This window comes from Sinohyriopsis cumingii, chromosome 7 (genome assembly GCF_028554795.1).
Source record: "Sinohyriopsis cumingii isolate HCF-2022 chromosome 7, ASM2855479v2, whole genome shotgun sequence".
In the NCBI taxonomy this organism is placed as follows: domain Eukaryota; kingdom Metazoa; phylum Mollusca; class Bivalvia; order Unionida; family Unionidae; genus Sinohyriopsis; species Sinohyriopsis cumingii.
In genome coordinates, this window is record NC_142967.1 from 23040809 (window position 1) to 23184987 (window position 144179).

Below are 144179 nucleotides of genomic sequence, written 5' to 3' on the forward strand. Positions count from 1 at the left end.
TGGTGTTGTGCATGATTTTCCACGTGAACCATACATGAGATGCTTTATCATCATAAAACTCTTTTTTGGCGTTATTAACATCATTTAAATCGTGTTCGGCATCATCGAGATCAAATAAATTCATGTTATAGTTTAGACAAATATCTAAATAATAATGAATTAATGCAAATGGTTAATTAATGGTTGGTTCGTTGACTTGTTGTAATAAATACTGTATAAATGAATTCTGCGGGGAACATTCACAATATATTCGTCGCGGTTGTCAAGAACCAACTCAATGTATAAAATGTGGCGTTGGAATCAGAGGAAAAACACGAATATGTTTAAATTTCGGTGGAAAACGTTACAGAGAACTTAAAAGACACTATGACAAAAAAATAATGACAGTGACAAAGTTATTAAATCCGAGGAGGATTATCTAAATAGGTTTTCAGGCAAATCTTGATTTAGACAAATATTAATTACTATATGAATATGATATTCACGAATCATCCGATCATTATAAACTACGAAGCATCTTGCGATGGTGTGGTTAGAAACTACAAATAAAAAAATCCGGTTGGTAACGTCAACAAATTTGGTTATCTCAGGTTTAATACTGGAAATAAAATGTATTTTAATCACCGCTTTATATACGAGTGTTTCTTTGGAATAATCAAAGATGGTCTTGTAATTGATCATGTTGACGGAAATAGACTAAATAATTCCATATCTAACCTTCAAGCGGTGACGCAGAGTGAGAACAGCATACGAGGAAAAACTGGGATAAACTCAATTTCCTAAAGCGGTTCAATCCTTCAACGTGGAAACCGGTAAAGAAATAATATTTCAGTCAATGTCAGCTGCTGGTAAATATTTTGTTATTGATCGGGCTTCAGTACTGAATGTTGCAGAAAAAATAATCAAATCATCGTTTTCATATAAATTTGGAAACTGGATTTCGTTTTCTTATATTCCTCTAATATTAGATTAAAAATCATCTTATTTTAGAAATCAAATTACTTTTGAATAAATAATATTAGTATATAATGAATGAAGAAAATATCAACAATGTAACTGATGCTATTGAAATATTGAAAAATCGTGGAATAAAAATATCTGATGAATTAATGATTGAAAAAATTATCTCTGACTTTGAAATACTGGTACAGAATAAACACGAGGGGAGATATATTCTACCAGCCGAATACAGATTTATAAAATAGATTCAGTCAGCGATGTATCAATCATTAGCTGGCGTAGATGAAACACAAATAAAAGATTTTGCTGTTTTATCTAGAGCAATTGAAAAGATCAGATCAGAATTATCTAACGAATACGAAGCAAACAAGATAAATAATGCTCGTGTAAGGCAACTAAGGAAAATAGTAGATAATGACGAAAAGTGAAAATTAAAAAAAATGATATTTTGTTAGTTTTTATTGATTTTTATCTATTTTTTTTTTTGTTGTTTTTTTTCTAAGTAGAGGTTGGAGATATTCAGGATTTTATAAGTAAATTAATACTTAATGTTTCGTTTCTTAGATCAAGTAAATTTCCAGACTGATCTGTTAATCTAAAATTCATTCTCGATAATAAACGATTATGACATTGCAGATAAACCGGATTAATTGGTTCCTGTACGATTAAATATCCAGGAAGTTCTTTTGGTGAAAATGAATAAAGAATAAATCCTTGCCGAGCTTGATTTGATGTTGCTGTGTCTGTGCTATAACTACCTTCAACGATATCACAACCAAGATTAACCGCGACCACGGTTGTTATATTTACTGTTTCTATAGATATATGTCTACCGCCTCCAGATGGATTATTATCATGTCTAAGGATATTCGGTGGTGGTAGTGATTTTCTCCATGCAGCTAGCATTTTGAGGAAAAACTCATCAATTACATCATTGACGGATTTTTTTAAAATTCGTCCGCGTTATAACCGTAACCGCGAAATTTATAATTTGGCAGTGACGCCGTTGTCAGTGAAAACGCGGTTAAAATTTTTGTTTATTGTCTGATTTTTCATCACTTGCTGCCTGAATTAATCTCTGGTGAACATATTCCATGTTGGATGTGATCTGATTCAGTATTTCTACGTGTTTAATCATTTCGCAACATGAACTTGATACATTAAAAACACACTCTTGAAAATACTGCCGTAATCGCTGTAGTTGTTTTTTATGTTCTTGATTAATTTCCTTGAAAAATTCAATAATTCGACCTAGGGTAAAAATTGAACCAAATTCTATTTTTCCGGGTATTATATCACCAGTAAAATCCCAAGATAAATTATTGCCGTCAAAGTAGAATTTACTACCTAGCGTTTTATTTTTTTATTTCGAGTAAATGTCCTTTATAACTTGGATTAATTTCGTGATATGATTGTTTGTCTGTGGTATAATCGGATTTTTTAGGTTCTGGTGGTACTGGTGGTGCTGGTGGTTGAATTTCAGGCCATCCTAGGACGGTTCTTATTGAACTCTGATAAATATCTACAGCATAATTAGGTGAACTTATCTCGATGATCGAAGTTAATGTTGGTTCGTAAGCGGATATTTTTATCCCGGGTTCTTTTTCTCCGGTTATATTTTTATTCTACGTAATAATTCATCATTGATTTCTTCAATTTGATAACTACCTGTTGGAATACCAATAACAGTCCAATCAGGAATACCGTCGGGTTTATTCTTATTTGCGAACACAAACGAATTATTCGATAATAATTCATCAAATGATTTAGATCTGATATTTGGCCAACTGTGATAAACTCGTAATTCTGCTAACGCGATCTCATCTATGGAAATTGCTGTCGGAAAATTAACACTCAATTCTGGCTTAGTCGAATTTACTGAGATCATCGTGGTTTTTTGTGGAATTGTGTTTGTCACGATCTGTTGAAGCAATTCCGACATTATTAATATTTGTATCTTTAATATCAGCTTGATTATAAATTTTAATCATTGAGGAAAATTCGAAATCTGATATAACCCCGTCGTTGAGACTATCAGATAACAACGAATATAATTTTGAGTACGCGGCTGTTGCTGTATGTAGTTTGATCACATACTCGGATAATTTTTCACTTGTAAAAGAACATATTTTTTTGCAATAATATTAAAGACACCTGCAACCGTCGTTGCCGCGGAAATACAAATAGTTACAGCTACGGGAGCCATCATTGTTACCGCGGATAATATTATGCCGGTTCCAGCAACAGCTGCTGATACCGAATAAACAATTACATCAACGATAACTAGTCGTCGCCGGTATTTTTTTTATTTTTCCCGTGTACATGTCAATGATATTTTTCAGCGACTACTGCCATTCACGCGCTTGATTATACCTGTACTGAGATGCATCATTGCAGGTGTTCATTATTTTTATTTTATCTAGTAAATAATTGAGGTGATTCAGATATAAATTCCATACACCACCAAAATGATGTTGGATTTGTTGTCTTATCAGTTTCTAATGTAAACGTTTCTTCGACTCCTTTATTTAATAAAACAGTCAGAAATCCAAGAAACCTATCACTGGAATGTCTCCAGGTGTACTCTGCAGCAATTAAAATGAATCTCACAGAACTAAAAATATATAACTTATATACGCCAGTAACCGCTGCGGTGTATTTAAAGGTATTATTTTCTTGCGACCATACCGAAGATCCACTCGATGTTGTATATACGATATTGTTGACCTGTGATGATGTTATTCCTGCTGAAATTTTAATAAGGCCAGTTTTTTCAATAATTCTAGGAATCATTATTCGAACTCCTTCAAATATATCAACGATAGTTTTAATATCAGCTAGTTTTGTGTTAATTTCATCAATTTTTCTAATAGGTTCATTGATTTTTGCAATAGCAGTTTCATCGGTTTTTCTAATATTTTCATTAGTTTGTCTAATAGTTTCCTGAAAACTAGTAAAATCACTCACGTGAGTATTATATTCGGTCCGTCGAATTCTATCATTTAATTTAATATTACTCGTTTTTAATTTTCCGTGCTGATCCTGAAAAATAACAACCTCATCAGGATCTATTCCTGATAGCGCTAAAAGATTGTTAATCTCGTCTTTTGTTGCATATTTTGATAAATCCACGTCGGGTCTTCTTTTTAACGTTCGTGATAGCAGAGATCTTCCGTAAATATCAACCATTATTTATCAGTGATTGATTTAATTTATTAGATATGTATTCGTGAACGACTTTATGATATGGTTTAGTTGATTTTGATAATTCATCAAGAACATTAATTACTTCACTACCGCATATCGGAGGATCAGTTAGTGTTTGTGTTGGTAACGTTGAATACCAAATTGGAGCGTTTGATTGTTTTGAATAATTTAAAAACTCCCATGGTGGTACTAATCCGTACGAGTCAAAGTAAATAATTTCATGTGGATTTATCGCGTAAGCAACCCAATGTGTTCCAGGACCGGAACTATTATCAAGATTTATAATTCCTGTTTCATTACGATTTGGTTGTTTCGGTAACTGATCCTGCATAAATACACCTCTGAAGAATTTTATTTTTAATTTTTTAGTGGCATTGGTTAAATCAAAATTTGACATTGGCGTTAAAAGGGTTTTGGGTACCACGATGGCGGGGTTCCTGGTAGTTGAAGACCGCGTCCATACCACGATGGAGGGGTTCCTGGTAGTCGAGGGCCGCGTCCTTTTTTTTAACCATATTTCCCTCCTGATATCTTTTCTGCTAATTTACTACCTGCGTATCCAGCAGGACCTAATGTAGCCGCCTTTCCTAAGACTGGAGCAGCAGCTGCTACCTTTGCAATTAATGCTGGTAATAAACCAAGAAGCGGGAAGAAACCACCTATTTTAATCATATCTTTGATTGCGCTTGGGGAAAGATCAGTTTGAATTCCTGTCTTTGCTGATTTAGCTTTACTAAAATTTTTATGTTGATTTTTAGTTAGCGATAACTTATTTGGACCACCGTTGGAAATTTGATTATTTTTTAATGTTATTTTTGCTCCACAAATTTTTGTTGTATTTGATTGGAGTTTTTTCACCTGACCCGGAGTCAGAGTCACACTAACATGATCGTATGGCATTTAATAATAGAGTGATTGATTTAAATTAATCTCACATTTTTTCCACTGGAGCATCAATTACTCTCATTCGTCCACCAATACCTTTGAGAAGCATGGTTCTATCGCTAAGTAAAGCAGCAACAATTCTAAATTCAACAGCACCATCATTATCGATTTTAGCTCGGAAATGTATGTCAATGATGGATTGTTTTACCAAATCAATATGTTCTAGTGAAAAATAATAAATTGGATACAATGTTGTAAAATCTAATTGTGATATCTGTAAACCGGTATCAACATTTTGATCTCCATATAACCCATCAAATGATGGTATGCACGCGCCACTGAATTATCATCAAAATTTAGTGATACCTCCTCACATGGTTCTTGATGTCCATTTATTTTCAATGATACCTCGGTAACACCAAATTTGTCAAATATCATTGGACTTTCTATTTGACTATTTAATCGATCAGCCATTTGAAGAGCAATAAAGATGTGTCTTGGTGCAGAAACACCTTGCTGTGATGATATTTGCCAAGTAAATATATTATTTATTCTGCTAGTAATACTGTCAGTAGTTGTTGTTAGCCATGACATTACTGATTTACCACCTTGATCCATAAAAGAAAGTATTTTTTGTTCTTCAGTGATTGATGGAGTCATCACTGGCATCCATAGTGTAAGTTTAGATAATATTACTTTACCATCAGCAACATCAGGTGCTATCCAGAGAGCATCATTACTATCACCTTTTCGATAAAGAACAACTGTATGTTTAGCTCCAAAAATGACCTTTCTGAAACCTCTACAGAATCCAAATATGTGAGATAATGGAATTGCACATGAGAATCTTTTATTATTACCTACTAACATTTTGTTACGTGTAGCAAATCCTAGATTAAAATTAGGATTAGCACTTTCTAGTACCGAAAATGCAGCGCCTGGCTGATTTATCATTCCAGGTACAGCAGCAGCCAAGGCATTCTGAGCTAATTGTACTTTACGAAATGGATTATGATCGGGATGATCAGTATTATCCTTGGCAAACATCATACTCGGACCAACTGATCTAGTAAAATCATTTGAATACCTCGCTAGGCCTATAATTGTTGTAGCAACATCAGCATCATTATTAATTGATTCAATTTCTTTTCCATCAATCATGTATATAGCACCTTTAAATAATGCCATAACACCATTATTGACAAAACCAACTATAGCATTGTCTCCGTATGGTGTATTAGCGGCAACGTTTGTTACAATTTCACCTGCAACCTCAATAAATGCCTCACAGGGTAGAAAATATCTGCTTGTATCATGAACTCGCAATTCAACTCACCCCTCATTATTTGGTATTACTGCATCATACAAATAATGTTGATAATCGCGTACTAATTCATCTTTATCTATCGGTTCATCCATGCTGAAAGCTGTGTTGGATATTCGATTAAACATTTTATTATAAATTGGTTATCTTCTAAAACGAAGACTACTTCCCGATATTAGACTTGTATTTGTTCGTTCGGCTTCTCGATTTACTCTGTTAATTTTTGATTTGCTGCCTCTTGATTTACTAACTCTGTTAATTTTTTATTTGCTGCATCATTTATTACCTTACTAACATCACTAGGCATCACAGAGGTGCTTGGCAATTTGACCGGAACAACATTAGCGCTAGTCTTTACCGGTTATTTTTTTCAGCGTATCAAATTTAATATTCTGTCTTTGATGGTATTAAATGCTTTACTAGCAACATTACCAACAGCAGCAGTGGCTTTATCACGAATAAAATCCATCGCTTTCATTGATAATTGTTTTGTGATAGGTCCAGCTTTAGAAGCTATCCTCATGATAAAACCTTTAATATCATCACCAAATCTGTTTCCATAAGTGACTCTGTACATAGGTAACTGCGCGTTTACTACTAGAAAGGTATAGGTTTACGATGATTTTTGTGTACAATCATTTTATTTAATTATTTATTTATCTAACAACTAGTCCCTGTAATCATCAACAATTTCATCAATGAGATTTCAATAAACACTAATATTCATAATGCCGCCTTGAAATAGTCTTCTGCAGATATCAGTTGCTTCATTAATTATCTCTGATGAGTTATTTTCAGCTTGTTTTCCTCCAATAAGAACTTCTAATCATGATACATCATTGACGATATTATCAGGACAAATATAATTATTTCCTAAACCACTAGCGGTACATCATAAAATTCTTCTCCTTCTGGAGATTCTGATTGCTGAAATTCTTCTTCTGGAGATTGTGATTGTTCCCTCGCTGCTAACACTTTATTTCTAAATTTTCTAAAATCCGTATCTCTTAAATTAAAATTTATTCTTTTAGAAGCAAAATATAATGAAGGAATCCAATTATTGGGTCTTATTTTATTAATATGTTCTGGTTTCAGATAGTCCTCTCTATTATTATGACCAAACACAGCAATATTAAATAATTTATCCTGACCTTTATAAGTATAAAGAGCATCATCAGTAAATAGCATCGCAGGTAATGATGTTGATTTTTGTTGTTCTGGTAAAGTAGGTTGTACTTGTTGTGGTTGTTGTTGTAATTGTTCAAAATAATTATCTATTGCTCTAGAAAATAAAATAAATCTAGGATCAGTTGTTCTAGCCTGAACAAGTCCAAAACGTATACGATATACTCACTTATACCATGTTTCACGATCTACAGGTTTATTAGCATATTCCGGTTTTAATACATCTTTTCGCTGATCAAAACTCCACGCGGAAAAATTAGATAGATCACTTATGTTTTTAAATGATTTTATACCCTTAATACTATCTCTAGTAAATTTTTCGGTTACATCAATCTTAGCAATGGCTTGTTCTGTGTCATCATCATCAATTATTAGATCTGTATCATCCTCAGGTATTTCTTCATCAGGTTGAGGTTGAGCTCCAGCTATGTCAGCTGGAAGATCTCGTAAAATACTTTTTATTTTTTAAGTTCTTAATGCAGTTTTTTCAGCCTGGGCTACGGCCTGTTTTAATACTGGAAGAAAACCTTTTTTCTTTCATCAGGATCTTTAATATCTCCCAATATAACTCTTTCAGTAGTTGTTGTAATAGGTTTAAATAGCAACTCAGATGACTCTGCAAAACCTTGTTCTGCTTCTTCTCATGCTCGTATTTTTCGTTTGACAGAATCTCTCACGGGGAGATATTTCTTTATTGCTTCTTGTCGTTCTCGTGCTAATCTAGCAGAATGTGCTTCTCCTACATCCATTTGTTATTGATATATTAATAATTTTAATTTATGATGATAAATTTTTTACAATCGGTCTTGATAAAATATTTTAAACTATGAATAGCAGCAGGGCGGGGTGACTCCATGTTAGTACCGAATCAAGGTAATAAATTTTTCACAATTCCAGGGTATGACAATACCAGGGTATACCTATTAGAGTCTGTTCACCCACCCTGCTGCTGCCATTTGTATGCAAAGTATTTAGTTGTTTCAAAGCCTATGCTGATCAAGTTTATAGTATAGGAAACGTGAACAAGAAGATAGCCAGATTGGAGAGAGAAGAAATGTTTATCACCTGGCCTTGTGAAGTATTTTCATTGATATTCTGCTGAAGTGAAAAAGAAAGCTGAACAATTCAAAAAACAAGTAACACTGACAAGGAAATAAAGTGCATTTGAACCAGTTATTTTAATGATTTGTTAGTAGTGCAATCAACCTTGATATGAGGATAATCACTCCATGATTTCTTGACCAGTGTTTACACTGAATATAAGAGCCACTTTGTTGTTTGCTACTTGACGAGGGGAGTGCCTTATTATTCTGTACTTGCATATGATAATAAAATGGTCTAGCTATGCACCTGCTTTTATGGGGGGCACTGAAGCAGCTAGATTCTGGATGTCTGGTCCAAGTGTCAATACATTACTTTCACATATTTTGGAATATTGTTTGCAAAAGTATAAAAGTTTGACAATTTTTGAGGACATTTTTCATTATCTCCTGGCCATATAATTTGCCAGTAAACGACATTTAGGCAAAAAGGATTCAATGATACATACATATCCTTTGTTATTTTATGGTGAAAGTACAGTGAAAAAAATCCATCAAGTCAGATTTCTCAAGAAGTATAATTGTTCTTTGTCAGTTTACTAGGTCTTTTTGTATAGTACAAAATGTCCATCTTTTTTTCATGGTACATTATTATAAAGTCTCTTAAGTGAGTCACATCTAAAAACTTAATTAACAAGAATGTGTTTCACTGCTATTGGATACTACACTATAGTTGAGGCCCACACTGAGTTAGGTGTGTCCAATATGCAATTGACACAATATCACCTCATATCTGAGATTGTTCTGTTAGCTTTTTCACACATTATGTAACCAATCATTCTGATTCCAGGTCGCAGGATTACTTAGCCTTGATGTGGGCTTAAATTTATAAAAACCAATACAATTTACGAATTCACTAATTAATAGAAATAATGCTACAACAGTATCATTTGGCAACGTGATTAAAGATGCATAAACCTCTACTCTGGTTTTAAATGTATTCTCCTTAATTCATCACAGCCCTTCACAGTTCCAACCTCTTTTGCCATCCACTGCAGTAGAGTTGTGACATCAGTGATCAATCATTAAAGCCCAAATTTGATGGATGACACTCTCCATTGTTGGCTCTGATGTTTCAAAACTGGTTTGTGTTTTCATTCCACTTATTTGGCCAAGTGTATAGAACAATCTGACACAAAGTCAGTATGAGGAATCTTCCATTCAGATATAGGTGGCTGCAGGGTGCATTTTGATGCTTCACCTGCCCTTTTATTACTCCTGATACCAATGACACTAGGCAGCCAATGCTACAATTACAAAATACTTCTCCTTAATTGTATAAGTAAATAACACTTCTGTAAGACTTGGAATATTACAGTTAGTCAGATTTAAGGTTGCAAGGATTCCAATGTGGAAAGAAAATCCAAAAATATGATGATCATTGTGCATTTGTGATGTTTCAGAGTAGTCAGATATTTGAGCAAGGCTGTAATTTCTGCAGTAAAAACAGGCTTTGTCTAGTAACTGGCTCAAGATAGTACCAAGGTGTGCTGCAAATTATCCAACTTTTTTGCACCATCTGTCCACATGGATGTAAGGCTAAGATAGGAGGCAATAATTTCAGAAATGCGAAAGGATTGGTTGAGGGCTGTTTGAATTGGCAAATATCAAATACTACCTTGTAGGGTTGTGGGATGGATAACAAATGTGGTGATCTGGTAGATGAGGGTGAATTTGTTTGCTAAAAGATTATCCATGAATTTGGAACTCCATACAACATTATTTTTGGGATTTGGATGGGTTTCTTATAGTATACTGATAAGTTAATTTTGTTTGCTTGAGATGAAGTGATGGTACATTTGCCTCAACAAATGTTTTCTGATGGTTGGTTGGTTGATTGTAGATTTTATGGTGCACCAGCACTGTAAGGATATCTAGCATCGCAAAATACACTATATGATAAAAATTTATATATCAAACAAGTTATTACAAGTATAAAAACACAACAATGAGATGGTGAGGATAATGTACATGGTGTGTAAAAAGGTTGTTGTTGTTGTTGTTGTTCTAGGGTTTAACGCCATTTTTCAGCACAAGATAGGCCATATATGGCGGCCAGTATAACTGGTGGAGGAAGAACCCTGGAAAACCCAGGAAAGAACCACCGACCCACGAGAAGCTACTGACAGGCTTTCCCACGTACTCACGCTAGTGTAAAAAGGTAATTAGATCCTAATCAATAAATCAGGATGAATAAAAGTATGTGTTGGTTAAAAATACACCAGTGAAATAGGGTTGTAAACAAAATATATTTTATAACAGATCTTAACATCCTTTGAGAAATCTAAAATACAAGACACATTTACCGTGTCAAAATTGTTCCTTCATGGGCTGATAATTGAAATAAGGATCTGCTTCACAGCAAATGGTTCATTGCAAGAAACACACTCGGGTGGGTCTTCATCCTTTAATATGTAGGAGTAGGTTATATAAGTATGACCAATTCTAATTCTTTCATTGACTTCCTCGTCTCTACCAATGGTTTTATAGGAAGGAGGCCATTCACCAAAGGTTGGTTTGAATGACTACATAAAGCATGTTATTGATACGATGCCTGCCACTTACTGAATAAGGATTTTGTTATATGATGTATTAAATCAGTATTTTAAAATGAGATGGTTGTAGAGATAGGGTTATTTTAGCAGCTGTTCCCTCATCAACTCTAATACCAACATGGCTTGGTAACCAAGAAGATATTATAATGTTAAGAGATACACAACTCGGTATGTTTGTTGAGACTCAAGGTCAATAACGAGTTTTCAAACTTCCTATTGTGTAGCGACTTAAGTACCGATAGTGAATGAGAGAAGAGGGTAAGAGCTTAAAATATGTTTGGTTTCAAAATATTTCAGGGCAAGGTCTATTGCCTCGATTTCTGCTGACAATATAGATGCACCATCTGGCAAACAATATTTTATTGTGTGATTGCAAATAATGAAAGCTGCAGTACCACTCTCACCATTCTTTGTTCAGTGCAAATGCTTGTATAGTTCTTAAATAGGACAGAAGTTCCTTATAAGAGTTATGAAAAATGGAAGGATTTTGTCTCTGAATTTTTTCCTTCATGCAGCATGAAAAGTACTTTGGGTTGTTTTATACGTCAAGTAGGTGTTGCAGAAATAAACGATTTTGAAAGGTCAGTTTTTGTATTTTCAAGACTGGAAGATATTCTGTAGCTAGAGGTAGGAATGGCATTTGGTTTATTTTGCTATAATGTCTTGTATTAGGGTTGAAAAGCAGATGCAAAGCATGGTTTTAAGGGCGCATTGTAAGGCTAATATTTCTCTGTGATGCGATAGAGGTGACTCATTTACTTTTAGCCAGAAGACTTTGATATTAGGATATCCTAAATACTCCCAAAGTAATTTGTATTGCTTGATGGTGAATTGGGTCGGGCAACCTAAGACACAACTTTCTTGCTGAACCGTCAGCAACACAACCTTAGTCCAGTTTGGATCTACTAAAGGTTCAATGTCGGTTTACAACAGCTTTTCTATCAGCACCCCGGTCAGTGTGTGCTACTACATTGAGTAAATTAAGTGCTTTCAAACATTTTGCTTTCAATTTCTTAATTTATGCAGTGAAGGTTAGTTTTCTGTTGAAGACAGGATTTTCTGAGAGGCAAAGGAGCAGTTCTAAATTCTCCTAGGCAAATTGGAAGTCCCTGAATGTGTTGAATCTGATTTGCTACAGAAATTCAACATTATTTCCAAGATACTTTGAGCCACTTCCAATTGATTATCAGCTTGTTGTACAAGGCTTGGGACCATAACTAGTACAAAATCTGAAATATGCCAGTCAACCCATGTGGAGGCCTTCAGGATTTCATGCACTCAGTTGAGTTTGATTGTGCAGAAAGTTACACAGATGTATAGTAAGAGATGTAGCATAACAAATGCTTATACATAAAAACAAACATGGAAAAATAATGATTTGAAGCCTTGTATGGGGTTTTTGAGGTTGATGGTACATAGCCCTTAGATCTTTCATTTCTAGCATACTACTGAAGCATGATATGGGATAAAGAGGTGGTACATTGTTAATTGATTTCCATTGTCTTGAAGCCTAATATGGTGTAAAGAAGGATACATGGCTCTTAAATCCCTCATTCTTCTCATATTTTTGAAACCCAATATTAGATAAAGAGGTGGTACATGGCCCATAAATCAGATTTTTACCAAGTTTGATGTGGGTTTCTGAAAAGAGGTGGTACATGGTCTTTAAATCAGATTTTTACTAAGTTTGATGTGGGTATCTGAAAAGAGGTGGTACATGGCCCATAAATCAGATTTTTACCATACTACTAAGTTTGATGTGGGGTTCTTAAAAGAGGTGGTACATGGCCCATAAATCAGATTTTTACCATACTACTAAGTTTGATGTGGGGTTCTTAAAAGAGGTGGTACATGGCCCATAAATCAGATTTTTACCAAGTTTGATGTGGTCTTCTGAAAAGAGGTGGTACATGGCCCTTAAATCAGATTTTTACCAAACTACTGAAGTTTGATGTGGGGTTTTGAAAAGAGGTGGTACATGGCCTTAAATCAGATTTTTACCATACTACTGATACCACACACCTGAAAACACATACCCTTTTTATTAGATGTCATTAAATATTAAAACATGACAATTTTATTGATATTGTGAAAGAATTAGGTTTAAATTTTTATCGATTGACAAATTAAGAATATTTGTAATTTTAGGTATTTACAGCTTGGGTTAATTTGAATTGCTTCAGTGTTACATATGTTGTTTTTAATGAGTGCCTGATCATCCGTCATGATTGAGGATACAGTTTTACCTAACTTTTGTCTTCTTTGTAAGTTATAAATAGATGTTTACTTGGGTCTGAGTTCAAGACCTTTCCTTGATAATGACCTTAGAAGGTTCAAGAAGCAAACCTGCGTACAGTTTGGGGTAACTGTCCATTAAGATGATTTGGTTTTTTTTTGTTCAGAAAATGTTAGTGTTACTGGTCAAGTGGAAATGTAAATGAAGTTGCGATCAACAAGACTATTAATTTCTCCTTTATTTTCAGTATGTAGAAGCATTTATTCTTGTGTTCAGATATAATTTGAGAGTAGTCAGTTATTTAAAAAATTATTCATTTTCAATATTTTTTTCTATTAAAAGCCAAAACACACAAATGTAATTATAGTTGATTTTGTGCCACTGTGTCATTTACGTTTGCACAGATTCAGTCAGATAAATTCTGTGATGATGGTGTGACATATTAGTAACAAATACCTGCTTAAACTGACTGTTGTTCATAATGATGTTAGTGTGACATTGAAGTAAGAAATACCTGCTTTTATTGTTAATGTGGTGTTGTGACATACTAGTAGTAAGTAGCTGCTTTTATAATTTACACATTGATGGTGGTGTGACCTATACAAGTAATAAATACCCACTTTTATAGCTTAAAGGTTCTTTTTATAGGATTTAATGGTATTTGTACATGGGCTATATGATTTAATGGTACTTGTACATGGGCTATAGGATTTAATGGTACTTGTACATGAGCTATGGATTTAATGATACTTGTACTTGGGCTATAGGATTTAATGGTACTTGTAATTGGGCTATAGGATTTAATGGTACTTGTACCTGGGCTACAGGATTTAAAGGTACTTGTACTTGGGCTACAGGATTTAAAGGTACTTGTACTTGGGCTACAGGATTTAAAGGTACTTGTACTTGGGATATAGGATTTAATGTTACATGTACATGGGCTATAGGATTTAATGATACCTGCACTTGGGCTATAGGATTTAATGATACCTGCACTTGGGCTATTAGACTTAATGATACCTGTACATGGGATATATGATTTAATGTTACTTGTATATGGGATATATGATGTAATGGTATTTGTACATGGGATATAGAATTTAATGGTACTTGTTCTTGGGATATTGGATTTAATGGTACTTGTACTTGGGATATAGGATTTAATGGTACTTGTACATGGGATATAGGATTTAATGGTGCTTGTACATGGGATATAGGATTTAATGGTACTTGTACTTGGGATATAGGATATAATGGTACTTGTACTTGGGATATAGGATTTAATGGTACTTGTACTTGGGATATAGGATTTAATGATACTTGTACTTGGGATATAGGATTTAAAGGTACTTGTACTTGGTATATAGGATTTAAAGGTAATCATAATTTTACTGACACTGATGATGCTGTATGCTTTTTAAATATCTGAAAATGGTGGTATTTCATAGTTATAGCAGAATGACCAGATTGTGTAGAGACACAATGATCCAACCAAGAGACTGTATAGTGTGAATCACTGTGATAAGTAAAACTTGTTCTGTGGTCTACTGTAAATTTTAAACCTGATATGTATAACCATGTTCATCACAAAACAAAGTTTTTCTCCAAAGGATCTGAGAATGTTAGCATCTGAAAAAATTGCACCTAGCTGAACACACAAATTTGAAAAACTGTCAAATTCCTGGTTTGATATCAAATATTAGATGATTTGCTGACTGAAACTGAAATATGTTTGGCATATAAATAAATATTAGATTTTGACTCAAATTTGCCCCAAAATATCGTCTGACTGACTTCAGACCATAATTAACAATATTCAAGGTTGATTCAAATGAGAAATATACATTGATTCCAAACATATAGTACCAAGTTTGAACAGTGTGTTTATAATAAACACCTATTAAAGTAGCAAATATACAAGGAATAGTTAGAATAGCAAATGTACAATAATGAATGGTTGTACATAAAACAGAAGGAAGATAACTGAAGTCTGAATACCAGAACAGACTAAACAACATCACAGAATGGACTACTTTCACTAGAATAGACTAAACAACATTGCAGTTTGGACTACTTTCACCGGAATTGATTAAACAAGGTCACAGTATGGACTACTTTCACATGTCAAGACCTTACAATGATGATATCGCAGAGGGAACATTGTCATTGACAAAAAGAAAGAAGGTTTCCCATATGGATGTGCTAAAAAAACAAAACTTTGTCAAATAGTGAATTTAAGAAGACATTTAATAAAAGCAATTTGTCAAAAGAAGCTCCAATTCCTGTAACCCAAGATCTTAATATTGATGCTGCACAAAAGTAATTATGTTTTGACAGCTCTTAATATGAAAAATATATCACTGGTATTAATATGAAAAATATATCACTGGTATGATTATATTTAAACAAGGATAAAAATGTTACAAAAAATGTATCATTGGTATGATTATGTTTAAACAAGGATAAGTTCAAAAAAATTATCATTTGGTATGATTTTAATTAAACAAGGATAAATATAGGTTTGTAAACAGTGAATGTTATTGCAAACAAATCAAACAAATTTAGTTTGGGATCATGGATTGTTCATCAGTATCTGCCCTACCCCATGTCCTGCCAAAACTTAATCTCTGGGCTCAATTCCAATAAAAAAAGTTGTTTGATTGGAATTATGGACCCCCCACTGGACATGACCCCTTCCCACACAACCATAGGGATTGCATGGGCAGTGGCTATACCAACAACAGTGACACCAGTCTATAAAGGACACTTGCGGAAGAACAAAAGGTTTAAAGTTAATGATAAGTGTCATTTATATCAAGGTTGAAAACTGATCATGCAATTAGGAAATAGACCTAAAAATACTGTTCTTTATGAGCAGGTGTATTCTATATGAAGGTGTATGTAGAAGCAGGTACACTTATTTTTAGATGTGTATATTATTCATATTTTACAATTGGAATTTATCTGAGCAACTAACAGATGTTAGCAACAACTTGCAGAGACGTCTCCCTCTTATAAATTAACAAAACTATGACATTTATATGCTATATATAGCATAAATATCTGAATTAGCTAACATGTTATTATAACTGTATATTTACAATTAAGGACCATTATATTCCAACATAATCTGTTAGCTCTTTATCGTTTTGCACATACTGTTTTCAAACAAAGATGACTGAGATTTAGATCACCATTGTATGAAGGAATTCCCAAAAATGTATAAGGCCTAAAATATTAAATCAAAATATATTTATGAATGGTTATTACAGTTTGATGTTAAATCTATGAATTGTTATTATACTTGATGTTAAATCTATGGATGGTTATTATACTCTGATGTTAAATCTGTGAATGGTTATTACAGTTTGATGTTAAATCTATGAATGGTTATTACAATTTGATGTTAAATCTATGAATGGTTATTACAGTTTGATGTTAAATCTAAGAATGGTTATTACACTTTGGTGTTAAATCTATGGATGGTTATGATACTCTGATGTTAAATCTATGGATGGCTATTACACTTTGATGTTAAATCTATGGTGGCTATTACACTCTGGTGTTAAATCTTTGGATGGTTATTATACTTTGATGTTAAATCTATTTATGGCTATTACACTTTATTGTTAAATCTATGGATGGTTATTACACTTGATGTTAAATCTATGTATGGTTATTATACTCTGATGTTAAATCTATGCATGGTTATTACACTTTGATGTTAAATTTATGGATGGTTATTACACTTTGATGTTAAATCTCATGTTTTCCATTTTGATGTTAAGTCTATGGATGGTTATTACACTTTGATGTTAAATCTATGGATGGTTATTACACTTTGATGTATAATCTCACGATGTTTTCACTTTGATGTTAAGTCTATGGATGGTTATTACAATTTTATGTTAAATCTATGATGGCTATTACACTTTTGTGTTAAATCTGTGGATGGTTATTATACTTTAATGTTAAATCTATGAATGGCTATTACACTTTATTATTAAATCTATGGATGGTTATTACATTTGATGTTAAATCTATGAATGGTTATTACACTTTGGTCTTAAATCTATGTATGGTTATTATACTCTGATGTTAAATCTATGGATGGTTATTACACTTTGATGTTAAATTTATGGATGGTTATTACACTTTGATGTTAAATCTCATGATGTTTTTCCACTCTGATATTAAGTCTATGGATGGTTATTACACATTGATGTTAAATCTATGGATGGTTATTACACTTTGATGTACAATCTCATGATGTTGTTTTCACTTTAATGTTAAGTCTATGGATGGTTATTACACTTATGTTAAATCTATGGATGGTTATTACACTTTGATGTTAAATCTATGGATGGTTATTACACTTTGATGTTAAATCTAATAATGGTTATTACACTTCAATTTTAAATCAATGGATGGTTATTACACTTTGATGGATGCAGAAATTTTAAGTTCTAAATTAACAAATCTGCACATAGGATATGATTGCAAAATAGTTCTCTGGTTGTAAAAGTATACTATTAGTATTTAATTTCATTTTTTTAAATACAATATAGCATTATTAGCAGGTACCAACTACATTTTCTAATACTGAAATGTACAGAGAATATATTTGCATGAAAAAGTTCATTTTGCTATACTTATTTAAATAAGGAAAAATCTACATTACACAAACAAATCATGTAATTTTGTGTTTGAAAAATGATTAAAATTTTTTTATATGAAACAAAAATAATATAAAATCTGCTCATATGGACTACATTTATGCAATGCTGGATTACAGCCTAGTAACCTCCTCTGGAACATCATCATCACCAAAATCATCAGACTTTTCTGTAGGTCCCTGTACAGTTAGATCTGGAGCCACATAATGCCCAGCCTCAAAGGGATGGCTTTCAGTGGAGCTCTCTCTATCTGATATGGCAGACTCCATCATGGTCATTGCATGATCTATCTCTCCTTGGTTTTCATTCTTCCTTATGACATGAAATCCATTATCATCATCCTTGATGTGCATGTCAGAATCTCTACGTTGTCTCTCCTGAGCTAATTCCACTGTATGATAGGCCGGATTATCATAGACTAATTCACCATCAAACTGTCCCTGCATCTGATGACCAGCAGGAGGTCCCCATCTTTTGCCACTAAAGATTTCACTAAGATATGAGGCTGAGCTGGCAGCTGATGCTGTTGATCTTGTACTGTGTAGTAGACCAAACTCTTGTTTCAGTGGATTGTGATTGTCTCTTTCAATGGCATCAACTGCTGAATTTTCATGCTCAGCAATATCATTTCTTTCTCGTCTTCTGCTCTCCCGACTTCTGAAATAATTTAAAGCACATACCATCATGTTATTTTGATTCTGCTCATCTGTTGCTTCTGTCTGTTTAAAGATATATTACTTTAAATTTCCCATCATATGTTTGTAAAAAGAATCTGTTCTTTGACCAGATTGATTTCAAATGCATAGATCCTGCCTTGTTTTTGCCTATCAAAGATACACAAAGTGAAAACACTCCAATATAATTTTTTTAAACCATACCTTGATGTTGCCCTAAAATCCAACCTTGATGGTGCCAATAAGCCTCTGATAAACCAAACAAAGCTTCACTGACTTAACTTGAAAATTAATTATCAATAATTTTATCGAATATACTTTTTACTTTATATGGTTTCTGACCTTGTGTGAATTTTAAAACTTGCATTACAATAATGTCCAAAATTTCTAAAATCACTATAGAAGATATTCCACTAAATCTGTAAGTGTTTATATTGAACCCTCTAATTCACATATCAAATAGGTTTTGAAGTCCATGCCAAGATGAATGAAGGTTTGCCACCAAATCAGATTTGTACTTGTTGACAAGGAATCCAACAGAAGAGAGAAACAAGGGATTTCTTGTCTTGGTATGAAGGATTGCTCAGCCATGTGTTATGAAGTCGTGAATTTAGCGGTGGTTAGAGTAGTGACAGGACTCCGTTTTTGATTTCTGTCAAGATCAAGGGACTTAGATTATGATTAAAATGGAATACTTAAACTGGAAAATGGTGTCTCTGAAAATGAACCCCTGAAATTTTCGGCAGACCTGTGAATGGGTATATAAAGTAAAATTTTCCAGTCTGAACTTGGATGCCCATATTTTTTTGAGAGAGCTTATGATGATCATTGGTCTGAGCTTGCCATTAGCCTTGAGTCCTTGAGATCCTGTTCCGCTGAGTTTGTGTTGTGAATAATCTCTGTTTTTTTTTATCAAAAGTAAAAACTCGCCATATGAAAACAGCTGTGAGAGGAACCCATGATAGCAGAGTTGGATCGAGGACTGTGATGATCTGGATGCTCCCTGATTGATTTGCCAGACCTATTGGTCTTCTGAGCAGAATCTATCTGCAGTAAAATGCTTAAGTCTTCTCCAATCAGGATGCCAGAAATTGTGAAGGACAGCTTATGTGGGGGTCTTGAAGTTGATTTTGAAAGTAGTCCAAGATGCAGGTCAGTTGACCTGATTGTGATAAATGGATGAGTGACAGTTGATTAAGAGGTTGAACGATGCAGGAATTTTAAAAGTCATTTAAAGAGCACAAGGAAGAGGACAGAACTCTGCAGGCAGAAGCTGGAAGATCTATCAAATGGATGTAATGGATGTATTGAAAACTGACTCTTCCATGGACGTCATTGGACTGAGTAGGAAAGAATGGGTCTGCAAATGTACTTCAGAGTTATATGTGGAATGATAGTGGACCTTCCTTGGTAGCTAGTGACTGAAGCAATGACTGGATGGAGGAATCAGGTAGCTCTCTGGTTTTTATCATTGGGTATCAGGTAACCAGAGAAAGACACTGCAGACAGGAAAAGGTTGCAGCAGAGCTGGGACCAATGAATGATAGAACCATCTGGTGTCTGTGTTGCTTCAAAAATCTTGTACTGGATGTTGTGGGAGACATTAGAACCAAATCTGGTGCTGGTTTAAGTGTGCATCTGCTGCAGGGCTGGGAACTGTGTTATTGGGTTCCAGATTTTGTTTGCATCTTGGGGCTGTGACTGAGTGCTGGGAAGGCAGCTCACCATACACAATCCTGATGATGCCAGGCATAAGTCAAGATGGTCTTAGAGCTGGAGTGGATGAGATATGATGCCAGCTGATGTCAGGTTCTTAGATCTGATACAGGATATTTAACACTTAGTCACTAAAGACAATACATGTGTACAAATGCAGTGATAGCCAGCTCAGAAGTTTTGGGCAATGGTGTCACTGCAATTTTGTGGTAAAAGAAGTAAAGAATGGTGAATGTTTTTCACAGTTGGTATAAAGTGACTGTTACATTGACAAGTTCTTAACTGTGGCTCTGAAGGCATCCAAATTACATGTATTTAAGACTGTCGTCCACCTTATAAACAATCATTTAACATGGTCTTTACAACCATGTAGGTGAATAAGAAAGACTCAAGATGCAACAGTAGCTTATACGTCATGGCTTTTTATTCTCATGAGGAAAGATCTCTCTGCAGAGATGCCACCAGGATTTTCTTAAAAAGGGTGTACATCTACCTTGTCAGTGAAATGTGGGATGGGGGAGTAAATTGCCATAATTCATTATTTATCTTACACTTAAGTATCTTTTTCCTTAGGAATTTTAATTTGATAAAACTGAATGGGGTCATTGATAGAGATTAAAATTTATTTGAGAAGCTGATAAGCTAGTCTTATTCTGGAAGGCACCCATGTATTTTTGGTTTGGCCTGAAACCTACTAAAATTGTAAGAATGGACTTAACAGGAAATAGTACAACTTCCTCGAGTTGAAAGCCTTCCTCAATAGAGAGGATGGAGGAGTCACTGAAAGTCCTGTCCTACTATTCCAGGTACCCATTATTTGAATGAAAGGGAAGAAGGCACTTTGAAGAAGATCTAAAGTTTTTTTTGAACCCCTACTTAAAACATTTAAGCCAGGACACATAAGTCTCTCAGGATAGGAACGCTTCTTATCTAGTGTAGCTGGAACTTGAACCAGAATCAAGGACTGGTGTTGTTGATCTCTTATATCCTGGGAGGCCACTCTAGGTTTCAAGCTGCTAAATAATGACTCCACATCTAGTGGAGACACTTTCTATTGGTTCATGCTATATTCCAGTAAGTTCTTTGAAGTATCTAAGATTGCATCCCTATGGAGGTGGAGAACCACGTGCCCAGTCTGCTGACCAATGGATTGTTCACTACTGAAGGCTGGTAGAAGGCTGTTATCCTATTACTCTTTGGTCAAACAAATGAAATGCCATTGCTCTGCTGCACCAAAGATCAAAGGAAGGTAAATGCATGAGAAAGTAGTGCGACTGCCAGAATGTATTTCTTATAACACAAACCAAAGGAAATTGATTCAAACAAGCAAAAGATGACACAATATCCCTAATGTCGTGGGCCCTATTACTCCTGAAAGAAAGATCCATTTCAGTACAAAACTGTTAAGCTCTCTTGAGAGTGAGGGCAATCCACCTTGAAATAGTGACTGCTGAAACATCCAAGGAACCCCAGATTGGTAGAAAGAAATGCTTCCAAGTGGTCGTTCTCCATGTAGAAGTCAAATAAAACCTAAAATGGCCAAATTGGGCAAAGGAGTCTATCCTGGTCATACTAAGCACAGGCAAAACTGAGACTGGGAATCTCAGCAGGAAGTGGGAATACTGAAAGTAGCTCATTTTTAGCCAGAACTATGGTTGGCAAAGAAAAGCACTCCCTCATAACTACCACTGAACTGTAACAAACCTTTTCCCCTGAGAAGGATGAAGTTTGTTCCTCCTTGGAGATACCAAGAAGAGCAGGAAAACAGGTAAGGTTCATGAAGGAAGCTTCATTCAGTGGTTCATAAAGGGGTTTAGAAAGAATTCCATCATGGCTGTATTGAGTTCTTGAAGCTCAAAACATTCTGATGATCTCAGAAAGATGAACACTGAATATTCTCTCTCGTCAAAAAGAAAGAAAAAATCTATAAGTCTTCACAAAGGAGGACATTAGCATTTCCTACTGCATGAAATCCAGAAGATTCTCAACTCACATAATAAACCTTGGAAGTGGACTGCCTCCTGGTTTAGATAATGCAGATGCCATCCTTGCTGAAACATGGTTTTAATGAAATGAACTCTAGAAGCATGAAGGTAAAGAATATCTGGGCTATTATTATGAAGCAAATTCATCCCCAAATATACCAGATCCAGAGAAGGGATGAAATATGACTTTACCTGCTTGGGATAAGACCCAGATGGGTCACTGTAGACCAACAGAGGAGTGAGTCCTTCAGAATGAATCTCTAAGGATGTTGTGCATCAACCAGTCATCAAAACATTGGTGAATTTTTATTCCTGGACAATAAAAGTAAGCTGAAAAACCCTATCACCTTGGTAAATGCTCTGGGGGCAGAAGGAAGACAAAAGAGGAGAACTCAAAATGAAATACATCCAACTTGAAACCAAACCTGAGGTATTTCTCAATGTGGAGGGAAGATGGGATGTAAAAACACACATTTTAAAGATTGATAGAGACTTCTCAGATGCAGGGTTTTATGGCATTCATAATCATTGCAGTAGTGTACCTCCTGAAACATTTTCTGAATTGAATTTGTTTAACATGCAAAGTTCCTTAAATCCTGGGATGTTATGGAACAAATAAGGCCTCTGAGGAGTATCTCTACCCAGAAGGAGATAACTTTGGGAGGTTTTTGCTGTGGTCCAGCAAGACCCTTGAAGTCTCCAAAGAAGCATCCTGCAGGGATGGAGCAGTTCCACAGCGAATGCTAAGTCCATGCTTCAACATGTTTGCAACAGCTGACAGTAAACAGTGAGGTGACTCTGGCAACAATGATTCCTCCTTTAAAAGAATGAAGAATAAAGAAGACCACTAAAAGTGTTTCCGGTGTTTTCCCGGGTTCTTCCTCCACCATTAATACTGGCTGCCATGTATAGCCTATTGTGTGCTGAAAAATGGCGTTAAACCCTACAACAACAACAACAACCACCAAAAGTAGTTGGCATGCAAGACAACTGTGACAAGAGTACTCCAAAGTTTTAACCAAAGGGTGATCCAAGGTCCCAACCAATATTGCAACTTGTGATTCCCCAGGGGTAGGGATGGATGACTTGAGAGGTCTAGCCTGTAAGTAGACTGCTTAGATGGATGCAGAGACCAGCAGTGGTTTTTATTTCTATTCAGACTCTCAAAAGTCTTGAGTACTATTTCATGTGAGGCTAAATTTGCTTAATATTATAGGCATACAACATAAAATTTATTCTAAATGTTTCAATATGCATTTAGCTTTAATACATGCATATGGAGACATTTTTTTCTGTTACTATGATTACTGCAATGACAGAATTGCTGTTGTTCACATTTAAGTAAAGTATCACTCAAAGAAACATTTTGAGGAGTGATTTTCATAATGAGGACTGTTAACTATTAGATTACATAAATATCTGGACAATGACAATCCAATAAGAAGGTCCATATGTATGTCGCGTTAAAAATGTTTTAATTTGCTGGAGTGCTCTTTTCTTGAACAGACAGGGGATGGAAAATACTGTCTTAATAAGCATAGTTTCATTTCGTGACTTGATACTGTCTTAAGTTAATGTGAAGTTTTTTTAATAGACTGAACACCTGAAAATTACATGCCACCAAAGCCATACCTTATGCGAGTTGGAGGTTACTTTTTAGTTTTAATTATGCAGCTTTTGAGTTGCATCAGCAAGCAGGTTTTATAAACTTAAATGGGTTCTTAATTTTCCACTATATTATTAAATTTATGAAGGACAGGTGTTGAATAAGAAAAAAATATTGTAAGGCACATTTGTTTATTTGCTTCATAAATGTACCAGTTCACCAGATTTTCTTGTTTGGTTTTTAAGTTTACAAAGTTGGCTCATGTGCGAAAAAAATACAGAATATTAAATCTTGTAAACTTATCAATGTGTATCACATTGAAATATAAGTTTAAATAGGTGGTATACTGAAGGTTTGAAAACTATTATCCTTTATCCACAAAACCAATTCCCTCCTCCAATAAAAGAATTAAATGGTGAGTGATAGGCGCAACAGTGTCACCATCTTTTCCCTATTTAAGTATTACATAACCAGGTCTATTAATGACTTGAGCAAAATCCCAATGATTTTCATCAGGACTTGCTTTTCTATTGATGACAGTGTCAGAAAATGAAAAAATTTCAAAAGGAATACATTTGCTTTTAAACTCAAGCACTTTACAAAAAAAAACTTATTTTTATCTGACCTCAAATTCAAGCACTGTTCGAGGTAATCAAAATTCAAGCATTTTTCAAGATTGTGCAAACCCTGGGTAATATATGTAGAAAGAATGAGAGTCGACAGAGAGATAGAGAAGAGAAGACTGATAATAATGGGCCAAAAAAGATGAAAAGAAGAAGATAAACAGAAACAAAGCATTCCAGCTAATAATGGAATTTAACCCACCTTAATCTACAAACCACAGCAATGGCAACTATAATAACTATGGCAACCACCACAGCAGCTACAATGATCACAATGATCAGGTTACTTGAATCACTTTGTTGTTGTTCCTCTTTGCTATTCTGTCCCTGTGTATCTCCAACATTTGAACCAGGACTTGCAGTTGTTTTGACTGGTGTACTTGTATCTTGTTGAGGAGTTGCATTTCCTTGAGGAGTTGAGTATGGTTTGGGAGCTGTAGTACTTGTTTTGAAGGTTGTTGTGACCTCTAGTTTACTAGCTGTGGTGTTTGGTATAGCAGTGGTTGTGTCTGGTTTAGAAGTTGTGGTGTTTGGTTTAGCAGTTGTGGTGTTTGATGTAGTAGTGGTTGTGTCTGGTTTAGGATTAGTGGTGTTTGATTTAGAAGTTATGGTGTTAAGTGTAGTAGGGGTTGTGCCTAGTTTAGGAGTTGTAGTATTTGATTCTGGAGCCATGGTGTTTAGTTTAGAAAAAGTTGTATCTAATTTAGGAGTTGTAGTGTTCAGTCTGGTGGTGGTTGTATCTGGTTTAGAAGTTGTTATGTTGAAATTAGGAGTAGTGGTGTCTGGTTGAGGAGCTGTACTATCATGTCTAGAAGTGGCTGTTATGGATGTGGTAGTACTTGAAACAGGACAGGTATCAGCTGTAATAGATGAATTGCATCTTAAATCATTACCATTCACTTAGCAAATATATTTTAACTGGCTTACTAAAAAGTACAGCTGACTCAGTAAACATAATTTACCTTTGAAATAGTTATACAAACTGTTTGTAGATTCATATTCTTAATGTGGCCTAATTGTCTTTTTGGAACAATCCAGTAAAGTAAAATGTTCTTTCTATAAGGATGACCTGTGCATTATTATCTCATATTAAACATTATTGGGTATATACACCATTTCAAAACTAAGTACATTTATTTAAAGAAAACAGTTCATCCATTTAGTGCAAAGTTTCCACATAACAAATGATATCATCTGTAAGACTCACAAGGCTTGTATCTCCATAAGTTGGATATCGGGTCACAGAGTTCACATGGACTGATGGGATTAAACTGCCCAGGAGCATAGCAGATGCCATCCAACATGCAGATTGTGGGCTGAAAAACAACATGTTTCTCCTGAAAACTGCAGTATGATGTACAAGACTTCCAATAAAAATGTTTATACCATAAGTACTTGCTTATAAGTTGAGCAAAATGCAACCAACATATATCATGATCTGCTGTAGTATAATGCGCCTGCAAATCATGGTCTGTGTTGCTTGTTCTACTAATTACTCCTTAAAAACTGCATAGAACCAGATCTGCTGATGCATTGTGCGTAGGCAGATCTGTGTCTGTCCAGTTTGGAGTTGTCTTATAAGTGAGTATTGATGGTATTGTTGACAATATCACCACTAATGCCAGTAATAAATATTGTCGATAGTATTACTACTAATGCAACTATTTCTTAAGTGATGCATGTCTTGGAATCTGCTGATGCAGGAAAAACAAAAATAAATGCAGGACATAAAACTGCAGTATGGCTGAATTGAAAAAATACAATGTGATACTTTAACGTTATATGTAATATTCTTTACTGTAATAGTCTTTGAATAAAAAAATTTCATTTTATTTTAAAGAGTCAGCATACATTTACTTTCACTAAATAATGGGATAGTCCAAATTGCTGCATTTTCTAATTTATTAAATCATTAAAAATTTATGCTCTCCCTGTGTGTGTTGGGATAGTCCATTATGTTCTATTCTCTAACCTATCAACTCAACAGAAATTCATGCTTTCTTGAAACATATGTTGGGACAGACCAAAATGATCAATTTTCTAAATTATCAAGTTAAACAAAAATTCACAAAGCAAAAATTTAGTAGTCTTTAAAACCCCCCCCCAACTTTATCCCACAGAGCACAATAGACAAATGAAATCACATTGTAAAGTGTTTATGTAAACTGATTATTTTAAATTTTTCTAAATCATAATTTATATCATGTCATAAATGTATGATATCTTACCTCAGTAGATATTATCTGTTCCACAGTATCCCTATATATATATATATATATATATATATATATATATATATATATATATATATTGAAATTCTTGTTGATTAAAGCATTGTAAAAAGACTAACAACAGTGGTGCGCTGTTATATCCACAATCAACCAACTTGTTCATTAAATGAAAGCCATGCGTTCATTTTTTCTTCTTAATGTTACCTTTTTACAATTGTATGGACTTGAATGGCTTTGTCTGTAGTCATATATTTTTTCCTGTTACAAACCAGATGATCCTCAAACTGACTCAAGACTCCTTAAATGTACATGTCCAAAATAAAATCGTCAACGATATTCTCGGTCCTCTATTTCATACAGTGTCAGCTATGGAAAAATCTATGTAAAATAATATTATAACAGACTAAAATTTTCACCTGAAGGTCACATGATCCTGATGTGAGATCACAGCTGTAGCAGATGGGACTGTAGGCAATGTGAAGCAATTCATTACTGTGAAGTCTTCCATCATTACTGACTGATACTAACACTGCATGAAGAGGTAGATAACCATTCAAGTCACATGACAGGATATTGTTTGTCTGCAGTGTAGCTGGGAAGGTAGTGTAATTATTGGTTCTTTTATATCCACTGGCTGAGACCTTGCAAAAAAGGCAAGACAACAAAAGTAAATGATAAATTCATAATTCATGCTCATCATCACATTTCATCCACTTTGTAACCTCTCAAAAGCAACTCCTGCAATAAAAAACTGGTTTCACAGAAGGCTTTTCATGGGAGACAAGATGTAGAAATGCAAAAAATTAATTTTGCTGCAGGATGAGATAGATGGTTTCTTTTTTCTCTCTTGAAAATGGACACAAATGGGGAATCACTAACTGAAAATCACACATTTGTATTAAATGCATCTTAATCATTAGGCATCAATTTCAAAAGTGATAAAAATAGCAAAAAGTCATCAAAACATTACTAATTAGGCTGTTTGAGGATCAGTAGAATAATAAGAATTTACATTTCCTTTTCTTTAGCAAAGATGACTTTGTAACATCAAATTTAAATAGATTCCTAAATGGCTGAATTTTTGCCCGTCTTGCATAATTATCTTTCCAGTGAAATATTTGCAAATTCAGTTCCTCAGTTCCCAAAATGTTTATAAATATCAAAATATTACGATTTACATAGCCTATACTCCTCACAGATCAAACAACGAAAAAATATACTGCTGTCATGTATCTCGTCATAAGTAGACAGAATATGGACAATTTTACCGAATCTGTACCACGGTTTGTTTGCATTTAAAACCCATTTGAAATTAAGTTTGATTTCATTCCATCTGCATCCCATTCCCATTTACATGGCCATCATCTTGCCATTTATGGTCTCAGAAATGCATTCTGATTTTTCTTTTATTATTTACATTCATGGTTTTCTTTAATTTTTCTTAATTTGGAATGAAATGGAAATGCATTTACTGAAGGCAGGTTTTCCACTTCTGAGAGTGTCACAGGTAGTTTTGGTTTGGTTTAGTTTACTGTGAGTGTCAAAGGTAGTTTGGATTTGGTTTAGTTTACTGAGAGTGTCAAAGGTAGATTTGGTTTGGTTAAGTTTACTGAGTGTCAAAGGTAGTTTGGATTTGGTTTAGTTTACTGAGTGTCAAAGATAGTTTTGGTTTGGTTTAGTTTACTGAGAGTGTCAAAGGTAGTTTGGATTTGGTTTAGATTAGTGAGAGTGTCAAAGGTAGTTTTTGATTTGGTTTAGTTTACTCAGAGTGTCAGAGGTAGTTTTGGTTTGGTTTAGTTTACTGTGAATAACAAAGATAGTTTTGGTTTGGTTTAGTTTTCTGTGGGTGATGAACATAGTTTTGGTTTGGTTAAGCAAAAATGTCAAAGGTAGTTTTGGTTTGGTTTAGTTTACTGTGAATGCCAATTTAGTTTTGGTTCAATTCACTGAGAGTGTCAAAGGTAATTTGGTTTGATTTAGTTTACTGTGAGTGATAATGATAGTTCAGGTTTGGTTTAGTTAACTGTGAGTACCAAGGAGTGTTTTGGTTTCATTTAGCTTACTCTGAGTGATAAAGATAGTTAAGGTTTGGTTTAGTTAAGAGAAAGTGTCAAATGTAGTTTTGGTTTAGTTCACTGAGAGAGTCAAAGGTAGTTTTGGTTTGGTTTAGTTTACTGTGAGTGATAACAATAGTTTAGCTTTGGTTTAGTTCACTGAAGAGTGTCAAAGGTAATTTTGGTTTGGTTTAGTTTACTGTGAGTGATAACAATAGTTTAGCTTTGGTTTAATTCACTGAGTGTCAAAGGTAGGTTTGGTTTTGGTTTAGTTTACTGTGAGTGGTATCAATAGTTTAGGTTTGGTTTAGTTCACTGAGAGTGTCAAAGGTTGTTGTTGTTGTTGTTGTTGTTGGGTTTAATGCCATTTTTCAGCAAACAATAGACTATGCATGGCGGCCAGTATTAATGGTGGAGGAAGAACCTGGGAAAACCCTGGGAAGAACCACCGACCCACGAGAAGCTACTGGCAAGCTTTCTCACATAACCACATGAGCCAAATCCAAGACTCGATCCCATGCAGACAGAGGTGAGATGTCAGTGATCCGTAACAGAGAGCACTTTAGACCACTCAGCCACTCAGGGCCCCATGTCAAAGGTAGTTTTGGTTTCAGTTAGTTTCATACTTAAAGAAAAGCAATGTTATTCAGTGACAACTGGATTAGGCCCAAGTTAATGCAAGAGAATTATTGGTTGTTTAATTTGTCATTTTAAAACATGCTTTACTGAAATAGCAGATGTATAAAATGCAAATGAAAGCACTAATTTTACAATAAATATACAACTGAAAATGTAACAAATGAAAAAGATAAATGTACCTTATCTGACAGAATATTGTATTGCTTATTTCATTTGAGTCAAATAAAAATTGTTCAGATGTGTGTAATAAACCACCACTTTTGATGTCATCATATCTGTGGCAGTTACGTCTACCCCAACAACAACAATGTCACAGAGGAGTGAAAAGCTGTCTGTAAAGGATCTAATCCTTGAGTATCATGCTTTCACCACAGAGGAGTGAAAAGCTGTCTGTAAAGGATCTAATCCTTGAGTATCATGCTTTCACCACAGAGGAGTGAAAAGCTGTCTGTAAAGGATCTAATCCTTGAGTATCATGCTTTCACCACAGAGGAGTGAAAAGCTGTCTGTAAAGGATCTAATCCTTGAGTATCATGCTTTCACCACAGAAATTTAGCAGCAGCCTGAAAATAACACCCTTTCAAATAATCTCATGAAATGAAATTGTTTTTGTTTTCATTGGTTATTCATTATTCTGCATTTTGCACTTGTGCTCACTTCTTTCATCAAATGCATTCATTATTTTGTTGGCATATATTCTGCAATTCTGTTTTCATTTTACTGGTAAAATTACCTGTTTCAGGGCCTTTAGGAATCCATGAATCAAACTAGCTATGGTGACTATTGCCACATTTTGCATCATAAGGACTACAGTGTCTGCAATCTTATAATGCCAATAGCCTTGTGCTTCATGTACAATACAAACTGAGTGTGATAAAGTTATCCTAGAATACTACTTTTCTTCTGGTCATATTTTACTACAAATCTTACAGCATTGTGGCTGGATTATACTCCTACAAAAGGGAGATAACACACTGTGCGGTTCTTTGTATTAAACATCATATTTGTTCTTACCTCCAAAGTTTGGAAGTGACAGCTGAGTGAATCTAAGTCCACAAAACCACTGCCCTGTATATACAATGTGTGGATGTATTCTGTTGTTGACGATTGCAAGTAATTTTCCCTCAGTTCCATAATCTGTGGAGCCACACTTGTCTTCACTGAACATGCAGCTCCAACATAGCCGTCATAGCAGCTGCACATCCCTACAATATAAGTAAAGTTAAAATGAGACAAGTTTAGGTTCTTTGAAATTAATAACCTAAATGAATTGGGAAAAATACGCTTGAACTCATTTAAAACAAATTTTTCTGACAGTCATATAGACAAGATTTCTTTACAAAAATGCATATTATGAACTGAGGCTTGTACAATTCGTAAAAGGTTTCTTCAGGCATTTTATTTATTTTTTATTCCTTTTTATACTGTGCTCACTTTAAAGTGAAACATGGCAGATGGATGCAACCTATCCAGTTTGAAGTTCTTCTTGATGTACACAAACTTGTTTAGGTATGGTGTCACACAAGTTGACACCTACTGACAAAGTTTGGAATTTTGGGATTAATATGAATATTATGTAGACTATTAGAGCAAATATCTGGATTATAATTTGGATTAGAAACTTCTCGTAGTGCCTATAACAACTATAACAACTAGGATAATCTATAGGCCAGTCTTGGCCAAGGGAAATTCAATCTGGGTAACAGTCTAGGTCCAGGGCAATTCAATCCTGGTGACAGTCTAGGGCCAGGAGAATTCAGTCTGGGTACCAGTCTAGGTTATGGGCTATACAGTCTGATGATAGTCTAGGCCCAGGGCAATTTAGTCTGGATAACAGTTTAGACCTAGGACAATTTTGGTCTGGGTAACAGTTTAGGATCTGGGCAATTCAGTCTGGGTAACAGGCTGAGCTCATAATCAGGTGGATAACACCCAATCTATACATACTTCTTGCATCTTTGCTTGCTACAGCACATGAGAGTGCCCCATTCTGGCAAACGTTATTTAAAGTTTGGAATTAATCTCCATCTTGGTGTTGTACAACATATAAATTGAAGTTTAATGGCAGTACCAAAGAACAAAGTTAGCAACACCAAATCAATCTTTCAAAGGCTTTTGACCTTGTAAATCACGAACTCCTGCTGGAAAAGCTCAGCATATATCAAGTTAATCATGAAAGCTTAACTTGGTTTTGATCCTATCTTGAAAGCAGACAACAAATTTTTTTTTTTAATAAACTTTCAGATAAGAAACTGATAAAGTCAGGTGTTCAGTTCTTGGGCCATAACTCTTTCTGCTGTACATCAATGATTTACCATATATCCACTATCCACTACCAACATGTTTGCAGATGATATGACATTATATAACATTGGAGCAACAGGCCATGAGATTAGCACTAAATCAAATAACGATTTGGTAAAAATAACTGGTGTGAACACAATGATATGAAGATAAATGCAGCCAAATCAAAGCCATGATCATAGAAAGTCGAGTAAAAGTAAAAGCCAAGAAAAATTATTTCAAAGTAATGATAAAAGGAACAGTATGAAAATGAAAATTTAATTGGCATTATGATAGACCAGATCTTATGCTGGAAAATACAAGCTGATAAGGTCATTAAAAAAGTTAATTCACTGCTTTATATCTTGAACAGAATAAAAAGAACAGAGAAAGATATTCTACAAAGCATTTATCATGTCACACCTAGAACATTGTTGTTCTATCTGGGGGGAAGTGGTATATAAAATGAGGAAAGATTACTGAAATTTAAAAAAAAGAGCAGCTAAAGTTATTCTTTGATGCTGATTTAGATACACCATCAAAAAATCTTTTTAAAACCCAAAAGTGGCTTCCATTTCAGCAGAGAACTCAATTTCAGAAGGGTTTACTAGTCTATAAATCTTACATGGTTTGGCTCCTGATTATCTTAAATGAAATTTTAAATTTGTTATAAATGAACATATGTATGAACTAAGATCCATATCAAACAACAAGTTATATTTACATAAACCAAATTCAGAGCTTTATGAGAAGAGTTTTGCTTTTTCTGGAGCCAAACTATGGAATTCAGGTGAAACATGCTAAACTTTAAAAAAGTTTCTTAGTAAACAGAAATGATTATTTGCATTATTTTAATTCACTACTATTTTTTACAACACTGTTGTCATGTACTCACCTATAATGTTTCACAAATGTTCACTACTACTATTTGTATGAATCCTGTATGTACTCATCCTTGAAGCTTTGTACATATTTTATTGTAGCAGTAGATCAAATGTCAAGTTTTCAACAACATTTTTTGTCTAAAGACACCTTATCTTGTAAAAATTGTGCATTATATATATATATATATATATATATATATATATATATATATATATATATATATATATATATATATATATATATATATATATATATATATATGTGCAAATATCATTGTAGAAGGCCTCATTGAAGATTGGTCAGTTGACCAAATGAACTTCTTTAAATAAAGTTAGTATTATTATTATTATTATCTCAAGGTATAATTTACTAAATATGGTAATGTGCCAGTCAGTGGTTAGAAGTCAATCCCCTTCCTACACAGCATGTGGCTATTTGTAACATTCTGTCTAGAATCAGTATATATTTCAAGTTCTGTAGAGTTTGTAGCTAAAACAGCCACCATGCCCCTTTCATTTGATTGTTATTGCTTTGGTGCTTTCGGTGCTGTGGCAAGAACATCTTGGCTTTTATTGGTATATAGCAACTCATTTGCATGGTACTGTGGCAAAAACATCTTGGCTTTCATTGATATATAGCGACTCATTTGCATGGTACTGTGGCAAGAACATCCTGACCGCTCTGATGGCCTAATGGTTAGAGCATCCACCTCAGATGAGGGAGGTTGTGGCTTTGTTACTCAGCCACGTCATATCAAAAACTTAGAAAAAATTGGTACTAACAGCTTCTTTGCCTGGTGCTCAGCATTAAGAGGTTAGTGTTAGGACTGGTCTGCCTGGTGTCAGGATAATATATGTGACTGGGTGGGACATCATGTTACATGTCTGTGGCTTGAAGCCCCAGTGCTAGACATCAATGTAAACTGCTGTACTGCAGAGATCGTAGTGATATGATTGAAAAATTGTTAAAGCTGTGTTACAAATCCAAATCACACACACACAGAACATCCTGGTTTTCACTGGTCTGTATATCCCAACTCATATGGAATCAGACATGCATGCAATAGCTACTCCAAACTTTTAAATCATAATTGGGATTAATATTGTATTGGCAATTTATAATATCTAGGCTATTAGGGCAAATGTCTGGGTTACAATTGGGATATTTTGGTTTGTTTTGATTATGTGGGGTATAAAGGTCTTCAGTTAGAAACATTTTCCAGGAATCTCTTGCTTAAGTCTGTTACACCAAACCTATTCTTTGTGTTCTGAGTATTGGTGGCAATACCTGGTGCAATCTACTTACCAAATGGGGTTATCTGCTTTGAAACTCCAAGAATAATGATGGCTTTGTACAATGCTTTTTTTACTGCAAGATTTGATTTCTGAAGTATTATGGTCAAGATAGTTGTGTTGAATCTTCTAAATTTTGAATGCAAGACATGGGACAGTAAGAAAATTATGTGAAGTATATTACTTGATGACAAGTGAGAAATTAAGACAGCTGCTTCTCTAAGAAACCTTAGACAGATGCTGATTCTGTGAGATCTGAGACAGATGCTGATTCTGTGAGATCTGAGACAGATGCACCTGCAACAGATGCTGACTCTTGAGACGAGGCAAACAAATGGTTGTATGATGTCTAGTTAGGGAGTTCTTGGACTGAATTTGGACTGCTACTCTCAAACAGATAACAATCCCTGCCTGAGTTAATTCCATGCCAATAAACATCATTTATCTACTAAAGATAAAAATCTTAGTCCATTACCATATTTTCTAGTGTATACCTATTTTTCATATTTGTAGGAGGGATTAAGCATTTTATAATAATAATAATAATAATAATAATAATAATAATAATAATGAGGACTTTGTATAGCGCCTAATCTTTAGAAGCTCTAAGTGCTTTTCAACATTAGACAACACCTATAACGTAAAAAAACATATAATGATATGATTACAAAAAACAAACACCATGACATTAGAAAACATAAAAAACATGCTGAAAATATTTAAGGTAGGAAACATTATTAGGTCTTTAAGTTTGTTCTTGCAGTCGAAATAAGTGAGTTTTAAGAGCACTCTTGAATGGGATCACTGTGTCTTTGTGTCTAAGTTCAGTGGGCAAAGTTCCACATTGCTTGGCCTTGGTATGCAAAAGAACGTTGTCTGTATGACTTCGTTTTCATAGTGGGAATAACGAGTATACAATTGTCAGAAGAGGAGTGTAAGTATCTTGCTGGTGTGTACACATGGGTGAGGTCGGATAGGTATGTTGGACTGGAGTCCATCAGTGAAACGTAGCACAGAGAACAGATTTTGTGTTTGATTCTGGATCAAATGGATAGCCAGTGTAGGGTGCAGATAAGCAGGGAGGTGTGCTCTGATCGTGGTACTCTAAGTATGATCCGAGCAGCTGTGTTTTGAACTTTTTGAATTTTCAAGAGTAGATATTGAGATGAAACATATAAAACTGAGTTACAATAGTACAGTCTTGAAAGTACTAATGAACACACAAGTGTTTTAGTGGCATCCACTGAAAGATATTTGCGAATTGAGCTGATGTGTCTCAGCTCAAGATATGCAGTCTTGCATATGTTCATGACATGTTGGTGCAATGTGGGATTACTGTCCAGAGTAACACCTAGGTTTCATACTGACTGTGAATTTACTGTTGGTGTTGCTGATATTTATTGTTTGAGATAAAGGATGTAAATGAGAAAGTCTTTGTGTTGTGATCAGGATGTCCTCAGTTTTATCATCATTCATCTGCAGCTTGTTACATGTCATCCATGATTTTACATCAGAAATGCACCTCTCTACACCTTGGATGGTAGCATCAACTTCAGTTGGGTGGCTAGATTTGTATATTTGGGTGTCATCAGCATACAATTGGCGAGACACTGGATGATGATCTATGACACTTGAGAAAGGCTGAGTGTATAGAATGAAGAGAACAGGTCCAAGAACAGACCCCTGTGCAACACCACAACATAGATCAACTGGGCTGGAGTGTATTCCATTTGCAGACACAATTTGTGTCCTGTTGACCAAGTAGGACTTAAACCAGAGTAAGGCTGTATCATGAATGCCAAATACATGCTGGAGATGGTGAAGTAATATATCATGGTTTATTGTGTCAAATGCTGCAGACAAATCAAGGAGGGTGAGGACGGTACTCTTTCCGCTATCCAAAGTAGAGAGAATGTCTTTAACTACTTTTAGAAGGGTATTTTCAGTACTTTGGCAAGGTCTATTTGCAGATTGGACATTGCTAAAAAGACGATGAGATACAAGCTGGGATAGAACAACCTTTTCTAGGATTTGTTATATGAATGAGGGATTAGAAACTGAGCAGTAGTTTTTTAAATCATTATAGTCGAGTGTTAGTTTCTTCGGCAGAGGCTTTACAATGGCAGTTTTGAAAAATGATGGGAATTCCCTGGACAAAACAGAGGTATTAATAACATCAGTTAGTGAAGGCAATACTGGATCTAATAATAATAATAATAATGAGGACTTTGTATAGCACCTAATCTTTAGAAGCTCTAAGCACTTTACAACACCTATAACATAAAAAACATATAATGAAATGATTACAAAAACAAACACCATGAAATCAGAAAACATAAAAAAAACATGCTGAGAATATTTAAGGTAGGAAACATTATTCAGTCTTTAAAGTTTGTTCTTGCAGTCGAAATATGTGAGTTTTGAGAGCCCACTTGAATGTGATTACATGCAAAAGAACGCTGTCCATATGACTTTGTTTTCATAGTGGGAATAATGAGTATACGATTGTCAGAAGAGGAGCGTAAGTATCTTGCTGGTGTGTACACATGGGTGAGGTCGGAAAGGTATGTTGGACTAGAGTCCGACAGTGAAACATAGTACAGAGAACAAATTTTGTGTTTGATTCTGGATCGAATGGATAGCCAGTGTAGGGTACAGAGCAGCGGGGAGGTGTGCTCTGATCGTGGTACTCTAAGTATGATCCGAGCAGCTGTGTTTTGAACTTTTTGAAGTTTCTGGAGCAGATATTGAGATGAACCAGACAGAATTGAGTTACAGTAGTCCAGTCTTGAAAGTACTAATGAACACACAAGTGTTTTAGTGGCATCCACTGAAAGATATTTGCGAATTGAGCTGATGTGTCTCAGCTCAAGATATGCAGTCTTGCATATGTTCATGACATGTTGGTGCAATGTGAGAGTACTGTCCAGAGTAACACCTAGGTTTCGTATTGATTGTGTGAATTTAATGTTGGTGTTGCTGATATTTATTGATTGAGGTAAAGGATGTGAATGAGAAAGTCTTTGTGTTGTGATCAGAACGGCCTCAGTTTTATCATCATTCATCTACTGCTTGTTACATGTCATCCATGATTTCACATCAGAAATGCATCTCTCTACACCTCGGATGGTAGCATCAACTTCAGTTGGGTGGCTAGATTTGTATATTTGGGTGTCATCAGCGTACAATTGGTGAGACACTGGATGATGATCTATGACACTTGAGAATGACTGAGTGTACAGAATGAAGAGAACAGGTCCAAAACAGACCCCTGTGGAACACCACAACATAGATCAGTTGGGGTGGAGTGTATTCTATTTGCAGATACAATTTGTGTCCTGTTGACTAAGTATGACTTGAACCACAGTAAGGCTGTATCATGAATGCCAAATACATGCTGGAGACGGTGAAGTAATATATCATGGTCTATTGTGTCAAATGCTGCAGACAAATCAAGGAGGGTGAGGACTGTAATCTTTCCGCTATCCAACGCAGAGAGAATGTCATTAATTACTTTTAGAAGAGTAGTTTCAGTACTGTGGCAAGGGCGATATGCAGATTGTACATTGCTAAAAAGACTGTTTGAATTTAGATGAGATACAAGCTGGGATAGAACAACCTTTTCTAAGATTTTTTTTATGAATGAGAGATTAGAAACTGGGCAGTAGTTCTTTAAATCGTTATGGTCTAGTGTTGGTTTAATGGAACAAGAAAAAACAAACATTTTTTCAGGTCAATTTCATGTGAAGATCATGGTGATAATGCAGACTACATGCCTTACATTCATTCCCTGTAAAATATTAAATCTACTGCATTGTTTATTATTCTTGTGCTTACAAATTTCAATTCTTCAATTGGTGATGTAAACAAATTATTTTCATTTCACATCATTTAGTCATTTTTGTTCCATAGCTCACCCAGAAATATACATGAGATTTGTAACTTGTTCATCTCACTCTGTCATAATTATTTTCAAGCTGTGCATAATAAAATTTATGACTGTACCCATAGGCAATCAAAGCTGCTGATCTAATAAATGTTTTTAATAGTTAATTTCTTCGATCATGGTTAAGCTGCAACATAAATTTTAGAATTCAAGCAGTGTTAATTTTCTCATGTCAGGCTCATGTCAATTACAGCTCTTCATGATGACAGATTCTGTCTGACAGTAGTGTAATATTTACACATATGACAGTAGTGTAATATTTACACATATGACAGTAGTGTTATATTTACACATATGACACTAGTGTTATATTTACACATATGACACTAGTGTTATATTTACACATATGACACTAGTGTTATATTTACACATATGAAAGGAAAGAATAATTAATGTAGAAAATAAACAGAGTTATTTGTTTTATATTTTATCCTGAATCAAAGTATTTGATTTGCCTTTGTGATCAATACTTCACTAACTCAGCATGTGTTTTTTCTCTCAATTAAATCATAGCACTGTCAACAGCTTTGACGCGCTAAAAGTAATTACAATGCATTGTCAAGGTAAATTTTAGATTTGATACTGAGATATTTGAGAAGTGTCATACTAGTCCAAATAGAAACATTTTTATACTGACAATGCTCGTTTTCTTTGACAATCATTTACATAAACTGTTTAATAATAAACCAATGTTCCAGAGTGCTACAGTTGACGATCACTGCAGAATCCACAATGGTATTCTGTTTCACAATGAAGATGGAGCAAAAACAAATAAGGTATAATATCAGCACTAAATGACAGAACCAAGTTGTTCATCTCATTATTGGTTTGAAAAAATTTGGGGTGCATATTATATATTAGTGCATGTTATTCATAACAAAATATAGTATCAACAAGTTTCATTGTATAAAAATACTTGGAGATTTTATGTATCTTACCATTTGCTTAAACTTAAAAATTAAAATGTACAGTAAAATATTGTGAAAAGACCCAAGAAACTGGTAAAACTTATCGCCTGGAATTAAGAGCAAAAAATGGCAAGGCTTTGCATTTCAGCTGTTCCCAATTTATATTTTAAATGAACATGAAATCTAGTACATGTACAAATCCATTCCATAAACTATAAAACCACAGAATATGTACATAGAGGTCAAGGCAATTCATAACAAAGTGTTAGTCTTTTATTAATTATAAACAAGAAGGATAGGGCCTGCATGTTAAGCCTATAATCACATCATCATTATAAATTGTGTGACCTTGATCCCAAGGTCAAAAGATTGAGTGAGCAATTCACAGAATAAATTATCTTAGTTTCAAAATTATTCATCCAATTTATTAACAAAATCCAACACAGTGTTTAGGATATTAAAGTAAATGAAAAAATGTGAACTAAACTCTTAACTCGGATTTTCGTATGCATGTCACCTTGACCTAAATATCAAAGGAGCAAAAGCATATGTTACAGAATAAATTGTATTAGTTGTATATTAATTCATCCCATGTATTTAGAAAAAGCTCTCAAGATGTTGAGGAAATATAAGCAAAGTGTGATGTGTCTAATTTGGATTTTTAATATAGCTTTAACAATTTTTCAGTCATATCGCTACGATTTCTGCAGTGTGGCAGTTCACAGTGATGTCTAGCACTGGGTCATCATGCTGCAGATGTGTAGCATCATATCCCATTGAGTCACATTATTCTGAGACCAGGCCAACCAGTCCTAACACTAATCTCTTAATACTGAGTGCCAAGCAAGGCAGATGCTAGTACTTTTTGTATGTCTTTGGTATGTTTCGAACTTGTGACCTCCCGCATCTGAGGCAGACACTCTAACCATTTAGACCACCAGAGTGGTGAAATAAAAGCAAATAACAAATGTATAATCAAAACATTAACACACATTTACTATGACTGTCCTAATGACCACCAAGTTCAAAAAGCAAGCATGCATGTCAGCGAATGAATTGTCTTAGCTTCATAATTAATCATCCCAAGCATGCAGAGTAAAGAGGTTTAGAAAATATAAGCAAATTAATAAACCTTAAATCAAAACCTTAGTTAAAATTTCCAGTGACTGATTTTGATCCAAAAGTTTATGGGACATGTCAAAGAAAAAAAATGGTTTAATTTTTAGAATTATTCAAACCAAGTTGGATGAGAATCTTTAAAGGGGTTTTGGAAATATCTGCAAATGCAAAAAAATAATAAAAACCTTAAACTGTTGGCACCACCACTGCTATCTGAAGAGTGACTGCTATACCCTGCTTCACACTAAGTGGACCTGACAAAATGAACATCCCCCTACTAAAGTGGACTTGACAAAATGAACACCCTCCACTAAAGTGGACTTGACAAAATGAACACTCCCACCAAAGTGGACTTGACAAAATGAACACACACCCCCACTAAAGTGGACTTGACAAAATGAACACCCTCCACTAAAGTGGACTTGACAAAATGAACACCCCACTAAAGTGGACTTGAAAAAATGAACACACCCAATATTAATGGTAAAGGAAAGGCCAACCTCCTGAACACAAAAAAACCACTTTAATCACTAACTTAAAATGATGACATGAACACACAGCTATCAGACTTTGATAATTTGAAAGTGCTACAAGTACATGAATGAATATTAAAAGCTGAAAAAACTTGTCTGAAGTGTGTGCTGTCTGACCACTTTTACAGGTGTATTAAAACCTGTGTATCAAAAACTGCCAAGAGGAAGTGCAAGTTTCTGCTTCATGGACAAGTGTCATTTAGATTTAAGTACATAAACATCTTATTTTCCACAACAATAATTGGTACCTCAAAATCAAACTACTGATAAACTGGGATAAGAAATGTGTATTCAGTGAAACACACTTGCTTATAATAACAAAGGAACATAGACACATTACAACATTTGTAAGGAGCCATGGTTATCATTTTTGAGAAAAAGTGGAGTATCCATTTTTTTCATGCACTATGAATGTATTTTATTAAAAAACAAATAGTGTCCTTTGTTCATGTTGATTAACAGGGTTTCAAAAATACCAGTGAGAATTATATTAAATTTTTTTTAATGAAATCTAAATTTGTCCTCATGAGCAATTGTCCTTTGTATGGAGGTAATAGCTGCCTCAGTGTAAGTGGGGTGTAAGGAAACAAATAAGGCTATGCTTACCCTGACCACAGGTTCCTTGACCACTGCAGTCCTCAGGACAAGAAACAGAATCAATCTGCTGCAGAAGTACCCCATGGGTCATGTTAGGTACACTCAGTGTTGGGTCTAATAACACTGACAACTTGCATCTGAACCTGTATGATTCCACTGCTAAGCTTACCATATCCAAAGAGTCTGTATTCTAAGGATGAAATGAAACACAAGATGTCAAAAAATACTTACTGTGTCCATATAATCTGTAATCTAAGGATAAAATGTGACAAAATATGTCATATAAAATGACAACTGTGTCAACAGAGTATGTAGTCTATGGATAAAATGAGACACAAAATGTCATAAAAAATGATAAATGTTGTCCACAGAGTAAGTAGTCTAAGGATAAAATAAGACAATAAATGTCATATAAAATGATAACTGTGTCCATACAATCTATAATCTAAGGATAAAATGAGACACAAAATGTCATAAAAAATGATAAAAATGTCCACACAGTAAGTAGTCTAAGGATAAAATGAGACACAAAATGTCATGTAACATGATAACTGTGTCCATACAATCTATATCTAAGGAATAAATGAGACACAAAATGTCATAAAAAATGATAAATGTTGTCCACAGAGTAAGCAGTCGAAGGATAAAATGAGACAATAAATGTCATATAAAATGATTACTGTGTCCATACAAAATCTGTTGGTTTCCTTTTACAGTTCACTGCACTTTGTACTAGGTCAAAAAAATTAATCTGCAGCAACCTTTTTTGCTTGGGGGCCAAAATAATACAATACTTAATGCTGGGGGCTGTACTTAACAGATTATGTATTATGTATAGTAATTTAATTTGTGATGTGTTAGATGTTTTCTTTTACTTGTACTGTATACAACATAAATCCAAAGGAATGATGAGTAATCTTTTAATGAAAATATATCCCTCCCCAACTTCTGCATCTTATCCCTACCCCATGATGGATATGGATCCATAGTTAATAAAAAGCACATAACTCTTCTGAAAATAGTGTTAGTACAATGATTTTTCAACATGCATATTCTTCTAACGCTGACCATAAAATGGACTACCTCCTAAAAGGGCAATAACTCTTACAACACATGAGAAGCATACAAATTTGTCAAACTGTGTAGCTGAAGATGATGACCTTAATATGTACAAAGTTTCATACCAATCCCCTAAAATCTTTCCAAGAATATATGCATTCCCTAAATTATGTCCTACACTGCAAACATGTGCAAATCTAAAAGGACAAACTCTTGCCAAAATAAAGGAAGCACAAAGATTTGCAGCTTCAGATAATGGCCATAATATGAACTGAGATTCACAATTCCCTTGAAACTGCAACAGTAATTGCATTCACAAAATCCTGCTAAACACTGCATCCAACTGTAAGCCACAAAGGGCAATAACTCTTACAAAACATGGGAGTAACCAAGTTTGTCAGTATGTGTATCTTTAGATGATGACCATAGCATGTACCAAGTTTCACAGCCAGCCATTAAAAATCTTCACAACAAACTGCACTACTTCTTTCTGTCAGCTACCTTGGCTGTTGGCACTGTCCAACCTAAATGCTACATGTTACAGGCATATATTGAATTTTTTGTATTTTATTTTTAAGATCACCAAAAATCATGTTTGTCAAGAAACAACATGTCAGGGGGTTTGGGAGTAAAGAAGTATGTTTGTGGAGTGACACATCATGACATGATGACTTTTTGCACTGAATTCTAATGTGAACAGGCTAACACCTTTACCACCATAAACTTTTAAAACCCATTTTGCTTACACAGGTGACGCAAAAACAGAGATGTCATTATTACCTTAATATCTGAAATACAGAACATGATCTCAATGTCAGGTGTAATGACTCTGCCACAAATCTGACCCAGTCTGGAGTCAGCAAGAGCATCTTCACAATACAGCCTTGCAGTTGTCTCATTCCATCCACTTGGCATGGGCCAGGATATATTCTGAATAACAGATAATATTTATACATATGTCTTCTATATCTTGCAGGAGAGATTTAAAAATCTTGATAGATAAAAAAGAAAATAAAAAGAAATAACACAAATAAAATGGCAAACTGTTTGAAATCTACATGAGCACTAACATTAGGAACAGTTTTTATTTCAGTAAGATATGATCAGAGAGTAACATTTATCACAAGGATAATCTGTCATCATTTTAATGTAAAACATATGAAATTTAAGTGGATTGTTTTTCGTATTTAATTACATGTAACTCATTAACAAAGTAAGCAAACATGAAATCTCTTCCAATATGCAGGATAAAGTGCCTATTATATGAGGAATCATGTACTAGCAGGGACAAGTATACATTCCATGAAGAATCATTTACTACCAGGGACAAGGACACATTTCATAAACAATGTTGTGCTAGCAGGGACAAGTATACATTCCCTGAAGAATCACATACTATCAGGGACAAGTACACATTTCATGATTTCCCATTGTGATTCATATTACAACAAAGTGAATACAGAGCATCATATCTCACTTGCATACTAATGTATTCCACTTTTAACAACCACATGAAACTTAAAAACAATGTGTGTGTGTGTGTGTGCATGTGTGTGTGTGTGTGTGTGAATGTGCGTGCATAATAGTATTTTATGACACCTCTGCACAAGAATGATTATGAGGTGCTAACTAAAGGCAGAGTTTGAAAAATGTCAAAAATTGCACAAAAATTCAGAACTTAAACCCTTCCAAAAACATTACAAATGAAATAATAAAACATACAAATATTAAGATTTTTTAAAATGTACATGATATAACATGTCACTGTAACAGTCCAGAATACAATTTACAGAATATTAGATATACATAACATCAGAATAAAATGGTTGAGATGACTTTCAAGACTGCAATAACATAAAAATAACAAACTTTCTAGATGTGTCACACTAAAAATAATCAGTAACACCTATATTCCTTATATTATATTGGTAAATAATGCTGAAGGACATGAGGAGGAGTACATCCTTCTATTTGCATTCATATAAAATTTATTAAATGACAGAATAATATCTATCATTTTGTAAGTCTTGTAGATGCCCCTCTGCCACCGTCACCCCCACCCACCACCCCAAACTTGAGGAATTTTTCAACATGTGCCACAAAGATCAGACATACCAAATAAGTGTACATGTAAGAGTCTATCACAGGATGAATATGCGACAACTGTGCACTAAATGACCTTATTGTAAATATACATAGGGACTGATCCTCACATTGCCCCATTTCCCAATATGACATCCTCATGTCAAAAGTGTATACAGGTACTAAACTTTATCAAAATTATGATGTGGTTATTAACAGTTTTGTTGGGAATTTAGTTTTGTTAAATATAAATGAATGAGCCTGCAAAATAATTACATTCATTTTTGAAAACTGGTCACTGAGTAGATTACCTGTGAAGTATCTCCATCTCCCAGCCAGACATCATTTAAAGTTTTCACTGTCTGCCTCTTCTGCCTAGTTTCTTGTGCATTATCCAATACATGATATGATTCCAGATTGTCAGTTATTTCTTTACCTTATATATGAAATAATAGAAGAGAAAAATGAACAAGTATTTCAAATATAACTGCACAGTTTTTGTCACAAAAAAAATCCAAGTCAAAAGATTAAAATATGTGTACAAATTAAACTAGAGGCCCAAGAGGATTATCTGGGAAGTTGACACAAATATAGGATAATTTTCTCTATAAAAGGAAACACCATCTATAAAACCAGTATTGCCTGTGTATCAGTCCCTGCCTCCTGCAGAGTAGGCCATGATTCAAAACTTAGACTGTACATAGCCCCACCATCAACATGCATACATTTACTTGGATTACAAAGGCAGTTAATCTGTGCAGATAGCATGGATTCCTGGATTTGTCCTTTCCTCTGTGGGCTCTGCCCCTGGACTTGTAACTTGGAAACCACTGGAATTCTCACCCAAGGGGGATGAGGTGACTCAGTGATTAAGGAATTGTACTCATTTCCAGAAGAATATGGGTTCACTTCCTCCTATCTGATAAGGCTGGATTGACTACTATCTGATCAGGCTGGATTGACTACTATCTGATCAGGCTGGATTGACTACTATCTGATCAGGCTGGACAGACTACTATCTGATCAGGCTGGATTGACTACTATCTGATCAGGCTGGATTGACTACTATCTGATCAGGCTGGACTGACTACTATCTGATCAGGCTGGACTGACTACTATCTGATCAGGCTGGATTGACTACTATCTGATCAGGCTGGATTGACTACTATCTGATCAGGCTGGATTGACTACTATCTGATCAGGCTGGACTGACTACTATCTGATCAAGCCGGATTGACTACTATCCGATCAGGCTGGATTGACTACCAAATATTACATGATTCTTTTTAAGGGCATGGATTTCTTTGCTCTTTAGTAATTCAATTTTGAAAATGTTTCAGGAAGAAAGCATGCCTGGATATTTTGGAATTAAAAACAACAAATACAAAACATACATTTAAAATAATAAACAATGGCATTGGATATATGAAATGCCTTAAATCAAAGCATAATACATGTGTACTGCATGTAAACGTTTCAAGCCTTTTAATACGGCAATACAAATAAATATCAACTTCATCCTATGGACCAAAGTAACTTTATTAAACGTGGTCATGCTTTAAGCAATAATTTTCTGCAAATAAATTTGTAAACATGGACAGGGTTTATGCAAGATATCATTCTTAAGCAAAATCTTTATCTGGCATCAAATTAAATATTTACCAAGTTCTTATACATAACTACCTCATAAGGGTGCATCATCAGAGATGCATACTTCACTGCCTTATAATCTACCATCATCAGAGATGCAAATTTCACTACCTTATAAGGGTCCATCATCAGAGATGCATACTTTACTGCCGTATAAGTGTGCATCATCAGAGATGCAAATTTCACTGCCTTATAAGGGTGCATCATCAGAGATTCATACCTAACTGCCTTATATTGGTACATCATCAGAGATGCATACTTCACTACCATATAAGGGTGCATCATCAGAGGTCCATACTTGACTGCCTTATATCAGTACATCATCAGAGATGCATACGTCACTGCCATATAAGGGTGCACCATCAGAGGTGCATACTTCACTGCCATATAAGGGTGCACCATCAGAGGTGCATACTTCACTACCATATAAGGGTGCATCATCAGAGGTGCATACTTGACTGCCTTATATCAGTACACCATCACAGATGCATACTTCAATGCCATATAAGGGTGCACCATCAGAGATGCATACTTCACTACCATATAAGGGTGCACCATCAGAGGTGCATACTTGACTGCCTTATATCAGTACATCATCAGAGATGCATACTTTACTGCCATATAAGGGTGCACCATCAGAGGTGCATACTTCACTACCATATAAGGGTGCATCATCAGAGGTCCATACTTGACTGCCTTATATCAGTACATCATCAGAGATGCATACTTCACTGCCATATAAGGGTGCACCATCAGAGGTGCATACTTCACTACCATATAAGGGTGCACCATCAGAGGTGCATACTTGACTGCCTTATATCAGTACATCATCACAGATGCATACTTCACTGCCATGTAAGGGTGCACCATCAGAGGTGCATACTTCACTACCATATAAGGGTGCACCATCAGAGGTGCATACTTGACTGCCTTATATCAGTACATCGTTAGAGATGCATACTTCACTGCCTTATAAGTGTCCATCATCAGAGATGCATACTTCACTGCCTTACAAGGGTCCATCATCAGAGGTGCATACTTGACTACCTGATAAGGGTACATCATCAGACATCAGAGATGCAAATTTCACTGCCTTATAAGGGTGCATCATCAGAGGTGCATAGCTGACTACCTTATAAGGGTGCATCATCAGAGATGCATACTTCACTGCCTTATATTGGTGCATCATCAGAGATGCATACTTCACTGCCTTATATCAGTATGTCATCAGAGATGCATACTTCACTGCCTTATATCAGTACATCATCAGAGATGCATACTTAACTGCCTTATAAGGATGCATCATCATAGATGCTTTTAGTTCTTCAGCCTAGACTCAACACTGCATTATTAGCAAATTCCCACACAACTTTTCATTTGGGAAAACCTTAATATCCAAAAAATTGTAATAATTCATTAACATCTTGCAAACTAGATTTATAAATCATAGTATTTGAAAGTATCAGAAAGTTAAAGTGATTTTTAGTATATAATAATTTGTAATTTTTTGTTTGTTTAAATAAATAATGATTCATTATCCCTAACATGAATTCTTTTCTTAATTTTCATATCTTGTTCTGTTCAAATGTTTGCATCATGCAATCTAACTTTTTTTGAAATAATTTTTTTGCAAGGGAATGAACACTGCATAATCCTAAACTTGTGATTTTAAATAGTCATTATCATAGGTTATTTCCCTTGCTTTGTAAAAACAACAGGCAAGTAACTGCATGCTCTGAACCATGTGTACACATGGTTTCAATGCAAAATTACCTGAACTGAATCTCTTAGCATTCCACATGTGCTATAAAAATATTATAACAAATCTGATAACAATCTGATCAGAAATAATATTGTTTAAAGTGGAAAGAAATTCAACCAGTGAGAGGCAATACCTCATTATTATGCATGGATGTTGCTCACAAAAGGATTCATTGTAGACCTTAATGATACAAGCTTATTTTCAAATTTTTGTCACATACTTAAAATTTTTTTAAAAATGCTGGAGAAGATGAAAGTAAAAATATTTTTACCTGTTACCAGATCACAGATGTCTGTCAAGGCATACTGACTGCAGACTTCTTCACTAGCTCCTGATCCACACTGACAAAGGCAGGCATCATCTCTCCCAGTCGTGCATTGGACTTCTACACCTTCCAGTAGAGAGTATGTACTTCTGCAGGAGAAAGGATCAACAAATTACTTTCATAGTGTTGGAAAAGTGTCTTTAAAATATGATCTCTTTTATCAAGATGTCTGGATGGAACTGCACTCTGACTTCAAATATAAATGAATGGTTTGAGGCAGAAGGCTAACGATCATCACCATAATACCAATTATTCTGAGATAAGAAAAATTTAGATAGGTGGAACATAAGGTCACTAAGCATTATTTTTAGTAAGTCTTTCATTTTAAATGAAAGGATTGAAGCAGGAAGAGTCCACCGAAAAGCATTAAAGCAGGAAGAGTTCATAAGAAAGGATTAAAAGAGAAGAGTCCACATTTTTCTGAGTAAATTCTGCTAAGCCTTCTCTTTTTCCTTTCTGAATGATTCAATGAACTATTCTTGGAGTGTGTTCTTCATTAAATGAGGTTAAATTGCAAATATTGTTGTCAAAATTTAGCACATGATTAAATTAAAAGGTTTTGTCAAAATCTACAAAATTTAGCACATGATTAAATTAAAAGGTTTTGTCAGTATCTACACAATTTAGCACATGATTAAATTAAAAGGTTTTGTCAAAATCTACAAAATTTAGCACATGATTAAATTAAAAGGTTTTGTCAATATCTACAAAATTTAGTACATGATTAAATTAAAAGGTTTTGTCAAAATCTACAAAATTTAGCACATGATTAAATTAAAAGGTTTTGTCAATATCTACAAAATTTAGCACATGATTAAATTAAAAGGTTTTGTCAAAATCTACAAAATTTAGCACATGATTAAATTAAAAGGTTTGTTGTCAAAATCTACACAATTTAGCACATGATTAAATTAAAAGGTTTTGTCAAAATCTACAAAATTTAGCACATGATTAAATTAAAAGGTTTGTTGTCAAAATCTAGATGATTTAGCACATGATTAAATTAAAAGGTTTGTTGTCAAAATCTACACAATTTAGCACATGATTAAATTAAAAGGTTTTGTCAATATCTACACAATTTAGTACATGATTAAATTAAAAGGTTTGCTGCCAATATCTAGACAATTTAGCACATGATTAAATTGAGAGGTTTGCTGTCAATATCTACACAATTTAGCACATGATTAAATTAAAAGGTTTGCTGTCAATATCTACACAATTTAGCACATGATTAAATTAAAGTACTTGTTTCTCTGTCTTGATGTGAACATTGTTTACGAGTACTTGTTTCTTGGTCTTGATGCAAACATTGTTTACAAGTACTTGTTTCTCTGTCTTGATGTGAACATTGTTTACAAGTACTTGTTTCTCAGTCTTGATGCGGGCATTGTTTACAAGTACTTGTTTCTCAGTCTTGATGTAAACATTGTTTACAAGTATTTGTTGCTCTGTCTTGATGCAAACATTGTTTACAAGTACCTGTTTCTCTGTCTTGATACAAATATTGTTTACAAGTACCTGTTTCTCTGTCTTGATGCAAACATTGTTTACAAGTACTTGTTTCTCTGTCTTGATGCAAACATTGTTTACAAGTACTTTTTTCTCTGTCTTGATACAAACATTGCTTACAAGTACTTGTTTCTCGGTCTTGATAGAAACATTACAAGTACTTGTTTCTCTGTCTTAATACAAACATTGTTTACAAGTACTTGTTTCTCTGTCTTGATGCAAACAGTTTTTGATTGCATGTGGTTTATTTGTGTTCATTAAAATAGATTTAGATTGCACATGTTTTATGTGTCGAAGCAAACATTCTTTAACAAAACAAGGGTTATCTGTATTGATGCTAACATGTGAAATGTCAGTTGTACACATTTGACAGCTGATTTTTATCATGGTGCTTTTTGTAAAACTTTTATCTACAACAGGTTGTAAAGTTCCTTCAGTTTTATCAAGTCAATGTAGGTATATGCATTAACAACCTCAAGTAAAGTTTGTTTAAAAAGACTTAGCATTGAATACCCTCTATGCATAACCCATACAGCATCCCTGTATTACACTGTAGATTTAGCATTGCATACTCTATATGCATTACCTATATCACATCTCTGTATTACACCATATATTTGGCCTGGATTACCCTCTTTGCATAACCGATATAGTATCCCAGTATTACACTATAGATTTAGCATTGAATACCCTCTATGCATAACCCATACAGCATCCCTGTATTACACTGTAGATTTGGCCTTGAATACCCTCTATGCATAAACCATACAGCATCCCTGTATTACACTGTAGATTTGGCCTTGAATATCTTCTATGCATAAACCATACAGCTTCCCTGTATTACACTGTAGATTTGGCCTTAAATACTCTTTGCATAACCCATACAGTATCCCTGTATTACACTGTTGATTTGGCCTTAAATACTCTCTTTGCATAACCCATACAGTATCCCTGTATTACACTGTAGATTTGGCCTTAAATCCTCCTTGCATAACCCATACAGTATCCCTGTATTACACTGTAGATTTGGCCTTAAATACTCTTTGCATAACCCATACAGCATTCCTGTATTACACTGTATATTTGGCCTTAAATAATCTCTTTGCATAACCCATACAGCTTTCCTGTATTACACTGTAGATTTGGCCTTAAATACTCTCTTTGCATAACCCATACAGCATCCCTGTATTACACTGTAGATTTGGCCTTAAATACTTTCTTTGCATAACCCATACAGCATCCCTGTATTACACTGTAGATTTGGCCTTGCATACTCTCTATGCATAACCCATAAAGCATCCCTGTATTACACTATAGATTTGACCTTGAATACCCTCTTTGCATAACCCATACAGCATCCCTGTTCTCCAAACTTTTGTCAAAGGCCCTAATAGGATCAATTAAACAAAGTTTTGGTCATATATATTTGTTTACCAATGTTTTGTGAAATGAAAAGGTAATCAAGTTTTTCATGGAATTTTTTCTGCCTGAATTCAACCTCAAAGTTGCCTAAAACATCATTGGTTACAAAACAATTTGTTATTCTTTTAATTATTATAGATCAAAATAATTTTTTTTTTGTAGTAAATATTATACATTGAAAAAAATTGTTATTCTATTAATTATTATAGGTCAATCAATTTGTTATTCTACTAATTATAGATCAAAACTATTTGTCATTCAAGTAATTATTATAGGTCAAAATAATTTGTTATTCTAGTAATTTCTTATTTATATCAAAACAATAATTTTATTCAAATAATTATTACAGATCAAAAAAAAATTTACTAATGGCACTAGATAGGTCACAACCAGGTGCAGAAGTGTACTGAAAAAATAGGATTATATAATAATATTCCAAATACAAAGTGAATCAGGCAAAGGGTTACAGAGATATAAGTACTGGGAAAATATGTAACCAAAACCATTAATCAAAATGTATCCTCAGATATGGTATGCATGGAAGGAAGTACGTGGTGAACCCAGGCAGGCTTGGTATGGAGAGATGGGAAGCATGTGATGAACCAAGGCAGGTGTGGTATGGATGGAAAAGAAGTATGTGGTGAACCCATGCAGGTGTGGTATAGAGAGATGGGAAGCATGTAATGAACCCAGGCAGGTGTGGTATGGATGGAAGGAAAGTATGTGATGAACCCAGACAGGTGTGGTACAGAGAGAAGGCAAGTGTGTAATGAACCCAGGCAGGTGTGGTATGGAGAGAAAGCAAGTGTGTAATGAACCCAGGCAGGTGTGGTATGGGGAGAAGTATTTGATGAACCAAGGCACATATGGTATGGAGAGATGGGAAATATGCAATGAACCCAAGCAGGCATGGTATGGAGAGATGGGAAGTATAAGATTAACCCAGGCAAGTGTGGTATGGAGAGAAGGCAAGTATGTGATGAACACAGGCAGGTATGGTATGCATGGAAGGAAGTATGTGGTGAACCCAGGCAGGCTTGGTATGGAGAGATGGGAAGCATGTGATGAACCCAGGCAGGTGTGTTATAGAGAGATGGGAAGTATGTGATGAACCCAAGCAAGTGTGGCATGGAAAGAAGTATTTGATGAACCCAGGCAGGTGTGGTGTGGAGAGATGGGAAGTATATGCAATGAACCCAGGCAAGTGAGGTATGAAGATAAGTACCTGATGAACTCAGGCAGGTCAGGTAAGGAAAGAATCCTCATTTTATTGTCCAATACTTTCACTTAATAAACACACTCCAACACCCTCATTACTGTCCAGTACTTTCATTTTATAAACATACGTCAATCCCCCTCATTACTGTCCAGTACTTTCAATTAATAAACACAATTTGATGACCCTCATTTCTCTCCAGTACTTTCATTTTATAAACACACTGCAACCCCCTCATTACTGTCCAGTACTTTCAATTTATAACGACACTCCAACCCCCTCATTACTGTCCAGTACTTTCCATTTATAAACACACTCCAACCCCCTCATTACTGTCCAGTATTTTCAATTTATAAACACACTCAACCCCCTCATTTCTGTCCAGACTTTCATTTTATAAACACACTCCAACACCTTCATTACTGTCCAGTACTTTCAATTTATAAACACACTCCAACCCCCTCATTACTGTCCAGTACTTTCAATTTATAAACACACTCAACCCCCTCATTTCTGTCCAGTACTTTCATTTTATAAACACACTCCAACACCCTCATTACTGTCCAGTACTTTCAATTTATAAACACACTCCAACCCCCTCATTACTGTCCAGTACCTTCCATTTATAAACACACTCCAACCGCCTCATTACTGTCCAGTACTTTCCATTTATAAACACACTCCAATCCCCTCATTTCTGCCCAGTACTTTCATTTTATAAACACATTCCAACACCCTCATTACTGACCAGTACTTTCAATTTATAAACACACTCCAACCCCCTCATTACTGTCCAGTACTTTCAATTTATAAACACACTCTAATTCTCCTCCTAGTGTCTAGTACTTTCATTTTATAAATTGGATAGATGGACAGACAAATGGACAGACATCTGGAAAGATGGACAGACATCTGAAAAGGCATATGGATAGATGGACAGACCTCTGGAAAGACAACTGGATAGATGGACAGACATCTGGATAGACATTAGATAGATTGAGAGACAGATGTACAGACATCTGGATAGATGGACCAACAGATGGAAAGATAAAATGAACTAAAGTATCATGATCTACATGCATGTGTCTTAGAAAAACAAGAAATTAATAATGACAGCTACCTCCACTGTTGCAAGAGTTCTTGTTCAGATGTTGTGCTCTGATCCACTTGACTGGTCCCCTGCTGTTTGGTAGACTGGGAAATATCATCTTTATATCCATCTCCAATATAACTGCCACATAGCCCTGGTGAAAAAACACAAACAGGCTGTATGTCAGGGCTAACATCACAATTAAATAAAACAATTTAGTTACCTTTAATAATAATAATAATAATAATAATAACAATATTAATGATGATGATGATGATGATGATGATGATGATGATTATGATGTCTATATTTAAAGAGGGTGATGCAGTTAGTTGCATGGAACTAATCCTCCTTGTGGCCTTTGATCATATGCATAATTACCTGCAGAGTACATGTACATAGCTGCACACACAATTATAAAAAGCAATGATAATAAAGAAAATTTATATATGAACATAATAAAACAGAACATTTTGTAAGAACATGCTCCAGCTAGGTACATTGTGTTTACACAGTACAAAAAAATTTGAGACAACAAAATGGAAGGTTAGTGAATTTATACTTTAAGTCATAATGTATTTGTCAAAGCAACAGGTTCCATGTTTCATCCAATGTATTAGATTATAATTAAATGCATTGATATTTGTACTTTCTCTAATTTCATTTGGGATTATGTTCCAAATTAGTGAGCCTGAATACAGAAAACTTTTCAAAATGAGTTCTTTATTTGTGTTGGGATGGAAAGGTGGATGGCTGAAATTGATTTTAAATTGGAAGAGTTGCCTTGTTTTCTAGCATGAAGTAGTTCATTGAGATATAATGGGGTCATATTGTTTGAAACTTTGTGCATAAGTCTAGCCTTTCTCAAGACTATTTGTCAAATATGATAACATTTTAATACTATTCAATTCATCTGTGATGTTTTTAGCATCATGTCTTTGGCTTTACTGATGGATGCTTTCTTCCAAACTGTCTTTTTACATTAGAAAAGAAATTACATGCTTTTATTATGATTCCCTTACAAAATTTTCTGATGACATTTTATCTAAGATTTTGTAACCATACTTACAGTCCAAAAGTCAAGAGTTTCTATTCTTAGACTGTATAAATAATCAGCAGTATCAATATTTCTGACTTGCATAATAAAACACATTCCTTGCTACTGAAAATCTACCCATCAAAAAGTGTTTGTCAAATACAAGACAAACAAAAAAAAATTCAATAGTATGCAGGCTAACATAATTATTATTTTTTTAAATACAGTAGTTAAATGACAAAGTTCAATATAGCAAAAACAACAGCTTTAAAATGTCAAGGATTCAGCATAAAATTGCTGTAACTACCAAAAATTATCTTATTTCAGTGTTTTTACATAAAATTATTCAATATCAGTATTTTTACGAAAAATTGTATAGTTTCCATTATTTTTACCTAAAACTGTTTAACTTCAGTATTTTTACCTAATATTGTTTAATTTCTTTGTCATTACCTACATTTGTTTAATTTTATTATTTTTACTGAATATTGTTTAATTTCAGTGTTTTATTCAAAAAATTTAATTTGAATGTTTTCCTAAAATTGTTTAATTTCAATCTTTTTACAAAAAACTTTAATATCAGTATTTATTTCATAATGACTTGCTTATATTCTGTTCCATATTTTTTAACAGCCTAAATCATATTATTTACAAAGATATGACAAAATTATTCTTTTTATCTCAGCTTGATTTCTGAAACTCTCTTGTTATTCAGGTTACAGTAGTTGTGCAGTAAACTTAAACTTGCTTCTTGACTTTTTTAGATAATATTACTTGTGCAAAACTATTACGACTTGTATTGGCAGTTTTGAATAAAATCTCTTACAAATGAAGAATATTTTCATTCATATAAATCTGTTAGATCTTGCATAAAATATTTCTCTTTAACCAGATTCTGACATAAAAAACTAACATAGTTAACAGTATGGTGGTAGGCTTACATATAAAGTACTTCAAGGCTGATGAATGTATTAGCCAGAAGGTTTACTAAATGGTCCTAATAGTTACCTACAATGATCCTAAGAGTTAAGAAGAATGATCCAACTAATTTACTACAATGACCAAACTAATTTACTAAAATGATCCAACTAATTTACTAAAATGACCCAAATAATTTACTAAAATGATCCAACTAATTTACAAGAATGATCCTAATACTTTGATAGACTAATCTTAATAGTCACCAGAATGATTGTCATAGTTTACTAGAATGACCCTAACAATTTACTATAATGATCCTAATATTTAGCTACAAAGATCCTACAATTATTCTATATTGATCCTAACAGTTTACTACATTGATCCTATCAGTTAACTACAATGATCATAACAGATTATCAAAATGATCCTAACAGTTTACTAGAAGGATCCTAAAAGTTTACTAGAATGATCCTAACAGTTTACTAGAATGATCCTAACAGTTTACTAAATTGATCCTAATAGTTTACTAGAATGATCCTAACAGTTTACTACATTGATCCTAATAGTTTACCACAATGATCCTAACAGTTTACTAAAATGATCCTAACAGTTTACTAGAATGATCCTAATAGTTTACTAGAATGATCCTAACAGTTTACGAGAATGATCCTAACAGTTTATTAGAATGATCCTAATAGTTTACTAGAATGATCCTAACAATTTATGAGAATGATCCTAACAGTCTACTAAAATGATCCTAATAGTTTACTAGAATGATCCTAACAGTTTACTAGAATGATCCTAATAGTTTATTAGAATGATCCTAACAGTTTACTAAAACGATCCTGACAGTTTACTAAATTGATCCTAATAGTTTACTATATTGATCTTAGCAGTTTACTAAATTGATCCTAATAGTTAGCTACAATGATCCTACAATTATTCTATATTGATCCTAAAAGTTTACTACATTGATCCTATTAGTTAACTACAATGATCATAACATATTATTAAAATGATCCTAACAGTTTACTAGAAGGATCCTAACAGTTTACTAGAATGATCCTAACAGTTTACTAAATTAATCCTAATAGTTTACTAGAATGATCCTAACAGTTTACTAAATTGATCCTAATAGTTTACTAGAATGATCCTAACAGTTTACTACATTGATCCTAATAGTTTACTAGAATGATCCTAACAGTTTACTACATTGATCCTATCAGTTAACTACAATGATCCTAACAGTTTACTAAAATGATCCTAACAGTTTAATAGAATGATCCTAATAGTTTACTAGAATGATCCTAACAGTTTACAAGAATGATCCTAACAGTTTACTAGAATGATCCTAACAGTTTACTAGATTGATCCTAACAGTTTGCTAGAATGATCCTGATAGTTTACTAGAATGATCCTAATAGTTTACTAGAATGAGTTACAGTTTACAAGAATGATCCTAACAGTTTACTAGAATGAGTTACAGTTTACAAGAATGATTCTAACAGTTTATTAGAATGATCCTAACAGTTTACTAAAATGATCCTGACAGTTTACTAAATTGATCCTAATAGTTTCCTAGAATGATCCTAACAGTTTACTACATTGATTCTAATAGTTTACTAGAATGATCCTAACAGTTTACAAGAATGATCCTAACAGTTTACGAGAATGATCCTGACAGTTTATTAAATTGATCCTAATAGTTTACTAGAATGATCTTAGCAGTTTACTAAACTGATCCTAATAGTTTCCTAGAATGATCCTAATAGTTTACTACAATGATCCTAGCAGTTTATTAAAATGATCCTAACAGTTTACGAGAATGATCCTAACAGTTTACAAGAATGATCCTAACAGTTTACTAGAATGATCCTGACAGTTTATTAAATTGATCCTAATAGTTTACTAGAATGATCTTAGCAGTTTACTAAACTGATCCTAATAGTTTCCTAGAATGATCCTAATAGTTTACTACAATGATCCTAACAGTTTATTAAAATGATCATAACAGTTTACTACAAGGATCCTAACAGTTTACTAGAATGATCCTAATTGTTTACTAAAATGATCCTAACACTTTACTAGAATGATCCTAACAGTTTACTAGAATGATCCTAACAGTTTACTAAAATGATCCCAACAGTTTGCTAAAATGATCCTAACAGTTTACTAGAATGATCCTAACAGTTTACTAGAATGATCCTAACAGTTTATTAAAATGATCCTAACAGTTTACTAGAATGATCCTGACAGTTTACTAGAATGGTCCTAACAGTTTAGTAGAATGATCCTAACAGTTTACTAAAATGATCCTAATTGTTTACTAGAATGATCCTAACAGCTAACTAAAATGATCCTAATTGTTTACTAGAATGATCCTAATAGTTTACTAGGATGATCCTAACAGTTTATTAAAATGATCCTAACAGTTTACTACAAGGATCCAAACAGTTAACTAGAATGATCCTAACAGTTTACTAAAATGATCCTAATAGTTTACTAGAATGATCCTAATTGTTTACTAGGATGATCCCAACAGTTTAATAGAATGATCCTAACAGTTTACTAAAATGATCCTAATTGTTTACTAGAATGATCCTAACAGTTTACTATAATGAGCTTAATAGTTTAATAAATAATATTCTAGCAGGTGCAAAGAATATCAAAGGAAAGATGCTTCTTTACTTAATTTCTTTAGTTTCTTTGGAAGTATGTGGTTTTAATATTTGTGTGTCAGAGAATATATTTAGAAACTAATTAATCATATATTTCCTTGACTTGATAATTTACAAAAATAAGCTGTTATTAAAGATAAATAAAAAACTTGCTGGAAAAAAAATATTTGTATTTCAAGTTTTAATAGTCATTTTTATGGGCAATAAAAAGAAACTCTAAAAGCTGACTTATTTAAAACTGAACACTCAAGTGAAATAAAAATAAAATTTTAAGAAAACCAAATTTCAGAGGGGTATGCAAGAGGGAAACATTCTTTTTATCAAAGGGGCAATTTTTCAAATGTAACAAAAATGGCATACTGTTGTTTTTATTTCAATCAAAGAACACACTCGTCACAATATTTAGGATGTTGGTTAAAAAGTAAAGAACAAAGTAGCTTCCACTCATAAAAGTATTCTGTTTTAAATAAAACAATAACAGATGAGATTAATATTACCTAGGATGGTTTTTAGTAGGCTTTTTAGAGATCTGGAAAAAGGGAGGGATACTACAAAAGGCAGAGAGGAGGGCATTAGAGGTTCTTGCTTAATATCACCATTTGCATCACTAATACATGTAAATGGCAGGTTATTGACAGATTTGCCCATAAAGGTATTCCAGACTTTTCTAGGATTCTTTTTTGTAATAGATTCTGTTATTTCATTGGAATAATAAGTTTTTCTTTGTCTTTTGAATCAATGACATGACTCTGTTTCTCCATAGTCTATAATTGCTAGTATCTTTTAATTTATGAAATCCATTCCTTGTCTTAATAGCATTCAGTGTATCACCTGTAATCCAGTTGGGTTGATTTTCTTGCTTGACTCTCTTGAAATTAAAAGGAGCATGAGTGCTCAGGGTGTCAGTAAACATATCTGTCCAGATGTCAAGAGTATCTGATGGGTCATCGAGACATTCAATTACTGACTAAGGGATAACGTTTAGTTCTTTAAGGAATATTTGTGAATTGAATCTTTTCATTATTTGATACTTGATATATTTGTAATGATAGGTTTTACTTTTGTGACTTAATTTTCTTGTACAGCATATAAAATAATGATCACTTATGGAACAGTGGGGAACTACAAATTCTATGATACTGTCAGCATTGTTAGTATAAATGTAATCAATTAGTGTTTCAGATACCTCTGTTATCCTAGTGGGTACATGAACTAGCTGATGATAATTCAGGAAATTTATGGTTTTAATGCAGCTTTGATTTGTATCATAAAGCAAACTGTAACTGAAGTCACCTACTAAACAGACTTATTTGTTTTCTATATACAAAGTTTCAAGCTTGTTTGGAATTGTATTATGCCAAGCATTTTCAGTGTTTGATGGTCTATATACACAGCCCAATACAAATGGTTTTTGGACATTATGTCTCATTTCTAGCCAGATTATTTCCATACCAATTTCCTCAAGATCGCATCAACGTTTGAAGGAAATACCATCCTTAATGTATGGTAAATGAGAAGCCCACCACCCTTTTGGACAAGTCGGTCTTTTCTTTGTTGTTGTTGTTGTTGTTGTGGGGTTTAACGCCATTTTTCAGCACACGATAGGCTATACATGGTGGTCAGTATTAATGGTGGAGGAAGAACCTGGGAAAATCTCGAAAAGAACCACCAACCCATGAAAACCTACTGGCAAGCTTTCTCACATACCCACATTGGCCAAATCTTAGACTCAAAACCACACAAACTGAGGTGAGATGGCAGTGATCCATAATGGAGAGCACTTTAGACCACTTGGCCACTTGGGGCACCGTCTTTTCTTTGAAAACAGTGGTTAGGAAGTTCATCATCATGAAAGAGTTCATGTAAGAAAGTTTCTTTGAAAACGAACATGGCCATTATCGAAAAATTTTCTAAAAGAAGTAATCTAGTTTTGGAAAAAGATTATGAATGTTCAGATGTGAAATTTTAAAACCTTTTTGCTTAAGCCACTGATTTTAAGTATGGCTGGGTGTGGATTGAACTGTGCAGTTGCTTTAATTCTGCAATCAAAGTAATGATTTGTTTCACATTTACTTTCTAGATTCATTCTTTCAGACATATTGTTATGGCACAAGGATCGTATTTATGTAGCCATGTGTCAAAAGTTGTCATGCAGTAAAGAGATTGTTGTCAAAAGGAATCATTATCCAGTAATGGTTTAATGAAACAGATAAAACCACAGTGCCTGCTCAGGTAATATTTCCATAGCCTATAGTTTGCTTGCCTTTTAAAATAAATTAATCCATGCAGGTAAAATATGTGGAATCTTCAATTTTATGTAGATCATTTTTATACAATTTTCTTAAACTGCAATTACCTTCTGTTTTTTGCAAGTCATAGGGTGATGGCTTGATCCAGACCACCACTGTGTTCCTAGCCATAATGGTCACCAATGTTCCATGTGGTAACACCACCTAAAATAAAGAAGTGATGAAAGTTTGAATTTCATCAGCTTACAAATATTCATATAATTATCATGAAATTTAGTTAAACTTAAAAACCATTTTTCATTTTGTGACAAATGTAACAAACCTGACAAAATGCTCAGCTGAGCATAAGAATTGTTCACTTGTATAAAGTGGAACCAATTTTATAACTGGTACATTGACAATATGAAGAAGAATTAATTATGGTCTATTTAGGCTATATTTTACAAGTGTAAGTAGATATGGATGTTATTGTAAATGTCTCTCCTTTTCTTCCCATTAATTTCTTATTAACTGCTCTGAGTTACTCATTGCATCACTTGCATCCATCAATCTGGCAATGTATCACATGTAACAACTGCAGAGTAACTCGGTGCATCACTTGCATCCATCAATCTGGCAATGTATCACATGTAACAACTGTTCTGAGTAATTCAGTACATCACTTGCATCCATCAATCTGGCAACGTATCACATGTAACAACTGCTGAGTAACTCGGTGCATCACTTGTATCCATCAATCTGGCAATGTATCACATGTAACAACTGCTGAGTAACTCAGTGCATCACTTGCATCCATCCATCTGGTGGTGTTGTTGTTATTGTTGTGGGGTTTAACGCCATTTTTCAGCACGCGATAGGCTATACATGGCGGCCAGTATTAATGGTGGAGGAAGAACCCGGGAAAACGCCGGAAAGAACCACCGACCCACGAGAAGCTACTGGCAAGCTTTCTCACATACCCACATTGGCTGAATCCTAGACTCGAACCGCCACAGACAGAGGTGAGATGGCAGTGATCCGTAATGAAGAGCACTTTAGACCACTCGGCCACTCGGGGCCCCTCCATCCATCTGGCAATGTATCACATGTAACAACTGTTCTGAGTAATTCAGTACATCACTTGCATCCATCAATCTGGCAACGTATCACATGTAACAACTGCTGAGTAACTCGGTGCATCACTTGTATCCATCCATCTGGCAATGTATCACATGTAACAACTGCCGAGTAACTCAGTGCATCACTTGAATCCATCCATCTGGCAATGTATCACATGTAACAACTGTTCTGAGTAATTCAGTGCATCACTTGCATCCATCCATATGGCAATGTATCACATGTAACAACTGTTCTGAGTAATTCAGTGCATCACTTGCATCCATCCATATGGCAATGTATCACATGTAACAACTGTTCTGAGTAATTCAGTGCATCACTTGAATCCATCCATCTGGCAATGTATCACATGTAACAACTGCTGAGTAACTCGGTGCATCACTTGTATCCATCCATCTGGCAATGTCTTTCATGAAACAAGTATTCTAACAAAGGTGTAAAGCAAATTTTACAGGCATACGAGAATTATAATTTGAAAAGGAAATATGTGTGTCTTTCGTCTAAGACTTTTGAAAATTACAGGCTTATTCCAAAAACAATGCTGGCATACTGGGCAAGAAAAGGTGTACGTGTATTTTGAACTAAGCAAAATGCAATTCACTAGTTAAGGCGTATACTGGTACTTAGAAACCTGCAGTGTGGCAGATGAGATGTATTTTGAACTTTGAAATTCCACATGCTGTGATGATGTGTAAATAGGACTTTGAAAGAAAATATGAGGCGTCTTTCAGAACTTTGTGTTATATCGGTCTCAAATAAATCAAACTCTTTCATATCTAGTATCCATGTACAAAATCAAATCATGAAAGAGAACACATAAATGATTATTGGTTCTTTCTTTCTTGTAAATTATTTGCTCAAAGGCTGCATTTCTAAATTAGGTGGCATAATAGAGAGGTCTCTGCCTTAAAGAATGACAAAAACTATTTTAATTCACTAAATTCCACATGTGAATAAATAAGGGCAATTATATAAAATTTGGCAACATTTGTGAAAAATATAATAATAATAATAACAATAATAATAATAATAATAATAATAATAATAATAATAATAATAATGACTTTATTTAAAGAGGCTCATTTGGTCAACTGATCAATCTTCCATGAGGCCTTTTGCATTATATATATATATATATAATGCAAAATTTTTGCATCATATGTGCATCAATCAATTTAATAATGACTTACAAAGACAATTGGCATAATCAGTGATATAAAAAACTGAATTTTTAAACAATTTCAAGTAGCACAAATTCAAGGTGAACCATGGCCAGAATGGTGGGGTTTGATTCACACTACTGGATAAGCCTGGATCAGCTACAGTGACATGTCTTTGACCAAGGCAATTTCTATTCTTTCAGCACAATATAACCTTGAAAATGTTGGTGTGCTGAAAAAGCACCAAACGAAAAGAACTTTTTTATTTAAAATTTGTCAGAATTGATGTACAGATAAATGACTTGGTTTAGAAAAGGGACCCATGGCAGCTCAGTTGGTATAATGTCAGACTTGTAATCCAAGGGTCCTGGGTTTGGTACCTGACCAGGTCAGCAGTTTCTGTGTATCCTCCCATTTTCTTGCCATGAGATAGCCAAGTACATGTTTAAAGTGCCATTTAAACAAAAAAATAATCATACATTTTGACTCTATGCCCTGCAAATTGAAATCAAATACATGAAGTAAAAGTTAATATTTCTACTTTCTCCATGAAATGAATTAACTGCATTTTCTTATCTTGTGTATCTTTATTTCAGAATATGGGAAAGCTTGGTGTGTTAAATGTGGACTGCCAAACCCTTCAATGAACAATCTAAACCGTGATGTCACTAAAAATGTGAGCTATTCAAGAAGAAAATTTTGATACAACTTGAAGTGTGCAGAATTGCGATAAATTATAACTTTCTTCAGCAGACAAGGAACATTGTTGAATTATTATGTTGCCAAAAAATGTATTTGTGCTATGTGTTATGAGATTATTCTAAATCAATCACACTGTTCATCTTTTTTTGTGTTTACTGCTGGGTACTTTGGTATGCTTTATGCCTGTAGCATAAGCCTGTACTTTAGTATGATTTCTGCCTGTACTTTGGCATGGTTTACCCCTGTGATTTATGCCTGTACTTTTGGCATGGTTTACCCCTGTGATTTATGCCTGTACTTTGGCATGGTTTATCCCTGTGATTTATGCCTGTACTTTTGGCGTGGTTTACCCCTGTGATTTATGCTTGTACTTTGGCATGGTTTATCCCTGTGATTTATGCCTGTACTTTTGGCATGGTTTACACCTGTGATTTATGCCTGTACTTTTGGCATAGTTTACACCTGTGATTTATGCCTGTACTTTTGGCATGGTTTAGCCCTGTGATTTATGCCTGTACATTTGGCATGGTTTACCCCTGTGATTTATGCCTGTACTTTTGGCATGGTTTACACCTGTGATTTATGCCTGTACTTTATGCCTGTACTTTTAGGATGGTTTACACCTGTGATTTATGCCTGTACTTTGGCATGGTTTACCCCTGTGATTTATGCCTGTACTTTTGGCATGGTTTACCCGTGATTTATGCCTGTACTTTTGGCATGGTTTACCCCTGTGGTTTATGCCTGTACTTTTGGCATGGTTTACCCCTGTGATTTATGCCTGTACTTTTGGGATGGTTTACCCCGTGATTTATGCCTGTACTTTTGGCATGGTTTACCCCCGTGATTTTAATGCCTGTATGTTTGGCATGGTTTACCACTGTGATTTATGCCTGTACTTTTGGCATGGTTTGCCCCTGTGATTTATGCCTGTACTTTGGGTATGGTTTACCTCTCTGGTTTATGCCTGTACTTTAACATGGTGTATGTCTGTTTCTTAGTATAGTGTATGCCAGCACTATGGTATAGTTTATGTTTATACTTTTGGTATGATTTACCTGCATGATTTACATCTGTACTTTTGGTATGGTTTATTAGTATTATGCCTGAAGAATGCTAATATTACAACTGAAGTACTCTAGTATTACACCTGAAGTACTCTAGTAATAAACCTGAAGTATGCTAATATTATGCCTGAAGCATGCTAATATTATGCCTGAAGTACGCTAGTATTATAATGGAAGCATGCTAATATTATGCCTGAATTATGCTAGTATTACACCTGAAGTACGCTAGTATTATGCCTGAAGTACACTAATATTGTGCCTTAAGTACTCTAGTAATAAGCCTGAAGTATGCTAGTATTAAACCTTAAGTATGCTAGCATTATAACAGAAGCATGCTAATATCATGCCTGAAGTATGCTAGTATTACATCTGAAGTACGCTAGCATTATGCTTGAAGTACAGTAGTATTATGCCTGAAGTATGCTAGTATTATGCCTGAAGTACTCTAGTAATAAACCTGAAGTACGCTAGTATTACACCTGAAGTATGCTAGTATTATGCTTGAAGTATGCTAGTATAATGCCTGAAATACTCTAGTATTATGCCTGAAGTACTCTAACAATAAGCCTGAAGTACGCTAGTATTATGCCTGAAGTATGCTAGTAATAAGCCTGAAGTACGCTAATATTATGCCTGAATTATGCTAGTATTTAGCCTGAAATACTCTAGTAATAAACCTGAAATAGACTAGTATTATGCATTAAGTACTCTAGTATTATGCCTGAAGTATGCTCATATTATGCCTGAAGTACTCTAGTATTATGCCTGAAGTACACTAGTATTATGCCTGAAGTACACTAGTATTACACCTGAAGTATGCTAGTATTATGCCTGAAGTACTCTAGTAATAAACCTGAAGTACGCTAGTATTACACCTGAAGTATGCTAGTATTATGCTTGAAGTATGCTGGTATAATGCCTGAAATACTCTAGCATTATGCCTGAAGTACTCTAACAATAAGCCTGAAGTATGCTAGTATTATGCCTGAAGTATGCTAGTAATAAGCCTGAAGTACACTAATATTATGCCTGAATTATGCTAGTATTATGCCTGAAATACTCTAGTAATAAACCTGAAATACACTAGTATTATGCCAAAGTATGCTAGTATTATGCTTGAAGTACTCTAGTATTATGCCTGAAGTATGCTCATATTATGCCTGAAGTACTCTAGCATTATGCCTGAAGTATGCTAGTATTATGCCTGAAGTACTCTAGTATTATGCCTGAAGTAATCTAGTATTATGCCTTAAGTACTCTGTAATAAGCCTGAAGTATGCTAGTATTCCACCTGAAGTACGCTAATATTGTGCCTGAAGTACGCTAATATTGTGCCTGAAGTACTCTACTAATAAACCTGAAGGACTCTAGTGGTATGCCTGAAGTATGCTAGTATTATGCCTGCTCAAGTATTATGCCTGAAGTACTCTAGTATTTTGACTAAAGTATGCTAGTATTATGTTTGAATGATGCTAATTTTATGCCTGAAGTACTCTAGTAGTATGCCAGAAGTTCTCTGTAATAAGCCTGAAGTACACAATTATTACACCCAAAGTATTATGCCTGAAGTTCTCTGTAATAAGCCTGAAGTATGCTATTATTACATCCAAAGTATGCTAGTATTGCACCTGAAGTGTGCTAGTATTATGTCTGAAGTACTTGAGTATTATGCCTGAAGTATGCTAGTAATAAGCCTGAAGTACTCTAGTATTATGCCTGAAGAACTCTAGTAATAAGCCTGAAGTACACTAGTATTATGCCCAAATTATGCTAGCTTTATGTCTGAAGTACTCTAGTATTATGTCTGAATTACTCTAGTATTATGCCTGAAGTACTCTAGTATTATATCTGAAGTATGCTAGCAATAAGCCTGAAGTACTCTATTATGCTTGAAGTACTCTGGTAATAAGTCTGAAGTATGCCAGTATTATGCCTGAAGTACTCTAGTAATAAGCCTAAGTACTCAAGTATTATGCCTTAAGTATTCTAGTAGTATACCTGAAGTACTCTATTATTATGTCTGAAGTAATCTAGTATTATGCCTCAAGTACTCTGGAATAAGCCTGAAGTATGCTAATATTACACCTGAAGTATGCTGGCATTACACCTGACTTTCACTAATATTGTGCCTGAAGTACTCTAGTATTATGCCTGAAGTATGCTAGTATTACACATGAAGTACTCAAGTAATAAGCCTGAAGTACGCTAGTATTATGCCTGAAGTACACTAGTATTACACCTGAAGTATGCTAGTATTACACCTAAGTACACTAGTATTATGCCTGAAGTACACTGGTATTATGCATGAAGTATGCTAATATTATGCCTGAAGTGCACTAGTATTATGCTTGAAGTACTCTAGTATGATGCATGAAGTATCGGTATGCAAGTATTATGTCTGAAGTATACTAGTATTATTCCTGAAAAAAGTACACTAGTCTCATACAAAAATTTTTAGGCAGATTCCACCTTGATTTTAGGTGAATTCAGGGTGTATTCTGCTAAAAAAAAAATTTCAGAGGGAATTTAGGCAGACTGAGAATACTGCTAAGGTGACAGACTGAATCTGTCTAATAGTTAAGTGTTCTATTTCTCTTTTCCTCTTTTTCCTCCTAAAGGATCATTGTTAGACAGAAAAGTTCTGATTGTTCAGTTCATTTTCCTACTGTAAGACAGATTTTGGACTTAGACTGATTCTTAACAGAAATGTTAGGTGTAATTTTGAACTTTCTCAAAAGAATTACAAGCATAGATGAATCTTTGGACTAAGAAAATTTGGTGTAAGGCAGATTTTTGACTTGATCTAATGTTTACTCTGAGAAATAAGTTTTTTGCTTCCTATTAAATTATGCTCTACAAAAATCATACCCTAGTGAAAACATGACTGAAATTTCAGTGAGACTGCAGTGAAAATTCAGTGATATTCACTCAAATATCCTTTGTTCACCAAATTACGGCATTTCACCAAATTTCAGTGTAATTTCTGAAAATATAATTGAGATTTTGTAACTAAAATTTCACTGACAAAAATGGAGAATTAATGAGGTAATGCAGGCATTACTTACATGATTGCACTCAGGTAAATCTTAAATTGCTCAGGTCCTGTTTGTTTTGTGCTTCTGTATTAATTTATAGTTGAACTGTACTACTGCTTTGAAGCATTTTTAGATCCATCTTTTCACTTAATACATATTTAAAAAATAGATGACCTAGTAAACAATATCTCCATATTTTGTTTGTGCCTAATATTTTTTCAAGTTACTTTACCTGAAATACTTTTCCATCAACATTCCTAAAAACTCTAGTTCCTGGGGTCAACTCTCCATTTTGATGAATTCTGACATCTAGGACTGGGTCAAGGACTCTTGAGTCTTGAATTCTGTGACAGTAATCTACTGTGATGACATCATCCCCAATCATCACCATGGCAGCACAAGCACAGGAACCACGACCATTAGCACATGGCTGATATATTACATGTACCTTAATAAGGAAAAAACACAAGATGATTGCCCTATAAAAAACACATACATTTTTTGTGTAAACTATAGGCAACAATCAAAACTAAATTAATGACACATTAAAGATATAGTAATTGTCTCCAGTGAGAGGATTCTGTTGAATATAATAATTGGTTCCAAAGAGGGGATTCTGGTGAATAAAGTAATTGTCTCCAATGAGGGAATTCTAGTGAAATCTCAGATGATGAGTTCATCACCAGACTGGTACAGGGTTCTTGTGGTCAGCCAGGAAATAAAAAGATTTATGTGAGTTCAGAAAAATAATTTAGTTATAAATTGAGAACAATGATTAAACTGGAACAATTACCCGATAATCAATGATTGTATTTGAGTCGGATAATGACTCAAAGTAAAATTATACCATCAAATATTCCTGAACTTTAACACTTGTATTGAGCTCAAAGAAAATAAAAATGTGTAAAGCAAAAATAAACAGTGGAAAAGCCAAACCTGCCAATGTCAGCACAGAAGTGCAAATTCAAATCTGCCTTTATCATCATAGTAGTGTAAAGACAAATCTGCCATTCTCAGCATAATAGCATAATGTTGAATCTGCCATTGTCAGCATGATAGTGTAAAGTCAAATCTGCCACAATAATGGCACAAAGTTAAATCTGCCACTGTTGGCATAATATTTTTTAATGGCAGAATAATGTACTGCATATCTATCATTGTATAATGTACATCTAGCAGATCTGTCATTGTATAATATACTGCAGATCTACTATTGTATAATGTACATCTAGCAGATCTGTCATTGTATAATCTACTGCAGATCTATTATTGTATAATGTACTGCAGATCTATTATTGTATAATGTGCATCTAGGAGATTTGTCATTGTATAATATACTGCAGATCTATTATTGTATAATGTACTAGCAGATATGTCATTTTATAATGTACCAGCAGATCTGTCATTGTAAAATTGTCTAGCAGATCTGTCATTTTATAATTTGCTAACAAATCTGTCATTGTACAATTTGCTAGCAGATCTATCATTTTATAAGTTGCCAGCAATTCTGTCATTGTATAATTTGCTAGCAGATCTAACACTGTATAAGGTATGGCAGCTCTGTCATATAATTTACTAGCAGATCTGTCATTGTATAATGTAATAGCAGACTATCTGGGTCCAAATTGTTTGCTTGAGTAGAAGTATATGTATACAATAAATACAAAATACAGCCATGTAATGTATCTTCCACTTACAGCATATGGGAAGTCAGTGTGATGGTAGAGGGTAAACTCTCCTCTGTACACATTTTCAAACAGTCTGAAAAACAAGAAAAACTGGATATGGAAGTAATTTGTATTAGTTTATGGTATAAATAGATTAAAAAGATTAAATAAAGTTTATCAGAGAGAATATCAACTCTCTGGGATGCTTAATAAAACTAAACTTCCATACCTATTTATGTCCAACATAATCCCACCTGCAAAACATTTAGAACCTTATCTATTTTAATATACTTCACTGGCAGCTGAGGTCCACAATTATTTTGTTATATTTGATTTTAACAATGTCAGCTTTATGTAAAATGTACTGTGCAACTTCAAATGCTGTGATCTTTATATTATTATGATGTCATTGATGAGATCACTTTATATGTATGATGAAATCTTTACATTATGATGTCACTGATATGAGATTGCTTGATATGGTGTGATCTTTACATTATGATGTCACTGATATGAGATTGCTTCATATGGTGTGACCTTTACATTATGATGTCACTGATATGAGATTGCTTTATATGCTGTGATCTTTGCATTATTTGCTGTGATCTTTACATTATGTCATTGATGAGATCACTTTATACATATGACGTGATCATTACATTATGATGTCACTGATATGAGATTGGTTTATATGGTGTGATCTTTACATTATGATGTCAATGATATGAGATTGCTTTATATGGTGTGATCTTAGTATGACGCCATAGCTGTGAGATTTGTTTATATGATGTGATGGTGATGTGATTTTAACATTATGATGTCATTGATATGAAATTGCTTTATATAATGTGATCTTTACAATATGTCACTGATGAGATCACTTTATATATATGACGAGATCATTACATTATGATGTCAATGATGAGGTAACTTTATATGTATGATGTGATCTTTACATTATGATGTCACTGATAAGAAATTGCTTTATATGATGTGATGTGATTTTAACATTATATCATTGATATTAGATTGCTTTATATAATGTGATCTTTATGTTAATGTGATCTTTACATTATGTCATTGATGAGATCACTTTATATATATGACGTGATCATTACATTATGATATCAATGATGAGGTAACTTTATATGTAAGATGTGATCTTTACATTATGATGTCATTTATGTGAGATTGCAGGTGCTAAAAACACTGAGATCATGGTCCTGAAATGACATGGTTGTAACATCTATCTCTTATTAAATAATGAAAATGAGATACACTTAATATATAATTTTAATAATCCCAATATTAATCATACAAACAAAATAATAAGGTCAAAGAAAAATGTATGATGGGAAACCTCTGGTGATTCTCTGTCCTAGATCATCCACCTAGGCTTTTCTGTATTGGAAAACCAGTGTATCTCAATAACTGTGTTAGAATGAAAAATACCACTCACAGACATGCACTTTTCATTTCTGTATTTGATTGGAGTCTGTCATACTTAAACTGCAAATCTAAAGAATTGTATAATATTCACTCATCTATTATCTGATGTATAGTTAGTGACTAGACACATTTTGTATGTAATGACCTGTAATGTAGATAGACATTCACAAAAGAGCAGCAACAAGATGTACACCAGCAAATACATTTTTGTGTGATTTTGTGATTTTATTGGACCTTCTGCTATGTAAACACCAAAACATTTAAATACATTTTTAAATGATTTGGTGATTTTCTTGGAAATACATTTTATGAGTGATTACCATTAACATAATCCACATTGGGAAAATCAACACTTACTGCTCAGCTTGAAATTATGTGATGACTAAAGTTATTACATTGTTTTATATTTTGTAACTTGTTACCTTGATGTAGGGAGCCTGAGTGGCCAAGTGGTCTAAAGCACTCACTGTTTTGGATCATTGCCATCTCACCTCTGTTTACATGGGTTTGAGTCTAGGATTCGGCCAATTTAGGTATGTGAGAAAGCTTGCCAGTAGCTTTTCATGGGTCGGTGTTCTTTTCGAGGTTTTCCCAGGTTCTTCCTCCACCATTTATACTGGCCACCATGTATAGCCTATGTTGTGCTGAAATTGTGTTAGACCCTACAACAACAACAATCTTGGTGTATATAAGTGCTATGAACATAAAATGATGTGGTTATAGCATCTGTCTCTAGGTAAATAATGAAGTATAATGCTTATACAATTTTAATAATTGCAAAACAGTCCTGTGAAAGAAAATGATAAAGTAAAAATAAGAATGAGACCTTGCAAAATCTTCAGCAAAGCACTACTTGCCCTAGATCTGCCAAGGAGGCATTCTTTCACATAAATCTGAAGTGATCTGAACAACTGTGTCATATGGAAAAATCACTCATCAACGACTTTACTCAGTGTATGTGCTGTCATGAATCTGTGGTCTTTATCCAGTACAAACTTTTAGAAACTCATTCAGATATTGTAGTTCATGAAGAACTGGTGGCACACCATTTTCTATCCTTGTTCATTCTATTTATGATTTTTAGCTAACAGTGTGAACGCCAATATGCTGGTTAATACTATAAAGGACAGGTATAATCTATTTGTAGTTGAGTATTAATTATACATGGATATTTATACTATAAAGGACAGGTATAATCTATTTGTAGTTGAGTATTAATTATACATGGATATTTATACTATAAAGGACAGGTATGATCTATTTGTAGTTGAGTATTAATTATACATGGATAGTTATACTATAAAGGACAGGTATGATCTATTTGTAGTTGAGTATTAATTATACATGGATAGTTATACTATAAAGGACAGGTATGATCTATTTGTAGTTGAGTATTAATTATACATGAATATTTATACGATAAAGGACAGGTATAATCTATATGTAGTTGAGTATTAATTATACATGGATATTTATACTATAAAGGACAGGTATAATCTATTTGTAGTTGAGTATCAATTATACATGGATATTTATACTATAAAGGACAGCTATAATCTATTTGTAGTTGAGTATCAATTATACATGGATATTTATACTATAAAGGACAGCTATAATCTATTTGTAGTTGAGTATTAATTATACATGGATATTTATACTATAAAGGACAGGTATAATCTATTTGTAGTTGAGTATTAATTATACATGGATATTTATACTATAAAGGACAGGTATAATCTATTTGTAGTTGAGTATTAATTATACATGGATATTTATACTATAAAGGACAGGTATAATCTATTTGTAGTTGAGTATTAATTATACATGGATATTTATACTATAAAGGACAGGTATAATCTATTTGTAGTTGAGTATTAATTATACATGGATATTTATACTATAAAGGACAGGTATATCTATATGTAGTTGAGTATCAATTATACATGGATATTTATACTATAAAGGACAGGTATAATCTATTTGTAGTTGAGTATCAATTATACATGGATATTTATACTATAAAGGACAGGTATAATCTATTTGTAGTTGAGTATTAATTATACATGGATATTTATACTATAAAGGACAGGTATAATCTATATGTAGTTGAGTATCAACTATACATGGATATTTATACTATAAAGGACAGGTATAATCTATTTGTAGTTGAGTATCAATTATACATGGATATTTATACTATAAAGGACAGGTATAATCTATTTGTAGTTGAGTATTAATTATACATGGATATTTATACTATAAAGGACAGGTATGATCTATTTGTAGTTGAGTATTAATTATACATGGATATTTATACTATAAAGGACAGGTATGATCTATTTGTAGTTGAGTATTAATTATACATGGATAGTTATACTATAAAGGACAGGTATGATCTATTTGTAGTTGAGTATCAATTATACATGAATATTTATACGTTAAAGGACAGGTATAATCTATTTGTAGTTGAGTATCAATTATACATGGATATTTATACTATAAAGGACAGGTATAATCTATATGTAGTTGAGTATCAATTATACATGGATATTTATACTATAAAGGACAGGTATAATCTATTTGTGGTTGAGTATCAATTATACATGGATATTTATACCATAAAGGACAGGTATAATCTATTTGTAGTTGAGTATTAATTATACATGGATATTTATACTATAAAGGACAGGTATAATCTATTTGTAGTTGAGTATTAATTATACATGGATATTTATACTATAAAGGACAGGTATAATCTATTTGTAGTTGAGTATTAATTATACACGGATATTTATACTATAAAGGACAGGTATAATCTATTTGTAGTTGAGTATTAATTATACATGGATATTTATACTATAAAGGACAGGTATAATCTATATGTAGTTGAGTATCAATTATACATGGATATTTATACAATAAAGGACAGGTATAATCTATTTGTAGTTGAGTATTAATTATACATGGATATTTATACTATAAAGGACAGGTATAATCTATTTGTAGTTGAGTATTAATTATACATGGATATTTATACTATAAAGGACAGGTATGATCTATTTGTAGTTGAGTATTAATTATACATGGATAGTTATACTATAAAGGACAGGTATGATCTATTTGTAGTTGAGTATCAATTATACATGAATATTTATACGATAAAGGACAGGTATAATCTATATGTAGTTGAGTATTAATTATACATGGATATTTATACTATAAAGGACAGGTATAATCTATATGTAGTTGAGTATCAATTATACATGGATATTTATACTATAAAGGACAGGTATAATCTATTTGTAGCTGAGTATCAATTATACATGGATATTTATACTATAAAGGACAGGTATAATCTATTTGTAGTTGAGTATCAATTATACATGGATATTTATACTATAAAGGACAGGTATAATCTATTTGTAGTTGAGTATTAATTATACATGGATATTTATACTATAAAGGACAGGTATAATCTATTTGTAGTTGAGTATTAATTATACATGGATAGTTATACTATAAAGGACAGGTATGATCTATTTGTAGTTGAGTATCAATTATACATGAATATTTATACGATAAAGGACAGGTATAATCTATATGTAGTTGAGTATTAATTATACATGGATATTTATACTATAAAGGACAGGTATAATCTATATGTAGTTGAGTATCAATTATACATGGATATTTATACTATAAAGGACAGGTATAATCTATTTGTAGTTGAGTATCAATTATACATGGGTATTTATACTATAAAGGACAGGTATAATCTATTTGTAGTTGAGTATCAATTATACATGGATATTTATACTATAAAGGACAGGTATAATCTATTTGTAGTTGAGTATTAATTATACATGGATATTTATACTATAAAGGACAGGTATAATCTATATGTAGTTGAGTATCAATTATACATGGATATTTATACTATAAAGGACAGGTATAATCTATTTGTAGTTGAGTATCAATTATACATGGATATTTATATGATAAAGGACAGGTATAATCTATATGTAGTTGAGTATCAATTATACATGGATATTTATACTATAAAGGACAGGTATAATCTATATGTAGTTGAGTATTAATTATACATGGATATTTATACTATAAAGGACAGGTATAATCTATTTGTAGTTGAGTATTAATTATACATGGATATTTATACTATAAAGGACAGGTATAATCTATTTGTAGTTGAGTATTAATTATACATGGATATTTATACTATAAAGGACAGGTATAATCTATTTGTAGTTGAGTATTAATTATACATGGATATTTATACTATAAAGGACAGGTATAATCTATTTGTAGTTGAGTATTAATTATACATGGATATTTATACTATAAAGGACAGGTATAATCTATTTGTAGTTGAGTATTAATTATACATGGATATTTATACTATAAAGGACAGGTATAATCTATTTGTAGTTGAGTATTAATTATACATGGATAGTTATACTATAAAGGACAGGTATGATCTATTTGTAGTTGAGTATCAATTATACATGAATATTTATACGATAAAGGACAGGTATAATCTATATGTAGTTGAGTATTAATTATACATGGATATTTATACTATAAAGGACAGGTATAATCTATATGTAGTTGAGTATCAATTATACATGGATATTTATACTATAAAGGACAGGTATAATCTATTTGTAGTTGAGTATCAATTATACATGGATATTTATACTATAAAGGACAGGTATAATCTATTTGTAGTTGAGTATTAATTATACATGGATATTTATACTATAAAGGACAGGTATAATCTATTTGTAGTTGAGTATTAATTATACATGGATATTTATACTATAAAGGACAGGTATAATCTATATGTAGTTGAGTATCAATTATACATGGATATTTATACTATAAAGGACAGGTATAATCTATTTGTAGTTGAGTATTAATTATACATGGATATTTATACTATAAAGGACAGGTATAATCTATTTGTAGTTGAGTATCAATTATACATGAATATTTATACGATAAAGGACAGGTATAATCTATATGTAGTTGAGTATCAATTATACATGGATATTTATACTATAAAGGACAGGTATAATCTATATGTAGTTGAGTATCAATTATACATGAATATTTATACTATAAAGGACAGGTATGATCTATTTGTAGTTGAGTATTAATTATACATGGATATTTATACTATAAAGGACAGGTATAATCTATTTGTAGTTGAGTATTAATTATACATGGATATTTATACTATAAAGGACAGGTATAATCTATTTGTAGTTGAGTATTAATTATACATGGATAGTTATACTATAAAGGACAGGTATGATCTATTTGTAGTTGAGTATCAATTATACATGAATATTTAAACGATAAAGGACAGATATAATCTATATGTAGTTGAGTATCAATTATACATGGATATTTATACTATAAAGGAGAGGTATAATCTATTTGTAGTTTGGTATCAATTATACATGGATATTTATACTATAAAGGACAGGTATGATCTATTTGTAGTTGAGTATCAATTATACATGAATATTTATACTATACAGGACAGGTATGATCTATTTGTAGATGGGTATCAATTATACATGGATATTTATACTATAAAGGACAAGTAAAATCTTTTTGTAGTTGAGTATTAATTATACATGGATATTTATACTATAAAGGACAAGTATGATCTATTTGTAGTTGAGTATCAATTATACATGGATAGTTATACTATAAAGGACAGGTATAATCTATTTGTAGTTGAGTATCAATTATACATGGATAGTTATACTATAAAGGACAGGTATAATCTATTTGTAGTTGAGTATCAATTATACATGGATATTTATACTATAAAGGACAGGTATAATCTATTTGTAGTTGAGTATCAATTATACATGAATATTTATACTATTAAGGATTGGTATTATCTATTTGTTGTTGAGTATCAATTATACATGGATATTTATACTATAAAGGACAGGTATATTCTATTTGTAGATGGGTATCAATTATACATGGATATTTATACTATAAAGGACAGGTATGATCTATTTGTAGATGGGTATCAATTATACATGGATAGTCATACTACAATGCACAGGTATAATCTATATGTAGTTAGGTATCAATTACACATGGACAGTTATACTATAGAGGACAGGTATAATCTATTTGTAGATGAGCATTAATTATATGTGGATAGTTATACTATCAAGGACAGGTATAATCTATTTGTAGATGGGTATCAATTATACATGGATAGTCATACTATAATGCACAGGTATAATCTATATGTAGTTGGGTATCAATTATATGTGGACAGGTATACTATCAAGGACAGGTATGATCTATATGTAGTTGGGTATCAATTATATGTGGATAGTCATACTATAAAGGACAGATATGATCTATTTATAGTTCAGTATCAATTTTACTTGGATAGTCATACTATAAATGGTAAGACTTTTCTTCTTAAGTTTGCAAACTGAAATCGGCTCTGGACTTTACTGTGTAGTCCTAAAGATGCACTGGACTTTACTGTGTAGTCCTAAAGATGCACTGGACTTTACTGTGTAGTCCTAAAGATGCACTCATTATGCTTGATCATGTCACAGTATAAACAGAACAAAGTTACACAATTATATAAAAAAAAGATCTAAGTAGACCTGGGATATGCACAGTAAAAAAGTTACAGCAAGTAGTTTTCATTTCACTCATTATATGGTGCAAAACCCTTTATATGCAATGGGAATGAGTGTCTGGAGACATAAATAAGTGCTATCTGTCCATATTAGATGAGTGAGGTTTTTGAAAGTTGCTTTTATGAGTATGTTTCTTTTCAAAAGTGTCCTGTAAGTCAGGCTGTACAGTATATGAACAATTATGGTCATGGTTTTTAGGTTGTTAATTGAACCATCTCCATGATAGGCATGTTCCATCTCTCTTAAGACACAAAAATTATCTGTAACAATCAGATTAACACCATCATTTTCTTCTTTCTCTACAAAGCAAATATATTGTCATTAACTATAGATAAAAAACAATAGTGCTTGTGGTTGTTGTTTTTATTGGTTTAATGCCAAGTTATACATGGTGGGCAATGTAACTGGTAGAGGGATAACTTGGGAAACTTTTAAGAACCACCAACCCACATGAAGCTACTGGAAACTTACTCACATACCCACACTGGCAGAGCCAGAAACTTGAACATACACAACAGGGGTGAGATGATCAAGTATCAGTTTATTGTTCTGCCTAATCAATCAATAAATGGAAAACATGAAGAATCTCAAGTTGTAGATTTATCAAGAAACACTCATGAATGCACATAACATGTGACAGTGCAGGCATGTATATACATGTAACATAAATGCTGCATTTAATCAAGAAGTCTGATATGTAAATATGGGTAAGATAAGAAGACTCGTTTAATCAGTAAGTCTGATTTGCTGATATGAGTATTATAACTTATGTAACTCATGTAACATTCTTCTGTCACAAGCAGTATGGGTATTTAGCAATAAAATCAACCCATTTATTGAATGACTAAAAGCCTAACACACCTGTGTAAAGACTGAAGATTAAAAGTCTGACACACATGTGTAAAGACAAAGAATAAAAGCCTGACACACCTGTGTGAAGACCAAAGATCATAAGTCTGACACACATGTGTAAATACTAGAGATTAAAAGTCTGACACACCTGTGTAAAGAGTAAAGATTAAAAGTCTGACAGACCTGTGTAAAGACTAAAGATTAAAAGTCTGACAGACCTGTGGAAAGACTAAAGATTAAAAGTCTGACACACATGTGTAAAGACAAAGCATAAAAGCCTGACACACCTGTGTGAAGACTAAAGATCATAAGTCTGACACACATGTGTAAATAATAGAGATTAAACGTCTGACACATCTGTGTAAAGACTAAAGATTAAAAGTCTGACAGACCTGTGTAATGACTAAAGATAAAAAGTCTGACAGACCTGCATAAATACTACAAATTAAAAGTTTCAGACACCTGTGTAAAGACTAAAGATTAAAAGCTTGACACATCTGTGTAAATACTAGAGATTAATAGTCTGTCACACTTGTGTAAGGACTAAAGATCAAAAGTCTGACACACCTATGTAAAGACTAAAGATTAAAAGCATGACAAACTTAAGTAAAGACAAAAAATATGTACCTTCCATCAAATGAACTGATGTAATTGGTGCCAGCTGTAAAACAGATGCTTCTGGTGTCTTGATCCTCCACAGAAATCTGGAAAAGATAAAGTACTAGGTGAAATTGGAAAGCATAGTTTCTGCTTCAAAATCCAAAGACATATTTGTCCTGAACAGTGCCTATATCTGGATGAAAAACGTAAGATGCTTGAGACGATACCTTTGCATGAGGTAAACGATACAATGTTTTGATGCGGTGTATGTGGAACAAGCAAATTATTTTAGTTTTTCTCCTACTATGGCCATCACAAAGATTAATTAAAACATTAATATGACAGAGCTGTACAGTTACTGAACAGAATGGAATGCAACTAATATTTATTGCTTTATCCCATAGGTCCAAAGTTTTGACTTTTTCTCATGTAACTTGACTAAGGTCATTTTCTTTTTTAATATCCACTTAACACTGGACAGCTAGGAGCTCTTTTTTCTTGCATTAACCTTGATGCATCCCATGAAGATGTTCCTACTGAGAAGGTCTTTGGAATTTCAAAGGAGTGCAGTTTATTAAAAACAGTATGGCTTGTATTTCAAGGATATTACTCTTTTCTGCCTTCATCTTTGTTTTGCAGTCATGTTGATGCTACCAAAGCTTAATCTTTACTCTACATCTAAAATCTCTACCATTATTTTTGTTTCTTATCTCCTGTATTCACAAAAATTATCTCACAACTTTTTTTTTAAACAATGACAGATTTCAATCCAGCATATAATGAACCTGAATTGGAAGAAGGTGCCAAGACAGTATTTTTGTGCCATTTTCCCAGAGGTTGGCGACTGGTGTCATGTTGACTTCCTGCATTCTGTCCATCCTGTGGTCAACACGGGCTTCCAAGTACAAGTCTAGTGGCTTTCCCCACATGTCCTTGCTGAATACATGAGAGCAAGTTGAACTGACCACCTGCTGTATTCCATTGGAGTTGCTACATCTGATAGGATGAAAAACATTGCTTTTATTTTTGAAAAGTAATTTGTGAAAAAAGTGTCCTATTTAGTATTATGATTACTATTATTATTATTATAATTATTATTATTATTATTCTTGTAGTTGTTGTTATTGTGTTTTTAAAATATTTAAAATATTCAGCTAAAAACATATTTTGTTTTGACTTATAATTATTCCTACACCCATACATATATAGATATGGTATCTGATCTCTTTACTTACAAAAACACCTTTGAACGTTTGGCATTTTTAAGATATTTTGATCTAAGTTGATTTTTCTTATGGAAAACCTTTCATCTTAAAATCTTACCTAAAACCTTTCTGAACACCATTTAAATTTACCTAAAATCTTTAATAACACCATTTAGAAAAGTGACCTAAACTAAACTCTTGAAGAACATCATTTAAAAAGTGACCTAAACTAAAATCTTTAAGAACATCATTTAAAATGTGACCTAAACTAAATACTTTATGAACATCATTTAAAAAGTGACATAAACTAAAATCTTTGTGAACATCATTTAAAATGTAACCTAAACTAAACTCTTTAAGAACATCATTTAAAATGTGACCTAAACTAAAATCTTTAAGAACATCATTTAAAATGTGTCCTAAACTAAATACTTTATGAACATCATTTAAAATGTGACCTAAACTAAACTCTTTAAGAACATCATTTAAAATGTGACATAAACTAAAATCTTTATGAACATCATTTAAAATGTAACCTAAACTAAATACTTTATGAACATCATTTAAAAAGTGACATAAACTAAAATCTTTATGAACATCATTTAAAATGTGACCTAAACTAAAATCTTTAAGAACATCATTTAAAATGTGACCTAAACTAAAATCTTTATGAACATCATTTAAAGTGTGACCTAAACTAAACTCTTTAAGAACATCATTTAAAATGTGACCTAAACTAAAATCTTAAATGAACATAATTTAAAATGTGACCTAAACTAAATACTTTATGAACATCATTTAAAATGTGACCTAAACTAAACTCTTTAAGAACATGATTTAAAATGTGACCTAAACTAAAATCTTTAAGAACATCATTTAAAATGTGTCCTAAACTAAATACTTTATGAACATCATTTAAAATGTGACCTAAACTAAACTCTTTAAGAACATCATTTAAAATGTGTCCTAAACTAAATACTTTATGAACATCATTTAAAATGTGACATAAACTAAAATCTTTATGAACATCATTTAAAATGTAACCTAAACTAAATACTTTATGAACATCATTTAAAATGTGACATAAACTAAAATCTTTATGAACATCATTTAAAATGTGACCTAAACTAAATACTTTATGAACATCATTTAAAAAGTGACATAAACTAAAATCTTTATGAACATCATTTAAAATGTGACCTAAACTAAAATCTTTAAGAATATCATTTAAAATGTGACCTAAACTAAAATCTTTATGAACATCATTTAAAATGTGACCTAAACTAAACTCTTTAAGAACATCATTTAAAATGTGACCTAAACTAAAATCTTTAAGAACATCATTTAAAATGTGTCCTAAACTAAATACTTTATGAACATCATTTAAAATGTGACCTAAACTAAACTCTTTAAGAACATCATTTAAAATGTGTCCTAAACTAAATACTTTATGAACATCATTTAAAATGTGACATAAACTAAAATCTTTATGAACATCATTTAAAATGTAACCTAAACTAAATACTTTATGAACATCATTTAAAATGTGACATAAACTAAAATCTTTATGAACATCATTTAAAATGTGACCTAAACTAAATACTTTATGAACATCATTTAAAAAGTGACATAAACTAAAATCTTTATGAACATCATTTAAAATGTGACCTAAACTAAAATCTTTAAGAATATCATTTAAAATGTGACCTAAACTAAAATCTTTATGAACATCATTTAAAGTGTGACCTAAACTAAACTCTTTAAGAACATCATTTAAAATGTGACCTAAACTAAAATCTTTAAGAACATCATTTAAAATGTGACCTAAACTAAAATCTTTAAGATACATCATTTAAAAAGTGACATAAACTAAAATCTTTAAGAACATCATTTAAAAAGTGACCTAAACTAAAATCTTTATGAACATCATTTAAAATGTGACCTAAACTAAAATCTTTAAGAACATCATTTAAAATGTGACCTAAACTAAAATCTTTAAGATACATCATTTAAAAAGTGACATAAACTAAAATCTTTAAGAACATCATTTAAAAAGTGACCTAAACTAAAATCTTTATGAACATTATTTAAAATGTGACCTAAACTAAAATCTTTAAGAAAATGATTTAAAAAGTGACTTAAACTAAAATCTTTATAAACATCATTTAAAAAGTGACCTAAACTAAATACTTTATGAACATCATTTAACCCTTTACCTCTCAGAGCACAGTTACAAAGTGCAGCGCGCTATAAATAGAACACCTGTTATCTATTCAACTCCATATGCATAGGCCTGCCTGTTAACTGTTAAGCAATGTAGTGTATGTTACCTTTAACAGCAATTTTAACCATTTTACGTTTTTGGTACACATCTATTATGTGTGGAAAAATTTAAGAGTAAAGTCTGATTGTTATAGCTGTGTAATTATTTTTCACAGAAGAATTTTTTATGTGCTTTAAAATCTTGAGAGAACTCATTCACAAACAAGTCAGTGAGACCGTGTGACCAACCGTAGCTGCCATTTCTCATACTCAAAATTTACAAGTTTTTTGTCCGTGTCTACATCACTAAGTCATCTGAATTTGATAATTTATAAAAACTAATTGCTGCCTACATCAATATCAGAGCCTTTACCTAAGTTATTGAAGTTTTCATAGTTGTGATTCTAATCGTGAAAACTTCATAAGTACTGAATGAAATCTGCGACCTCCATTTTGCAGAGTGGAGATTACGAACCAGTTACTCTACATAGCAGATATCAAACAGAGCATAAACAGTGACCACGTGATCTGATGTAATTGTCATTCACAGAAATGAATGTAGTATTTAATAGCGGGTTTTCCCCGAGCTGGCGCTATGAAAACCAGCTTAAAATGGCTGATGTTTACAGCAGACGTCAAAAGGTGTTTCCATGCAAATGGAGTAGAGACATCAAAAGGTGCTTCCATGCAAATGGAGTAGAGGTGTGCAAAGGCGCTTGCATGAGGTAAAGGGTTAAAATGTGACTTAAACTAAAATCTTTATGAACATCATTTAAAAAGTGGCCTAAATTAAAATCTTTAAGAACATCATTTAAAAAGTGACCTAAACTAAACTCTTTAAGAAAATGATTTAAAAAGTGACCTAAACTAAAATCTTTAATAACATCATTTAGAAAAGTGGCCTAACTAAAATCTTTAAGAACATCATTTGAAAAGTGTCCTAAGCTAAAATCTTTAAGAACATCTTTTAAAAAGTGACCTAAACTAAAATCTTTAATAACATCATTTAAAAAGTGACCTAAACTAAAATCTTTATGAACATCATTTAAAAAGTGACATAAACTAAAATCTTTAAGAACATCATTTAAAAAGTGGCCTAAACTAAAATCTTAAATGAACATCATTTAAAATGTGGCCTAATATCTTTTATGAACATCATCTACAGATTCTACACAAAATATTTTATCTTATTAATACATAATTTTGAATTTATTCCTCTGAAGGCAGCACAATGTTAATGCTGTTTATCACATAACATCAACAATGTTGACAAAAAAACACAGACCCCTGCTAAATGGAGTAAATGGGTCAAGTTCATGTGTTCTATAATTAAATGGAGTAAATGGGTCAAGTTCATGTGTTCTATAATTAAATGGAGTAAATGGGTCAAGTTCATGTGTTCTGTAATTAAATGGAGTAAATGGGTCAAGTTCATGTGTTCTATAATAGAATGTGAAGATTGTCAAGTTCATGTGTTCTATAATAGAATGTGTGGATTGTCAAGTTCATGTGTTCTATAATAGAATGTGTAGATTGTCAAGTTCATGTGTTCTATAATAGAATGTGTAGATTGTCAAGTTCATGTGTTCTATAATAGAATGTGTACATTGTCAAGTTCATGTGTTCTATAATAGAATGTGTAGATTGTCAAGTTCATGTGTTCTATAATAGAATGTGTAGATTGTCAAGTTCATGTGTTCTATAATAGAATGTGTAGATTGTCAAGTTCATGTGTTCTATAATAGAATGTGTACATTGTCAAGTTCATGTGTTCTATAATAGAATGTGTAGATTGTCCATATACTCTACCAAATATGCTTACAAAAGCTGACAATGAAGTACATCAAATGAATAACACAAATACTTATCATTCAAACACTGAGTTAAATGGTGTGAACATTATTACTGTAAATCATAAATTTTGTTTTCAGTTTATTTTTAAATTAACATATTTTCAATTTTCAAAATTACACTTCATATAATTTTTTACAACTCAAGACTAAATTATACAAATTAAAGTAAAACAACAGGCATGTTTCTTCAGCAATATCTACCTTATCATAATACAAGTAACTCAGGAGTCCTGACACTACTTAATCAAGATGGGCCCACTCAAGAAAGAAAAGATGTTGACAACAATATTTTACCTATTTCAGCACCTTAATATATCTGCTTACTGAAATGGATGTCATATGTGAGTGGTCTCCCTTTGGATAAAGGGATTGGTGCCACACCACATCATTGTTCGAAGCAGAGGTTTATTCTCATCAAGTGTTGTAAAAGTGGGAAATCCTTTGGACTTGGCACCCATCATATGATCCAGTATGTGTTGATGAAAAAATCATGTAACTTCCATAAGTGGTTTCTTCCTCAAATATATTGTATTGATTGATCATTGTGACTCGTCAGGAGAACAGGCAAGAGGTGGAAGTTGCAATGGTTTTGGTAATCTGTGACCAGCAGCCTAAAGTCTCATATAAGATACAGCAAAGACAGGATAATAATATTTATACTGTATACAAAAACCTGAGCTTGGTGCAAAATCTTAACCTATAATGTTCTACTGATGTAATAGTGTGCACAAAGTTAGTCCACTCAGCCTTTTTTTCAAAAATGAGATGGAACCCACTCTGAACTGTTGCCTAAGATCAAAGAAGATATAACAGTGAAGATTCAGTGCAGGGTTTTTGTATACTACTGTCAAGAATGGTCTTACTCTCTTTTTCATAATATCTACTGGAAATCATGTTTTTATAACATGAGCCTGTCATGGGATTTTGTAAGTCAAACACTTTTCAAGTGACATGTATGGCTCTGGAATAGATGATTGGATAAAGTCAATCACTGCATCCTGTATCAAAGCTTGGGCTGGAAATGGTGTGGCCCAGTGTCAGCTACAATCAACTTCTTGGTACAGGACTGGGTATGTCAGCAAGGCAGGTCATCATACATAGCACTGGCTAATCTAAGTGTATATGAAATGAAACCAAGGCTAAAAGATAATATCGTACAAAGCCAGCTAAATTCAGAGACTAAGTGAAACATATGATGATTTCTTGGATCACACAATTGAAAATGAGCAAAATATCAGTAGGAATTTGTTAGTCTTCAAAAAAGCCTACTTTCACAACAGTAGAGGTGATAACAAATGAATAACAGAATTTGGTGCCAATCACTCTAAGGGGACACCACTCACAGTTGACAACCATCTCAGAAAGCAGATGATATTTTAGCACCTTTAGTGCAAATAAACCAAAAGACAAAGTTAACATCTTTTGTTTGCTTGGTGGGGCTAGATTTGTGAGGTAGTGGAAAGTCTTCTGATGTATTATCATCGGATAATGTATTTAAAGAAGAAATTTTGTATTATATATATTTCTTCAATAGCTTTATATTATCTTAACATGAATAATTTGTAAAAAATATTTTATCATACTTTCATTCTAAGTACATGTAATATTTTCTGATCTACAATTTGAACATACTTACCTATTATCTACTGTCTAACGAAAACTTACCTTGGTAATGTGCTTGTATTTTCACTGAACACAAACTGAATTTCAAGCGTACAGCTGTTACCTCGACATGACTGCATATAAGGTGTCATGACAGTGAAATTAATGTGGGCAGCTGAATTTCCTTCAACTATGTGTATATGACGACTGGATACCTGAGAAGTAAAGACATCTGTAAAAGTATTTTAGAACTCACAATTGGATGACATTTGCAATGGGTTTTTTTATTTTTATCAAATATTTCTGCTAAATTTCTGTAATGAGAGTATTTATCTTATGAAGTGAAATATAGAGACAACATAAAATAATTACAATGCAAACATCAGTTGGAATTATGTAAATTTAGACACCATGCAAGCATTACTCAATGCAAAAAATTATATATGGCCAAATTAGATGAAACATACATATATAATAAACATCACTCAAACATGCGGCATCACTAAAGAACTTTCTATATCCCACTGTAAAGTATGAAATTTTACTGTATGCATTACTGTACATAGTTTTACTGTATGCATTAAAGTATGAAATTTTACTGTATGCATTAAAGTATGAAATTTTACTGTATGCATTAAAGTATGAAATTTTACTGTATGCATTAAAGTATGAAATTTTACTGTATGCATTAAAGTATGAAATTTTACTGTATGCATTAATGTATGCAATTTTACTGTATGCAATAATGAATGAAATTTTACTATATGCATGAAAGAATATATTTTTTACTGTATGTATTAAAACATGAAATTTTACTGCATACTTTAAAGTATGAATTTTATTGTATACCTTAAAGTATGAATTTTATTGTACACCTTAAAGTATGAATTTTATTGTAAACCATTGATTATGAATTTTATTGTATACCTTAAAGTATGAATTTTATTGTAAACCTTAAAGTATTTATTTTATTGTATACCATTAATTATGAATTTTATTTTATACCTTAAAGTATGAATTTTATTGCCCACCATTAAGTACAAATTTTATTGTATACCAATAAGCATGAATTTTATTGTACACCATTAAGAATGAAATTGTACCTTATACAATAAAGTATCAAGTCTTCCTGTGGACATTAAGGAATGAAGTTTTAACATGTACATTAAATATTAAGTTTCACTATATACACTGAAGGACTGAATACACAAAAGAGAAAATTAATTAAACTACATACAGGTACATATGGCATAAGTCTGCAGTTGGGTTCCCCATCAGTATTCAGACTATGCAGTTCAGATATTAACTCTGTCACAATCTGTGGGTCACAGTCTGACAAGCTAGTCATCAAACATTCATTGGCTGCTTCTTTGGCACTGAAAATTTTGAAAAACAACATAAAATAAGTATCAATCCATCCATATAGATTTTCCCTTTCTCAAGAAATACACAAAAAGCATAAATCCAAACATATATATTTTTCCCTTTCTCATGAAATACACAAAATGCATTTTCAGATTAAAAACTTGTGTTAAACATTTTCAATGATATGATACTATAAAACCAAATAAACCATGTATCCATCATAACTTGATACAACTGTTCTATCATAAATATGCTAACAACTATGCCCGAAGAAACATTATTTATAATTATCTTTCATTCTGTAATGAGTACTGCAATGATATACTATGCCATTTTATTCTATATAGAGTACTGTAATAATATACTATGCTATTTCATTCAATATAGAGTACTGTAATAATATACTATGCTATTTCATTCAGTATAGAGTACTGTAATGATATACTATGCCATTTCATTCTATATAGAGTACTGTAATGGTATACTATGCCATTTCATTCTATGCCATTTCATTCTACATAGAGTACTGTAATGATATACTATGCTATTTCATTCAGTATAGAGTACTGTAATGATATACTATGCCATTTCATTCTATATAGAGTACTGTAATGATATACTATGCCATTTCCTTCTATATAGAGTACTGTAATAATATACTATGCCATTTCATTCAATACAGAGTACTGTAATAATATACTATGCCATTTCATTCTATATAGAGTACTGTAATGATATAATATGCCATTTCATTCTATATAGAGTACTGTAATGATATACTATGCCATTTCATTCTATATAGAGTACTGTAATAATATACTATGCCATTTCATTCTATATAGAGTACTGTAATAATATACTATGCCATTTCATTCTATATAGAGTACTGTAATAATATACTATGCCATTTCATTCTAGATAGAGTACTGTAATGATATACTATGCTATTTCATTCAATATAGAGTACTGTAATGATATACTATGCCATTTCATTCAATATAGAGTACTGTAATGATATACTATGCCATTTCATTCTATATAGAGTACTGTAATGATATACTATGCCATTAACTTATTTTAAATAGGCACAGTCATGTATTTTCATGGTTCTTCCCTGAATAAATATTCAATATAGGTTACCTGCAAACATTGACAGCAGTGATATTAGTTACTGCAGCTCCATACTCAGTAAAACAGATCTGTGCTGCCTGCTTGCTGCAGGGGTCCAATATACACTGTTTCCCTCTGTACAGCTCATTTGTCTTGTTCCACAGCTGTAACAACCCCTGGCTCAACAAACACTCATCCTCCACAGAAAGGATAGCAGTCTGAACTGATTTGTATGTGCTGAAATGTTATATGTTGAACTCATTCAAAAGCTCATATATTACTTTATTTCACATGATATTCAAATTTTTAAATGTCAGGATGCACAAAAAAAATATATTATGCTGAATTATACCATCTTGTCAAATCATACACAATGCTGTGACATGCTACCTTATTAATTCACACAGGATGTTGCAACATTCCACCTTGTCAAGTCATACGCCATGCTGTGACATACTACCTTATTAATTCACACAGGATGTTGCAACATTCCACCTCGTCAAGTCATACACCATGCTGTGACATACTACCTTATTAATTCACACAGGATGTTGCAACATTCCACCTTGTCAAGTCATACACCATGCTGTGACATACTACCTTATTAATTCACACAGGATGTTGTGACATTCCACCTTGTCAAGTCATACACCATGCTGTGACATACTACCTTATTAATTCACACAGGATGTTGCAACATTCCACCTCGTCAAGTCATACACCATGCTGTGACATACTACCTTATTAATTCACACAGGATGTTGCAACATTCCACCTTGTCAAGTCATACACCATGCTGTGACATACTACCTTATTAATTTACACAGGATGTTGTGACATTCCACCTTGTCAAGTCATACACCATGCTGTGACATACTACCTTATTAATTTACACAGGATGTTGTGACATTCCACCTTGTCAAGTCATACACCATGCTGTGACATACTACCTTATTAATTCACACAGGATGTTGCAACATTCCACTTCATCAAGTCATACACCATGCTGTGACATACTACCTTATTAATTTACACAGGATGTTGCAACATTCCACCTTGTCAAGTCATACACCATGCTGTAACATACTGCCTTATTAATTCACACAGCATGTTGTGACATATCATGTTGTTAAGTCACACGCCATCTATAACATACCATGTTAAGTCGCACACTATCCATAACATACCACGTTAAGTTGCACACCATCTATAACATACCATGTTGTTAAGTTGCACACCATCTATAACATACCACATTGTTAAGTCACACACCATCCATGACATACCACCTTGTTAAGTCACACACTATCCATGACATACCACCTTGTTAAACCATACACCATTCATGACATACCACCTTGGTAATTCACACACCATCCATGAAAATCACCTTGTTAATTTATACACCATCTATGACATACTGCTTTATTAATTCAAACACCATCATCATGATGTTAATAGAACCATCTAAAAATTATTATATATTTGATGGATGGAAGTATGGAGCCTAATAGTGGTATTTTTGGTGTGTGAGATCTTAAAGGTCAAGGCTACACTAGAAAAGCTGCATTATGGCCTCATCAATGAGTGGTCAGATTTTGAGTTAACAGTACGTTTATTACTGATTTGTGGCTTCAGTTCAGCTGTTGTTTCAAGGCCTAATAACAGTACGTTTATTACTGATTTGTGGCTTCAGTTCAGCTGTTGTTTCAAGGCCTAATAACAGTACGTTTATTACTGATTTGTGGCTTCAGTTCAGCTGTTGTTTCAAGGCCTAATAACAGTACGTTTATTACTGATTTGTGGCTTCAGTTCAGCTGTTGTTTCAAGGCCTAATAACAGCACATTTACTACTTATTTGTGGCTTCAGTTCAGCTGTTGTTTCAAGGCCTAATAACAGTACATTTACTACTGATTTGTGGCTTCAGTTCAGCTGTTGTTTTAAGGCCTAATAACAGATGGGTGCCGCTTGAGACATGTGAAAGTGATTAATATTTGAATTGCAATGTGATTGATTAGCAGTAGCGATGATCATACTTGCAATGTGATTGATTAGCAGTAGCAATGATCATACTTGCAATGTGATTCATTAGCAATGATCATATTTGCAATGTGGTTGATTAGCAATGATCATACTTGCAACGTGATTGATTAGTGATGATCATACTTACAATGTGATTGATTAGTGATGATCATACTTGCAATGTGATTGATTAGTGATGATCATACTTATAATGCGATTGATTAGTGATGATCATACTTGCAATGTGATTGATTAGTGATGATCATACTTGCAATGTGATTGATTAATAGTAGCAATGATCATACTTGCAATGTGATTGATTAGTGATGATCATACTTGCAATGTGATTGATTAGTAGTAGCAATGATCACACTTGCAATGTGATTGATTAGTGATGATCATACTTGCAATGTGATTGATTAGTGATGATCATACTTGCAATGTAATTGATTAGCAATGATCATACTTGCAATGTGATTGATTAGCAGTAGCAATGATCATACTTGCAATGTGATTGATTAGCGATGATCATACTTGCAACGTGATTGATTAGTGATGATCATACTTGCAATGTGATTGATTAGCAATGATCATACTTGCAATGTGATTGATTAGTGATGATCATACTTGCAATGTGATTGATTAGTGATGATCATACTTGCAATGTAATTGATTAGCAATGATCATACTTGAAATGTCATTGATTAGTGATGTTCATACTTGCAATGTGATTGATTAGTGATGATCATACTTGCAATGTGATTGATTAGTGATGACCATACTTGCAATGTGATTGATTAGTAGTAGCAATGATCATACTTGCAATGTGATTGATTAGTGATGATCATACTTGCAATGTGATTGATTAGTGATGATCATACTTGCAATGTAATTGATTAGCAATGATCATACTTGCAATGTGATTGATTAGTGATGATCATACTTGCAATGTAATTGATTAGCAATGATCATACTTGCAATGTGATTGATTAGTAGTAGAAATGATCACACTTGCAATGTGATTGATTAGTGATGATCAAACTTGTAACGTGGTTGATTAGTGATGATCATACTTTCAATGTGATTGATTAGTAGTAGCAATGATCACACTTGCAATGTAATTGATTAGCAGTAGCAATGATCATACATGCAATGTGATTGATTAGCGATGATCATACTTGCAATGTGATTGATTAGTGACCATACTTGCAATGTGATTGATTAGCAGTAGCAATGATCATACTTGCAATGTGATTGATTAGCAGTAGCGGTGATCATACTTACAATGTGATTGATTAGCAGTAGCGATGATCATACTTACAATGTGATTAATTAGCAGTAGCGATGATCATACTTGCAATGTGATTGATTAGCAGTAGGAATGATCACACTTGCAATGTAATTGATTAGCAGTAGCAATGATCATACTTGCAATGTGATTGATTAGTGATCATACTTGCAATGTGGTTGATTAGCGATGATCATACTTGCAATGTGATTGATTAGTAGTAGCAATGATCATACTTGCAATGTGATTGACTAACGATGATCATACTTGCAATGTGATTGATTAGCAATGATCATACTTGCATTGTGATTGACTAGTGGTAGCGATGATCATAAATAAATACTTAATAACTGAGTGTTGTTGATATGTCATATTAGTTTTAAATACTTAGCACCACATGAGTAACTAACAATTGACTTTCACACATTTTATTGGCATGAAAATGAAATGACACCTGCCAAACCATGCATGCTTACTATAAGCATAAGAGAGAGGTCCACCATCCCATCTATTGACTATCACTCTATGGCAAGTTAATTCTTCAACATACTGTATTCTTACCTGCAGAAATTCTCCCCGATTGTGTTATGGTCAATAGAAGAATCAGTCAACATCATAACTGTGTTAAAGATGTGTTCTGCCTTCTGTAGCTCTAGCAGACGACATCTGTAACACTTTATGTTATGGTATAGTTTCAAAGGACAGTAACCTGGTTCTTGTCCTGTAAGCAAATTGGAGTGAAAACATGATATAGATCTTATTGAGGCACAACTAATAAACTGACTTTTGTGGACTTATGAGACATCAAAGGAAGATAAATCAAATTACCCTAAGATTTGAAATATGTATATATATATATATATATATATATATATATATATATATATATATATATATATATATATATATATATATATGCATTACTTAACTTAGACTGGCAGGACTTTTATTACTTCCAAGTGACGAAACAGTTTTTTTAATAAAATTTCCCGGATAACAGAAATTGGTGGCTCTATGACTGATTTCAAATTCGTTTAGTATAGCCCACCTTTGAAGCCATGCAGGATTGTGGATAATAATATGATGGAACCATACTATCCTTCTGTTGTTCAGTTATGAAAGGGATTGATTTAAATACCAAAATATAAAACACCAAATTTGTCCCTAGGTAACTCATGAGCAACAGGGTCCATAAACAGCATAAGTGAGGGCAAATGATAGCAAAGGCATCTAAAATTTAGCAGATAGCAGTGTGAGGTGGGCAATGTTCCTAGCAACTTTCATTTATACATAACAATTATGATCAATTCATTTATCAAATATGGGGAATGGGAGTGTGTCCTTCTAAATAGTCAGAGTCCTGGAACTGATGCTGTATAGGGTTTGGGAAACTTTAGAGGGAATATATATATATATATATATATATATATATATATATATATATATATATATATATATATATATATATATATATATATATATATATATATATATATATATAGAGGGAGAGAGAGAGAGAGAGATGGGGGATCCAGGGAGGGATGGAAAGTCTGTTCTGAGTATTAGGGTTTGTTGTTTAGTTTGTCTTTCCATTTCATGACTGGATGTCCAGATTACACAAACTTCTGTATTAAATAAATATAAAATATGTCTAATGTACCCATGCAAATATCATGTACACTGTTTCTAACTGCATGAACCACTGCCATCATTGAAGACTTCAAAGCCAAGTCCAACCTGAGGATTTCATGCTCTAAACAGGAGTAGGTCAGGTTAAGAGCCTCACATGTCTCATGCATTTTATGATCCAAGTATTTATTCATTTCATGATCATTGCTGTCAACATTTTCCTCATTCATGTCACGATCCAGTCCACTGGTGTCATGTTGGTATCTTTCGTCCATTTCAATCTTATGTGTGATTAGGATCTTGGAGTATTTGATAAGGGATTCAGAACACAAGTGCAGGTTTGCACTGCAGTTCAGGTGATGCTTGTCCATTTCATACTGTATCAAGGTGAGATAACGATTTTGCAGAATAGGTGGACACTGCAAAATGTTCTTTTCCAGACATGTGGAGGTAAAAGCTGCAGATCTAAAACATTAAAGATTTTCTTATTTAATGAGTAATTTATACTTTTGTTTAAGTATGAAAATTATATTTCTGATTTAAGATAATTTACAACAATACTTAAAAGCAGAAAGGAAAGATTTACATTTCTAACATTCATAAATATTAAGACTATATTTTCTGATATGTAACATTTTATGACTGATTTGCCATTTTAACATTTCCTGAATATTACCGTCAGATAAATGTTATTTTCATGCTTTTCGTAGCAATTAGATGAATTATGACATTTTGAATTCTAATAATTTCTATGGGCGGAGAAATTATCCATCATTTTAGATGTAAAATTCTAAGTAAAATATAAATGGGGGGATCAATAATTAGGAAACCTTATATGTAAGGACAAATTCTGACCCATGGACTGTACTAATGTATCAGTCAACCATACATTCAAATGCTTAGCATCAAGTCTGTGATTCAATTAACTTGGAAAAGGGTTCAATTGTAGCATATTCTAACATTAATATTAATGAATATTAAGACATAATGGAAATGAAGTCATTATTTTACTTTATTTTGATCCAGCTACCTGATACAAGAAAAGAAGTTTACAGATACTTTTCATTAATTCTAAATCACTTTTCATGAATCAGATATTAATAAGGTACTTACAAACAAATATCTTCACTGTTTCTCTCACTTGAAATTATATGCATTAGTGATTCAATGCAAGCATCTGCAGGATCTGTATTGCAATTTTGATACTCCATGTCACATGAAGGCTTGACTTGCAGATGGCATACTGGTCTTAACTTCTCAGTTTTGTGCAGAAATATTTTATGCACCAAACGAAGTGTGATATTTTCTTCACAATGGTGTAAATGATTATAAAAGCACTCTGATACTTCGGCATACTGACTGCAATGACAAAATAAAAAAGGATAAAAATATAACGATACCATTTTGTCCAAGAAAAGCATCTGAAAATATGAAGGTTTGCCATCATAAAGCCCTTCTCCATGCCATATTTTAAAAAGAATATTACTTATTTTACCCCAAAATTTAGAACAATACTGGGTGGGTGGATGGGTGTATCTACATCCAAAGTCTGTACCTGTCTAACACATACTATGTATCTGTCTCTTTCCAATTCACAGCACTTCTGGATGCATTGGATAATGTCTCATTCAGAGCTAGCACATGTCAATGCCTCCATCAAATTTCATTTGAAGTGTAAATAGATGCCATTGTCAAATCTCCATAAAATTGCTTCTGGAAACCCCACTTGCAGGTCAATTTCCAGTGCCATCTAATGGGAATATACACTCAAGTGAAATAGGTTTTCTGAAAGTTCTATGATGTCACTTGTATTAGAAGAATACTAAAACAGCCAGTGAAATAAAAGACATACTGCTCCGGTGGCCTAGTAGATTAGAGCATCCACCTCGGAAGCAGGAGGTTGTGAGTTCGAACCCCGGCCGAGTTATATCAAAGACTTAAAAAAATAGTATTAACAGCTGCCTCGTTTGGCGCTCAGCAGTAAAAGGTTAGTTTTAGGACTGGTCAGCCTGGTATCAGGATAATGTGACTGGGTGGGACATCATGCTACATGTCTGCAACATAATGCCCCAGTGCTAGATATCACTATAAACTGCCACACTGCAGACATTGTAGCAATATGACTGAATTTTATTTAAAGCTACATTAAAAATCCTAATCACACACTCACACACACACAGAAACAAGACAAAGTTGGTGTGTGTGATTTGGATTTTTAATGTAGCTTTAACAATTTTGCAGTCATTTCGCTACGATGTCTGCAGTGTGGCAGTTTATAGTGATGTCTAGCACTGGGGCATCAAGCCACAGACATGTAGCATGATGTCCCAGCCAGTGACATTATCCTGAGACCAGGCTGACAAATCCTAACACTAACCTCTTAAAGCTGAGCATCTAGCAAGGCAGTTGCTATTACCATTTTTTTAAAATAACCTTTGGTATGGCTCAGTCGGGGTTAGAACCTGCAACCTCCTGCATCCAAGGCAGACACTCTAACTACTTAGCCACTTAGGCCAATGGAGCAAACAAAGTTGGAAAGTATCCAAAAATGCAAATGGCAACTGTTATCTCAGTTTTAACAGTAGTTACTTTGAAGAAATCAATGTGAAAAGAACATACAATAAAAAATATAGAGGACTGAGCAACAACTTTCAGATTATATCAAGCTCTCTCCTCGTTATCAGTACTCTTTACTTTGTGGCTGGCATGATTGATGATGGCAGAGGATTGCAAGTATTGATATGTGATACTGCAAAAGTATTTTTAAAAAATTATTAATAAGCAATTATAGCAAAATGTTGCTTTATACCAAAAGACAAAATAAAAAATATTGGTGTTCATGTACAGCACTGGGGAGGGGTAGGTACAGAATTTTAACTCCAACCCAGTTATCATAAACGTAGCAAGTAGATACATATCCAAGATATATCATCTTAACGTGAAGACATAAATATTGACTACACAAACAGAATCCAGACAATCGAATCAATTTTGAGGATTATGTTTAAGACTTTGTCAGTAATCAGTAATCATAAAAACTATTTTATAAAGAAAGCAAGCCTAAATAGACCAAAACAGAAATGACAAATTGTAAACAGAGTGGAATCTATAGCATGCTATAACTGGGGATTTACACCTTGATGTATACGCAAGCAAGAATGTTGTTGTTTATTATTATTATAGTTTAAAAAATAAACATGCACTGAATATAGAATCTGAAAGATTATATACCGATGTGAAGATTTTCCCAGTCAGCCATATTGGATACTGTCTATTGATAGCACATTGTACAAGTTACACTTTAGCAGCTTACATTCATACTAAGCTGTCTACTGATAGCACATTGTACAATTTACACTTTAGCAGCTTACATTCATACTAAGCTGTCTATTGATAGCACATTGTACAATTTACACTTTAGCAGCTTACATTCATACTAAGCTGTCTATTGATAGCACATTGTACAATTTACACTTTAGCAGCTTACATTCATACTAAGCTGTCTATTGATAGCACATTGTACAATTTACACTTTAGCAGCTTACATTCATACTAAGCTGTCTACTGATAGCACATTGTAAAATTTACACTTTAGAAACTTACATTCAATCTAAGCTGTCTATTGATAGCACATTGTACAATTTACACTTTAGCAGCTTACATTCATACTAAGCTGTCTATTGATAGCACATTGTACAATTTACACTTCAGCAGCTTACATTCATACTAAGCTGTCTATTGATAGCACATTGTACAATTTACACTTCAGCAGCTTACATTCATACTAAGCTGTCTATTGATAGCACATTGTACAATTTACACTTCAGCAGCTTACATTCATACTAAGCTGTCTATTGATAGCACATTGTACAATTTACACTTTAGCAGCTTACATTCATACTAAGCTGTCTATTGATAGCACATTGTACAATTTACACTTCAGCAGCTTACATTCATACTAAGCTGTCTATTGATAGCACATTGTACAATTTACACTTTAGCAGCTTACATTCATACTAAGCTGTCTATTGATAGCACATTGTAAAATTTACACTTTAGCAGCTTACATTCATACTAAGCTGTCTATTGATAGCACATTGTAAAATTTACACTTTAGCAGTTTACATTCATACTAAGCTGTCTATTGATAGCACATTGTAAAATTTACACTTTAGCAGCTTACATTCATACTAAGCTGTCTATTCATAGCACATTGTAAAATTTACACTTTAGCAGTTTACATTCATACTAAGCTGTCTACTGATAGCACATTGTACAATTTACACTTTAGCAGCTTACATTCATACTAAGCTGTCTATTGATAGCACATTGTAAAATTTACACTTTAGCAGCTTACATTCATACTAAGCTGTCTATTGATAGCACATTGTACAATTTACACTTTAGCAGCTTACATTCATAGTAAGCTGTCTACTGATAGCACATTGTACAATTTACACTTTAGCAGCTTACATTCATACTAAGCTGTCTACTGATAGCACATTGTACAATTTACACTTTAGCAGCTTACATTCATACTAAGCTGTCTATTCATAGCACATTGTAAAATTTACACTTTAGCAGCTTACATTCATACTAAGCTGTCTATTGATAGCACATTGTACAATTTACACTTTAGCAGTTTACATTCATACTAAGCTGTCTACTGATAGCACATTGTACAATATACATTTTAGCAGCTTACATTCATACTAAGCTGTCTACTGATAGCACATTGTAAAATTTACACTTTAGCAACTTACATTCATACTAAGCTGTCTACTGATAGCACATTGTAAAATTTACACTTTAGCAACTTACATTCATACTAAGCTGAGGTCCAGTGGCTGGTGATGCAAGGGAAATGGTTAATATCAATTAACTGTCATTTTTTTAAAAGGTTTGTATATCAGACCTTTTATGTGGAGGTCATGCTTGCAATTCTCTCATCCAATGGTTTATGAGAACTGATGGATGGATGGATGGATGGATAAATAAACAAACGAAGGATAGCTAGAGGGGATTACGTAAAAATGTTGCAACAATGAAAACAAGTATGTATTTATTGAAATAGACATCTCTTTTCAAAGTCATTTAGTCTTAAGTATAAAAAGTTCCTCCAAAAGGAGTTGTTTGACATGCAATACATGTTCTTGTACATGTTAGTTTTCTTTTAGAACAATGATTGCACTCCAGGGAAAAAAGTCAATGAAACATACAAAATTCAAGTTATGGAGACTACTTTTCAGCAATAAAATAACATAACCATATTTTTTTCTCCTACAACATTGAATACCTGCATGGTTCTATGTCATCTGAGACACTTCCCTCCAAGTCAAGCGATCTCAAACATTGTAATCCCCTATGTAAATCACACGTCTCATCGCCAAGGGAAGCCAGACTGAGACAAGTGGGCAGTCTTGTTGGTGCTATGTGATCATACAAGTCAAGTGCCATTGGACAGATGTTAATTGCTTGGCATCTTATTGGTTCATAGGCTTGCATGATGAGCTGTGTCTGGTTGTGGTCACAGTGCTGTACATTATCTCTCATACATGATTCAGCTTCTACAATAGCTCTGTAAAACAGTAAATTATTTGCATTGTTCTATTAGAGTCAAAATATAATATGCATTAAAGTTAATTATTTGTAATTGTGAGTTTAATGCCATTTATCAGTATACAATATGCAATACATGGAAGATAGCATAACTGGAGGAGGAAGAACCCAGGAAAACCCCACTAAGAACTACCCACAGGACGCTACTGGTAAGCTTTCACACATGTCCACTAATTATTTTATTGTGCTATTGTCACCTATATTTAATTTAATTTATATCTGATTTAATTCAATTGTTTGTAAGATTTAAAATCATTTTATTTTTAATTTCATGACATGTCAAAGTAATGTAATTTTGTTTACTAGGAATTTGATATTTTCCAGAAAATTCAGTTTTACCTGACTCATTTCATAAACACCTAAAATTAGAAACACTCACTGTTTCTATTTTTGACTTAGTTTCCAAACTTGATTCAGAGACAAGTAAACAACTTTCTATTTTTATTTTATTCTTGGAGTAAAATAATTGGTTTTTATCAAGGTCATACTGGGAGTACATGATTTTAGATGTAAACAGCTTCTATTTAACAACTCTGGGTTTTCCAAAATTGCACAGTATTGAGATTTAATAGTGACGTTTAAAGAGACATTTCTCAGTTTGGGCTTTTACTTAGAACACTGGAAAAGCGTTAGTTTGTGACCAGTTTGGAGTTATATTTTATTTTTTATTCAAATTATTTGGATTCTAAAAGATGAATTCTTTTTCCTGGAAATATTTGAGTGCTCATAAAGAATTCTTGGACAAAGACATTTCTCTAAATTTTATTCAGAAATTCAAACACCAGAATATTTTTGTTTGTTAATCAATAAAGAACTGTAGACACAACAGCACAATACTGACTACAGTATATGTCATTGCCTTACATTTTGGATTTTTTGTTGGGACTCAAACTCAAATTTCATTAGAGCATTTCATTACTAGGACTTCTAAAATTTAATTCATGGATTATTCTTAGATTATTTTTGGATTTGATTCTTAAAATGATAAGTTCTTATTTTTTCATTTTTACAGTCTTTCTCCAGGGAAATAAATTATTTGTTGAATTTTTCAAAGCTTGTTGTTTTTACTCTTTCTTTTGTTACGGTTTATTAGAGCCTAAACGCATAACACTATGAGAGCACATATATGTTATGTAATGGTTAATTATCTGCATCATGTTATAAGAGCAAATATACATTAAGCATTACGGTTAATTATTTGTATTATACATGTACTATTAATATTATGCAAAAGATTATATTATTCCACTTACTTATCTTAAAATGCTTAAATAATTTAAGGATGCAATTACTTCAGCTCTGACCTTTGAGGAATAAGTCTCTCAAGCATGACATATTAAGCATGACAAATCAAGCATGACATATCAGTTATAGTGACCGGGACTGGGTGATAGAGTCATTTAAGTTCATCTAGTGTCATTGTTGGACATGACAATAGTGGACTTTTTGCATTTGAAAGTTTCATGTGATGTTAAACTCTGGATATATACTCACATGTATCAATTTTACTGTGTGCATGGACAGTATGAAACTGTATGCTTCACTGCCTTAAGTGAGTAAAATGTAAGAAACATTATTCATGGTTTTGAAATGCATAGTCCCAAGTAGCAAAATTTATACATGTTTTATGGTCTAGCTATCTGATGGAAATAACAGCAGAAGAATTTTTCTACCAACAAAGTTTGAAACAAAAGAACCCCAAGTGATGCAAGATCTGAATCTCACTTATCAAAAAGAGGGTTTCAAACACCTTTCTCTGAGGATAAAAGAAAATTTGCTGATGCGTTCATCAAATGTAAGTTGATAGATGTTTTCAGTAATTCTTGGAACTTCTATCAAGCGTCTCAAAACAATGATGAAATTATGCATGCATCTGATGAAAATAGTGAGTCTGAAATGCATCTATATGAAACAGATTAGTGTCATTTCTACCCAAGCAAACAACATGCTCCACATGAATAAGTGACAACAATGAAACTGATCTCTTTTTCTAGAGACATGAAGCATGAATAGTACAATCTTTTGCCACTTGGTAAATTAATTTGCAATCAGATTAAAAAGTAGGCTGCAAAAAGATTGCAAGTTGCTACTTCAGGTTTAATTTTAACCATTGATTTGATCCAGATTTGATGATATTTCCTTTTGATCACCCAAATTTATGATAAACACCTTCATAATTTTCTTTACTTTTATATTTCTTCCAAACTATTCATCAGGGCCATGAAATTATTAGACCCATCTTTCTGAAACCATGCTTTTCTCCACTGATATTTCTTTCATGATCATAGTCATGGAGTCTGCAGCTGTCACAACTGTCAATCTTATTACTTTGATAAATCAATAGTTACTATTCAGAAAACAAATGTCTAAATCTATACTAAGACATATAGAGTATTCTTGCACCATAACTGAATCATATTTCAAGAAAACAGTCATTGTGGAACCATACAAAATATAGTGAAACGATGCTATAACACAATAGTCCATGAAATGCCATCATGTTATGAAACCATCGTATAACAAAATGTGCCTTCATGTTAGGTAACCATGCTATAACATGATGGTCCACAAAGTGCCATCATATTATGTAACCATGCTATAACACAATGATCCACAAAGTGCCAACATGTTATGTAACCATACTATAACACAATGATCCACAAAGTGCCAACATGTTATGCAACCATGCTATAATGCAATGGTCCACAAAGTGCCAACATGTTATGTAACCATGCTATAATGCAATGGTCCACAAAGTGCCATCATATTATGTAACCATGCTATGCCACAATGGTCCACAAAGTGCTATCATATTATGTAACCATGCTATAACATAATGGTCTACAAAGTGCCATCATATTATGTAACCATGCTATAACACAATGATCCACAAAGTGCCATCATGTTACGTAACCATGCTATAACACAATGATCCACAACGTGCCATCATTAATATGCAATAACTATTATGACTATATGGTGTTAAAATAAGTTATAGAAAAGAGTGAGAAACAACTAGATTCGTAAAATTCAACAAATAATTTTTTTCCCTTGAACTTACAGTATTGCAAATTAAATCCCAAATAACCCTAGAATTATTAGCACTAGTCCTAACAAATAAAGTTCTGAATAATCGTAGTGTTATTCCAAATAATTTCCAATGTTGATGTGCCTGTAGTGGCCAGTAGTCTCTAGTGTACTAATGTACCAATGGCTTGAATTATATTTGTGTACCAACAGTGTTTTGTTGAATCACAGTTATATAATCCAAGGTTTTCTTGTTTGAATTTACTATAATTCCTAGCTAATGTCTCTCTCCAAGAATATTATAGAGCACTTTGTATTTCCAGATAATGATAAATAACTTCACCCAAATCAAAATCTGAATACATCAATATAAATGATTTTTATCCAGAGGTTATTGCAGGAATAAATCATTTACCCAGAAAACAAGATTATATAAAATACTAAGACACAAAGAATAACCCTGATGAGGGCCAAAAGTTCTAGAAGTTATTATTAGCAGGTCTATTACAAAAATCAGGGTAAAGCATGTGACAACCAGCTATGTGAAAAATACCAATGTCCTTGACTCATCTTAAGATAATGATCCTAATATTTATCCTTTGCTCAGAAAAATCTATTGTTTACAAAGCTGTCACTGATTTAGGACAAGGTCAGCAACTAAATACAATTTTACAAAACCATTAGCATATAATGAACTAAAAAAAATCAAAACAAATAAACAAACAATTCAAATTAAATAGACATAACACCATGTCATAATGCAATGGTCCTCAAAGTGCCATCATGATGTGTAACCATGCTATAACACAATGGTCCACAAAGTTATATAATCACATAACACAATGGTCTAAGGAGTGCCATCATGCTGTAACACAATGATCCACAAATTGCCATCAAGTTGAGTAACATATCATGCAATATTGACACTTAAAAAAATACTGAATGCACATCCGTTTGCTATGCAAGAGGGAAGGGGGAGGTGCAAAACTATGGGTTTTAATGATGCAATAACCATGTTAAATTGAAAACAGAAATAACATATGTGACATTAAATGGGTGCTTTGTACAGAGAACCATGCATTAGTACATGAACATGCAAATATAAGAAAACTGAACTCTGAATAGTGTAAATAATTAGAATATATACTTGCCAACCAATTTCATATTATCCTGAAAATGTGCATAAATTCCATTCAGATCTGAATATTTAATTTCATAAAAAACTCACAATAAAACATGAAACACTAAGTAGTATATCTTTGGTAATATTTATATATGATGGATAATGGACATGTCCAATAGGACTGAGTTTTTACCTTAAAAAAAATTCCCAAATTGGATACTGAGCATTTCTAATAAGAAAATTAAATTTAGGTTTTAAAAAACTTAACTAAACTCATATAGGTTTTGAGACTGCTTTGGTCTTGAAGTAAACATTGCAACAGGTGTTGTATTGCCCTGGGAATTTCTGTCATTAGTATAATGTCATTTCTATACCCTTGTCTTAACTCGGTTTGGAAGTAACCATTCAATTTCATAGGTCAGTTCATATCATCAAACATCTGAGTCATTCTCTAAATGATAGTGGAAAGAATTATACATGATTTTGATCTTCTATAAAAAAAAGCTGAAACAAATTTAAGGTGGTTTTAGGGGTTGGGGCGTCTTGAGGGGCATTGCCCCTCATCCCGACCAGAAATGCATTTTACAATCATAAATACTGCTCCTGGTGCAACTTATGATCATAATATAAAACAAAATAATCATTTGAAAAACTAACACACAACCAAAATATTTATCGTCACATGAATTTGTTCTCCAATACTATTAATGCCGAAGATATTTCATGTGCATGTCAGTGTTCACATTGTAATTAAGTTACATTATTTGTAAATTTTTGCAGCAAATATATTATACTTCTCTCTTTTAATAACAAATCTGTAAAATAAACACCCAAGTAAATCAACTATATACAAATAATCCCACACATTCACTGGTCTTTTTCTCCAATGGACACGACCTGTTGATATACCAGTCAAACTCTTTTTGCGGCTTTGGCAAAGATTTCCTTAGCCTTCCTTTTTTGTCACCACTGACTTTATGGCTCAATGTGCAATCATTTCTTTTCCTTCTCAATGAGAGCCATTTTCCTTTAAAACAGGTGCTTGTATTGGCAACATGCAGTATGCATATTCTGACAGAGGGCTACATGTGTTGTCTGATGCAAGAAATCTTTCTTCTTATAGCAAATAATTGCATCTTTTCCAGATGCCTTCTGAGCTTCAATTTTTCTGTATAGAGCTTCTTTTGTAGGTGATGTTCCAAACTCTTCCAATCACAATTACCACAATTCAGATCTTTCTTGCAGAGGTCACAAAATGCCAGTCATCTAGCATTTAGTTTTCTTATAAACTGACCAACTAAATTTCTGTCAACTTTTCGCTCCAGCCATTCCCATTTCCATACATTTTTTAGATCTTTATCTAAACTTTTCGTGTTATGGTCTCTCTCAACAACTTGGAATGCCAAGTTTTGCAAGCAGGCTTCTTCTTTCCATTGCCATCAGTTTCCATTACACGAAGATTCATTAGATGAATTTAAACTTTTGACCAATCAGAATAGTCTTTACAAGACTCTTGTGCTAATATATGGAACGAATACTTTACAAGGGTTATTGGGGAATGTGACCGGACAGACCATTTTTTAAAAAAAATGGATCGAAGATGACATAAAAAAACGTACTATATCAATTAAAATCTAACTCAAGGCAGAAGAAAATTGGAATTCCACTTTAAAATGGAGAAGAAATGAGATCAGCCCTATATTGATTAAAATGTGTTCATTACTAATATTGTGACTTTATGCTAATACTTTTTGAAAATAAGGAGCATCAGTCATTTCATCCCTACAAACTAAATTGATCTGTTCCAATGACCATCCAACTAAGGTACATATATAACAGTAACCTTAGCATTACAATTTGGAGTCTATTTATATCAGATTGATTAGCAAATAAAAAGGACTGAGTTATACTGATTTGAAACAAATGTATGCATTTCTGACAATTTTAATGAAATAAAAAGGACCGAGTTAGACTGATTTGAAACAGATGTATGAATTTCTGACTATTTTAATGAAATAAAAAGGACTGAGTTAGAGTGATTTGAAACTGATGTAACTGATGTCTACATTAAGGACTGAGTCAGATTAATTTGAAACTGATGTCTGCATTTTTGACTATATTTTAAGGAAATAAAAAGGACTGAGTTAGACTGATTTGCAACAGATGTATGCATTTATTTTCAGCAAATAAAAAGGACGGAGTTAAACTATTTGAAACAGATGTAGGCATTTCTGACTTTATTTTCAGCAAATAAAAGGAATCGAGTTAGACTGATTTGAAACTGATGTATACATTTTTGACTATATTTTAAGGAATAAAAAGATCGAGTTAGAGTGATTTGAAACTGATGTCTGTATTTCTGACTTCATTTTGTGGAAATGAAAAGGACTGAGTCACGGTGATTTGAAACTTACATCTGCATTAAGGACTGAGTCAGAGAGATTTGAAACTGATGTCTGCATTTCAGACTTCATTTTAAGGAAATAAAAAGGACTGGGTCAGGTTTTAAGTTAATGGATATTGCCGTATGATAACATCAAACTATCATGAAAGACCATGTGAGGATTTATTAATATTTATGGAGTCAACTAAGGTAAGATAAGGGGAATAGGTGAGAAGAGGAGGGTATGTTGCAGTAACAAAAACAAACATCTGGCAAAAGTCAACAAATTTTTCAGACCTCTACAGTACTTTTATGCACAAAATATCTCATTCCACTTATTAAGGACTGATTGGTTAATCTCAGCTGCTGTTTGACTGATCATGTGACAACTGGCTGACAATACAGCCCAGCAATAAGTAAATAAAAGTGGTATTCATTTGACTGTTAACAAAGCAGCATTAGATAGCTGTAAAAACCATCTGATGTGGCATTAATATTGATCATTAATTTGACTGTTAATAAAGCAGCATTGGATATCTGTCAAAACAATTTGCTGTGAGATTTATATTGATGATCTGCAATTACTTACAATATTAGGTAGGTGAACTAATTTATCAGTTTGGGTGATGAAATTATCTCAGCACTGGTATTGTTTGCTACATATTTGTATATGTTGGTTTGTAAACCCAGCAATCATGGTATATTGTTTGCCCTGAACTTTAAATTGATTTACACAATGTACGAAAAACAAGCATAATGTTTTGAAGACAAGCACAAAGAAAAATTAATAGAAACCTTCATTTCTACTTTAATACCAGATACAGATGGCTGCTGGGACTGATGTGTAGTTCTTCGGCTCTAAGCAATTTCAGGTTTTTATTTGGTGTTCTCATTTAATATATTTATGTCTTACAGGAGAAAAGAGATTGCAGTACTGATGAAGTATGAAATTTCGACAAGGTTTCTTGGTGCAAAAAGTAAAAAAAGAGACTCCCGTACTCAAAGTAGTAATGATGTAATGGTTTCCCCAGACAGTATGATGGTAGTGCCAGTAAGAATGTGAACCCATGCACCTGGTACCAATGTGATAGTGAATGAAGTAGTGTGCTTTGTTCAAAACAAAATCAACATATTGCCATACGATATAATTAAACTCTATGTGGACACATACCACATATACTTGATACCGATATTAAAACAGCGATATTATTTTCAACAGATGAGAGGTTGATTACATGAAATGGACAGTAAAAATTTCTAAATAACATGAGAAATAATAATGAATTTATTTACATCTTTAAATCTGCGGATCCTAACAATGTACATAGCTTTGCAACTCCTGACAAAAATTACCAACAGTGACAAGTGGTTATGTGAAAATAGATGGAGGATAAGTCTACAATAGATATTATTAAGTTAACACAATCTGACAGACTGAGGGCAATTAATAAGATATATACCATGATTTTTCCACATGGTGTCTCTTACCTGCAAACATCAGGTCTGCTGAAGAAGGTATCATAGTATGTCACTGCTTGTGCCAGGTGGCTCACACAATGAAGTGCCAACTGGTGATGACACTGGACTGATGGAGGTGTACAAGTACCCGACGTCACAACAAGGATGTTCAAAAGTGTGTGGAGATTCAGAAATTGCTTCCTTATCTGTTGTGGGCAGCCACTAATTAATGGGATATCCACTTGTGACAACTCTTTGTTAATCCTGCAAAAAAATGTTTTCAGTACTCTAAAGTGATTTGGTTTTGTAGGGTATCATGGAATACATGATTGCTATAAATCATAAATTAAAAGACCCAATAAATGCTGATCCATCTGTGAAGACAAAATGAGAAGACCCAATTCAACTTTAGAGATATATTATAACCACATTTTTAAGTACAGATAAGTATGCAATTTTATTTAAGCATATTTAACATTCATGTTTGTGAAAGAAAAAAGATGACCAAAGGAACAATTAGTAAGCATAATTAATAAGGCAATTCTAATACCATGCACCAGAATATGCAACTGTGAGGTCCAACTGCAATTGCAACTAACTGTTGGGCGCCTTTAAAATATGGCCTAGTTACCTTTATCTGGCATTCCTTTACGTGACAATGGAATTAAGCTGACAAATATTTGTAACCACTTTTTTGAATTATATTTAATCTTCCCAATGTGACAAATCTGATTCCTGCTGCCAACAAACTATAATTTGGGCACATATATATTAATGTAACACCAAAATGGATTCTTTTTTAATGCAGTTAAGCAAAAGCAAGTGGATTACCATACCATGGGACAACAACACTGGTATTTGATACTCTGGAACATTTTTGCCTATCATGCAGTGAAGCAAGTGGATTGCCATATCATCATAGACAACACTGGCATTTGATAGTCAGGTACATTTTGCCTATCATGCAGTGAAGCAAGTGGATTGCCATACCATGGGACAACAACAATGGCATTTGATAGTCTTGATACATTTTTTGCCTATCATGCAAACTGTAATGGCAAAGATCATTGGATTTTTGCTTTCTTTCTCACTCCTTTTAAGCTTTACGTTTGTACTGAAACCTGTGCAAACAAGGAAGTCTAAAAATGGTTATAAACTAATAAAATGACTGATAAAATTCAAGGAGGGTGTTTTGAGTTCTTCTGTAGTGTGAAGGTGTACCTCTGAAAAAGTGATACATTTTAAGTATCAATATAAATAGTGAGACACACATACTTCCACAATAATTCAACACTTCCTTGTCTTTTCCTTTCTTTTTATTCCCTTTATTACTATAAAATTTAACACAAAAAAATGTGCCTTTATTCCATCTATTATAAGACTCCTGTATCTATTTTCTAACTTTTATATAAATTCTCATTCTCCCTCTCTCAATATTTTTCTATTCCTTAAGAAAATTATAACATCTATTGATGGGTCTTTATTTCTTCAACTTCACTTCATTTCCTTCACTATTCCTCTTACATCCATGTACACATCAAGCTGTGTAGAAAGTCACAAAGATGAAACCAAATCCTGTTTTCTTTATCAGGCATTCACTTTTAACTGATAAAGTTACCATAATCCATTTGTGTCGGGTAAAGGAGATCATACTATACCTGAGATATTGTTAGATGATATGAAGAAAAAGTATATAAATTAGTCCATACTACACAGTGTAGAACACAGTTTTCTGTCAAATTAACATTCCTTACTGCTGACAGATATGATCCTTGTCATTGATTGCCATAGAAACAAGGAAAATGTTTCTAATCATCAAAGCCTGGAAATATCCCATCTGAATTTCAATTAGTGTTGCATCACAGTCCTCTGTATCTGAACATTAAAGAAATTAGGGGCATATTAAATATGTGTGTGTGTGTGTGTGTATATATATATATATATATATATATATATATATATATATATATATATATATATATATATATATATATATATAAAATATACACACACACAAACAGAGAAAAATGTATTCACAAGGAGAGAAGAAATACAACAATGGTCTGATATATATTTATACCCAATAATATTTGCATAATTTATAATAGGTGATACTTGATATTACATCTGCTCAACAGTAATTCTTTTAAAGAAAAAATGGTGTCTTTTGTTATAATTTTTTCTGAGACAATTTTTTAATAGATAGACTGAAAATTAAGCGAAAATGTTAGTTCAAAATGGAGTGTATCATCCCTAAAACAATATCTTAGTCCACACTTGAGTATTTTCATGCATAAACGCTGCTGAAAGTGTAAAACTCAAAGTCTCTCTTTTGAAATAGTTTGCACCATTTACTCAAATTCTATTGATAATGAAATGATTTTTTTGTTACTAATTGTAAATTGTTGTGCTGAATTAAATGAAGAGATTTTACTATCTGAAAACAGCAGCAACAACATTAATAATAATAATAATAATAATAATAATAACAGCAAAAAACAAACATGAATCTTTGACAAACAGGTGGACAAATAAATGGACAAAATGGTATATGACTGCTATCTGTGTCATCTGTCATTATCATGAACAAGGAAAATAACTCTAATGATGACAGTACAATATTTGCAATGACAAATTATAAAGTTAGATTTTACAATAATAATATTTACCTGTACTCTTAGGTATGTCATCATGCCAGCTTTCTACAAAACAAAATAAAATAAAATGCAAAGTGTAAAACTTTCTGGCTTTTTAATGGTCCCAATTACTCATTCCAATTTGCATAGAAAATGAACTAGAATACCTAATATGTACCTACTTCAAAAAATTCTCATCTGCTTTGTTGAACATGCTTTTATGTACATGTATCTTTGTGGAACAAAGTCATTAGAGGTTCCATACTGTAGCAATTTTAGCTAGGAATCAGAAGATTCCAAGTACCGTTGCTCTAAAATCAATTTACAAATATCTCATCTACAACTGTAAGCTTGTTTTTTAAACAATGTGGCAAATTGTACAAGAGGGCACATAATTAAGAATTTTATGAAGAATGATAATGCTGAAACTGTTTCAAAGGCAAACATTAAAGCTTAAAATTCTTATAATAATACAGCATCAAAACTGCAACTAATAACTAAGAGAGGATACAAAAATATGTAATAAATGCAGTGTCTTAATCAGTGATAGTGTTAATTAGAAACTTAAGTAATAAAACCCAGTCTTAATCAGTGATAGTGTTAATTAAAAACGTAAATATTAAAACCCAGTCTTAATCAGTGATAGTGTTAATTAGAAACTTAAGTAATAAAACCCAGTCTTAATCAGTGATAGTGTTAATTAAAAACGTAAGTAATAAAACCCAGTCTTAATCTGTGGTAGTGTTAATTAGAAACATAAGTAATAAAATGCAAAGTCTTAATCAGTGATAATGTTAATTAAAAACATAAGTAATAAAAACTAGACTTAATCAGTGGTATTAAAATGCAAAGCCTTAATCAGTGATAGTGTTAGAGTGTGTGTGATTTGGATTTGTAACATAGCTTTAACAATTTTTAAGTCATATCACTACGATGTCTGCAGTGTGGCAGTTTATAGTGATGTCTAGCACTGGGGCATCATGCCACAGACTTGTAATGTGATGTCCCACCCAGTCACATTATCCTGACACCAGGCTGACCAGTCCTAACACTAACCTCTTAATGCTGAGTGCCAAGCGAGGCAGCTGTTAGTACCATTTTTGTAAGTCTTTGGTATGACTCAGCCAGGGATTGAACCCAGGACCTCCCACATCCAAGGCAGATGCTCTAACCACTAGGCCACCGGAGTGGTCATGTTAATTAGATGCAATGTCTTAATCTGTGATAATGTTAACTAAAAATTACGTCCTCAGTATATGATCACTGTTGCATAGCAATACACATCTACTTTTTACCTTGATTGTTTTTTCTTCTATAAACACCTTTGCTTTCTACCTTTAATAGTCTTTTTTTTAAATCAACACATGTGTGCTTGATACCTTTAATATTTTTTATAACAAACAAACATGCACTTTCTACCTTTTTTATGAACATGTATGTACTTTCTACCTTCAATGTTTTGTTTTAATCAATGCAAACTAACAACTTTAAATGACAGATGACTGTGACTATTATGAGTGTTTGTTAACAAATGGTATTATGTCCATGGGATTAGGGTCATCATCACGTAATTAAAAAGGCTTTATTAATGGATCCTATTAGTAAAATCTATTGATCTGGTGGAGCAAAGATATGACCAGGAAGTAATAAACAGTCAAAACAATTGAATGAGCCTATTTTCATGCAATGATATATTTTTACAAATATTTTCCAAAAGATCTGGTAAAAATATGGAGTCATGTGCTTGAAGTACCTATGAAGTGGCAGGCTGTCTGGAACTCCTCCATATTATAAGTAATTCTCAGCAACATTGGGTGCCATATTCTTGGTACTTCCTCTGTAGATGTTGTGTTACTGAGACAAGATTCCAGGGTTTCGATTGCCTTGCAAAGCTGATAGCCATTTTCAAACTCCTCTGTCATCCACTGTACACACTGCAATATGCTGACCATAGGCTCATTGTTGATTTCTGTATGTAAGCCCTTCAAACAGGTTACATCAAACTCACTGGTTTTAAAATGATGCTGGAGGTAGAACACCACAGGGTACTTCTGCATGTCACTACACCCAGATGTGTGGAAATCAATGCAATCCACAATTATATCCAGATTCCTGATTCAGAAGTAGAAGAAATGGTATCTCAAATTTGACTTTTACTAAGGACCGAGAAAATCATATTTCAGATTTTTATTTCTGGGACTTTTATACATATTCTAAATTGAAATTTTTTGTAGATGTTTCTCATTATGGAACCTGTTTTAAATCCTATACATATGAACTAACACACAATGTTTCATCAAAGCTGCTCAGACATAAATATCATGTAGCAACCAATCATTGACAGTGGCAAAGCAGACAACTGAATAATAAATTATGAACAAAAGCTGATCATTGATAGAGGCAAAACAGGTAACATACAATGGATGTCACATAATGAATAATAGATTATGAAAAACAGGCAATCACTGACAGAGGTAATAACAGACAATGGATGTTGCATAATGAATAATAGATTATGAAAAACAGGCAATCACTGACAGAGGCAATACCAGACAATGGATATTGCATAATGAATAATAGATTATGAAAAACAGGCAATCACTGACAGAGGCAATAACAGACAATGGATATTGCATAATGAATAATAGATTATGAAAAACAGGCAATCACTGACAGAGGTAATAACAGACAATGGATGTTGCATAATGAATAATAGATTATGAAAAACAGGCAATCACTGACAGAGGCAATACCAGACAATGGATATTGCATAATGAATAATAGATTATGAAAAACAGGCAATCACTGACAGAGGCAATAACAGACAATGGATATTGCATAATGAATAATAGATTATGAAAAACAGGCAATCACTGGCAGAGGCAATAACAGACAATGGATGTCACATAATGAATCATAGATTATGAAAAACAGGCTATCACTGACAGAGCCAATAACAGATAATGGATGTCACAAAATGAATAATAGATTATGAAAAACAGGCAATCACTGACAGAGGCTGCAATAACAGACAAAGGATGTCACATAACAAATAGTAGATTATGAACAGTAAATACCTTGCCAAAAAGATTATGAAAAACAGGCAATCACTGACAGAGGCTGCAATAACAGACAAAGGATGTCACATAACAAATAGTAGATTATGAACAGTAAATACCTTGCCAAAAAGATCACTTTGCCTTTGGCCAGATGAACTGAAAATTACATTCGATTTTGGGGAAAATATGGCAAAATATCTAAATTTCCAAATCAATGGTCATATACTGAATAGATTAAAGATTCTACAATGATTTTTTATAAGCTAATTTAAAGTTAATAATGCTCAAAGTAAGAAAATGTGTAGTACTTTGGGGAGGCTAAACATGTCATGAATTGACACCAGTCACAACAACAATTATAGAAATTACCTGTCGAATAGGGATTAATACCAGTAACTGTATAAATTGATTATTATGACATAGAGGACAGTGCCTCCGTGATGAGAAAATGTTCAAAGCTTGATGTTATTCTGATCCATTGACTGTTGAAGTTACCTTCTGTTAAACTAGCAGTGTCACAAATTTCTAAGTCTGTGACCTTGACCCCAAGGAAGGAGTCATCAAACAAATCGTTTTTTGCAGAATGAGTTGTCCAATGTAACATTTACATGCAATCTTTCTAACTGATACATGTGATGTAACATTTACATGCAATCTTACAAACTGATACATGCGATGTATCATTTACATGCAATCTTACAAAACGATACATCCAATGTTAAACATTTACATGCAATCTTACAAACTGATACATCCAATGTAAGATTTACATGCAGCCTTTCAGCAGGAGAAAAGAGAATGAAACAATATTATATCTGAAATCTATAATATAAAGATGTCTGACAGAGAAATGAATCTGACTGCAACTTAAAACTATAAAATGCAGTTAGGCATGAAAGTTTATGGCAACATCACTTATTCAAATATTTGTTCTATTTTTCTATGGTCTATTTCTAAAATAGAGTAAAACTTACCCACAAGTTCCCATTGTTCCATTTAATAAATGCACACAGTCATATGCCTCAGTCACGGAGCACTTTCCTGGTAGTGTACAGTTTTCCTCAGTATACAGATCTGGGAACAGTCTGGTCAATATCTTGTCTGCACAAGATAGACCTGACTGTGACAGTGTTTTATTGTACTCCTTATGAATATTTTCTAGATAACTGTGTTCACAGTATGAGGTGTTCTTGAGTACACAGTCTGCTAGAACTTCAGCTGCTAAGCTATCACTGAAAAACACATATACAATTCTATTCTTTAAGAAAGATTCAGAAGGTAGGTTGATTTAAAACATCCAAATAAAATATGCACAATTCAGTATACTGACTTGATGTTTATAGACATTATAGTGTTTACTAGAAATACAGTGGAACCCCACTATAACGCGATAATTGAGGTCCAAAAATTTGGATCGCGTTAATATTAGGGTCGCAATAATGTGGGGTTTTACAGTATTTTACTTTTTCAGAGAACAACTCATTGGCACATAAACGTGTATTCATGTCTAATGTATATGATGAATAGGGTATCAACACCGTTTACTATTGTACCATCGGAGCATGGAGTTCATCAATAATGCATGTAATTCCATTGAAAAATTGCCTACATATTTACAATATTCAATAATTTTGTCCTAGATCATTGTGTCTGAATTCAACGTCTAATATACAGCATGAACAGAGTATTAACACCGTTTACTTGCAGTCTGATATTGTACCATCGGGGCTTGCAATTAATCCATAATATATGTAATTCCATTGCAGAAATTGCACACATATGTAAACTATTCAATACTTTTGTCGCACATCATTATGTGTTTGAATTCAATGGGAAAAATTAACAGCAAAATTAGGTTAAGAAAGATGAAGCATGTGTACAGTTCATTACATTCTAGGGTCTACACAAATTTCATACTGCTAAAATTTTCTCATATGCATTTCCATGTACACTGATCTATTACAAATTTCCAATAATTAACACTTGTATGCCTATTTATTTGAATGAATACAGCAAGAATAATTAACAATCAACACATGCTTTCAGTGTGCATATAACTTTTACTTCAGAGAATGACTTGCATTTGTGAACTTGCTTTTCTATAACGGTAAAATATTTTTATAAAACATAGGAAATTAATAACGAGTTCATAAACAAACACCATACCCATGTAAAACCTGAGAACTAAGTGCAGTAGGCCTAAATTGGTCACGAGTCACTTTTATAAATTGTTTTAAGCTGAACACATGTACAATTTCTTACCCTTTCAATTTCCAGCTAATAAAGCGGGCATTATTTACTGGTCAACTGATTGTGTCTAATAACACCACCAAGCCCAGCAAACATCCTGGCAGCTTTTGTTTTTTGATGTTTATTAAACTGTGAGAATCTTTAATCAACCACCGCATTGTCTGCTGCTTGGTTGTGTATGCAGTTAAAGAAGAAACACATGTTGGCTATTGTTTGAGCAATGACTGTATACAGAATTAATTGAAGACAATCACAAAGACGACTTACTGGCTTTACTCATGGACCAGTAATAAGTAACATTTCTGATAATGTTTATTTTGGTATAACACTTCAAGAACCTGGTGACATTGTTAAATTTCAGAAGTTACACCACAATCATATTATATTAAAATTCATGCACGAACTCTTCCCCAAAATGATAATGAACGTTTCACACACTCGTACTTAAAAAAATATATTTTCCCGGTACAAGAAAAATACACATACATGTATTTAGAATTTCATGAACCATGCCACGATCATATTAAATTCAAATTCATATGCAATCTTTTCCCCATAATGATAATACATTTTTTATACACTATTTAAAGTAATTTGAAAAAATATTTGTTTATATACGAAAATATATGAAATTTTGGGAGCCATGTCATGACCGCATTATATCCGAATTCGTGTTATAGCGGGGCATGTTATAGCAGGGTTGCACTGTATGTTAATGGAAAATAGATACTCAGCCACAATGCCTTAATGGGAAGCTTAACCAAGGTGTTATTGCTGGAGGTAGCATTATATGCTCATACCACTGTTATGGTAGAGTGTAAAAAGATAAATTTTTAGACAGACTGAGATTAAATGAATACAAAAGTCTTGAAATTTTTAATATAATAAATACATTAAAAAGTGAAATTATTCTATAAAAGAATCATTCTACAATGAACAAAATATTCTACCTTCATTATGATATATATAGTGATAGTACAGCACATATATCTTCTCTGAAATTGTCCTGATTATTTTCTACCTATCCTGGTAATTTAGCTTTAACCATATTATTCAGACAATTTTGTTTACTTGAAGCCCTCTCTTGATCCACAAAATAACCAAAATGAGGTAATATAAACTAACTTAATTCTCAAGATTTTGACATGCAATTGTGGTATGAGACATAACTCTTTAATGACACAAAGAAAAATGATGCCATATCATTTATCACATAAGCTACACAAGAAAACTGTCTCTTTCTACATTTTTTAAAATAATTTATAGGAAGCTGCAAAAAGTGACTCTAAGGTCACCTTGGAAAGTAGAGTAAAGAAATTGAATCTAATGTCATCTTGGAAAGCAAAGCAAAAAAACTGAATCTAATGTAATTTTAGAAAGTAAGGTAAAGAAAACTGAATTTATGTCATCTTGGAAAGTAAAGTAAAACAAATGAATCTACTGTCATCTTGTAATCTAAAGTGAAAAACATTGCAATATAACAAAAGCTGTAGCTACTAGTGATAGGTACACCAAAAAGCCCCTGCTAACTACACTTTGCCACATAGGGCTTTAAACAGGGTCTTGCTCACTACACTTTGCCACATAGGGCTTTTAACAGGGTGTTGCTCACTACACTTTGCAACATAGGGCTTTAAACAGGGTCTTGCTCACTACACTTTGTTCCATAGGGCTTTAAACAGGGTCTTGCTCACTACACTTTGCCACATAGGGCTTTAAACAGGGTCTTACTCACTACACTTTGCCACATAGGGCTTTAAACAGGGTCTTGCTCACTACACTTTGATCCACAGGGCTTTAAACAGTACCTCACTCATTGCACTTTGCTCCATAGGGCCTAAACTTGGCCTTCTCACTACACTTCACTGCACATGATCTTAAACAGAAAAAACTTCTGTAAAACCACAGTTAGGACAAGGCAGACATTCAGGGGGTCATGGTTCCTTGAAATGATGATTTTTAATGTTTTTAATACTACTCCTTCAAAAGTTAGTCAATAAAAGCAACATCAATGTATCATCAACAAAGGCCATAACTTTGTCCAAAATGGAGTTTCTAAGAAACAATGTTTATATCATATTGCATCAGAATATATACTGAATTGTTCCTGAGTAATGATGATGATGAACAACATTCTATGTAAAGATATGAAGCTGACTGACATGGAACACAACTCTGTCAAAAAATTATGTACCTGAGACAAACCCCATAAATTGAAACCAGTGTCTAAAAGACAATGTTTTTACCAACTTCAAATAGAATATCTTGAATGGTTCTTGAGCTATATGCTGATCTCAAACAAGATTCCAAGCTTATGTGAAGACAAGAATATGTTCAATGACAATCTGTTCAAAATATTTTAAATAAGACCCATACAAATATCGCATGTAAGTCCATGAGACAATATTTGTACCATACCAAATTGTATCAGAACATGAAGAATAGTTCTTGATTTAAACCTGTTGCAATCCATATCCAGCTTTAGACATTAAGTTAACTGTCAAGGGCAATAACTCTATAAGAAATGAAGTTGGCAAGATGAACCTCATCATACATCTTGGTCCATCAGACAATGTCCATACCATATTGAATCAGAATCTGTTGAATGATTATTGACTTATGGCAGTTACAAAGAACATCCCATGTGAAGATATGAAGATTATTGTCAAGGGACATAGGTCTATAAACATGAGACCCAAGTGGGATTGGTAACTCTTACCTGAATTGTATAACTTAATTACACATTCTTATGCTCATAGTCAAAGTCATCCAACACCTTCATGACATAAACCCATTTGTCAAGTTATGCAGAACTTAGATTAGAAACAGAAGGTACCAATATATTAATATCAACATATCCACGGATTTAACTTAGAATAAACCTTGTCTATGGCAATGACAATAGAAGCTTAAAGTGGAGCAAAATCTTATGGAAATTCAGTCTCCATACTGGTAACAATGTCAGCCAATCAGATTTAATATTACCTTGTTAGTGTCCATAGATATTGCTCACAATCAACCGTTTACAACATCATGGTTATATGAAACTGTTTCACAATCTTTATCACAGTCTGGTTAGAAATTATAGCTTACTGAAAAGCTCAGTCATTCAGATGTATGGTCACATCATTATTATGCATAAATATTATCAAATATCATGTTAATACTCAAGCAAGGTCTTCATGACATGGGTCTATTTGTCAAGTTTATTCAAGACCCTATCAGAAACAGTCTCCAAAACGGTAGGATAAGAAACTGTTACTCTGAATGCAAGAGTACATAAAAAATTTGCATAGGTCTTACCTATAACAAAATCTTACAACACCAAGATGAAATTAGCCTATCTACCAAGGCTTATTAAAATTGGGTCAGAAATACAGTTTCTCAAGTGTTAAGCCTACATTGATCAAAATCAGAAATATGGTGTCCTGAGTGGTAACATGTTCAGTCAAACAGATGAAGGATCACCTCAATATGCATGGTTCCTGCTCACTATCGAAATTGTGCGAAATCTTGATGATACAATTATTAATTCCAAGTTTTATAACAAACTTGATCAGAAATGTAACTTCCAGTGTGGTAACAAACTCAGTTAATCATATGCAATATCCTGAATTTGTCCGAAAGTTTGAAGATATAAGCCCATATACAAAGTCTGATAAAATCTGCCTTATTAATATCTGTACATCTCACTTATCATCAAATTTGTCCAATATCTTGACAACATATGCATGTATTCCAAGTCTGTACATCTCACTCATCATCAAATTTGTCCAATATCTTGATGACAGATCCATATATTCCAAGTCTGTGCATCTCACTCATCATCAAATTTGTCCAATATCTTGATGACATATGCATGTATTCCAAGTCTGTGCATCTCACTCATCATCAAATTTGTCCAATATTTTGATGACATATGCATGTATTCCAAGTCTGTGCATCTCACTCATCATCAAATGTGTCCAATATCTTGATGACATATGCATGTATTCCAAGTCTATGCATCTCACTCATCATCAAATTTGTCCAATATTTTGATGACATATGCATGTATTCCAAGTTTATGCATCTCACTCATCATCAAATTTGTCCAATATCTTGATGACAGATCCATATATTCCAAGTCTGTGCATCTCACTCATCATCAAATTTGTCCAATATCTTGATGACATATGCATGTATTCCAAGTCTATGCATCTCACTGATCATCAAATTTGTCCAATATCTTGATGACATGTGCATGTATTTCAAGTCTGTGCATACCACTCATCATCAAATTTGTCCAGTATCTTGATGACATATGCATGTATTCCAAGTCTGTGCATCTCACTGATCATCAAATTTGTCCAATATCTTGATGACATATGCATGTATTTCAAGTCTGTGCATCTCACTCATCATCAAATTTGTCCAATATCTTGATGACATATCCATGTATTTCAAGTCTGTGCATACCACTCATTATCAAATTTGTCCAATATTTTGATGACAGATCCATGTATTCCAAGTCTGCGCATCTCACTCATCATCAAATTTGTCCAATATCTTGATGACATATGCATGTATTTCAAGTCTGTGCATACCACTCATCATCAAATTTGTCCAATATCTTGATGACATATGCATGTATTTCAAGTCTGTGCATCTCACTCATCAAATTTGTCCAATATTTTGATGACATATGCATGTATTCCAAGTCTGTGCATCTCACTCATCATCAAATTTGTCCAATATCTTGATGACATATGCATGTATTTCAAGTCTGTGCATACCACTCATCATCAAATTTGTCCAATATCTTGATGACATATCCATGTATTCCAAGTCCGTGCATCTCACTCATCATCAAATTTGTCCACTATTTTGATGACATATGCATGTATTCCAAGTTTATGCATCTCACTCATCATCAAATTTGTCCAATATCTTGATGACAGATCCATATATTCCAAGTCTGTGCATACCACTCATCATCAAATTTGTCCAATATCTTGATGACATATGCATGTATTCCAAGTTTATGCATCTCAGTCATCAAATTTGTCCAATATTTTGATGACATATGCATGTATTCCAAGTTTATGCATCTCACTCATCAAATTTGTCCAATATCTTGTTGACATATGCATGTATTCCAAGCCTGTGCATACCACTCATTATCAAATTTGTCCAATATTTTGATGACATATGCATGTATTTCAAGTCTGTGCATACCACTCATCATCAAATTTGTCCAATATCTTGATGACATATGCATGTATTCCAAGTCTGTGCATCTCCCTCATCAAATTTGTCCAATATCTTGATGACATATGCATGTATTCCAAGTTTATGCATCTCACTCATCATCAAATTTGTCCAATATCTTGATGACATATGCATGTATTCCAAGTTTATGCATCTCACTCATCATCAAATTTGTCCAATATCTTGATGACAGATCCATATATTCCAAGTCTGTGCATCTCACTCATCATCAAATTTGTCCAATATCTTGATGACATATGCATGTATTCCAAGTCTGTGCATCTCACTGATCATCAAATTTGTCCAATATCTTGATGACATATGCATGTATTCCAAGTCTGTGCATCTCACTCATCATCAAATTTGTCCAATATCTTGATGACATATCCATGTATTCCAAGTCTGTGCATACCACTCATCATCAAATTTGTCCAATATCTTGATGACATATGCATGCATTCCAAGTCTGTGCATCTCACTCATCATCAAATTTGTCCAATATTTTGATGACATATGCATGTATTCCAAGTCTGTGCATCTCACTCATCATCAAATTTGTCCAATATCTTGATGACAGATCCATATATTCCAAGTCTGTGCATACCACTCATCATCAAATGTGTCCAATATCTTGATGACATATGCATGTATTCCAAGTTTATGCATCTCAGTCATCAAATTTGTCCAATATTTTGATGACATATGCATGTATTTCAAGTCTGTGCATACCACTCATCATCAAATTTGTCCAATATTTTGATGACATATGCATGTATTCCAAGTTTATGCATCTCACTCATCAAATTTGTCCAATATCTTGTTGACATATGCATGTATTCCAAGTCTGTGCATACCACTCATTATCAAATTTGTCCAATATTTTGATGACATATGCATGTATTCCAAGTTTATGCATCTCACTCATCATCAAATTTGTCCAATATCTTGATGACAGATCCATATATTCCAAGTCTGTGCATACCACTCATCATCAAATTTGTCCAATATCTTGATGACATATGCATGTATTCCAAGTTTATGCATCTCACTCATCATCAAATTTGTCCAATATCTTGATGACATATCCATGTATTCCAAGTCTGTGCATCTCACTCATCAAATTTGTCCAATATTTTGATGACATATGCATGTATTCCAAGTTAATGCATCTCACTCATCATCAAATTTGTCCAATATCTTGATGACATATCCATGTATTTCAAGTCTGTGCATACCACTCATTATCAAATTTGTCCAATATTTTGATGACAGATCCATGTATTCCAAGTCTGTGCATCTCACTCATCATCAAATTTGTCCAATATCTTGATGACATATGCATGTATTCCAAGTCTGTGCATCTCACTGATCATCAAATTTGTCCAATATCTTGATGACATATGCATGTATTCCAAGTCTGTGCATACTACTCATCATCAAATTTGCCAAAATCAGATCAGATTTTACCATATGTATTCACTTATATGATGAATCAAACTGCCAACTGCACATGCCCAGATCTGCCATCACATACTGTGCTGGCAGTTCCCGATCTGTGCAGTTTTTTTTTGAAGTAATCAATAGAACAAACAATATAGACCCTGATCTAAAGGCACATTATGCTAGGGCAGATCAGGATCTTTGATGTTTGTAATTTGGATTGACTTATAAGTGAGTCTATATGGTAGGACCTTCAACTAATCAGAAGCCAGATCAGCTTATTAGTTTATGTGGATCTTTCTAATCATGAACTTGCCAGAGATCTTAATAACATTAGGAAATATTTCAACTTTTTAATTAAAATTAGATCAGAAATCTGGCTTCCAGTGTGTTAACAAGGTTAGTCAATCAGATACAAGATTACCTCATTATTATTTGTGGATTTCAAACTTTATTAAATTCATCCAGGATTTTGCTATACACAAGCAGTTCAAGTCTGATCAAAAACAGATCAAACATATGGCTGCCCAAGTGCTACCAAGCTCAGCTAAACTGATGCAAAATCACCTCCTTATTATATATAAATGGCCTCCAGAATTTTACAAGGTTAGCCAATCTGATGCAAGATAACCTCATTATTATTCATGAGCCTCATTTTTATTTAATAGAATATGTCCCTAAATCCAAGTTTGATGAAAATATGATAAAAATATAGACTCCCAATTGGTTTGATCAATTAGTGAAGAAAAGATGATGGGTGACACACAATAAATCCAGGGCCATTTCATAAACTTAAACTTATTGCAAGGTGAGCTGAAAATGAACAAGACCAAAAAAAGGACACATCATTTAAATGCATCAAAGTATATTCAATGGTTCCTGAGATCTGAAGGTTCATAGGAATTGCATCAAAGTATGTTGAATGGTTCTTGAGGTCTGATAGCCATAGGAAACATCAGATTTGAATGAGTTAATTGTTAATGGCCATAACTCCATCTAAAATGATGGACAAAACAAAATAAATAAAAGGTACACGTCTATCAGATAGTGTTCATACCAAAATTACATCAGATAAACTGATCAAAAAAGTTAATTAATTCAGCAAAATTGAACCTGAAAGGCAAAACCTTTAAAACGCATATCTGCATGTCAAGTAATTGACTTGCCAAACACCATCCAGAAATGTGTAAGGGTTGTAGAGCTTTGGTGGTCTCAAGAAGTGTGACTGTGATGGACACATGGACATGATGATTACTATGGCCCTAATAAAGGACAGCATGGCCAAAGACACAAACCTACATATTTATAGCAACATAAAAAATTCTGATTATATTTCTACATTTGGGAGAGGCAAATAACTTTGAAAAGTTAGAACTTACATGCAAAGATTAGCAATTTCCACCAAACCAAGACAAGCCATGGGTACCATAGTATCACAAAAGAACATTCCTTTGCTGTCTGCCAGGGCTTCCCAGTTCTGACAGTGCAAAGCTTGGGACAGTTCTGGACACAGGTGTCCTACAGATATTTGGACAATACCCAATGAGCTCCTCATTCTGTCCAACACGGCAGTCGGACAAAAGTGCAAGCTGTCTTGAAGGCAGGTTATACTCTGGTTCAGCGTTCTGAAAATTATGAATTTTATTACATTATTACTTACCATCTTGTCGAGTTTGCCTCTGCCTTTCAGACAGACTCTAATAATGATGACTACCATCCTGTCATTTTGTCCCTGCCTTTCAGACAGACTCTAACAATGATGACTACCATCCTGTCAGTTTGTCACAGCCTTTCAGATAGACTCTAACAATGATGACTACAAACTTTCCAGTTAAATTTGTCTCTGCCTTTCAGACAGACTCTAACAATGATGACTACCATCCTGTCAGTTTGTCTCTGCCTTTCAGACAGACTCTAACAATGATGACTACCATCCTGTCAGTTTGTCACACCAAAAATGATCATGCCAGTACAGGATCTCAGTCTTATACAATTACACAACATCAAATGATCACAGCTCATCTTAACAATAGAAACAAGGTAAATGAAATAAATTTGTATTTTTAATGGACAACATAATGCTGTCAAATTTTAACTGAACCATTTTTTGAATGATTTAATTCAGATCAAATTAGTCCATAATTGATTTTCACTGATTCATCTCTATAATTAACTTATCACCTAAATTAATGATAGGGTACCAGTGTTATCCAAAGTGACTTGCTGAAAATGGTGAGTGGCTATTGACATCTGCTGGAAATTTGCCACCATAAGACAAACCTACTATAATAATTTATTTTTATCTCTAACATTAAGGTTTAATTGGTGAATTATACTTTTCAATTATGAAAACTGTCATTACAACAGTAGGATACAGCAGAGTTCACAAAATAAACTGTTAAAATAATTATAAATGCAGAAATATATCAGTATGGTAAGATTTAAGAAATATGGAAGCACTGTAAGCTATTTTTGGAGTAGAAATGCTTCTTCAGCAAAATTAACCTTATCTTTATGGAGGTCTGCAGTGTGGCAGTTTAACACCCTCACAAAACTGAGCACCTCCAAGCTAACTTTTAGCAATAAAAGGCTAAAATTAATCTGCAAACCTTTGTCAGAGTCAGATAAGAGTGATCTCCCCTAATATAGAATGATTGGTGCTAATCTCATAGTACTTCAAATACTACTGGAGCAGATATGTACACACTGTCAGCTTAAAAAATGTAACTACGGGAGAGGGGGGCTGGAAGAGCATGCATGCATTTGAATTGGTAAGTATTAAAAAACAACAGATTGTACTAAAAAAAATTGATTTCTTCTTTAAAATATTACCTGGTCCAAATACATTAGAGAATAAGTAAGAGGTGGAAAAAGTTACATCCTCTTATCCCTGTGAAGACCCAATCTCTTATTCCATATGACACAGTTTCAAATTTTCTGAGGAATATGGACTAGCAATAACAACTCTCAACATACCCAGACACTGCTTGTAGGGAAGAAACTGTTCCCCCGAAATCCAGTCAAGGCGAGTGAGCATATCATTAACTCTTTACCTTCTGCAAGTACTTCCTGCCCTGCCTACTAAGCCTGATAAGCAGCCTGCCTTCTAGCAGCTGTTTGTAGGCTGAACCCCAGAGCATCATAATGGCTACCTGAGTGAGAACTTCTTGAGTTATTTACATGCTGTCTACATTTTCTGTATCAATTTTGCCCCATGCAAACTATGTAATTTAATGAAAAATAAAATTTTAAACACTTACCAATGTTTTGTGCCACTCATTTCCACCAACAAGTACATATAATCTACAGGAATCAATGTTTATATTCACATATTTATAATTAAAAAAATATACCTCACTATATCTGTGTTTATAATATATATTATATTACTTTTCTCACCATTATTTTGCACACCAACATGTGCACTATTTTATTGCAGATTTGGTAATTTTTTATGATACTGCCAGAAGCACGTAAAAAGAAATCTATCTCCCTTGCATTTTCTTCTAAAATAAATGCTGGCCCTGAAACTGCTGTAAAGTCGACCACATTTACCGGTCTCACATGTTCAGACCAGATTTGATTGTCTCATGTTTCATCCTCAGATTCAGATAAATCTGAAATGTCAGGTGTCGAAACAGGACTTATACTAATGTCCAGTCCTTCATCTTGAATCTGATATAATTTCAATATCATCACTTTCAAATCTTTCAAAACTTCCATCAGAATTGTCATTGGAATACATGAATGTTGACATTTTGTTTTACTGTCACCACTGACCTCGTTTTCAGTAGAATTTCCCACTTATATGTTGTAAAACTACTAACAGAATACGTTCATCATTTTACGTAAGGACTATTTTCATTGGCTAAATATTTTAAAAAAGAACGGATGTTTGTAATTTCATCCAATACAAAGCTTTAATATGAAACGTGTATATGCGTATCTGGGGTTTCCGAATCCTTGGCCGAAAACGCATGTATGAGCCAGCCGGGATAGAAAGAGTATTATTAGCAGCTTGTATATGCATCTCTGGGGTTACAAGGCTATTTTTATGGTTGCATATATGCATCAGCAGAAGGTAAGAGTTAAGCAGATGCTGAACAACCTAGCAAGATGACCTATTATACTGCCCCTAAAGGTCCATCCAGGTGAAACCAAGCTCAATGAGATGAAAAATCACTGACACAAAGTCAGCTGTGACCTCCATCCCAAGCTGGAAAAAGTCAGTTAGGGAACAGTTCCACCGGAATGCTAATCTTGTGGCTACAGCCAATAACTTCTCATTTCCAGGAAGATGCAACATTAGCTGATATACTGACATTTCCTTCTGTTGTCAGGAGAAATCAATAAAATCTTTGTCAAATCTAATTTGCATGCTTTGATTTGGGTTTTACTTTAAATCACTTATGACTGCTTTGGATGCCCTTGAAGTGAATGGTTCAACAAGAAAGCAGTTTCACAAAAAAGGACATATTACTGCCGATGAACATTGTTATGGGCAGTGAAAGAAGGAGCAATCATAAGTAAAACTCAACATTCCACTGAAAACTGCAGTTAGTTCAAATCAACTCTGTGTGTGTGTGTGTGTGTGTGTGTGTGTGATTAGGATTTTTAATGTAGCTTTAACAATTTTTTAGTCATATCGCTACAATGTCTGCAGTCTGGCAGTTTAGAGTGAGTCTAGCACTGGGTCATCATGCTGCAGACATGTAGAATGATGTCCCACCCAGCCACATTATCCTGACACCAGGCCGACCAGTCCTAACACTAACTTCTTAATGCTGAGCACCTAGTGAGGCAGCTATCAGCACCACATTTGTGAGTCTTTGCTATGACTCGGCTGAGGTTCGAACCCACGACCTCCTGCTTCCAAGTCAGACTGAAAAAGTGTGTGTAACACCGATTCTACTATGGCTTGAATGACTAGGAAGTAGGTGTGTATGAGAAGTGAGTCAATAAGGCTATAGAAAGTGGTTTTAAGGGTACTTTATTCAGCCATGCCAAAATCCATGTTAGATGCCATATGGGGCCAAAGAGCCAGCTTGCGACATAATAAACTTCACAAAAGGGTTAGAGAGGTCTTCATTTTGTTTTTATCCTCCTTTGGTGATCACAGAGTCTGATTTCATGGAATGATAACCTTTACAGTCATTTTGGTTACATTCTCTTTCTAAAGTGCCAAAGGAGCAAGTGTATTTGCGGCTTTTAATGGTAAGATGGGTCTCTGCTTCAATCATTGGGGAAGTCTACCATTCTTTTCATGGGTGATTCTATCCACCACTTTTCTGCAGGCTTGTTTGTTATGAGCCAGATGTGAAGGTTCAGTGATTCTGGGGATAAATGCAATACCTGCATTCTTGATTGCTTGAGTCTGAGAAGACAGACCAAGATTTTATTGGGAATCTCCAGTGGCAAGTTCCATAAATCATTTATCCATGATTTTTCGTAATTGAGGGAAGCAATGAGGTTTAGAGTGCATCATAATTCCCTTGCATTCTGCAAGGCTATGGAAATCTGGAGAAAGAGTATTCAAGGTCATGGAAAGACTGTCAATATTTTGAACTTTTTCAATATGGAACTGAAGAAACAATGGTTGGTGGCTTTGCATTCCACCCTGCTTCCAACAGATTCAGGGAGTGATGCACAGATTCATCCTAATACCAAGGCGTGAAGAGATCATTCAATCAGAATTAGCTGATTCCATCTTAATGAGTCCAATATGATGTTGAGGCTCTCAGAGATAAAGTGGATTTCAATATGGATTTATTGATGATGACATCAAAATGATAACAAATATCCAGATCAGAAGGCAGAGTTCTGGAGGTCATTGGTCACACTTTGCTTTCATAAGTCATTTTGTTGCCATTTCCAGAGATAGTATATCCTGCCATGACTGAAATACATTTTGTATAGCCTTCTACTCAGACAAATACTATGTAATGAACATCACTCCCACACTATGCTATCTTCCCAAAAAGAAGGCTGGAAAATGACCCCACAGCCTGTTGTGCTGGCATATAAGCAGAATGTTATTTCCACAGACTGAATCGGCAAAGAAATATCGCCAATAAGCAATGACAGGTTTTCCCATTTCCTCTATTTTTTACCTCATGTATCCTGACACTGTGATTGTTGATCCTGTGGAAAAAGCATCAATTGCCACTGGAGCAAGAGAATTAATAGTATTTTTATTGGTCTCATAAACAAGTTGCTCAAGATAATGAGATCTGCTGCATTGAGAAGACTCATTTGGGTTTCTGTGTAGTAGTCTTTGATGTGAAAGAGATATATATTGACATTTGGGTTTCTGTGTAGTAGTCTTTGATGTGAAAGAGGGACATATTGACATTTGGGTTTCTGTGTAGTAGTCTTTGATGTGAAAGAGAGATATACTGACATTTGGGTTTCTGTGTAGTAGTCTTTGATAGGAAAGAGAGACATATATACATTTGGGTTCCTGTGTAGTAGTCTTTGATGTGAAAGAGGGACATATTGACATTTGGGTTTCTGTGTAGTAGTCTTTGATATGAAAGAGGGACATATTGATATTTGGGTTTCTGTGTAGTAGTCTTTGATGTGAAAGAGTGACATATTGACATTTGGGTTTCTGTGTAGTAGTCCTTGATGTGAAAGAGAGACATACTGACATTTGGGTTTCTATGTAGTAGTCTTTGATGTGAAAGAGAGACATATTATTATTTTATTATTATTATTTTATTATTATTATCCTGCTTTAAAAACTCATGGAGTGTACATTACTGAGCTGATACATTATATCCTTGAAAATTACCTGTAAAGCAATGGCACAAGCAAATGCCTATATAGGTAAGGTCAGGATCTCCCCAGAAATTTTAGAAGCAATAAAGCAAAGAGACCAACTAAAATCAGTAGGAAATCAAACTGAATACACCGCTCCCTCGATAACTCGCACCCTGATAACTCGCGAACCCGCTTATAACGCGGTGTCCGGCGTGGATCCCGTGTTTTAAAAGAAAATATTTTTAAAAAATGAAGAAAATCATGATCAGAACTGATGAATGAAACCTTGATATATCGCCCGTTTTATCGTCGAAAATGGCGGTTAGTGCCCGAAAAGTTAGAATCAACATCGTGAAATTTCCAGGTTTTAATAAGAAATCACATATCTTGTTAGATTTTATCGGAAAAAATATTTTCTCAGTTCACTGTAAATAATAATACTGTATATGTATACGGCGCAACAGCGATCAATGAATTATAGTAAATGCTAACAGGTGGCAACACTGAATGAAATGAACACTAATTAAATATGTCTTGTCAGGGGAAATTAGTATAATCGTTGCATGTTCTCTTCTATTCAAACATGAAAAGAGTCAATTGACCGTCACATCGATGCCCGCGAGCACATCCGTGAGAACCTAATTAAGTGCCGGCTGCGTTTTGATTGACAACTTGGGGAAGTGTTTGTTGCATTGTAAAAATCAATTAAAATAGACCTGCTTTGTTTTATCACGTTAAGTCGGTCTTTTGTATCAAATCAGGTAAAAGACGTACAAAAACACAAAAGTTCAAAGGAATGCAAATCCTACATGCATAAACTCTTGTGGTCAATATCGTGTCTCGACATCAATCAATTTAATTGGACCAATCGAACATGGTTTCAAATAGTATGTACTTATTGTCATTAAAGTATATATTAATCAGTAATTTATCCTAATCATTTGTAAATGTGATCATGGAGATCAAGGGAATCAAGCGAAAGGCGTACTTGGTGAATGAAAAGCTTACTGTCATAGAGAGGGTTCGTAATGCTGAATCAAGATCAAAAGTTTGTAGTGAACTTAAACTTGCCGAGTCAACACTCAGAGGTTGGCTCAAGGATGAGAAGAAATTTCGGGATTATTTGCATGAAGTTGATTCTGATGATGGATTTAAACAGAAACAGGCACGCACTGCAAACGACACAGAATTAGATGATGCTGTGTACACCTGGTTCACACAGCAACGTGAATTCCGATTTTGGGAACAATTCTCAAGGCCCAGGCAGAGAAAATGGCCAAAACTATGGATACTGATTCAGATTTCATGGCAAGCCATGGATGGCTTTGGAGATTCCAGCGCCGACATGGAATAAAACAAAATTCGTTGTCGGGAGAGATAGGCTCAGCAAATTAGGCGGCCGCATCTAGTTATCCCAACCAACTCCGAGAGATACTGACCCATGATGGATATACAGACGACCAAGTTTATAATTGTAATGAGGCTGGTCTATGCTATAGGATGATGCCAGACAAAACTCTAGCTACCAGAGATGATACACACAAAAATGAGGGTTTCAAGCTGAACAAAGAGAGATTAACACTTTTGTTTTGTGTTAACAAAACTGGCACACATAAAATGAAACCATTATGTGCTGGCAAATACAAGTCTCCCCGTTGTTTTCATCACATGAATATGGACACCCTTCCATTTGTATATAGAAATAGTGGAAATGCATGGATGACTGCAACAATATTTATGGAGTGGTTTTCTAAGATGTTTGTCCCCGCCGTCAGAAACCACCTGTGATCCAGGGGCTTAGAGGAGAAAGCTCTACTGCTATTAGACAATTGCCCAGTAAATATTGTCGTATTCTCACTCGCGTATTTGTATTTAAATATTTTTTTATTTTTTTTTTACATGTCTGACGTTTAGACCCATTAAATTCATGGTTGGTAATGGTTTATCTTTGTGAATTTATTTTTTACATTTTACTCTATCTATCTATCTATCTATCTATCTATCTATCTATCTATCTATCTATCTAGTGATAGCAGATTTTTTTTTTAGAGCAACACAAGTTTCGACGTCGTTTCTCGATATGAATGTTTTTTGATGAAAGAAATCTTGATTTATTTTGAACAAACAATAAAACTAGAATGTATCCAATTCAACACAAAAAGCAGTGACGTAATACACAATGTGTTTAGCGATACACATGTTAAGAGTACTGATACCTCATGGAATAATGTTTGTTTTTACGATCTTTTCAAGATACTTTATCCAGAAATTAAAGGTAATTTATAAAGAAAAACAAACAACACCTTTATAAAGAAATATTTATTCACAGTTATTTTCAGCACGATTATAAAACTAGTATTTAACAATGCACCCCCCCTTCGCCTCTCTCTGTCGATCTCCATCTCTTTATTAGTTTTTTTTATAGGTCCCTCAGTAACTTGTGCCCTCACTTATAGTGCGGTCGATGTTTTTGGACCCCGTTGTGCGCGAGTTATTGAGGGAGCGGTGTATAGAGTTTGGAGGAATAAAGTTAATAAAATTATACATCAAGCCAAACAAGCACACTATAAAAATGTGCTTGATGAAAAATAATCCCAAAGCTATCTGGAAAGTGTTTACAGGGTTTGGTGCAGGCAAATGTAAGAGTAAAGCTGAAATTTTATCCCTCAATCATGAGGTCATTTACACTGATAATCCAGCTGAATCTCAAATATTTTTAACAACTTTTTTGTTCAAATTGCTGAAAAACTTAAAGAACCCAGAACTTCATCTGATCATCTGGAACTCAAACATTTTTGTGCTAAAAAACTACCAAACAATATAAAGTTTGAAATTCCTGAAAGGAGTCCCGAATTTGTGTTGAAATATATTTAAAAAATTGATGATTGTAAAGCTACAGGACTTGATATGATTGGACCAAAGCTACTAAAGGTAGCTGCACCTGCAATTGTAGAGAGTATAGCTTTCATTTGCAATGAAAGTATTAGGTCTAATAAATTTCCACAAACAGGGAAAACTGCCAAGGTTATACCATAGCATAAAGCAGGAACAAAAGTTGATGTAAATAACTACAGACCCATCTCTATCCTTCCTTGTCTCTCCAAATTACTAGGAAAACATGTACATGATTCTTTTCTCAACTATTTAAACACTTATGATCTTATTCATGATAATCAGTCTGGCTTTCACCAGAATCACTCCTGTGAAACTGTACTTGTATCTTTGATTGACAAATGGCTGAAAGCATTAGATCAAGGAGAAATGGTAGGCACTATTATGGTTGATTTTTGTAAAGCTTTTGATCTTGTAGACCATGAAATTTTGCTTGAAAAAATAAAAATCTATCAATGCAGCGAAAACTCTCTAAACTGGTTTACTTCTTACTTAACTGATAGAGTGACAAAAGTATCTTTAAATGGTCAACTTTCTGAAAGTAAAAATATTAATTGTGGAGTACCACAAGGCTATATCCTTGGGCCTCTGCTATTCATTCTATTTATCAACGATTTACCTCTTAAGATTGGAACTTCAATTTCTTTTACTGACCTCTATGCAGATGATACTACACTGTCTGAGATTAGTAAAACCCAAACAGTACTTTAAAATAACTTACAAAATGCTCTCAACAGACTTCAAGTATGGTGCAAAGAAAACAGTATGATCATAAATACAGAAAAAATGAAAGCCCTAATAGTTACAACACAACAAAAACTAGAAAGGCTAGATAGCGACAAACTCCAGGTTCTATTTGACAATGTGAGCCTCAATATGACCTCTCAAGATAGAATTCTTGGTGTATTCGTGGATAACAATCTTACTTGGTCTATTCACATTAAACATATTTCAAAAAAGGTTAACTCTTATCTTTGGCTACTGAGGAAAATCAAAACATACATTCCTCTTCAGTATAGGGTCATCTTTTGTAAAGTTATAATCAGCCATATCTGGACTACTGTAATGTAATTTGGGATAATACCTCTAATTCAAACATAACAACACTTTTAAGACTCCAAAAGAGGGCTTGCCATTTAATTCTAGATCAAATTATAGACAAATTTCAGGATGCAATGAATAATATAAAGGTTTTAACAATACATGAAAGAATATTTCTTAGAAAGGCCAAATTGATGTATAAAGTATCCAGAAAAGACATTCCTGTCTATCTAAGAAATATCTTTCACCAAAGAGATGCTGATGGCACTCCAAATTTAAGGTCCATAAGAAGAAAAAATTACATTATACCAAGGTCAAAGAAGGAATTGTTTAAAAAAAGTTTTCAATATACTGGTCCACTGGTATGGAACAACACTCCCAGTGACATAAGGCAGGCTCCTAGTATTTCATCTTTTCATAATCAATGTCTTAAATGGACGAAATCTTTAGAAAATTGAACAGTTCTAGTACAAAAAATACCGCCTGTTCTGCAATTTTACATCATTTTCATAGCTGAATTTTTCAATGCACGATTATATTTTATGTTTTATATATGTTTATGTTTTCACTGATGCCTGTGAATGTGTTCCAGGCTTGATACTTTGAATTTTAAAATTACTTAATTATTTAGTGTCAAGCCAGACTCTTCACATCATGTTGTATATACTGTATATATTGTACATAACAGATAGAAGGCCTCAAGGTAGATTAGTTTTGTAACTAATTGAGTTATCTTCTCTAAATAAAGTCTTTAGTATTATTATTACTATTATTATTATTATTATTATTATTGAAGCATCACTATGAACTACCTTCTTCTGAAGTTGAATACCAGAAGCTCTTAATGTGGTTTGCATGGCCCCTGGCAATACATCATGCTCCTCAGTACAAGCAGAAACAGTAACTTAAGTTAACATGGGATTTGGTGCCAATCCCTATATCAAGGGGAGATCACTCTGTTTAACTGCCACCCATGTGAGCATACTTGTGTTAGTTCCCATTGGTAAAATTTAACCAGGGAGGACTACATTTCTTGGATAATGTTAGTACTCCTAATGTATTATGACTGGGCAACATACCTGAAGAAGAAAGGCACAAGTGGAAAATGGTTTTGCAAGGATCCAAAAAGAAAGAGCTTCCTAGCATGATTGGAAGAGTAACTGAAGTATGGACAGGATTCAGCACCAATTATTCTAAGTGGTAATCACTTTCCTTGTTAAAAATGATCTTGGGAGGTCTGGATGTGTTAATACATAACATATTATGATTGGATAATGTATTAGAAATACAGTGTGTAGGGAATAACAATTACAGACTTAAACTGGGCCAAGAGGAAAAAAATTGTCTCTGATATTACATGATGGAGACATTACCTGCACAAGCTAGCATCTTCACTTGGCAAACTGCCAATGTATGGCAAAAGATCCTCCAGACACCTTGTGGCTCTGTATTCATCACAATCAGTAGTTTTCAAGTCAACCTGAAAGGTACATGTGTCTTCCCTCTGATAGTGAATCCAGTTGAGAAGTGAGGAGACATGACTTTGGTATAGAAGTGGACATAAGGATGCTTGTTCTTGTATAATCTTCAACTCTTGATGAGCCCTGGGGAAAAAAAAAACAATATAGGTGAGTCAATTTATACAGTCAATACACACACTAAAAGTGTTCATACCTTAATTTACAAACTGTGGCTTTAAGTTTGGTGAAAAATATTAAGACAGCAATTTAGCATAGATATCATTTTGTCTGCATGTGGGTTGTGTGTAGGTGGGTTGACCAAGAGAGTGATCTGTCCAAATCAAATAAAACATAATGAAATTGACAAAACAAAATTGCCAAGGAGAAAACAGTTTTCATGGAGTGGAGGAAATTATGTTTTCATGGAGTGGAGGAAACAATGTTTTCATGGAGTGGAGGAAACAGTTTTCCAAGGAGTGGAGGAAAGAATATTTTCATGTAGTGGAGAAAACAGGTTTTTATGCAGAGCAGTAACTAGCAGAAATTGTCAATAAATATCAGGGCAGACAAAATGAATAAGAAAGAAAAATGAGTAATGTTTTTCTCAATATTGATAAACATTAAAATCCCATCTGAATAAAAACCATGAATATGGTAAGAAAATTTGTTTGAAATTGCACTTATCTCCCTGATTCTGAGAACACAGATGGAAACAAAGCTGGAGCTGGGTTTTTATTTCCTTTGCAATTACCCTGTTTTCAGCATCTTGACATAAGCTAATCCTTGAAATCCCTGACAGTAACGTTTCACTGTCCTTGCCCCCTAATTTCTAGATAGATTGCACTTCCTGGTGCTGGGATATTAGAGTCTGATGCATGGCATTTCCCAGTGCTGGGATACTTGTGCTGATATCTGAGTATGACATATGGCATTTCCCAATGCTGGGATACTTGTGCTGATGTTAGAGTCAGACAGATGGCATTTCCCAGTGCTGGGATACTTGTGCTGATATCTGAGTATGACATATAGCATTTCCCAATGCTGGGATACTTGTGCTGATGTTAGAGTCAGACAGATGGCATTTCCCAGTGCTGGGATACTTGTGTTGATAATCAAGTCTGACAGACAGCATTTCCCAGTGCTGGGATATGTGTGCTATGTTCAAGTCTGACAGATGGCATTTCTCAGTGCTGGGATACTTGTGATGGTAATCTTTTCTTATAGATGAAAGCTTTGATTTGACTTTTTTGGAGACATACATTTTTCTTCTACACATATAAGTACTTACATAAGAATTTGGATATTTTCTCTTGTGATCCCTCTGATATTGGTTGTTATAGACTCATACAATTTTCTACTGATTATTAATGGGGTTTATGAAACACATGGGAGAATAAATTGCACAGAAAATCTTTAGTGCATACGTTTACTATCTGACATACTTTGTCTCTGTTGTTGGTTGTTTTTTTACTATCTGACATACTTTGTCTATGTTGTTAGTTGTTTTTTTCTTCTGTTTATAATATATGTATTGTTCAAGTCCTTTTTGTGTTTTCAATGAAGTTACAGATTTCTTTCATGCAGATTTTCGCAAAGTCCAAAACACTCAAAAATTTGTAGCAAATTAGAAAATATAATTTCAGTTGTCTACCTCAAGTGATTTTTGTTTAATCTTGCTAACAAGTATCTTGGGATGGATGGGTGGACTGGACAAAGTTATGATGTCTTCTCTGCAAGCAGTGGTAGCATAAAATTCTTACCTGCAAAACTTCTGTCTTTCCATCAAAGACATAAAAGGCCACGTGAAAACACTTGTAAAATAGAAAGTCAAGTTTTCTGCAATTGCCTCAATGTCACATGAATGGAAATTAGCCTCTGAAAGGAATACAGACAGTACATCATGCTCTCATGATGATCTTGCAATCTATGCGTTAACTTATTTGAAAATTTATGACAAATTAAGGAGTGTTACGTGTTTCATAATCACATGACTTGGTCAAAAAATGCAAAACTAATCCAAATAAAAAAATGATAGATAATATTAATTCCAACATAAGCAATTGATAATATATTAATTCTAATTGAAGTCATTGATAATATTAATTCCAACAGATGTCATTGATGATACTAATTCCAACTGAAGTACTAAGTTAATAAGTGCACCATGCAACTGTTAAACAATGATATTAAAATTGTAAAATAATTCCACCAGATATACATTTGTAAAGCACGTATGCCATGACTATCTGGATTAGTCAGTTGCACAATTTGCCGAGAAGAAAAGATGGCTCAGGTGTGATGCCCGTGATGAACAGAAAACCAAATGAAGCTGTACATGGTTATTTTTTGTAACTAATGAACCAAAACTTCACCTGCCTTTACAAACATGTTTTGAATAGTGAATGGCCCCTGACCCTTAAGAAAGGTGATATAATTCAAATCTCCTCTCAAAGATGAACTATTTTGTTTCAGAGATATCATTTATTCACAGGCAAATAGAAGATTTCTAACTATACCTGTCACAATTGCACAAAAGGTGACTCCCATTTCTGCTGTGATAACACAATTACTTTACCCACCATCCAGCAAATAAATTGCTTCAACCCTCTACCCTAATAATAAACTGCCTCGCTTGCAAATTTTATAAACTGACACCTTTTACAATTTCATCATGACTGGAGTTATGAGTACAGGTGAGATAATGAATGTTTTCACATCGATTCACATGATATTCCTTTATCAACACAATGCATTCCTCATCAAGCAAAAATTCAGTCTGCATAGACTGAATCATCAATACAGATATGCTCTAGCAACTACTTAAGGTATGAAGAAACCATTGTTTGGTTATGAAATTTCAAATTTCAAATTTGATTTGACTACCCTGAGTGGTTTTTGCAGAACTGTGCTAGCAAGCTTCTCGAGACATGTGAGCCTACAGACAGGAACAAATCAGTAGGACCAAAGAATGAAAAAACACTTCTATAATAAAGTAAACAAGGTCAAATTTAACACTGTATAGATATAGCAAACTGTCAAAAAAGTCATTTGTTTCAGCTAAACTATAATGATATGGAATTACAGACTCAGATAATATTCATAAAGACAGGTGGTACGAACATGCAGTTTTATCCATTGCAAAAAGGAACAAAATGTTCTATGTATTTTAGGGTCTTTCTGTTCTGCTCATGGAGTAATAAACTAAAAACTTTTTCAAGGTCTGATTTTGACATGTTTGAAATCTGACATTTCTACCTGTATCTGTCTCGATATTAAATTCAATCTTCACTGACCCTTTTATTAATTATATAAAAATGAAAACATTTAGCTCTTAAAGCAGCTCTAAGATAAATCCAGGAAAAATCTGAATTTAACATTAAGAAATGTGTGATTAAATTACCTGAGCACAGGTCTGTAACATTTTGCTCTTTGTAAAAGAAATCTGTATTGCAACCCCCACAATAGTTTGGGCTGTAATGAATGAATTATAACAAATTACATGGAAGACAATAAAATACCTGTAATGAATGAATTATAACAAATTACATGGAAAACAATAAAACACAATCAATCACAAATATTAACATGCCCAATATTTTAGTGAATTTATTAAGTCAATTAATTTTTGCAAAATGTTTTATTCATCTGAAAATTTTTTGATGAAAAGATCATCATTGGACTGCTTTATAAAGGGAGGAAGATTAACCAAAGAAACATACAGTTTCTGGAGTAAGGTTTGATATTAGCAGTAGGGGGAAGACCACATGGCTGGATGGATAATTCCTTAAGCAAGTGTTTGATATTAGCAGTAAGGGGAAGACTACTTGGATGGATAGATAATTCCTTATGCAAGGGTTAGATATTAGCAGTAAGGGGAAGACTACATGGATGGATGGACAATTCCCTATGCTAGGGTTAGATATTAGCAGTAAAGGGAAGACTACATGGATGGATGGACAATTCCCTATGCTAGGGTTAGATATTAGCAGTAAAGGGAAGACTACATGGATGGATGGACAATTCCCTATGCTAGGGTTAGATATTAGCAGTAAAGGGAAGACTACATGGATGGATGGACAATTCCCTATGCTAGGGTTAGATATTGGCAGTAAGGGGAAGACTACATGGATGGATGGATAATTCCCTATGCAAGGGTTAGATATGAGCAGTAAGGGGAAGACTACATGGATGGACGGATAATTCCCTATGCTAGGGTTAGATATGAGCAGTAAGGGGAAGACTACATGGATGGATGGATAATTCCCTATGCTAGGGTTAGATATTAGCAGTAAAGGGAAGACTACATGGATGGATGGATAATTCCTTATGCAAGGGTTAGATGTGAGCAGTAAGGGGAAGACTACATGGATGGATGGATAATTCCCTAATAATCAAACACAGTATTCTAATGATGAATCAATGGGCTAAGACAAATTCATAATTAAAGACAGTATTGATGAATCTAAGACAAATTCATAATTAAACATAGTATTGATGAATCAATGGATGAAGACTAATTCATAATCAAACATAGTATTCTAATGATGAATCAATGGGCTAAGACTAATTCATAATCAAACACAGTAGTCTAATGATGAATCAATGGGCTAAGGCTAATTCATAATCACAGTATTCTAATGATGAATCAATGGACTAAGACTAATTCATAATCAAACACAGTATTCTAATGATGAATCAATAGGCTAAGACTAATTCATAATCAAACAGTATTCTAATGATGAATCAATGGGCTAAGACTAATTCACAATCAAACACAGTATTCTAATGATGAATCAATGGGCTAAGACAAATTCATAATTAAAGACAGTATTGATGAATCTAAAACAAATTCATAATTAAACATAGTATTGATGAATCAATGGATGAAGACTAATTCATAATCAAACATAGTATTCTAATGATGAATCAATGGGCTAAGACTAATTCATAATCAAACACAGTAGTCTAATGATGAATCAATGGGCTAAGGCTAATTCATAATCACAGTATTCTAATGATGAATCAATGGACTAAGACTAATTCATAATCAAACACAGTATTCTAATGATGAATCAATAGGCTAAGACTAATTCATAATCAAACAGTATTCTAATGATGAATCAATGGGCTAAGACTAATTCACAATCAAACACAGTATTCTAATGATGAATCAATGGGCTAAGACAAATTCATAATTAAAGACAGTATTGATGAATCTAAAACAAATTCATAATTAAACATAGTATTGATGAATCAATGGATGAAGACTAATTCATAATCAAACACAGTAGTCTAATGATGAATCAATAGGCTAAGACTAACTCATAATCAAACACAGTATTCTAATGATTAATCAATGGACTAAGACTAATTCATAATCAAGCACAGTATTCTAATGATGAATCAATGGGCTAAGGCTAATTCATAATCACTGTATTCTAATGATGAATCAATGGACTAAGACTCATAATCAAACACAGTATTCTAATGATGAATCAATGAGCTAAGACTAATTCACAATCAAACACAGTATTCTAATGATGAATCAATGGGCTAAGACAAATTCATAATTAAAGACAGTATTGATGAATCTAAGACAAATTCATAATTAAACATAGTATTGATGAATCAATGGATGAAGACTAATTCATAATCAAACACAATAGTCTAATGATGAATCAATAGGCTAAGACTAACTCATAATCAAACACAGTATTCTAATTATTAATCAATGGGCTAAGGCTAATTCATAATCACAGTATTCTAATGATGAATCAATGGACTAAGACTCATAATCAAACACAGTATTCTAATGATGAATCAATGGACTAAGACTCATAATCAAACACAGTATTCTAATAAAAATCAATGGACTAGGACTAATTCATAATCAAACAGTATTCTAATGATGAATCAATGGGCTAAGACTAATTCATAATCAAACACAGTAGTCTAATGACGAATCAATAGGCTAAGACTAATTCATAATCAAACACAGTATTCTAATGATGAATCAATGGGCTAAGGCTAATTCATAATCACAGTATTCTAATGATGAATCAATGGACTAAGACTCATAATCAAACACAGTATTCTAATGATGAATCAATGGACTAAGACTAATTCATAATCAAACACAGTATTCTAATGATGAATCAATGGGCTAAGGATAATTCATAATCAAACACAGTATTCTAATGATGAATCAATGGACTAAGACTAATTCATAATCAAACACAGTATTCTAATGATGAATCAATGGGCTAAGGCTAATTCATAATCACTTTATTCTAATGATGAATCAATGGACTAAGACTCATAATCAAACACAGTATTCTAATGAATCAATGGACTAAGACTAATTCATAATCAAGCACAGTATTCTAATGATGAATCAATGGGCTAAGGCTAATTCATAATCACTGTATTCTAATGATGAATCAATGGACTAAGACTCATAATCAAACACAGTATTCTAATGATGAATCAATGGACTAAGACTAATTCATAATCAAACACAGTATTCTAATAATGAATCAAAGGGATAAGACTAATTCATAATGTGTCATTGATAACTTTTATATAAGCTTACAGTGTCTAGTTTGATTAAGCTGCACGGAATGTTCAGAAATACTGCCTCTAAAGTGGTAGAAAGCAACGGTTGGTAAGAGGATAAGCACAATTTACAAAACACAATGCACAATGGACAAATCACTGGCTTGCTAAAAGCTCCAATGACCATGTAAATTCTTTATGCCCTGGATTTTGTGAGAACACAATGGATAATAAAATGAACAGAATGATACAGTACTTACTGACAAACAGCTTTTGGGAACTTGGGACAATGTTTTGTCACATTCACACTGTTGCATGGGTTGACCAGACAATTTCCAGGATGTGCTGACTGTAAATATTCACATCCATCCAGCTTGTCTTGCTCTGTTTGTAAACAGAACTAAATATGTATTTGTGACATACATTCACTGATTGCTTACCAAAATGTCTTAAGTTCCAAAAATTCACAACTATAGAAGGAAATGAAACATTGCTAAAATGGCATAAAAAGCATTCCAGGTTATCCCTGAAATGGGAAATGTTATCAAACCTGCATTTTGTATGTATTTCATTCATGTGTGCATTTATCATCTCATTTTTCAATTAATGTCATAGAAATACATTGTTTGATATTTATTGTTTCCATTCAATTTTCCTTTTCCTTTCATCCACTTTGGAATACTTTCACCAAATTTCCATTTTTTATAGAATTAAATGTAAAGTACAATTTTCATAGTCTTATGAAGTGTGTGCTTAATAAAATATAAAATGCATGAAATTTAAAAGATATCATTGAATTTATGATTTTAAAAAAAACTGCAATAAATGTCAAAATATAATTTTAGAATATTTGCCACAAAATTTTATTTTGTATTTCATTTTGAATAAAAATAATTTATACAGATACATTTATCATGGTCTTGGTTAGAACAATTTCATGACTTATTAGTAGTTAAAAATGTCTGATAGAGTAAAGAATGACTAATCTGATCCAGGATTATCCTGCAAATAAAATTTAGAATGGAAATTTAGCAGTACATGAAAATACATGTAAATAGATCTTCAGATTTATTCATGAAATGTATTCACATTTCATTGTCTTAATCTATCAATAATCATTTGGCATCTCATTCTGCATTCATCATTTTGTTTGTGGTCATTCTGCATTCATCATTTTATTTGTGGTCATTCTACATTCTGCTTCCATTACCAGTGTCAGACACATACATATATCCCCCCTCCAACACACCAGATTCCTCACAGATCTGAAATTTTACCATTTGACCCTAGCTTTAAATAACCTACTTGTGTTGCTGTGCCAAGCCAAACAAAACACCAAACCAAGCCTTTTGGCCCACATTAAAAAATGACATCTTTACTGACACCCTGATCAGCATGTTTGCAAAGAGAAAGAAATATACTGATGCTTGTAGGAAATAAAAGAAACAAAGAATTTAGTCAAAATAAAAGCACAAAATGGATGTATGTGTGGATAAATAGAAAATATTGTGAGAACTAAGTCTCACATTTGGCAGCATTGCATGTTTGAACCTAAAATGAAAATACTTAATATGAGTCATGTCTGAAAATAACACTTGCATTTTTCTCTGAGAAGTCTAATAGATTGGTAACATTTCCCTGATTAGTCTACAAAAAAGTGTAACATTTCCCTGATTACCCTAACAGAATGGTAACATTTCCCTGATTTGTCTAATAAAACAGTGATATTCTCTGATTAGTCAACTGGAATGGTGAAATTTCCCTGATTAGTCTACAAGAGTAACATTTCACTGATTAGTATAATAGAATGGTAACATTTCCTTTATTTGTCTAAAACAAGAGTAACATTCCCCTGATTTAGTCTAACAGAAGGATAAAATTTCCCTTTTTAGTCTAATAGAGTGTTAACATTCCCCTGATTAGTCTACAAGAGTAACATTTCCCTGATTAGTCTAATAGAATGGCAATGTTTCACTGATTAGTATAGTAGAATGGTAACATTTCCCTGATTAGCCAAATAGAATGGTAACATTTCCCTTATTAGCCAAATAGAATGGTAACATTTCCCTGATTAGCCAAATAGAATGGTAAAATTATCTGATTAGCCAAATAGAATGGTAACATTTCCCTGATTAGCCAAATAGAATGGTAACATTTCCCTGATTAGCCAAATAGAATGGTAAAATTATCTGATTAGCCAAATAGAATGGTAAAATTATCTGATTAGCCAAATAGAATGGTAAAATTATCTGATTAGTCTAATAGAATGGTAAAATTATCTGATTAGCCAAATAGAATGGTAAAATTATCTGATTAGCCAAATAGAATGGTAAAATTATCTGATTAGCCAAATAGAATGGTAAAATTATCTGATTAGCCAAATAGAATGGTAAAATTATCTGATTAGCCAAATAGAATGGTAATGTTTCACTGATCAGTCTAACAGAATGGCAATGTTTCACTGATCAGTCTAATAGAATGGTAACATTTCCTTTATTTGTCTAAAAGAAGAGTAACATTCCCCTGATTTAGTCTAACAGAAGGATAACATTTTCCTGATTTAAAGTCTACTAGAAAAGTAACATATACCTAAAATGAATATTATCAACTGCTACAGCCTTTTGCACTTTATGAAACAAAAAATAGATATCTTTCTGTAGCAAAATAAATTATTTGACTCCTAAGTTTTAGACTTTTCACAAGGTCTTCATCAGAGGAATGCCATGTAGACTACAGTCACATAATTGACTAAATGTATGTTGATAACATGACAATCCTTTTGTACAATGGCAGGAGTTCCAATCTGGAATCACGGTTCAACACTGCCCCCCCCCCCCATGATTTCAATAGCTTCCCTTACTTTTCTCCTTAGGGTATTATTCTCTCCACCAAGTACTCTGATGTTATCTCAAGAAAAATAAGCCAGTGAGGAGGTACCAAAGTGTTGTGGACTCCCTAAGGTACTTAAGATACCCCCCCTCATCCTATTGTAATGGTTGTTGGTTCAATCACTTATCCTGTGTCAAAATGCTGAGCAGAAGTGTTGCATCTTTGGTTGGTCATGGTATGTCCACATATAAATACAGTGCAGTGAGACCAGACTTTTTGTTCGACATCTTGATAGAAGGTAACTCACCTGATGCTTGCATAGAATGCCATCCCAAGCTGGATGTCATGGACATCGAGATGGTTCAGAAGTGTGAAACAACTCCATGTCCATGGTTTTATCAAGACAGTTTGTGAGGGCTGAATTTGCACTGTAGTTGATGGGCTCCTAACATATTATGATCCAGTAACTCACTTGAAGAAGAATCATCTATCAATAGGTTACATACAGGATTGAACCATGTATAATGTAAACCTATGTAGACCCAGTTCTACTGCCACATAATGCACCAAAAGGTTAGAGTCAGCATAATTCTATTTTTGACTTTAATTATTCAGTGTAGATCCAATTCTGCTGTCACAATTTACCCCAACAGATTAGAATCCATATCAACAGTGTTTGACTTAGTTCTGCTGTCACACATTACCCCAGGAGGTCAGGGTCTTTTGCCATCATATAATGCATCAACAAATCAGGGTCAACCCAATTAATGTAGATATGTAATGCCCCAACTGATGAGGGTCTCCACAATCAATGTAGATCAAGTTATTCTGTCACATAATAACCCCATGAGATTAGGGTCATCACTGTTTAAAACCCAGTTCTACCATGACATGATGCATCAGCATGTTAGGACCTCCACAATCAATTTTATGCATAATTTTAAGCAAACAATGCGGACTGTGATCTACTGGTTTATACTAAGATGGCCTACATGGTCTACGCTAAGATGGCCTACATGTTCTATACTAAGGTGGCCTACATGGTCTATGCTAAGATGGCCTACATGTTCTATACTAAGATGGCCTACATGGTCTATACTAAGATGGCCTACATGGTCTATGCTAAGATGGCCTACATGGTCTATGCTAAGATGGCCTACATGGTCTATGCTAAGATGGCCCACATGTTCTATACTAAGATGGCCTACATGGTCTATACTAAGATGGCCTACATGGTCTATGCTAAGATGGCCTACATGGTCTATGCTAAGATGGCCTACATGTTCTATACTAAGATGGCCTACATGGTCTATGCTAAGATGGCCTACATGTTCTATACTAAGATGGCCTACATGGTCTATGCCAAGATGGCCTACATGGTCTATGCTAAGATGGCCTACATGGTCTATACTAAGATGGCCTACATGGTCTATATTAAGATGGCCTACATGGTCTATGCTAAGATGGCCTACATGGTCTATG

At 33.5% G+C, this 144179-nt stretch overlaps 1 protein-coding gene across 1 annotated transcript; it reads right to left on the minus strand.

Annotated features, from left to right (window-relative positions):
- Nucleotides 1-15731: 15731 nt before the first annotated feature.
- Nucleotides 15732-98370, minus strand: LOC149794876 (uncharacterized). The gene is made up of 21 exons (XM_089963726.1): nt 98210-98370; nt 92945-93378; nt 91846-92005; nt 88004-88210; nt 86736-86874; nt 85562-85713; nt 79362-79572; nt 78604-78680; nt 68996-69059; nt 67531-67746; nt 60326-60422; nt 53365-53488; nt 48044-48186; nt 44672-44796; nt 43059-43208; nt 41229-41409; nt 30671-30861; nt 27380-27604; nt 25940-26048; nt 24935-25592; nt 15732-18785 (listed from the first exon to the last, which is right to left on the minus strand). The coding sequence occupies exons 1-21, from the start codon at nt 98368-98370 to the stop codon at nt 18242-18244; spliced, it is 4368 nt and encodes a 1455-aa protein (XP_089819852.1). The 3' UTR covers nt 15732-18241.
- Between the last annotated feature and the right edge of the window lie 45809 nt (nt 98371-144179).

Coding starts and splice junctions, on each gene's coding strand:
- LOC149794876 (XM_089963726.1), bottom strand. CDS start 98,370: ATGGCACTTGACTTGTATGATCACATAGCACCAACAAGACTGCCCACT. Junction 86,875..88,003: donor ACTGCTGTCAATGTTTGCAG/GTAACCTATATT, acceptor CAAAATTTTCAG/TGCCAAAGAAGCAGCCAATG. Junction 41,410..43,058: donor TCTGTATTTCAGATATTAAG/GTAATAATGACA, acceptor TTTCATCCTTAG/AATACAGACTCTTTGGATAT.